The 144,179-nt window shown below is 38.6% G+C and overlaps 4 protein-coding genes, 1 long non-coding RNA gene and 3 pseudogenes across 5 annotated transcripts; all 8 read right to left on the bottom strand.

Annotated features, from left to right (window-relative positions):
• Positions 1 to 6,383: 6,383 nt before the first annotated feature.
• On the bottom strand, positions 6,384 to 26,216 carry LOC131233196 (protein SAWADEE HOMEODOMAIN HOMOLOG 2-like). The gene is made up of 9 exons (XM_058229826.1): positions 25,942 to 26,216; positions 17,861 to 17,946; positions 17,704 to 17,749; positions 17,495 to 17,627; positions 16,317 to 16,380; positions 10,754 to 10,805; positions 8,545 to 8,688; positions 8,308 to 8,427; positions 6,384 to 6,959 (listed from the first exon to the last, which is right to left on the bottom strand). Exons 1-9 carry the CDS (start codon positions 25,993 to 25,995, stop codon positions 6,597 to 6,599), a joined length of 1,062 nt encoding a protein of 353 aa, XP_058085809.1. The 5' UTR covers positions 25,996 to 26,216; the 3' UTR covers positions 6,384 to 6,596.
• On the bottom strand, positions 12,037 to 15,973 carry LOC131233197 (uncharacterized). The gene is made up of 2 exons (XR_009165120.1): positions 14,361 to 15,973; positions 12,037 to 14,270 (listed from the first exon to the last, which is right to left on the bottom strand). It is a non-coding gene; the product is annotated as an uncharacterized LOC131233197 (long non-coding RNA).
• A 12,157-nt stretch (positions 26,217 to 38,373) lies between the features above and the next one.
• On the bottom strand, positions 38,374 to 39,134 carry LOC131233109 (kiwellin-1-like). Its single transcript, XM_058229714.1, has one exon. It carries the CDS (start codon positions 39,090 to 39,092, stop codon positions 38,523 to 38,525), a length of 570 nt encoding a protein of 189 aa, XP_058085697.1. The 5' UTR covers positions 39,093 to 39,134; the 3' UTR covers positions 38,374 to 38,522.
• Positions 39,135 to 61,176: 22,042 nt separating this feature from the next.
• Positions 61,177 to 62,454, bottom strand: LOC131233660 (kiwellin-1-like). Its single transcript, XM_058230452.1, has 3 exons — positions 62,298 to 62,454; positions 61,752 to 61,765; positions 61,177 to 61,575 (listed from the first exon to the last, which is right to left on the bottom strand). Exons 1-3 carry the CDS (start codon positions 62,452 to 62,454, stop codon positions 61,177 to 61,179), a joined length of 570 nt encoding a protein of 189 aa, XP_058086435.1.
• A 9,158-nt stretch (positions 62,455 to 71,612) lies between these two features.
• On the bottom strand, positions 71,613 to 84,225 carry LOC131233662 (putative ripening-related protein 1; annotated as a pseudogene).
• Positions 84,226 to 93,559: 9,334 nt separating this feature from the next.
• Positions 93,560 to 94,219, bottom strand: LOC131232910 (kiwellin-1-like). Its single transcript, XM_058229436.1, has one exon. The coding sequence runs from the start codon at positions 94,195 to 94,197 to the stop codon at positions 93,628 to 93,630; it is 570 nt and encodes a 189-aa protein (XP_058085419.1). The 5' UTR covers positions 94,198 to 94,219; the 3' UTR covers positions 93,560 to 93,627.
• A 13,747-nt stretch (positions 94,220 to 107,966) lies between these two features.
• LOC131233663 (kiwellin-1-like) lies at positions 107,967 to 108,535 on the bottom strand (annotated as a pseudogene).
• A 9,532-nt stretch (positions 108,536 to 118,067) lies between these two features.
• Positions 118,068 to 130,376, bottom strand: LOC131233665 (putative ripening-related protein 2; annotated as a pseudogene).
• Positions 130,377 to 144,179: the final 13,803 nt, after the last annotated feature.

Consider the following 144,179-nt stretch of genomic DNA (forward strand, 5'->3'; position numbering starts at 1 on the left):
ATTAAAAATATATACTTTCAAATTATGGAAGGAAGCTTTTTTAGAATATCTAAATTTTGGTAGAAAAAAAAATGAAAAACACGAGCTCAAATTACTTTATAATTTTGAAAATATCCAACATCTAACATGTCTGATTATAGGGTTGGGCTTCATGTGCCATGAGTCCAATTATTTGGACGCTTTAGATTTGGATGTATGTATACACTTAAGAATCACATACTTTGCCACCATGGGAAGGAGAGATATTACTGTGTAGGCATGAAAGCTAAAAAATGAGTAGAAATGAGAAAATGGAACATTTATAACTAAGAAATGTACGGGGTCCACGTCATCAGTGTGTGTATTTTGAGGGCGAATGAATTGTACCCCAGGTTCACAGTAATGTGGGCTTCTCCTGTGCACCAATTATTTACACCCAATTCCAATGCCATAATGTATAACAAAGGAAAGATGCCAGATGTTGTTAGTACAAGCTTGGTACTCAAGGAAATCCAACTCCCGTTCAAAGATATCTTCAATTAATCTTCCTTCTACCATACGTATTCCATTATAAATGTGCTGGCGGAACCTTACGCATGCCTTTTAAGGGTGTGAATCAACACATGCCACTTAGCCATGATAAACAAGTCAATTAACAAGGTAACGTGCTCGACATGTTTATAAAAGACCTACCAAGAAAACGTATCATATCACAGATTTGGTTATGATACACTCGGTGAGGTCGTCTCTCATTATCCTTCTAAAATGAGAGATCTTTCCATAAATGTTCGTAGAATTTGCAACGTCAAAAAATGTTCCAAATATTCAAAAATCAAATTCATATCTAAGAAAATCCAGCTATTTTTTTTTTTCCAAATCAGGAGAAAGCGAACATCAAGCGAATTTGTTTCAATTCTGTACAACAATTGGAATTAAGAGAATGAGAGAGCTCAATCAAAGATTTGATCCTACCCATTTGACAAGAGATTAGTATCATGTGGCCCCACTCCATCTTATCCCTTCAATACTCCAAACCATCAGGGAGCAAGTGTTCAAATGTAGGAGGTGGGCTATCAGATGAGTGGCCATGATCAATTTGAGGTCCAAGATCGGTGATCACCTGATTGATCCCAATTTCGATTAGTAGGCCACAAACATCTCCCATGAAGGGATCAATAACGAGAAGAAAATCCGAGAAGCTAATAATCTTAGATCTATCTGGAATCCTTCATTTTGAAATGCATGCCATAAACGATGAGGATCCAAGATCAACAAGAAAACCCAGCCAAGTTTTAGCCGTATCAACAAATTATAAACATTTATCTACTTTTCAACTTATTGTTTTTTATCTTAACATAGTTTAGCTTTGCTCAGCCTAGATCACTATTATTCAACATCCACCACTATAGTACTATAGAATTATATATATTAAATGTCTACAACTCTAAGTTATTAGATTCTGATAAATTGAGTTCTTATTTAGGCAATCATAACTATCGGGTCGAATCTTGTTGACCATTCACCTAGATCATCTATTCCGACAGATGCATTAGGTATTTATCTCTAGTTTGTTTATTTCTCTAGGTTATTTTTAAATACTTTGTCGATTGTAATGGATCATATATTCAATCAATGAATTCAACATTATTCATCCATTTTTATTTATCTGTCCATCTTCTTTCTTTTAAGAAGTGTATTGTGATTGAACTGGTAAAGAGCAAGTCATTATATACAAAGCAAAAAGAATGCATTCAGAATAGCTAACTTTTACCATTTCACAAGTCATCTGATTGTTGATCACAACTGGTGGTTGAGAGGATAGCTAAATCTTGTGTCTAGTCTCTAAACAATATGACTCAACGTAGAGAACACTAGCGGTTTAATCAAACATTGAGTTAAGTAAACTTTAGCACGCCTGCACATCATAATCAGACATACAATTTGAATACTGACCCTCTATCACACATATGGCCTCATGTTTGATTGAATTGACATAACACCTACAATGTACCTCAACCTAATGTGAATGGTGTAGCATGACCCATTGAAATGCGCCTGTCACATACAAGCCCATGGTGAAGAGGACTTTGAATCATTATTCAAAGTTTGGCAAGCACAAGCACTAGTACTCTTTTTTTTTTTTCTTTCTTTTTTTTTTTTATTATTATTATTGGACCGTGTCTTGGAAACCCCTCTAACCTGGGGCTGGAAGGATTTCATGTCCATTGTAAGCCCCTTACATGAAGATTAATTAGAGGCATCCCAAAAACAGATGATCAAACAATCATGACCTCTTAGACCCCTTATTAGTTGACCTTTGTTTGTTGATTTGGGAGCCTCCCATTATTTTAGAGTGAATGGTGAGTCCTGAAATTTGATACATCGGTTGAGATTTGACATACATGCCATACCCGAGCTCTGTGAAGCCCAGTATAATGTATGTTTAAAATCCACCCTTTAAATTATCATGTGAGAAACCTCGTGTTCACTCTAATAAACAAAAATCAACACGATCCCAAACTCGGGTGGGCCAACCCATGTGAACCATCTAAACTCACGCAGTGTGGCCTACCCGAATTCTTTAGATATTTTTTATCCTGTTCGATCACACCTGATTAACGTGTTGGGTGGAATATAAACAACACCACGGCCCCCTGGAAGGTTTCTATGATTAGCATTTTCGTCCTTACGTTTCCCTGTCGTGTGGTCCACCTCAGTGTTGGACAGATATGACTATTGAACTCCAGCCCTAACATGAGGTGTCTCAACTGATGGACGGAGTGGATTTCACACGGACACTGTGATCAGCCCACATTGCTCGGGTGTTGCAAGCTCTTCGGCCATTGATAGGCCATTTCCGGAATGAATCCAGAGATCCTCTGGATTGCCACAAATAGAAAATTCAACCTTTCTTGGCTCACCGTAATGTTTACTTGTCATCCAAACTGTTAATAAAGACACTCAGACCTGTGCGAAGGGAAATCACAAATATCAGACTGTTCCAAAAATCCATGAAGTTTCTAATGGTCGGCGTTCAATCACCACTGTTTCTTGTGATGTGGTACATTTCAGCTTCGAATCTACTTCATATTTATTTTTTTGTTCCTGCCCTAAAATGAGAGGGTAAAAACAGATGGATGGCATGGATGTAAAACATATACGAGGCCATGGGTGGTGGGTATTGGGTAATCTAATCCCGATCACTTGTATTTCGGTACACTGAGTTGAATCTTCAAGGTATAAAAATATAAGATTAATTGAGTCTTGAGTTACCGAGTCACTCTGAGTCTGTCTTAGCGACCATGTGGCAGGCCTCGATGGGGTTTTACTAGGGGTGGCAGTGGGTCCGATCGATCCGTTGGTCAATTAGCCCGGCTTGTTTTTGTCAAAGGCAACTTATTAAAATTTAAAATTCTCAATTTAGTCTATGTCACGTAAAAAAAAGGTAAATTAATGGCCAATGAGGAAGTAGAGAAAACATCCTACATACTCGGACGTGTGTGAGAGAGTTGTCTACTAGGTGGACCCCGCACATGTGATTGTGTACAAGGAAGGGAAGAAGTAAGGAGAGAGATCTCCATCTCTATTCTCTTCTCTTTTTTTCTTTTTCTTTTTTCCTCCTTTCATCTCTCTCTCTCTCTCTCTCTCTCTCTCTCTAAGGTGGTGAAATCCCCTCAATCACTCTTTCTCTACGATAAGATCAATATATAGGAAGCAGTCAAAGGTTTTAATGTAAGACACCGAGTATGGTGCTCCATCATCTTAAATTTTTTGATATATACCTTATTTAAAGTCTATCATCTGCCTATTCATGTACTCATATTGACCTTAATTAATATTTCCACTATCACAATCACCATCATTGGCCCAATGTACCATATAAGCCTAAGTGATGGTCAATATATAATCTTATCCATTAGATTTCCATCAATTTTGATTTTAAAAAATCAACAGTTAAAATTGAATTTCAACACTTGAAAAACCTTTGTTAATCATTATAAAATATTACATGTGCTGACCAACTTAGAAAATGTTTGATGAATAGTCTAAACTAAAATATCCGTCCAAATAAATGCCTTGGTTAATCAATAAGATCCTATATCGAACCCTGTTGCTCACACAAGCACCACCCACATATCAACCACGAATGTAACATCATAAAAGCGAGTTAAAGCACTAGTTCATACTCAACCCAAGCTAGTCCGGGCACAATGGGTCTCTAGTCTAGAGGCTTGAACTGATCTAGTAATGTAAGTATTCTTTTGGAACACTTAACACTCCTATGTGAGGTAGGGTTGCAGCATACCGACCCATCATTGTTCTTGATATATAGGGAAGACCTTTCATTCTGATTTGTCATTATCCCTTCGTGCAGGATGGCTACATCAAGGGTAAATAATCACAGGTTCATCCTACAACCTGGTCATGGTGTAACAGGTTATTGTAGTCCATGGTCCAAAGCTCTCCCCTAACATGTGTTAATTGGGTTTAATATCAAGTTCCCAAGCACAACTAGAGAAACGCCTTTCATTAACCCATACAAAAATCACATTATGGCAAGTTCCACATACATTATTGAGGAAAATGAATGAAACAACGAATATGGGCAAGCAAAATGGGTAGAAGGTCACGCTCGGGCAAGAAATCTTTCTCGTTTAAGTAAATGAATCAGGCTTGGGTTGAGCCCTACCCGACTAGACCCACCCATATAGGTTATCAATAGGTTAGCTAGACAACCCGACCAAATCTAACCCACAACCTGAAATAAAATAAAGAAGAAAAGTATACATGAATATTATCGTAGAAGTGTTTGCAGATTCCCACATTAATAATAGAGTATTTGCAAATACCCACATAAAAACATATAGTTTGCAAATAACCTAATTGTTAATGCGTTGTTATTGCAATAGCCAAATTTTGTTAGTTTTTCATAACTTTTGTTACCAAACAGACAAAAAAGCCCATATGGAACATGTAACAAAATTCTCCCATGAAAAGACTATGCATTAAGATAAACCTTTTTAATTCACCTTCATATGGAATATACCACAAAATAATTTTAATTGAGCTTTTCCTTAGTTAGAGAGAGAGAGGGGGGGAGGGAGGTTTTAGATAAGAGTAATTTTGTCATAATTTTAAGATACGCCAAAAGTTTAACAGTCGTTAGAAAAACTAACCAAAAATTAGTTATTTGCAATTGTATTATTCTTATGTGATTATTTCTAAATGTCGTATATCTTGATAGTTATTTGCAAAACCCTTTTTTTAAACGTGTGCATGTATCCAATGTCTGAGGGCTAGGTTGTGCACAGCCTCAGTTAAATATTCCATTGTTAAACCAGAGAGTTAGGTCATGGCAGGTTAAGTCAGGTCACTGGAGTCCAACACATTTACATTCAAATGGATCAGGTCAGGTCAGTTTGATGAAGGTCATAGAATAATGGATCATGGGTTAGGTTTGGCAAGAATTCTTGACCCATTTAGCAAATGGGTCAGGCTTGGAGTGGCCCTGACCCTTGCCTCCCCTACGGTTAACCCACGCTAGAAAGTACACCAACCTAGCTGCTAATGTGGCCTGAAATAGAGGGTTAATAAAATATGAAATGCCAAAAGTGTAGATTCAAAATGAAAGTGCCTGTCAATCAGGTAAGAGTGTTTTTCGAGTGGCTTTTAGCATTGGCCATTCACTGCAGGACCCACCAGGGATGGTCTGTATTCACAGGCCTAACCAACCGCTTCTATTTTAGAGCAGCAACATGCCATTGTGTACTGAACTTGGGATCTTGACACCAATCCAACACACAAGAAAGAAGTGCCGATGACTTGGGAACTACTCCCTTAAGGTTAGGAATTCGCTTACCAAGAGACAAAAGAGGACTCACTCTCACCCAAGAATCCAAACATCTCACAAAGAATTTTTTTTATTTTTTATTTTTTTAAAAAAAACCACCAATCCAAGGCTGCTTCAGATCTCCTCACCGAAGTAACTAAATAGGCAGCCTGAACTCTATCCCAGGAGGGTCACTGGACACAGCATTCCTTCCATACCAAATATATGTGGATCTAAGCATGTTGAAAACTATTGGCATTTGAGTGTCCAAATTTTAGTAACAGATTTCTGCAAATAGGCATATTCCCAAAATTCTCCATAAAATAAAACACCATGAACAAGGGAAGAGGTTTGTTAAAATACATCCCTGGCCTTTAGATCCAGGGTCATCTTTTAGAACGGTTTATATGATGGCCCTCACTCTTGGACTGAAATATTTCAACAACTAGATCATTTGATTCTTTTTCTTTTGAATATGGATGGCCTCCTTAACATTTTAAATAATCAAAAGGTTGAAATGTATCAATTTGTTTTTTTTTTTTTTGGTTACCCCCTATTCACAGTGAGACACATGATATAAACGGTTTGGATCATTTAAATGGATCCTGATCAAATGGATGGAACCCCAACGTACTGCAGTACATTGGGATGTATTCTAGCAAACATCAGGAGGGGTATGAAACCAGTGTTGCCAGTGCCAAAACAATTCACTCTGTATCCTTTTCTCACTACCGACTCAGGCTCTGCTAAACTTTACAAAAAGAAGAGAACATACACGGTTGCATGATTAGGTCCCTAGATGCACAATTCCGCCTCTGATGATGGTCACTGCAGCATCACCTACATTGACATCCAGCATAGATGTGTTGTTTTCGACCCTCATGGCTGGAGTAGTTTCCATACTCGTAGAGTCATTCCCGTGAGGAAATGACTTTGCAGGGACTATCTCATCTATGTTTGTCTCCATCAGTTTGCGCTGCTTTCGGGTCGTTTGATGTCCAAAATTGAAATCCCTGGAAGAGCTAACCAAAGAAGGATCTTTCATCACATTCCTTAGACCCCCAGATGCCAAATCCTTTGAAGCATGCAGCTGTTGCAACCGATAATCAGTTTCTGGCCGGCGACAAACTTTTCTTAGAGGCACTATTTCCTGTGGTTAAAGGAAAGAGAAAATCCTAAATTAATCACACAATTTGCTCAAGAATATAAGGCCACCAGTCCTTAAATTGACACAAGCCACCACAACAACTAAACCATAGATATTGTGATGCAGGGACATGTGATAACCTAATCCTAGATGCATGTATAATTAGGTTAAAGAATGTTCAAATAAATACACCAATTAACTAACTGTTTCCAGTCAAAGGGATTATGTAAACTTCAAAACAAAGATAAGGTCATCCTGTCAGGATAATGCCTATAAGCATAAAATCGCATAAACGGTAAAAAGGGAAGACCTGGGGATATGAGAATATTCCAGATTTAGCATAAGTCAGTACATAGTGAAGTTTGGATCTGATTCTACAGACTAACCATCACTCTTTTTCCATTCAAACTAGAAATGAGATATCCAGAGAGGAACGAAATAGGCGGAGAATGAAAGGTTCAAGATTAAAAAAGTACAGGTCATTTTGTCGACAAAAGAAAAGGAGGAGGATGATTCTTACCTTTTCCTACATCTCGAAGATCTAGAAAAAAGGAAACCTGAAATCGGGGTGGAATCCTCAACAACCAAGGGCTAATCCTAAAACCCTAATCTCTTGAATAAAGAGGATGAAAAAAGACGAAAAAAGTAAAAGTGCACTAAAGCCCCTAAAAACAATAATAATAACACAAAAATAAAATAAAATAAAAATAAAAATAAAGAAAGTGTAATAAAGCCCTTAAAATAAGGAAAAGAACAAAAGCGCATAAAACTAAAACACCGGTGTGGTAGGGTGTGAAATCCGACCTATGGATCTATGGTCAGGGTGCTGTCATGCCGCTCCTGCACTTGTAGCGGGTCAGAAAATGGGTCCGATAAACCCAATGTCCATCCATATTAACTCCTCCACTCCGATACTCTGTCGGCGATGCCTCCTCCTCTGGTACACTCTAAATGGTGCACCACTGATGTTTGCATCATATTGGCACCCAACTTCACTTGCATAAGGGCCCATTTTGACACAATTGTACAAAAGGAGGTTCCACAAAAGGGGGATTTTGGTGCCCATTTTGTCATGTGGGATATTGAAACAGGGGTTCACAAAGTGCTCCAAACACACATTAAGTGGGAGGCTGAATCCAAACAGGCCATAGATGACTCAAAATAAAAGAAAGTGGAGTTTCTAAATAACATGAGGAAAAACAATGCAGGATATGTACTCTTTGGGCAACCATTCGAGAATCCAATTTATAAACACAATTAAGATCAGGTAGTATATTTGTATATCCATGCCTCCAGGGGCACGGTTTGCTTCAAAATGGAAGGAAAACAGTAATTAGCAGATGGTTAATACCTCAGATTGATCATGATCATAACGAACTAAAAACCTGCAACGGCATCCCCGTACATCATGCCTCCGTCTTTGTGCATCAAGGACATGGGCATCAAAGTAAAGAGCCTGCTCTTTACCTTCCTATAAATTTTGAGAGGAGGCATATTGTCATACCAAGCAGGGCGTATGGCTAGAGAGCTTATCAAAATGACATATTGGAATGCTATGTTAGAATCGAATGCATATAAAAGGCAGCACCTGAAAACAGAGTACAAGATCCCCAGGAAGAACTGCAACACATTCTGCAGCTTCACATGGAAGTGACCGCTGTCTCACACACTTGCGCACATTAATCCACTCATCCTCCTCTGCGCCAAACCCTGAAAACTGAACCCGAACTTCCTGAAATGAACAGAATGTGTCATGTGAAAGAATGTGGTAAATAAATTGAATTCATCATTTCCTATGTACAAAAGCACACCAATGTATGTTTTCTGTTGTATCCTGTTACTCTGCCCATTACTGAGTTGAGGTGCTAGCACCGTATACAAGATGAACAAAACTGTGTTTTTGCTACAAAAATTCTTAGTTTCAATAATAAAGAAAAACTTCCATCCTAAATGAACCAATCTATGTTGGATTAAATTTGATATCCTCGAATGTCTAATATCAAATGAGTCTTAACTTTGTTCACTCACAAAGTGTCAGGAGCTTCAAGAGCCATTACAAAGGTCGAGAACTTGTTCAAAGAAGGCATCAGATATGATGTCGGAAACGGCTCTAGAATCCATTTTTTAGGACATTCAGTGCTTGTATGATCATATCACACTTAATCAATTTTAAAACTTTTATAGGTGGTCGACTGAGAAGGCCATAAGAGTGGATCATTGTTTCATAAGAGAGGGAGAGCCATATGGAACTTCCATGTCAGAGGAAAGCCTGTGTGATGATGAGATAAAGAGTTTCATGCCTACCTCCTGTTATTGGAAAGAGTTTTCATCCCGAGTGCAGAAATGAATAAAATAATTTGGAAGAATAGAAGCTCTCCAGTGTTATTGGATCTGTTGGGTGGCAGGAATACAAAATCCTAACCTTGGATCATCTTCAAAATAGGTAAAGAATCACTGTGAATGGCTACTTCACGTGTTTACAAGCAAAGGCATCTGTAAGCCATCTATTAATTCATTCCCCATTGTGCTGAGGGATTGGTAGTTTATTCTTAGTATGTTTGAGGTGATATGCATGACGTCCTATCCACGGATAAGCTCCTGGAAGCATGGAATTTCGGGTTCAAACATGGATTTAAGTAGGGGTTTCAGAGTGCGACTCAGCAGGGGACCCAAACCGATAGGACTCACCCCATACAGTTCATTTCACTCCTGTATTAGTCTGGCGACTCATTTCATTTTGGACTAAAACTGATACAACTCAGATGATACTGTGTCATATCAGACGATATTTAATACCATAGGTTCGAATCTGAAAAGGGCAAAATTCTCTAGCATCTGCTTCTTCTTGCGGTATGGTGGTCAGCATGGAAGGAGCAGAACTGAGCATTCAGAAACAAACCAGAAAGCGTCACTTGAGTGGAAGAAAGGGCCATGGTTTTAAATATCATTGACAAGATTCCACATTACCTGATTCATATCATTTTTGGTGGGAACCAATCCGACCACTTTGTGTAACACAGCTCGATCTTCACTCGGTCCAACTCAATTTTGAATCAGGACAGTTGAGTTGCTAGGGGCAAGTCAGGCCAGTATGGACCAAATCAGACCAACATGGACCAGTGGCTTTTTCCCTTTTCTTTTTTTTTTTTTTTTTCTTTTTTTTTTTTTCCAGGAAACTTAGACTGGTATCAAACCAAGACGTATCGCCAGTTGCAATCCAAAACCGAGTTTAAAACCTTGGATAGGGCCCAAGACAGATCTCTCTTGGGCCTTGGCATGTCAGGAATTCAAGGAAATCCTTTGTGATGCTTTCAAAAGCTGTTAGATGGAGGTTATTGAGGACATTTGATGCCCTTCTATAGCTTGCATGGTCTTGCTTCCTCCTACAAGTTGTCTATGTAAGCTCGAAGGAAAACCTAGGTCTGACGGGGATAGGGGAATCATTAGGGATGACCAAGGGAGATTGCGGATGCAAAGTGACTCCGCTGACTCCATTAACTGCACTGTCTCCATGGAAGTTATCCTTATCCGCCACCAATAATGTAAGACTATCAATGGAGATGTCAAGATGCATGGAGAAGATAAGGGAACTAAAGGGGACTATATTCGTATTCTTCATTCACCCTCAAAGGGAAACTAATGATGTGGTGGACAGTCTGGCAAGGAGGGGATCTTGTCTCCAATTTCTTTTGAACGGAGATCCCTTCCCTCTATTGTAATTTTTAAAATAAAATATTTAGCCCATGATTCAAAGAAAAAAGGATTTGTATAGGAAAAAATGAACTCTGGAGTATTACCGGGTCCCCCGTCTCAAACATTCTATGAGAAATGAAGGTTGAAACATCATACCTGTGAAATGAAAGCACAACCAAGTTATACCAAGCATAGTCAAGGAATTTGAAGCCAATTTAAGTTTAACGTACAAGTTCAGTGAATATCAGAGAACCAAGTAAGACAGTGCCCAAAGTCATTAATCAAGACTTTTACTCATGCAAAAAAAAAAAAAATCTGACCACAGGAATCTCTCTGCTGTCAAATATTACATTTGGATTTTCTACTCAACAAAAAAGCCACAACCATGTCAAATATGCTTTGATAATTGTACTGAGAAAAAATCAGTGGGTTCACCAAGTATGAAAAATGATTCTGCTTTTGTTTTTTTGAAGGCATGAAAAGTTAGTCTGCTGGACCCTAGTTTGCCGCAAACCCACAACCATAGATGCTGCAATGGCTCCCATTACAACAATCTTCTGTAATTTGCAAATTGAGAGGATGGACAAACTGTCAAAATCCAACTTGAGGTTTCCGGTAGTGAACCAAACCTTGCTACATGCCATGAGGTTAGGGTGAAAATTGCAATCCAGTGAAATTTTCAAGAGTTTTCCATTTGAGACGAATCTTTTCAGCAAAAATCGACGCCATGTTTACTATTGGTTGCTAAATTGGCAAACAGATAAAATTAAAGTTAATATCTCAGAAAGAAATACTAGCAGACAATGCGAATTCAGATGTGGACACTTTTGCCACTACATACCTGTGTTTTCTAACAATCAATTGCACCGAACACTCATTACCCAACATAGTGACACTTACATTGTCCAATACACCAAAGACCCACCTATACCCAACTGCCTTCAAAGGCACCCAAAGGGCCAATTAGCAAAAACATTAATCATCTTTGCCCAAGAAACCACCATCCATTTGAGACTTGGAAAAACCTCACAGTGTGTTTGAATTATTGTGAAACCTACTGTTTTTATGCCAAGACCATATTGACCATGACCTTGTTAGCATGGCTAGTGTCCAAAGAACCTTTCGCTTTGAACCATTGCAACCCTCATGCCACACCTCAGAGTAAACCTCTATTGATTGGGGCATTAGGTGGCGAACCGACACCACATACAAAGGCACAAGATGCACATATTGGGGATGATCATCAGTCTGCTCCTTAAGTGGTCAATAGTGAGAACCTTGTCCTTCCCGAAAAGCCACCCAACGGCCATAATCCTTGATGGTCCCACATACAACCAAATACAAGCAGTCAGCCCTCACTCCCTTTAAATAAAAAATAAAAAATAAAATCAGTGTCCCAACTCCCTTTTCACAGAATCTCCTGAGATTGGAGGGTAGAAAGATTTGAGAGAAATGTAACTAAAATATGTGCCAATGAATTGAATTGGGAATAACCAAAATGTGTTTATTTATGCTTAATAAAACTAATCATTGCAATTCAATGGAATAGTGCATCAAATGCACCATAAATGTGATTAAAGTGTTAGGTTGATTTTTATTTATCCATCCAATCTAATCTTCCAAATGTGTGTGCGTGCATGTATTGCACATTTTTCTATCCCTCGCCTCATCTGCTCCCTCCCTTTGCTTCACTGTTTTGCATATTGCTCATTTTGCGATCATGCAATGGACAAACAATTCTTCGTTGAAGGATAGATTTCAAATGGGGCTGACTAGAGTGTCAAAACCACCTGATGACCATGATATCCCTTCATCTGGGACAGATGCTTCATGTGACTGGACTAGATGGCATATACACAACATGGTGGGTCCTTCCCACCCAATTAAGCCATCCTCATGGTGGGGCCAACCTAATGGTGAGGTGGATGTCGAACACACATGATAAGTTGGAAGTTATCTACTAGGCAGACAGTAACTTATTGTCCAACCAGTTGTGTGTGTGTGCATGCGGGCATGCGTGTGTTGGTGGAGAGAGAGAGAGAGAGAGAGAGAGAGAGAGAGAGAGAGAGAGAGAGAGAGAGCAAGTAATGGTCTCCTACAAGTAGTGTCAGCGCGCCACAGGAGACCAGTCGTGCGTGCAAAGTGGTGTGGACCACCATGATGTGTATATGAAATCCACTCCAACCATTAGGCCAACAAATTGGGGTCATCCATGATTCAGATGAGCCACAATGCCATGTATGTGATATCCACTCTAGCCAAGGAAAACAGTAAAGAGGGAGCACCCACTCTTGATTTTGTACAAGATCCAATGTGTTATGTGACATCCACTCCAACCATCAGATCCTTCACCCCAGGTTACGCCCAGGGCCCAAAAATCAGGCCATTTTACAATTCAAGTGGGCAACAGTGAAATCAAGAGTGGGGATTCCCTCCCAACTATTACCCTTGGTGCGGCCCACCTGAACCACAGATTGGCCTGACTTTTTACAGTGGCTCTAACGTGATGTGATGGATCTGATTGTCGGAGTGGATTTCAACTACACATCATTGTGACCCAACCCATTTGCCCCAGTTGGATACACACACACATGGTAACATTACCATAGTATAGTTATAATGGTAAAACGTCCAAAATGGGGCCCATGTGGAGTGTGTATGAAATCCAATCTATCAAACAAGTGTGCCCCTCCATGAAAATGGCATGTCCCAGCAATCAAGGCAATCCAACCATCAAGTGGGCCACAACTTAGAAAACAATGAAAAATGCCTAAGATCCTATGAATTCAAGTGGTGAAGGGCCTACCTGACCATTGGATTGGGCTGATTTTTAGGGCATCCCAAAATCTTGGAAGGGCACACCAAATGCATGGATTGGATGGTACACATGCACCATGAATTATTTTTTATTTTTAAATTTTTTTTGGTGAAAGGTAAATGAAATCTTTATTAATAAGAGCCAAGATGGCAAAAATTTTTTTACAACAAAGGCCCAACCATCTCAACCCAAGCGCTTAGGTTAGAGGCAACAATCCAATTGACCCAATCTAAAACATCCAACTTCACTTTCCGGAAAAGCCGATTGTTCCTCTCCCCCCATATTGCCCATAAGATTGCCAATAAGACCAGTCTCCATGCCACCTCATCTTTCCTTCCATATGCTCCCCTATGCCAGATAAGGACAAGATCGTTGATGGATCTCTACATCACCCACAAGACATGGAAAAGAGCAAGAAAACTTCCCCAAAGAACACGAGCAAACGCGCAATGAATGAACAAGTGGTTCATTGACTCTACGTCCCCCATGCATATCATACAAACAATCAGGAATCAACATAGCTCTGTTTTGCAGATTGTCTATTATGAGCACCTTGTTCCTACCTGCAAGCCACGCAAAGGCTACAACCTTAGAAGGAGCCCCATAGTGCCAAAAATGAGAAGTATGATCACACCTTCCACTTGAGGAACACAATGACAATATCTTGTAGAAAGACCGAACTATAAATCGCCTGATTTGACCATGGACCAAAGCATCAACTCTATTGCCAACCGTCAACCTAACCCCATGAAGTCACCAGAAGCCTGGTGAGCTCCACCGCTTCCTCATCCGAGAGATTTCTCCTACAAGGGGGAGACCAAATCACTTTATTCTCTGTTATTGAATAACAGCATGCTATTGTTACATTCTAAACCAGGGAAATGTTAGCTAACCTCAGGAACTACTCAAGAGGTCTATCCCCCATCCAACAGTCAACCCAAAACTTGATTCTTTGCCCATCACCACAGGAGAATTGAAGCCCTTCCTTGAATAAGTTCGCCAACTTGCACACCCTTCTTCACAAACCCGATGTTCTATAGAAGGATGACTCTTTCACCCACCAACCGCATCCAACAACCCATATTTGCAAATTATCACCTCCCTCTAAAGCCTCCCTTCTTCTACTCCAAACCGTCAAAGCCATTTGCCACATCATGATGGGGGCTACACAGAAAATAATGTAAAAATGCTGACCTGATGGTTGGATTGGACTAATTCTTGTGGCATTTAATCATCATGGTAGGATGCACCAAATGCATGGGTTAGATAACATACACACCTCGGGGGACCCCATAATAAATTTCAGGTTATTCTGTTGTGGACATCCATCCTCATTGTTTCCCATTGTGTGATGCATAGATGCTTGGATTGGCCTTCTTGTATGGGGAGGAGGGTTGGATGCACCTAATGCACGGGTCCAATGTCATACACACCTTGTGGAGCTCATTTTCAACCATTACCTACGTAACTTCAGTGGTAACATTACCACTACAGCATTTCCTTATATAACATGCAAACATGTAAATATGTATATTTACATGGATATGTATATATGGATATGCATGCTATGTGTGCGTGCATATATGACACATGCACGCACATACGCACACACACACACAGACACTCACACATGTGTGATACTTTCAAAAGGTACAGCTGCTAGTGTTAGTGGTACACCTCATGGTGTTCTACTTCTTCCCTCTCATGCATCACTATCCAGAATAACAGGGTGAGGCAATTGTGGAATTTAGTAGGATAGATGCATAAGATATATTTAGATTGATTAATTAATGGCATTGTCATATTTGCAGAGGTATTGAGACCTGGAAACTGCTCTATTCTTCTATCTTGGTGCATCACATTAGTACTTTTCCCACTTCAACCATGAGTAAATGGGCTTTACAAGCTCTCCTAGCTTATATGCCAACTTTATAATGAGTTCCACTAAATCTTTAAGTAACGATTTAGAGAAACGGCCACCAATCATGAGAAGACAAACTTATGTTCACTGCATTATAGTCTTTCAATGAAGCATTAGCATCATGTAACCATTTTGGTTTTTAGCTCATGGGAAATGATCTTGATCTTTGGTAGCATACATACCTGAAAATATAATGGCCAAATAAATTGATTAAAACTGCAATATGTAGTAATTTGACTAAGGGGGTGTTTGGATGCACCACATCTCATGACATATCATGAAAATTTTCACCAAATTAAAAACCAATGCACCCTAAAGTAACATGCAATAGCTAATTAATCATCAATGTCATCATCATCATAGCCTCATCCCAGCTATTTTGTGTCATTTTATGACCTGTTTCACCAGTCATTCCTACTCAAGGACCTCTCCTCCGTAGGTTAACAAGATTTGTAAAATGAGGATGTGAAGGCTTGTTTACATAGCAATGGATAAGGCATTAAGATTGATTCGTGAAATGGGATTTGTAAAGCTGACCCCAAATAACAGGGACAAGGCTATGGGGATTATGATGACAATATATAACTCAGAACATGTCTAGAAATGTAACTACATACAACAAATTGGAATTCCTTGCTCTTGCCTGGGTGGTAGACTCTCAGGAGTTTCAACATGCAGTCAAGGGTTCAAGTACCCAACGGTGGTGAAATTCCACCAGCATGAGTGTGTGGGGGTATGTGTGTGTGTGTGAAAAAAAAAAAAAAAAACATACAACAAATTGGAGAAAACGACATGGTTATGCACAGACATAACAAACCCAGAATTTATTTGCGACTGGAAACATTTAACAAGCATTTAATAAGCCAGTGAAATTGAATAATTTAAAGAACTAATAATCAGCATTTAGAGGATGGTAAGAAATACTAACCATGCACCATCCCTAGCTGATTTGGCTTCAAATTCCATCTGAGTTTTATCTAAAGCATGCCTTCCTGCACGTAGCAGTAAAATGTATTAAAATGTGTCACTATTGTTTCAAAACTATGCATAGAATGAGCAGGTACCAGGTACATGCATTCATGTAAGGAAAATCTTTCAGTATATGAAATCAAAATTCACTAGGAGCAACTACAAAAGAGGGGTGGAAGGAGATGTTCCCGAAGAGGAAATGCGCAGTGTATATGTATATCCAAGCTTTGCATGGGCCTCCCATGATCCTCTCAACTTGACTCTAGATCAGGGCACTCTTTGAACGGGGCCTCGAGTCAATCCTCCTTAGTCATACCAACATAAACCAACTGTCCTAAACCTATTGGATAAATAAGAAATAGTCATTATGGCCTCAAACGAATCACATTGTAGCTCATTTCAAAGAAGTATGAGTGATAAATCTGATATATCTTACAGAACACAACTTCAGGTCAAGAAAGTTATGCACACTTCAGCGCAAGCATGCCAAAACAACCAGGCCCCAGAAGCACACATGACCGCAGTTTGAGGTTGAAATTAGAAAACAACTATAATAAATGATCAAGTAAATGCAGCGCACCCCTCTTTAGAGAGGTTCCTAGGTCGAGAATTTAGTTCAGAGACCTGGAGGATGATGTATAGCAAAACACAATAAAAAAAAAAAAAAAGAAAAAAAAAGAAAAAAAGAAAAAGAAAAAGGAACAGAAGAAGAAGAAGAAGAAGAAGAAGAAGATGTAGAAGAAGAAGAGAGAGAGAGAGAGAGAAGAGAAGGAAACAAGCATGGCGAGCTTATGAAACTTGCACAAAAGGAGCCTATCATGCCAAGATATGGATTAAGGACACTAGTATCCAATTCATACCGGCTATTCATATTTAATCTTTTTTCTAAAGATCTCTATTCATATTTAATCTTACAGTTTTTCTTGGGAATATCAACCTATTCTATTAATTTTTCATTGAACCAACAAAGTACTAGTTTTAGGCTTTCCGGCATTCTATATTTAATAAATTATAGGTGTTTTCAAATACTTTTTGCTGAATGAGAAAGCTCCAATAAATAGGCCAAATAAGATAATGCAAGTAAGAGAGAGCCTTGAGGATAAAGCATTGGCTGAACATTAGTTTACAAAAGGCTACCTGAAGGAACAGAAATTGGTGCATTTCTCAGTGGAACTGAATCATCCCGAATCGTAGAAATGCTTAGCTTCCCAGGAGCCTTAATCAACTTTGCCCGTAGAGCATACCTTCTATTTTGGAACCAGTTCCACACCTGTAATAACTTCAAAATGAACAAAAGCTTCTAAAATTCTCTATTTTATAGACGAGTAAACCAGAAAATGTTTAACCTGCTTAGGTTGCACAACAATCTTTCCAGCTCTATCCGCAGACGCACTTCAACCAGAGACAGCTTTGTCAAATTAGTTTTCACAATGCCATTATGGCAGCACTAGGGTCTATTAAGCACCTGAAAGTTCTTTGAAAAAGCTAAATGTCTATGCTTACCTGAACTTTTCTGCAAGAGAGCAGATGGTCTCACGGGCAGGTATTGCATTATTGACTTCTTGCAAACATGCTTCCATCTCCACCACCTTAAGAAAATCCACCATAAGGTCATATCACCTAGGTCATCAAAATGCGATATCTAGATTGCCAAATACATTGAGTGATGTAATAAATAGTAAATGTATTTAGAAAACGGATAAGGGCCCAACAAGATACAACAATGGGAAAATGTGCAGTAAGTCATGGTTTGAAATATCATCCAATACGACTGGGTATCATCCACATCATTTCGGTTCAATCCGAACAGAAGCAAGTTGGTACTGACTCAGACCCAGTTAGATTGACTTGCAGTGAGTCATATCAGTTTCAGTCCCCATCCAAGTTGCACACCAAAACGGATAGTTAAATCCATGATAGAAAGGCAGTAACGAAGCCCATTAAGGAAGCCCATTAAAGAAGACATACTAGGATTCAGGGAAGACTATGCTACATCGTTCTTCTCCTCTTCCACCTTCTTGAAGCAATACGCATCTGGGTCAAACTGTTCCCCACCCTTGATAATAGGACAACCTGAAATCATGGCCCCTCAAAAGAATCCATTTATAGGGGATCATGAGTGGATTGTCGCCCTTGGTCTGGGCAGACCATTCCATTCCCCAACAATGGCCCCATGGATCGCCTCCCGAACATCCTTCCAGGGTTATCATCTAGTGGGCCACAAACATCGCCACAAACATCACCAAATCATATCTAAATATCCCAAACAAGCAGAGGAATTTCCTCCGCCAAAATGACATCTTTGGACGTTTTATCCAGAGGAGTCAAATGGGCTGAGGACCTTCCTCCACCCATTGGTCTTCCGCCGATTGAAATGGTGCTTGCAATGTTTTTGTGAAAGCATCCCCTCCCTTCATCTAGGTACATGTTTTGGGGTCCATATCTTTGGTCTCCTGCATGTGGGACCACATGCCTCATGGTGGGAGAGATGTGGATCATCAAATCACCATCAAAATCCATTTGAATGAATTTCTTGTTAAAACTTATTTCGCCTGTTTTGCATTAGTTGTTGCTTTAAACAATAAACTCTCATTGGTTGAGAGATTTAGGGATAGCTTCTTGGTTGTTATCTTTTGATTTAGAGTCCTTTATATGGGCCAAACACTCCGCAGGATTCAACTTTTGATTAAAACATTATTGCTTCTTGCAAGTAAAAGAGGTTCTCTTACATATTGGGTGTGTGTGTGTCCGTGTGTGTGTGCATGGGGTGGATCCACAGCACCATTCTTGCAGATATATTACATTCCTCGTGTTCCTCTAAGCATACAGAGCTACACCTGCATGTCGGCTTCCATCATTCGGGTTGTCGTCACTTCTCCTTATTGTTCTTCTTCTTCTTCACCACCTCAAGTTTGCAACATGGAGCACCTTCCTATAGACTTTGGGATCAAAGGTTACAGTATGCATCTGACAACCTAATCTACACAAACAGTTCATAGGTACAGCATGCTGAATCTCAAGTTCATGACATGAAGCACCTTCCAATTGACTTGGTGACCAAAGGTTATAGTCTGCATCTGAGAACCTAATCTACAAAAACAATTCACAGGTACAACATGCCTAAATGGCACTCTCCATCATCATCTAAGCCTTATCCCAATTAAATTGGGCTGGCTATATGAATTCCGTTCCACCATTCCACTCTATCAAGGGTCATACCTCAATTAGACCATAGGTCATCAAGTCTTTTCTTACGACTTCCATCCATGTCCTTTTGGGCCTTCCCTTTGCCCTTTTAGAGCCTTTAACTCATACCAACTCACTCACTCCAACCGGCACAGTTCTTGGTCTCTGTTGCACATGACCAAACTACTTAAGTCTACTTTCCTTCATCTAATTACCAATTGGTGCTACTCTTTAAGTTCCTTTGAATGCATTCATTTCTAATTTCTATCCGTCCTTGTCATGCCAGTCACCCATCTTAACATCATCATTGCCGCTACACTCATCCTATGAACACGTTGTTCCTTAACTACCCAACATTTTGTTCCTTAAAGCTTGGCTGGTCTTATAGCTATCCTACAATATTTCCCTTTCAGTTTGAGTGGTACATGATGGTCACAATAAACTCACACATCTCTATTTCTTCCACCCAACTTTGAATTCTATCAGCAACATCCTAAACCGCACTCTTTCCACATAAATTAAGATCTTGAACCTAATTACTTGACCTTGAATTTGTCACTTGGAGTTGGATATGATAATCTGGTGGATTGTGTGAGTTGCAGGCTTTTCAACTTGCTTGAGAATGGATAAGAATTTAAAAAAATCAAAATCAAAATCAAGGAAACGGGAAATTGGAAACTAGATCGCAAGTGTCTTGAGAAAAAAAAAATGTCATCATTTTTTCTACTTGTGTTGTCCTATCTGCCATGCACATCAGATCATCCAAGTCACTGACAAGTCAATAGTTATCTTATAACAAGCAGTTAACTTGGATCAGAATTACACAGCTCTCGGGACAAAAGCTTGTACAATACCGCTTGGGTTTTCGGTTTGTACACATGGGTCCCATGGTTAAGTGATCAAAACTTGATATTGGGTCCCACTTTGGATAGCTCACATGCAAAAAATCTTCAAGATGGAAAAACACTAACCCTTCAACGGGAGGCCAACATAAAAACAGCTAAGAAAGAAAATAAAAGGTTCACGTTCAACCAAAGAAAGTCTAAATATTATATGGCTAAAATCTTCAAATCTGGGAATTTTTGGGTTTCTTGGTTAGGCCCATCATCTCAATAGTTTGGATCACTGAAGATAGCGAGGGTGTACAACCTCTCTGCTCGAGCACTACATAATACTACCCAAAGAATTCACGAGCCAATATCCTAGTATATAGGCATTCATTTACGAAAAATGTCATGCTACAGCCGAGAGTTTGTACAGTACATTCATGTTTTCCATCAATATGAGTTGGGCCAATGGTTCAATGACCAAACTACTGATATGATGGACATCATTGTCAATGAACAACGCACCAAAAATCCCATACTAGACCTTAGCTATAGAATATTTGCCCCCCCCCCCCCCCCCCCCCCCAAAAAAAATAAAAAAAAGAAATCGCATTACCATTTATTTGTTGCCCATCTATTTAAGGGTTAGAACTTTTTTTCATTACAAGACTTTTTTGTGCATGGGTTGTCCAAACCAAGTGTTCATTACAAATGTCTATTAATCGAGAAAAATTGACATTATTTTGATTATTACTCAATTACAAGGATATACACCCCAAATATGCCATGGTGAAGGCTTTTATTGATGTAAGAAACAAAATACATTCAAGGTTGTGGTCTGGCACAAGCCCTTAATTACATTTAAGGAAAAAAAAAAAAAAACTCAAAAGGTAAAATCCAGAGAGAAGCAATTTGTTATATGTTACAGAGTAATTATATCCAAATGATGCATAAAGTTTCTAATCTAAGGTTCTTTGTCTTCGAAGTGTCCAAATCATCGATTAAACGAAATATTTCAATGCTTCGAGGACCCAGATGACCTTAATGTTGATGTCTTGTATAGCTCCAGGAAGTTCAAAAGTTCCAGCAGCATGTCTGCCTAAGGTGTTCAAAAGAGCACTGGCCCATTATGCTGGAGAGACCAGGGGTCAACACAAATTGCCTTAATAGTTGTCGTGGGACCACCGGGGGTTCAGTTCAATAGTCCAAATAGACAGCACAGTACCACTATTTGGGGCTCTGAATGGTCAACACGGAGACACCAAACATTCAACATTAGGACACTGCTCAGGCATCTCAAACAATTAGCACAGAAACAGACTACTAGTACATAGACAATTACTGCAGAGCCACTACTAGGGGTCTAAAGGCTAGGGCAAACTCATGTTTCATAAGATGTGAGTCCTTAGACTCTTATTCTCACCTTGTTCGCGTGTCAATGCAAAGAAAAGGAAGAGAGAACGTTGCAAAGGTTATATTGTGTTATACCTAGATAGTGAGTGCGAATGGATGCTCAACAACACGCTAGCCTGACATTAGCACAGAGTGTGCCTGATGGAGGTCTCAAAGTCTATAGAAGGAGAAATAAGGTTGGGGTGGGGCCCACGAATCTTCTCTGCTCCACAGGTTAGCCGACCACTCTTGCAAGCCCATATAGGTGGTGTGGTTGGGCTCCCTTGAGCCCAACAAGTGCACATGTGCTTTTTGTTAACATATGTTATTGCAGGGGGTATTTTTGTAATATGAATTTTGCAGGAGTATTTTTCCAATATGTATTTTATGTCAGCCTGGGGTCTTTATGTAAGGGTTTCTTGGAGAAAAAGACATTACATTGTAACTTGGTTTGAAGAAAGAAAACCAAAGAGGTGCCGAGTCCTCTTTCCTGTCTTGGTGCCAACTCTAAGACCACCATCAGTGCTGATTTCGGTGAAATCTATCCATTCCCAACTCTAATCTTTTATACTCTTCTTATTCTTCCTAATCCTCACATCTTCTCCTTAAAACCTTTAAATCTCCATTCCTTCTCTTTATTTTCTTTATTCTCATTGCCCGTCCGCTATCAATACCGAAAAGGTTCCATGTTGGCCATTATAAGTTAGCGCAGAGTGGGAAATGGTGGACCTGCACTAGCCTTGGCCCTAAGAGAGGAATGCTATTAATAGTGTCACAATGACCTTGATCAATACATGATTTGGACTCGCACTAGCTTGTAGATGGGTGAAACCGTCCAACACGAACCATGATTGAACTTGGCAAAATCTCGATGTCAACACCAGGGTGTATCAAAGGTTTGGATCAAGGAACCATGGGCTCCATCATCATCGCCATCATTGTTGTCATCATCATATCATAGCCTCGTCTCAATATTTGGATTTTGGGATTAGCTTTATGAACCCTATTTCACTAATCATTTCTATCAATGGCCCTATCCTTGATAAGTGAACAAGCCTTATCTCTTATTAGGACTCTCAGGCTACTTTGGATGACCTTCTTGATTCTATCCTTCCTCACGTTTGCACACATCCATCTCAACATCCTCATCTTTGCAACGCTTTATTAGTCAGTGAATGAATGCCTTTTAAATTTTTTCCTAAAATTCCAAAGACGAGGCAATAACACAACACTATTGGGGCACAACTCCATCCATACCAACACTAATTCTATTGAAAACTTCCTCAATGATTTCTCCATCCTTTTGAACTAGCAAAGGACCACGTGACACATGGGTACACAAAACATGTGATTATCGGAAGTTTGTGTAGGATCCAAGTCGTTCGACATGTGGGCCCTAACCTTAATACGCATTGCCCAAAAATCAAGCAAGACTGGACATCATATGACATTGATCTCAGACGTATACCATGCTGATGTATGCGCCTACATGGTTCAAGTGCCATTATTTGAAAAGTCCATCAGATTACCCAAATACCATGTGGTCATGCACACTGTTACTCGCACCGTCACACGTCCTCTCCAGAGAGAGAGAGAGGGAGGCAGCCATGTCTAAAAGGCTTCCTCACCTTCTTTTATTTAAGATAATAGAGGAAAGATAAATGGAACAAATAGCTTTGAGCTATCTCCTAATAATTGATTTTAAATAAAGCTTATGTGCATAACTATTCCTACTAAAGTTGCATTCCAAATACTCTATCTTGGTTTCGCCCTCTCGTCTTGTTGGCAAATGCTGCTTCATCTACAAACAACATACACCAAGGGACCTCATCTTGGACTCCAGCGTTTAATTCATATACAACACATGCAAAAGGGTAAGGGCTTAACGTCAACCCCTGATGAAGACCGACTGCCATTAGAGACTCATCCATCTCGCCAGCTCACTCTTGTAATAGAATTGTGTAATACCTTCTGGTATAAAACCCTCAGAGTCAATTAAAGCAAAGATTATATTCTTTAAATAGGATTATGTATTGGGGTCGCCTTAGGCCCTGTTTGGTAGCTACTCTTTAAAAGGGAAATAAAAAAATAAAAAAAATTGAAGCAAGTTTCTATGGAAATCAAAATTTGAAAACTAATTTTATGTGTAAATGTTGTTTGAATGACAGCGCATATTTTATCAATTTTTCTTAGTTCAGAAAAATTCTTTCATAAAATAGTGCAACATGATGACAATCAAAGGCATACCCTAATTCATGGACAAGAAAAATTAATGATCAGACCTCTATTATAATCAAGGCAGACCATTTATTTTCCAAGGCATTGATCAGATGGTTACAACTTACAACAATCAAATCAAAGTGATTTTGAAAGATACAGGCAAGTAAATGTATGGCCCACATGATGTGTGATTTAGATTGCTGATCGAAACTCTATTCTAATCAATATCCATTTTCCTTTTTCTAGCCATTGATCAAAAGGTTAGGAGCATCCAATCAAGAGACTTTCAAAATGAGTTGTTAACAAAGGTGGGCCCCACATGATGGATGGCCCAAATAATTAATTAGACCTCTATGGTATGGTGAATAGGAAAACGCTTGGAACCTCACCAAGGTACCTATTGGGGTTAGTTTCACTAGCATGGGGCAAACGACTCAGTGTTCATGATATCCACGTCTTCCACCCATACACAACTTGTTTGGGATCAAAACTTGTTTGGCCTTGATCCCAAAAATCAGGTTGTTTCAACACTCAAGTGAGCCACCCCATCCTAACATTTCTCCTTGGGCTAATTCCTGTATCCTGATGAGCATCACATGAATGGATTCGATGGCACACAAACACTATGTGGGCCCTAGGAAAAAGTTCCCATCCTAACATTTCTCCTTAAGGTGTATCTGACCTGAATTTTGGATAAGGAAGATACTATTTATGGTGGAAATTAAAAAGTAAATCCAAAAACATGCAGAGCATATGTTTTCGAACTATCACAATTAAAGATGAATACAATTTCATAGCCAACATACCAAAAAGTTACACGGGCCCACTGTGATGTCCATGTGACATCCACTCGATTCATCATTTTCACAATATCATGTTAGAATTTGAAACTGGAAATCAATCAAATCTAGAACTCAAGTGGGCCACACCTCAAGAAACAATGGAATGGAAACACCCATTGCCGAAACCTTCCTATGGTCCACCATGACATTTATATGACGTCCAGCCCGTCGCAACTGTTTAATGTGGTGTGGCCCACTTGATTTTTTTTTTGGATCTGACTCAATTTTGGGCTCGCATTATAACATGAGCTGGTGAAATTATAGGACGGAGTAGATGTCACAAGGATATGACAGCAAGCCTCATAGAGCTTTGGGTTACATGGCGGAGTAGATGTCCAGTAAGAAACTCAATGCTTGCAACAATTAGGCGCCATTTTAATCTCAACCAAACTTAAGACTTATTTAAGCTTTTAAAACATGCATTTAATATGAAAAGAGGCTACCAAACATGGTGCTTTCCGAAAATTTGTTTGGATGTAGCATGCATTTCTGCCGAGCTCATTTTTCAGTGTCTACCAAATAGGCCCTTACAATTAAAATGAGAAGGAAAGAACGGGAATCAAATAGTCTATGGGTCATTCATGCATTGTTATCCAACCATGAACAAGCAGCCATATCCATCATGAATCCAGATGGGTATTAGAAAAAGAGGAGCTACATCAAGCAAGAAAAGAGTTTCAGGAATGTCTTTGCCTATGTTATCTAAAACAAGGCCGCATTCCCCAACATCATCATCATCTAAGCTGTATCCCAAGTAATTACTAATTAGGGTCGGCTGCACAAATCCTGTTCCGCCACCCCACTCTATGACCATACCCTCAGTTATGCATCATTCCCAAACCCTTTCAAAAAACAGGTACCATGGGTTGAGGGATTGTGGGTCCTGAATTTCTTTATTTATTTATTTATTATCTTTTTGAGGAAATCAGATTCTTTTTCAAGATCAAATGAAAAGGAAAAAAAGAAAAAGAAGATGAATGAAGGTTCCAGCATTTTGATGGAAATGCATGCAGGAGATTTGGTAAGGATAGTAAGAAGAAGAAAAGGAAGAGATGCATAAGAGAAATCTGTTGTAATACAATTCGAGGGAGGGATGAAATGGGAAAGTAGAATATACCTCAGTGGGGGTGAAACGGAAGGCAGGGCCTCCGCCGTGTGGAGGTCGACCCATTCCCTGATCTGATTTAGAGCGAATCTCTCGCCTCTCGAAGCGCTATTTCTGTCTGAATAACAAGCGCTATTCAAAATCTAAGAACCATTTTTTTTCATCTATCGTAATGGATTTTCCCAAGAAATTCAGTACATTGACAAAGAAATCTCTCTCTCTCTCGCTCTCTCTCTCTCTCTGACCTTTCAACGCCCAAAGGCCCTACCTCGAATATATGTATGTGATAGGGTTGGCCTATTTTTCATAAGTTTCAGGTAAGCAGGTTGGACTTTTGGGTTTGGACACTTATTTGGGCATGAAAGAGACCTCACTTTATCAGTTGGACCAGACTTTCACCTGACGCCCTAATATCTTGATTAGACCCGGGGCAGCTGTCAGAGATGGAGCCCACCAAAAGCTCCCTTAAAGGGAAACGGACCAGGTACTGCACTTCCTCACTAATCTCTTTTATGCCCTTGTATATTAAGATTTAATTAAACAGAAAATTGTTATTATACATTACCCATGTAAAGCATAGTTAAAAGTTAATCGGTGTAATTAAATCCCATCACATTGAGGGTGAAGAGAGCTCTTTGGCAAGCATGAATACTTCTCAATTTGCATCCCACGTGGAGCATATTTGAAAATCATAGTACAGCAAGATTTGATTGGACGTTGAGATGTTGCCAAGGGTAAACACTGTATGTTTGAAAGTTGCTTGGTCAAATATGTTCATCTTTGACAGCAGCTTATTAACAGGGACTAAGTCCACTTTTGTTAGAAATTGTTCAGCTAAACTAAGTTCCTCTTTGACGGCAACTTATATATTGACGTTGAGTTGTGATTTGACCGGTGTTGTTGGTTGTCCCAAATTCCTTTGCATCAATTGTCTTACACCTATATTCATTGGGTCTGCTATTTTGTATATGCCAAATCTACTCCATCCATCAATTATGTTCCTCACTGCTAAGCCCATGTGACGAAACATCAACTAAATCTATGACTCAAGTGAGCCACACCACAGGGAACATTGATGTGGTCCATCTGACCTTTCCATTCGAAAGATATTTTGCATGTTGGTGAACACAAGGGTTATCACATGATGGGTTGGAATGGATTTCATATTCACCAAACCATTGGTGGAGGTGGACTGTATCCATGGTAAACTAATGTGCAGGATTTTACCGGGACATGTGTTGCTGTTAGAGATGAGACCTGATATTTAGCAAATCAATTTTTAACTGCAGCACTTAATTAAATCACCATAAATATGTAAGGTGAATTGATCACCAATCTGTATGTTTTACAGGCTGGTGGACAACAGGTGCCAATACAGAATTCCTGTCCCTCGTGCAAAAAAGTGTGCAAAACAGGTTTCAGTAGAGGATTCATTATCCAGGTGCACAGCTCACGAGTGAGCCCTGTACCTTGAATTTAGGCTGTTAAAAGTTTATTCTAACCGCCCATTTTCTTCAAACACATTTGATCAGTGAATAAACTTACATTTGATTTATGGCATCTTGACAGTATAACGTACCTAGCACAAGACCTATTCACTCAGATCTTCCCCTTTATATGTGGCATTGAATCACAGCCCTTGTTAAATCGACTGATGCTCTGGATTACGGAACGTAGGTCCATACCAAGGGATGGAAAACTCACAAAAATTATCGGAAAAGGGGGCTGGATCCCGTAACATTCGTAGTAGTTCATTGTACAACTCTACTTACGGGACCCTTGTGGATTCCATATGGATTACATACTGTCCAAAAAAGTCGCCCCATCAAGAAATTTTCACGCCCCAAAAGTAAGGCTGATCCGACCATCATGTCATGAGTTTTTTTTTTTTAGTGGATGTCCATTAATTGTTTTTATGTTTTTATTTTATGGTGTTGCACACTTAATGATTATTTAGCTCTGATTTGGACCCACATATTTTTCATCTCTTGTTAATGGGTAGATTTGGACCCACAACACCTTTATTTATTAGAAATTTAGGACAGCATTAATTTACATAAATGGCAAACTGCCTTATTACAGTGCATGCAAACACTCACCAACTCTGACAAAAGAAAAAATAAAAATAAAAAAGAAGAAAAAAATAAAAATAAAATAACACCCCCAATGCCCTATTGTGATATGCATGCATGTCATGTGAGCAAATGTTTGGCTACATCCCTATCCCTATCCCTTGATGCATGTATATATAAAATCATCTGACATCAAGCATGGGACTAGATGACGTCCAACTCGGCCCACTCAATGCGTGGCACGCCTAAGGCTCTCCAAATAGCCCTAGAGGCAACAACTATATTGTTGGGGGCAAGGAGGCTGGAAATGGTGGTCTGTGTCACACCCCATAGTGGAGTCACACTCGTTGACCACCATAGCATAGCTTTCACGCTGCGCCCATTGCCATGACTGATTATGTTATTGATGCACCTCCCTTGGTTTTTTCTTACCCTTCAATTTGCCAACTGGGCTTGCATTTCTGAGCTTGTGCCTCAAGGGAGGCTTGGGAAAAGAGAAGAAAGATGAGGAGAACACAAGCCCTTAAACAAGCACCCATCTTTCTATTACTCTTTTGTGGTGTTGTTATGCCGGAGTGGTGGACTAGTTATTGGAAACTACTCAAATAAACCTTGGGTTCTTAGAAAACTGCCAGCTACTTTTTAGTCCTCAATTTCCAAAATAACTAGAAATTTAAGTTAGAATACAGTGGAAGTGGCCCTGGAAAAACTGTATTCAGATCACATTTGTCACATAGGGTTTTGGATTTTATGTTCGAGGAATTAATGTTTTGTGTTTTATGTATGCATAATATATCATGACAAATCCTGATCTTGGAGATTTATCGGCCTCAGATTTCTTGGGGGATTTTCAGATTTTTTACACTTTTCTTGCCTTTCTATCAAATACTAGTTTGATAAAAACTAGTATTTATTTGATTTTCTGGCAGAGAATTATGGTTGATGTACAAGTACTTAGAAATTGTACTACTCTCATATGATGTGATGATTGATACACAGGCACTGATAAATTGTAAACGTGTGTATTAAAAGAAGTAAAATACTCTCACATGATGTGATGGTTGATACACAGGCACTGATAAATTGTAAACGTGCCACACAAGTGACTTGAGGTTAAATCATTGAAACAGTGGGCACTAGGTCAGATGGATCAGAAACTACAAGTATAACTAGTTTCATTTTCTAATTGAACCATGGGTGGATATTTGATGGACAGTTGAAATGAAAAACTAGTCAATCATGTTAAACAAATAAACAAAATCAGTATATATAAGATCACTCAATATTCTACAATCAGTGCGGTAATTCAAACAGTTTGGTTTGACATAATTTATATGGCATGTATAATTTCTAAGTACTCATGCATCAACCCTCATTCTCTGCTAGAATATCAAATAAATCCCTTTGAATTTAAAGGTCATAGGCTTAATCCATTTAACACTGAGTGCAAAGTAATTAAGCACCATAGTGACCATCTCCCTCTGGACAATTTCTCAGGAGATTTTCATATTTTAACAAATTTCTCCTATATTAATATCATGAAAATCTTGCTGAAATAATACATTTAAAAATATTTATTATAAATTAAAATTTTAATTTATTGACATAAAAGTATAAAGTGAATTATTTTTAATTCTAAATACTTGTGCTAAGATCACAAGAAATTAAAAATGTTGAGATTTTGAAAATCTCAGGATATTATTACAATAATATTTTTTAATAAAAATTCAGAGATAATATAGTGAGATCTTTAAAATCTACATGATATTTGTGATAGTGGTAGAGACAAAGGTGGAGTCAGACAATAAACAGGCTGGTGATTTTTCGGGTCACTATCGGTCAAATGCCATCTTGGCTTCCTTGTCCCTCTTTGGATTGCAGAGACATGGGTTGGGATAAAGTAACCCAGCTTCCATCACGCAATTGGGTCCACCATTTCATTTGGTTCCCCACTTCCAATGGATAAACATGGCCTTTTCAAAATCCGGGTCCACGTTTCAGTAATGGGACATGTTGTCTGATTCCTGATTTTATGAATTAGGCCTGTTTTTGAGGCCCAATAAAAAATAACATAGGCCCAAACTAGAATATGGCCAAATGCCTGTGAATTGTGATGGGATCAGAAGGAACAACTTGAGGGGCTGAGAACTTGTTTAAAGCTCTGAAATGGGCCTGGCCCAAATCCTTACCTAGGACTCCAGAGATTGGGTTAGTGTTCATGGGATGAACCTGGACCAGAATCAGGATGCTGTTTTCAGCACTTGGAATAATTGTTTTAAACTTTATGGGACTGCATGCTCAATCCCAATAAGGACGGTTATCACAGCTCCTTCTTTTCATTCTTTTTAATTCAAACCGTGTATTCAGCTGTTGTTACCAAAAGAAAAGAAAAGTCAATTTTATATTTGTTGTAATTAATTTGAAGATTCAGATGAGCATGGCCAGCTTCAACTTTATTTTTGATTTACTGTCACATTCGGCTTTTAACATGGAAATCCCCCACCTCTAATGGGAGCGGATTAGGTGAGACCCCGGATCCACTGACGTGGGCGGGACCCCTGACTGTGGAGCCCACCGTGATGTATGTAACTACATCCATGCCATCCATCTGTATTGAAAGCTCATTTGAGGGCATGATAAATTTTATTTAAATTTTTTTTATTTTTAAAGCAATTCTAAAACCTAGATGGGCCATAGTACAGGAAACAGTGGTGATTGACCATTAAAAACTTCTTATGGGCCACGGAAGCTTTGTATCATGACGATATTTTTGTGGTCTCTTCATCTAGGTGTTTGTCACCTTATCAACAGGTTGGATAGCAAATAAACATTCCAGTGGAATATATGAATTATTTAATGGTGAGTATTCAATCATGACTGTTTCCTGTGGTGTCGGACGCATAAGATTTGAAACAGCTTCATTTTTCGGATCATGCCCTAAAATAAGCTTTAAAAATGGTTGGACAGTGTGGATTTAAGGTACATACATCACTATGAGCCCCACAGTCAGGGATCCCACCCACTTTGGTAGATCTTGGGTCTCACCTAATCCGCTCCTACCTCTACGGGGCACTAATTCCGACAGGTGGGGGATTTGATTCCATGACAGGGCCACTATCAGAAAGGTTTTACACAAAGCACATTTTTAAGTTGTTTGCCATCGGTGTTGATCCAATCAAATCCCACCGTGTTAGAGTGATACTCTTTGAAATCGGATTCCATACTGAGTAACTCAGTACGCTCTTACCGTACTGAGTAAACTCAGTTGGCCCCACCGTGAATGTATGTAGTCTATCCACGCTGTCCATCCGTTTTTCCATATAATTTAAGGCGTTGAGCCCAAAATTGAAGAATATCCAAAGATCAAGCATATCTACAGGAAACGGTGGGAATAATGATTTCCACCATTGAAACCTTGTTAGGCCCCACGGTGATGTTTATTTGTCATCCAAACTGTTCAAACAATCTTACAGACATGGATGAAGGGAAAACATAAAAATAAGCTTGATCCAAAACTTTTGTGGCCCCCAAGAATTTTTCAACGATAGATCTTCAATTTACATTGTTTTCTGTGGTGTGGCCCATTTAAGTGTTGGATATACTTCATTTTTTATCTAGAATTCTAAAATTATCCCATAAAATGGATGAATCCGAGTGGATAAAATACATAAATCATGATGAACCTCACAAAGTTTACTCAGTTAGCTAGTTGTACTGAGTTACTCAGTACGCAATCCGCTTCCATAATCTTTCACCTTATACAGCTATTTCTATTTAAAAAGCAAGCAGCGTGCAAAATCTAGGAAACATTTTCTTCTTGTTTATAATCCATCTTCTTAAATACTAAGAATTTGTGCACATTTAGAAAGAAAATCTCTCTCCCGCTCTCACTTTCACATTTCAAGAGAAAAATTGCATCCAGCCCTAGTAGGACACCACTCCATCCAGGCAGGGCCTCTGCAGCGTGCATGTGATGTACATGTTTTATCCACACTGTTGATTCAGTTTAATAAATCATTTTAATTAGCGAACATAAAATGGAGGGAGATTTAAGGCTAACGTGGACCACACCACAGGAAGCAGGGGTGATAATGATGCCAATCTTCGAAATATTATGAGAATAACCTGATGTTTATTTGTCATCCTGCATGTGCGTAAAATCACATAGGCCAGGATGAAGGGAAAACGTCAACTTGATCAAAACTTCTCAGCTCCCAGTAAGTTTCTAATGGTGGTCCACTTGAGCCTTGGATTTGTGTATTTCTTGGTTCATACCCTTAGAATGATAGGAAAAAAAATGGATAGATAGCATCGATGAACACATGCATCAAAATAAGCCCCACAAGGCCCCTGCCTTGATCGAGTCCTTTTGGCTTTTAGACCCTAAACTGGGAAGGAAAGAACCTGACCTTTTATTTTAATTACATTGGACCCTACATTCATGACGATTGATAACTAATAATAATAATTCTTTTTTTAAGGGTTGAGATTTTTTTTGGAGGGATTTCACCACCTATGGATACTTAACCCTTACCGGGTGTTGAGAGTCTACCGCCTAAGGATCCTAAGGGTCGTGTTTTTACCGGTGCTGCTCGTTGTCCCGTACTCCTCTACATCAACTGTTTTACGCTCAACTTCTTTGGCAGTCTACCATATTGTTTATGCCAAATCCACTCCATCCATCAAGTAAGCTCTTCAATGCTAAGCCCTGTAGCCAGATATCAATAAGATCTACAACTCAGGTGAGCCACACCACAGGGAACAATGGGAATGGGATGTAACCATATGCTTGTGTGTGGGGGAAAATCAGGGTAGCTAAAACTCAGGTGGGCCAAAATGTGTTAACGTAGATGTTTTACATGAACTTTAATTTACATTGTTACCATCAGTGTGGTCCATCAGAGTACTTTTCTAATGCGTCGATATATTCTGCATGTATGTAGGTGAACACATACCATAAGAAACAGTGGAGATATTACAACGGCATAATGATGTTTATTTGTCATCAACCTATTCATCAGGTCTCACAAGCATGGATGAAGGGAAAACACAAACATCAGCTGGATCCAAAGATTTTGTGCCCTTAAAAAAAAGTTTTGAACAGTAGACCTTCAATTCCCACACTTTCCTATGGTGTGGTCTACTTAATCTTTGGATTTGCTTTATTTTTGTAGTCTTCCTCTAAAATGATTTGTAAAAATAGGTGGACGGCATGGATAAGACACTTGCATCACAGTGGCTCAACATAGTTTACTCAATGCCCACCCAATCAATCCTGGCACCTGAGATCACAGCATATGTCTGTGGTGGGAGGGACACGCAATCCACATCCCCCGGGTCTCTGTGAGCTGATTAAGTGAGACCCGGATCCACGTGGGACCCCTCACTGTGGGGCTCATCCACATGCACCCGAATCCACACTGTCCAACCATTTTCAAAGCTCATTTAGGGCATGATCCCAACAATGAAGCATGACCAAATCTTAGGTGGACCACATTACAGGAAAGAGTTGTGATTGAATCCCCACCATAAAAAACTTCATGGAGTCCACTAGAATGTTTATTTGTCATCCAACCTATATTAATAAGGTCACAAAGACATGTATAAAAATAACTACACAAATATCATCTTGATCCAAGGCTTTTGTAGCCTACGGATACATTTAGACCCACAACACGTTAATTTATTAGAAAGTTAGGCAGAGTGTTTACATAAAATGGCAAGCTGCCTTATTGCAACACACGCAGACAGTCAACACATCTAACCAAAAGAATAATAATAATAATAATAATGAAAGTAAAAACACACCCCAAATGCCAAACCATGACATGCATGCAAGTCATGAACGCACGCATTTGCAGTACAGGTTTAAGCAAATGTTTGGGTACAGACCTATCCGTTGTTGCATGCGTACAATCATCTTGGTTTCAAGCATCGGACCAGGTAATGTCCAACTGGCCCCACTCACTACGTGGCAGGCACGCCCAAGGCTTTCCAAAAAGCTAGCCCTGGAGGCATTAACGTTATTATTGGGACAGGGAGAGGCAGGTAACCGTGGTCTACGTCACACTAGGCCCGTTGGCATGAATGATTATGTTGTTGAGGCACCTCCGTTGGTTATTCGATCGCCTTGAACCACCCAGTTGAGAGTGCCGTCATCATCGTGGTATTTGTTATCTCATTCCCAAGGGTGTGTTTCTCTGGGGATTTTCAGATTTTCATGTATTTCTTAAGTTAGAAATTCTAGCTGACAATAAAATATTTCAAAATATTTATACGAATATTACTAAGGGTGTGTTTTTTAGTACCAAATTAATTAGACTGATTAATCATGAAATTTCATGACACTGTGTACAACCAAAGGCAGTTGGAGTAATTTTCAATAATTGATATACAAGTAGAAACTCAATTATATTAACTTTTAAATAAATTTTGCACTAAAATCGCAATAATCTAGAAACAAAATTGTGAAAAGATTAAAAACTACTGACATTTTGAAAATATCATGATATTACCACACTAACATCCTTTAATTAAAATTTCTCAACAGCATAACAAGATTTTCAAAATCTTGGCAATATTTGTCACAATGGTATGAGCTATGGGCCCTATGTGTGAATCAGTGCACATTCTTACAGATCCAAACCATCCAAAAAGATGGCTAGAGATTGAATTGGCCATGGCATAACAAATTCACCAATCCATGGCTTTTTTTTAATTTTTTTGGTTAGCTTGTTAGTACACCCAACTGTCAGTTCACACTTCACTGTTAGCCACACCCACTAGGGAATCGATGCAATGATCTCAGTGTTGAAACGAGGTATCTTTCACTCAGTCTACCACTTGAGCTATGGATCAGGGTGTCACCAATCCAGGCTTGCTTTTGGATATATCAGCAGAAGTTTTGAAAATAAATCTCAAAAGATCAATGGACAAGAAGATACTTTGGACAATTGAGATTGAACAATTTGACTGTTCAAGTGATGCAACCAAGAGCACTATAACTTAAAACCCACTGAAAGCAGTGAAACATTTCTCATTCTCTCCCTAAATTCGTGGTTCATTGAAACACACAATGTAGGCACTGTCGATCGGATCCATCATGGATGGACTATATCTCTAAAATCACATCGGTCAGAAGATATTTGCCATCTCATCATGCAGACAATTGAATTTGGAAAGCGACCATTCCCTTCACTAGCCACCAATTGGATGGTTAGACCCAGAATGTGTGACTTTGGGGGTTTTGATCCACAGTGGTGACGCAAATTGCTCTGGATAGATGGAAATGAGGTGGATGAGTCACAACTGGTTAAGAAAGTGTGGTTAACTTTCTATGATCTTGAAAAGTCTTTTTAATAAGAAAATTTGATTCTTTGAGTGTTTTTTTTTTCCCTAAGTGGCCCCTTTTTTTTTTCTTGAGGAAAACTTTGATTCTCTAATATACAGGCAATTAGAAATTACATACATAAGAGACAGATAAGTCACAAAAAACTGTCCAAATTATGGCTTCTTGTTTAGCTATATCATGATTCATGAATCAACTATTAAGCTTACAGGGTAATTGTTAATCAAGGTACTTTTAATCTGGTGAAATTTGGGGTCTTTGATTGATCGAGAGCCTAGTTGATTGATCGAGAAAACCCCAAATAAATCAGTTTAGTATCTGGATAGTTTTCGACATGTTCGATTGATCAAACATCAATGCTCGATCGATCGAGATAATTCGTAAAAATCAAGTTAGATCTCTGCACACTTTTGCGTATGTTCAATCGGATCTAACATGTGGCATAAATTGATCGGAAGTCATCGATCGAACTCAATCGATCGAAGATCCAATCAATGATGCACACAACTGCTACATAAGTGCACGATTTTATTTCTAATTTTGGAATTGAGTTATATAAACCTTGTTACATGAAGGATTAGAAAATCCTAATGTTATATTAGGGAGAACTGGGATTTTGTAAAGGGGAATTCGTCTTTGAAGACGAGGGTTTCGAATCTGTAAGTCATTTGTCTTGTAATTCTCTATTTATAGTGAATTATTTATCGCTTGATGTCGTGGTTTAATTTTTTCCGTAAAGGTTTTTTTGCGTAAATCATTGTGTTATCTGTAATTGCTCAATTTTCATTTTTTTATTTGCATGTGTGATTCGTTCCAAGATTAATTCTAAGCCTAACGTGTGGCGGCTATGTTAATCTGACCATTAGATTGGTGAACACTTATTGAACAATTAAAATGAGAAATATCCTATAATCCTTTTTCAAAAAGAAAAAAGAAAAAAGTCCATAAATCAGATGTTAGGATTGTTTAAACAATCTGATTTTGGGAGCATGACTTAAAGACAGTAGGCTTCATAGTTTCATTAGTTTAACTTGAGATAATGTATGCCACAGGTACGATTTCAGAGTGCCTGCCTATTGTCATTCGGTGCCTGCGTATCATGTAATTACTCCCTTTTTTCTTGTCTTCTTCTTTCCTTTTTGTTTTTTTGGTTTTTTTTTTTTTTTTTTTTTTTTGTTTTTTATGCTTAGCTATTTGTTGTCATACATGCGGTCCAACCAAAGGGATCTCTGCAGCCACTGCATTGCAGCGAATGGCATGGCATGGAATGGGTGGCCACAATTTCAAACTCTAAATTTGAATACGTGTGTGTTAGAAAAACTTAAATACTGTCACATGGAATGATGGTTGATCGGCAAGTACTAATAAATTATAAACATGCGATATATACAAGTAACTCAGGATAACACCATTGAAACCGTTGGCATTAATTCAAGTACATCAGAAACTAAAAGTCCAACTAGTTTTCCATTTAATTTCCAATTGGAGGATTGGTGGATACCTGATCAACAGTTGACATGAAAAACTAGTAAATAATATGTATCCAATAAACAAAATCAGTTTATAAGATCACTCAATCCCTAATACATTTAAAATATTTATTATAAAAAATTAAAAATATAATAAAAAGGTATAAATTGAATTATTTTATATTCTAAATAATTATTCTGCAAAAATTGTGAAAAATTAAAAACTGATGAGATTTTAAAAATCTCACGATATTATTATAATAATATTATCTAATCAAAATTCTACAATATTAAAATCAAACGATATTATTATTGTTTAATCAAAATTCCGTGACGATATCTCTCAGGAACTTTAGAATCTACGCAATATTGGTCATAATGGTAGAGACAAAGGTGGAATTGTATGTAGATAAGCGGACAATACAAAGGCTGTTGATTTTTCCTATCGCTATGGGTCAAATGTCCTCTTGGATTCCTTGTACCTCTTTGCACTACAGAGATGAGATGATTCCAGCCATGGATGGACATGGGCTGGATAAAATAACCCAGATTCCATCATAACATTGGGTCCACCATTCCATTTGATTCCCCACTTCCAATGTATAAACCTAGCCTTTTCAATATCCAAGCCCTATTTTATGGATTTGGGCTGCTCCTACAGGCCTAAGGTTGAATTTCCAGGTGCAATAAATTATATAACATAGACCCGGGTTAGAATATGGACTACTCATCGGCTGTGAATGACCATATCTTTTTAAAAGTATTGCTAGGACCTGTTTGGTTATAAGTATTTTCTAACTTTTATGTTTCCTCTGGAGTGTGAGAGTTAGCCTAGTATTCTGTCAATGAAAGATTTCATTTTGTTTGGTCCATATACCAATTTTCCAAGGGAAAATGGGAAACGCCTAAAATCTTATTTAAATTATTTAGGTAACTCATTCCCTAGTTAAAATGCAGGGTGTTTTTTTATTTTTTATTACAAAAAGTTTGAAATAAAAGTTTTGAAAATGCTACCTATAACTTTGTTGAATGGAATAATATGATGTATAATCATTTACATCCGGTCAGCCCACAAAAAAAAAAAAATAATAATAAATAAAAAAAAATAAAAAAATGGGCCTCAGCTATCATATAATCATATAACTAAGAATCACTTCTCACAAAAATTAAAATGTAACTACCCAAAGCCTATCATAAACGACCTCCAATGAGGAAACAAAACGCAACCTGGCAAGGACAAAATGCTGGGTGCAGGGCAGGCTGACTGCCTCGAGAGCTTAACATATCATCTCTGGCACCCTTTGAGGCTGCCAACCCAAAGCCTGCCATAAATGTGAATTTGGGAGTTTTTGGGTGGATGTCCATTTTTTCATATGGTGTGGCCCATATAATAATTACATAGACATTATTTAGACCAACAAATTCTTCATCTTTTTGAGAATGGGCAGATTTAGACCGACAACACTTTTATTTATTAGTAATTTAGGTAGAGAAATTACAAAAAATGGCAAGCTGCCTTATTGCAAGCCAGCAAATTAACATTCACTACCTCTAACAAAAGAAGAAGGATTCAAAAGTAAAATAAAATAAAAACACACTTCAAATGCCAAATTGTGATATGCGTGCAGACCAGGAACACACACATTTGCACAGCTATGAGCAAATGTTTGGGTACATCCCTATCCCTTGATGCATGTATACAATTCAAGCATCAGACCAAGTAATGTCCAACTCGCCCCAGTCACTTTTCGGCACTCCCAAAGCTTTCCAAACAGCTTTGGAGGCATCAACGATATTGTTGGGACAAGGAGGTTGGTAATCATGGTCTGCATCACACCCCACAGTCGAGTCACACTCATCGACAACCATAGCTTCCACGTTGCGCCCATTGGCATGAATGATTATCTTGTTGAGGCATCTCCCTTGGTTGTTTGCCTTGAACCACCCAGTTGAGAGTGCCACCACAGGTGTATCATCTTTATGGTATTTATTATCACATTCTGATGGGGCCCCACCATCTCCACCCTTCTCGAAGCTGTTGATTGTCAAGACAGCCTTTGTGTGTTTCGACACAGGTGGTGAACATTTGTATGTGGTGTAAATCTTGCCCTCTTTACAGCATTCAGAGTCATTCCCAGTGTTGCATTGCCCCTTGGGTGCTTTCTTACCTCTCAATTTGCCACTGGGCTTACATTTCTGAGCTTGTGTTTGGAGAGAAGCTTGGGAAAAGAGAAGGAAGATGAGCAAAACGCATGCCCTTAACCAAGCACCCATCGATCTTTCTATTCTAGCTTCTTTTCTCTCCTCTTTGATTTTGTGGTGATGTAATGTATGAGTGGTGGGGTATATATAGGAAACAACTACTCGAATTGACCTTGGGTTTCTCAGAAGACTAGCAACAACATTCTAATCTTGAAGTTTTAAAATAACTAGAAATTCCAGTTGGAATCCAATGGCATTAATAATGCCCCTGGCAAAACTATATATATATATATATATATATATATATATATATATATATATATATCCAGATAATTACATTTGTCATATACCAATATTGGATTTTATGTGTGAGGAATGTTTTTGTGTTTTATGCACCTCGATCTTGTCATTTCTTGGCCTCAGAAATTTCACTCGGGATTTTCAGATTTGATGTTTTTCTGGCATTATTTTTACTTGTAAATGATTTTTATATTAAAATCACAATAATCTAATAGTAAAATTGTGAGAAACTATAAGATTTTCAGAGATTTTTATTAAAAACCGGTGAAATTCTGAAAATCTCATGATATTACCATGATAAAATCGTTTAATCAAAATTTCTCAACAACGTCACAGTACTCCAAAATCTAGGCAATATTTGTGACAATGGTAAAACTGTGGGCCCTATGTGTGAACTTCACCTATGATCTGAATCCAATCAATGCATATTCTCGCAGATCCGAACCATCCAGAGAGATGGCCAGACATTGAATTGGCCATTCCATTAGAAATTAGCCGTTTATATATATATATATATATATATATATATATATATATATATATATATATATATATATATATATATATATATATATATACACTTTGGAAAATAGCCCACAAAAGATAAGTAGACAAAACCTACATTGAAGAAATCTAGCGTAGAATCTCCAGTAGCTAAGTGCCGCCGTCTAACCCACAAGAGCCGTTAAAAAACACAAAAGTAGTGTGGATTCTTGCATTCACCGGAGTTTTATCATTAGTTAAGGGAAATGCTCCAGTACTCTCCTACCACTGTAAGTTATGGTGTTCCTAGTTGCATTGGGACACTTAATTCATTCCATTGATCTAGACTGTTCATTAGGTGTAGTGCACATTTCTTGGGCTAGCATGCAAATATCATTTCAATACGATAAATTTTAACCATTTGATCAATGATTTTTAATATGGATGGTCAACACCTTTTACACAAAAATAGGTCCAACCGAAAATTTAATCCATCTGTTTGTTAGGCCGATCATCAATGGATTGCTTATGATTTTAAAGAATCACCTGTGTTAGACAATCGTAACCATCACATCTATGAATTGAGAAAGGAACCACCATAGAAAAAAAAAAATGCTAAATCAAAAATGGATCATATCATATGATCGGTGTGATTGTTGCATGGAAGCTCATGAAAAGTGTTGTTTTGGATCATAGTGTGATTTTTGCATATAAGCCCTTGAAAAGTGTTGTAGACTGAGTGGACAGTCCAGATTGATGAAATAGACTGTCCTAGCAATGTGATGCAATAAGGAGCACATTAACTTACAGTCCTCTTAAAGCACTCCAGCATTTCTCATTAATTATTTCTTAAGAGCCAGATCCTTGTGTTTTCTTTCTAAATAGCTGTGGCTCATGCAAACACTCAAGGAAATAAACACGATCCAAACCGTGGGATCCATCACGGATGGACCATATCTCTAAAATCACACCGATCAGAGTTTTTTTTTGATATCTCGTACATACACTTGAAATTGGAAAGCGGCCATTCTCTTCAGTGGCAACCAATTGTACGGTTAGAATCACCCAGAACCTGTGACTTCGGGGTGCCCAAAATTAGCATGCAGTGTGGTCTGGATGGATGAAAATGCATGCCATGTCTAAGGTGGATGTGTTACAATTGGTTGAGAAACTGTGGTGAACTCACAAAAAGTTGTTCGTTTTAATCGCCTCCAAAGTTCCGTATGTCTTTATCATCGTGGAAAATCTTTTTAATAAGAAACTCGGATCCTTTGAGTGCATTTTTAATAAAAGCATCACATGACTCAATCATGTTTTCTCTATCAAATCCACTCCATCCATCAAGATCTCTCCTCGGAGTTAGGCAGGGATAGAAAATCAGCCCAATCCAAAATTTAAGTAGACATGTCCATAAGAAACTACACGATGAACATAGATTTGTATGTAGATGCTAGATATTTAATGCAGGGGTATTTTCACACTGAGCTCAAGTGGGGTCGCTTGTGAGATATTGGGACACACTCGGGGTGGGTGATCCATGCGATTTGGGGCACACGGGGGAGGTTTCATGTTCGAAACTCCTTGCTAGGGGTGATTAATGCGCATTTCATACTAGGCTCGAGTGGGGTAACCCGTGGGATGCGGGGACACACTTAGGGTGGGTGACCCATGTGATTTGGGGCCCACGAAGGGAACCGAGGTCCTAACTCATGAGATGTGGGGCTTGGGCTATGAGATAAAGGGATTAATTCGTCATACTCTTACAATTCGAGCTTTTAGAGCAAGTGGTTAATTGTATTGCTTTAAATTGGTATCAGAGTGGGAGCTTTTAGACCTTAATTTTTTTTAGAGAACATGTTGTTGATAAACAAACATGAGACTTTCCCACACTTTCATGGAAATAAGGTTTCTCTGAAAATACAATTTTATTTCATACTCTTTCCGCAAGTCCAAACAAGCCCTAAATTGCCCACTTTTTTTTTCTTTTTTTTCTCTCGAGGAAAAGTTGTTATATCTGTATTGCATCAATATGAGATTCAATACCATAAACTAAAAGGTGTACCTAATTGGGAAATCATCCTGATACCTTGATTTTGCTGACAGGAATCTTGATCTTCCGCACCTTACACATTTAGGAGAACCTTTCAATGAGACTAGGGTTTTCTCAATTGTGTTGGTGAGGAGACCAAGATATTTATTTATAGGAAAAAGGGCTAGAAGCTTACCTATTACACTTCAGCTCCCTTTATGGTCTTCACACCGTAGGTTTCCATATCTGGCTTAATAACCGAGTATAAGAACCGCAGTTGAATCGTCCCACCCCAAACCTATATACAATGATCACAACTGTAGTGGGGCTCACTAAATCACTCAATTTGAATAATTTAATGGTCATATCTGAACCAATGACCATGTGTGGCCCATTTGATAGGAGTCTTACATTCTCCCACTTGGACTACATTGATCTCTGAAGAAAAACATAACATTTTATTTTAATTTTGAAAATAATTTTGAAAAATGTATTTGCTTTTGAAAGTTCCTAATGGGCGCCCTACTGAATTTCAAAACAATACCGTTGGATAATTATGAGCAACGCTTGTCAGACCCGGTCCATCAAGACTACAGATATTGAATCGTGGTAGTCAACATAACATTTATACATTTCGAAGTGCAACGAATCATGGTCACGAATACCAATAGTGACGCAGGGATGAACGTGATGAGGATAACTACTCCGAATCCACATAGCTTCTCTGGACTCCTCACAGAGACTTCTCGAATCCACGAGGAAAGAAAGCAGAAAATAGAAATAAATTCTAATAAATTCGAAATTGATTAATTGATCCCTAAAGACAAGTTCACAACCCTTTAAATAGGGGTACCAAGCAATGGAAAAGAAATTAGAATCAAACTACAACTCAAACTCCTAGAATCCGCGACTTACTATAAATAGTAAACTTACTATTTATAGACGGTCGTGATGTCTACTAGTGCGCAAGGTTTTCGGCCAAAAATAGTAAGTGTCCTATTTGCTTCACCAAACCGTTCTCCTAATTATTCTAAGCTCTTTTCACGTTGGGCGCAACTCTTAAAGCCCGACGGATGAAGAGTTATAATCAAACTAAAACTTACTATTTATAGTAAAAACGAAATTAAAACAGGGAAACGATCATCGATCCAGGGGTTTTTCGCAATTTCGGGCTGCGTAACCTGGCATAGCTGGGTTGGTTGGCTTCAGTAGCTCGTTCTACCCCAAAATCATATATTTTATGTCAGATAACTCATTCCGGATTGCAAGATACGCCCGATTTAAGGTTCGATGGTCTGGATCACTTCTGTCGTCGACCGGGCCTTTTCTGATCCATCTTGGCCATGTAACTATCCGCGACCCACTCTACATCAAATAGCCTCAACGACATAGATCAAAGATATGAGGCATGGTATGAAGATTGCACATCTAATGTGATCACATGTGCCAATCTTTAAGTGGTCCATTTGAATATGTCACAAAGACACAAACCAAATTCTTGCTTACTCAAAACTGAAAGTACATGCTGAATGAGAAGCAAGATATAAACTGAATAACAGAATCATCAATGCACATAAAAGAGATCTCTGAAATGTCTGTACATAATTGGATCAAAACTGAAAACTCTCACTACTAAAATACATCGTTGGGATCTACAACTCCTATAGACATCACATGTTCCTTAAAGAGCACAATAGAAAGACCTTTAGTGAGAGGATCCGCTATCATCTGCCTCGTGCCAATGAGTTCTACAGACACCTGATGATTATAAACTCTCTCCTTCACAACAAGATACTTAATGTCAATATGCTTTGACCTCGATGAATGCTTGTTGTTGTTAGAGAAGTTAACCGCAGCTGAACTATTACAATAGATTTTCAATGGTTTCAGGATCATCTGCCCAACCCATAAACCAAAGAAAAAACTCTTTAGTCGGATCGCCTGACTTGTGGCTTCATGACAAGCTACATACTCTGCTTCCATGGTAGAAGATGCCGTAATCGACTGTTTTACGCTCTTCCATGATACGGCTCCTCCACCCATCATGAATACATAGCCTGAGGTGGACTTCTTGCTGTCGAGACAACTCGCAAAATCTACATCTGTGTATCCAACCAGTTCCAAATGATCGGATCTTCTGTACGTGAGTGTGAAGTCCTTTGTCCTTTGCAGGTAGCGCAATACTTTCTTGACAGTTATCCAATGATTCATTCCTGGATTGCTAAGGTACCTGCCCAACATTCCAACCACAAAAGCAATATCCGAGCAGGTACAGACCTAAGCATACATGATGCTCCCTACTGCTGACACATGTGGAATATCTTTCATTTTGTCATTCTCTAGGTCATTCTTAGGACACTGAAATTGGCCAAACCTGTCACCTTTTACAATAGGTGTTAGGCTAGGAGCACAACCTTGCATATTAAACCTTTCGAGAACCCTATTAATATAGGCCCTCTGGGACAAGCCAAGCAGTCTGCGTGATTTGTCTTGGCTAATCTGAATGTCAATGACAAATGATGCATCACCAAGATCTTTCATCTCAAAGTTTTGAGACATAAATTTATTAGTCTCACGTAATATTCCAATATCACTACTGGCCAACAAAATGTCGTCAACATATATATATATATATATATATATATATATATATATATATATATATATATATATATATATATATAACTAAAATAATAAACTTACTCCCACTGATTTTCATGTATATACACTCATCCGCAGTGTTTTCAATGAAACCATATGATATGTTTTCAATGAAACCATATGAAGAAACAACTTCATGAAACTTTAGGTACCACTGTCGCGATGCCTGTTTCAACCCATAAATGGACTTCTTAAGCTTGCAGACTATATGTTCTGAGCCTTTGGCTTTGAAACCTTCAGGTTGAAATATATATATGTTCTCACTTAGGTCTTCATTGAGAAACGCTATTTTCATGTCCATTTGATATAGCTTGTAAGACCCGTATCCTAGACCGTACTGTTCTGTATGCTTCCGCGATTCTTCTGGTCGAATTTCAGCAACCCTCGACCCATATCCGACATTTACGCACGATCCTAAGCCAAATCTCGCATATCAGAGTCGACTCGACTTGAAACTTGTACCCTAGCGACCGCGCCATCGCCGCGGTTCCAACACCACGACTCCTGCACCGATCCGATACCCGGGGCAGGAGATGTGGGCCCACGTTCATTCCAAAGAAACGCCGCGCATTGTGAATTTTGAGAGAATCTCTACATCATGTCTCATCAATCAAGTCAAGTAAACCACCCATACTTCAATACCATATCATCCTATCCCAAGTACAAGAAACCATCACTCTTTTTCCCTAAGTCAACTCTCTCTCCCCCTACCCATCCCTCTTTTACACAATTTTCAACTAAGCCCATACCCTAACCATCCTTTCCTTACAACACCCATCCCATATCATCCCATCACTTCTCTCTCTCCCTCATTTCTCAAAAACTCTTCCAAGCAACAAATTCCAACATCCAAAAATTTTCAAGAGCAAACAAGTGTGGCCCACTTTCCCACCCTCTCATCTCTCATCTCAACCATTCATTCTCCATCAACCTCCATTAAAATATAAGACAATGAGCATAGGAGTCCAAGGAGTTAAAGAAGAAGGTCGATAGGTGGGTGATCCACCGTTGATTTCGATTTTTGTGAGACCCACTTGATGTATGCATTGTATTTGGGACGGGCCTAATAGTGACAGGGTCCTTCCTCTTCACGTCTCTCTCTCTCTCTCTCTCTCTCTCTCTCTTTCTCAGATTTTGTGGCCCACCTGATGAATGAGTTGTACCTACACTATCATGGTAGGGCCCACTTTGATGTATGTGATTCACCAGCACCATCCATCTGGATGGTACTGTTTGGAAATAACCATGATTTATGTGAACACCCTGGCCGTCCATTGCACGGACGTGGACTTTACCACAACAGCGTGTGGGGCCAAACCTGATGTATGTGAATACCCTGGCCATCCATTGCACAAACGTGGACCCCACCACATTTGCGTGTGGGGCCAACCATGATGAATGTGAACATCCATCCGTCCGTCCAGTGTTCAGAGACGCTGGACGCTGACACTTCCACCCTCCCACACACACACACACACACGTGTATATACACTTATATGATATATTATTTTATAATATAATATTTATATTACACAATGAAATGGTGGGCCACTCCTACGTGGGACCCACCTTTAATATACATATATTATCTGCACCATCCAGATGAATCTGGATGGTGAGTTTGGGCAGCCTTTTGCCATTGTATAATATATAATATTATATTATATATATATATATATATATATATATTATATTAATAATACTATGTGGATGGCCCACGTATGTGGGATCCACCTGATGTATGTGTTTCATCCAAACCCACCTGCTGTGAAGTTAACATCAGCAAGTTCTGGTGGGACCCACCGTGGTGTATGTATTTCATCTTCACCGTCCATTTGGATGATGCCATATATGGCCCCACCTGATGGATGCATTCCATCCAAACCGTCCATCATTTGGTGATTCACACCATCCGTCTGATGGACGGTGGGCCAACACCCACAGCTGCTGCATCTCAACAGCTAGCTCTGTGGGCCCCTCTAATGTACCTGTTACATATGAACCGTCCATCCATTTGGCTTGCTGATATGGTGGGCCATGTTCGTGGACCCCACCCCTGATGTATGTGATCCAGCCAACCGTCCATTCATATGGCGAGCTTGTCTCAAGGCTTGAGACTGAAAATAAGACAGATTTTGTATCAAGTGGACCACACTACTGAAAAACAATGGAGTTGGATGTCTACCATTGAAACCCTATTTTGGGTTACAGAAGTTTTGAATTAATATGATATTTGTTTCTTTCCCCTGTCCAGGTCTTTATGACCTTAGGAACAGACTGGATGGGAAAAATAAACACTATGGTGGGCCCATTGGAAATTCCACCACGGAAATTATTATCACCACTGCCATTTGTGGTATGGTCCAGTTGATCCTTTGGATATGATTCATATATATATATATATATATATATATATATATATATATATAAGCTCTATAATGACTTTTAACAATGAATGAATAGTTTTGGAACCGGCCCATTCAACTCGGCCCAATTGATTCGGCACATTTAATTGCCCCTATTGACTCGACCCGTTTAATTCAGCCCATTGACTCGGCTTATTTGACTCGGCCCATTCGATCGACCCATTTGATTCAGCCCATTCGATTCGGCCCATTTGAATTTGCTCATTTGATTCGGCCCATATGATTCGACCCATATGATTGGCCCATTTGATGCATGATTGATCCATTGGAGCGGCCCACATGATGTGGCCCATTTAATGTATATGAGGACCAATGAGACGTATGTGAGGCCTTTGTGTGGGTCGACTGTGATGTATACGAGGCCCATTGTGATGTGAAATTCCACCACAATATATGTAATGATGTTTTGGCGGCCATGCCTTGAGAGTAATGATGGTTTGACATCCACATAGTGAGAACAATGATGGTTAAATGTCCGCATTGTAAGTCTCCTTAGGGCCCATTGATAGGCCCATACTAGTAGTGTATAGGCCGTATAGGCCCCTCTTCGTTATAAACAAAATCCATCACCACATAACATGTTTAGTATAGTTCCATGATTTATGTTCATACGCATCATATGCATGCATCGATATGAGGAGTGACTGATCATAGCATATGCCTTCGGGCAGATTGTTTATGGCCCCCCTGATAGGCGGAGTTGCCATTCATGAGCGCGCGGTACATGCAGGATTATTGCATCACTGATAGTGTGATTTGTGCACTTCGCATGATTACTATACACCCTAGCGACATCAGGGCTATGACCTCCACAGGCACATCGTGGATGGCAGGATCAGACACCGAAAATATTGTTACTAAGCATTGGGGCGACATAGATGTACATGGGTGGAAATCTCTAAACTCGATGGTACCAAAGGATGACTCTAACGTCGAGATCGAGTGGACACTGAGTGTACGAGGGCCGAATACCATGAGGCTGTATCTCCCACTGTGTCGTGATCGGTTGGAAAGGGGTACGGCCTTACTCGCCCGATGGTAGGGGGCATTGCTAGGCTGAGTTTGACCAGCTCGTGAATGGGTCCTCTATCGACGTGCCGGATAGATATTGACAGACTATTGGCTAGGTGGATAGTGAGGTTTCTTATGCTTACTGGGACTATGCGCCTGGGAAAGGGGCAGTGTCATTTGGAGGGTACTAAACCCCGGTGATTATTTAGAATGAGAAATGTACTGATATTTTATATGTATATTTGGATGAGGATTGGCATGCTCGAGTTGCATCTCACATCGCATGGTCTTGATATGGTTGATAACATTCATATCTTGTACCACATAGCCTTGGTACGGCTGATTGCATTCATGTACCCATCATCATGATTCCGCATTACTCTGGTATTGCATTCTGAGCACTTTCATACTACGCACACACTTACCCACCCTCCAAGCTTTCTATAAGCTTATGCATGATTGATGTGTACAGGTGATGTCAAGACGCAGCCGTAGCCTCGCTGCAATCGGAGCGTACAGTTGAGCTTTTGGAGTTTCTGTTATTATCATTATCTTGTATTTCCCTTCATACACATTGTACTCAAAGTTTTTTTTATCATAGTGGAATTTGTGATGGTGTTCTTGTAGTTATTGTTCGTGGATTATGCTTATACTGAATCAAAATCATGTTTGAAATCCTCCTTGTAGGATCCCAGGATTGGAACCTGGTGTATGGGTGCCGGGAGCCGAGAATGGGGTACTATGGAGGCTATCGGCACCCGGATTTGACAATCGAAAATTTTGTAAGCCTGATTTCCGAGTTTGGGGCTTGACATAACTCTAAATCCATATGAGTCGTAAGAGCTATAATGATCCTAAAGGAATCTTTCTTGGATACAGGTGAAAAAGTCTCCTTAAAGTCAATGCCCTCACACTGTAACTAGTTTGGCTTTATACCCTTCGATATTTTCCTTAGAGTCCCATTTGGTTTTGAATACCGACTTACAACCAATCAGCCTAATCCCTTTAAGCAATTCAACTAGGTCCTAGACTTTCTTATCCTTCATAAATTTCAATTCATCCTTCATGGCATCGAACCATTGAGAAGAATTCACACTTTGTTCGACTCGTGAAAAAGATACAGGATCCTTTTTAGCCCTAATGTCAAAGTCATGCTCCTATATATAAACGATGTAATTGTCTGGAATCGCAGATCTTCTCTCTATGTGATCATCTTAAAGGCTCATATTCTGAATTGGGTTTTCTGTTTCCTCATCAATGGGTTATATTTGAGGCTCTGCATAGTCATCTATAGGGATCTCAGGGTTCGCTGTTAGACGGATGACTATGCTACTCTAAATGATTGTGGTGGGAATCACAATCCATTCTTCCTCAAATACAATGGTTATTAAGTTCGTTCTTCAACTATCTTTAGTATTCTTAATAAACCTAGCATTCGCAGTCTCAATGACTCATGAAATATGATGGATAATAGAATCTGAATCCTTTGGATCTTTTTGGGTATCCAATAAAGAAGCAATTAACCATTCTAGGGTCAAGCTTTCTTTCATGTGGGTTATACGGTTTGGCTTCTGCAGGAAAACCCCATACATGAAAGTATCGTAAACTAGGCTTTCGTCCTGTCCACAATTCATATGGAGTTTTTATCATAGCCTTACTCGGGACTCTATTAAGGATATGCACAACTGTTTTCAACGCATCACCCTACACAGATTCTGGCAACGTTGATGTAACATCCCGAAATTTCGAGAGTCATGTAGTACTCGACTCTCGAGATCCTGGACATTAATCTCTCCCCTTTGGGCAGAAAGTTCATTCGAGTATTCATCATATAATGATCAAGCGCCTAAGTAATTATACTTAAACATGTAACAAGTTCTAAAATGATCAAGATTAAGGAAAAGAAAGTAGACTGAATATGTCCTATACATCGAGTCGGGATACGGGCCTATAACCAGGCCCAATATTCATTTAAAGCTCTCAAAAATAATATGTCCAAAAAGAATAAGGCATCCCAGTCCAAATGTAACGCCTAAAATCAAGTGATATGTCGTCTAAGTCGGCCCGTCAGAAAGCTGGAAGAATGAGAATTTCGCCTCCTAGTCCATATATATGTGTTCGAGTGCATCAGCCTCAGTAGTACATGTATCTATAGAATTGTTTGGTTGGTGTTTTAAAACACCATCTCAGAGTAGGAGTGAGTGATCAACTCAGTGGTTCTACTAACAATGAGCTACGCATGTTATCAATCCAATCAATGTAGGTAAGGATATTAAGAGAAAACGACATTTTCTAATAACTCTTATTAAATATGAAATATGAAGTTATAACATGATGTATGCTCCTAAATAGTGCAATGCGATGGATTCAAATCATTAGTTAAGTATTTGTTTAGTTGTGTTCACCCAGTAGTTTGGGGGAAACTAAAGTACCCTTATCTTATATTGGTCTCAACCGATTGACGAGGCTCGGAGCGGCAAAAATACTCCTTACCTGCGTCTCGAAATCCGATATCGGGTCCATGACCAATGCGACAGTTTCCCCCACCGATAGGAGGCTAACACTAGCCCGACCAATAGTCTCGACCGATCACCATGGACCCCGATGACACAGTCTGGACGCACAGTCTGGACGCACAGGGTTAGGCAGCTCATCGACAAGTGGAGGGAGTTCACGGTTTACATAAAAGTCGTCACTCATACGTACACATGGGACGGTCGCGATATCATTATGATTTGGAATATCTAATTCATAGCTTCCTTGGTTGCTCATTGGTTACTATGGGGAGGCTTGTCGCCCCATCGTAGGCCGACAGCTTAAACACGGTGTCCCATACCACCATGACCGGCTCATGAGTCTTGCGGATATTTTTGTTTGCGATTTAAAGTAGACTCATTCAGTAGTAATGTGGGTACTCTAGGTTTTATTCAAAGTTATTTCAATCCAAGGATTCTAAGCAATTCGTCGACTTTCAAGTTGGTTCGGCCGACCTGGGGTACTTCAGCCCAACCGACATTGGTACAAATGTCCCATGTAGTCTGACTACTGTCGGTCTTCCAAGTTCAACCTAGGTTGGTCGAACAAGCCAAATGCGGCCTGCTTGGATCAAGTCGCTCCTTAATTCAGGCAGTTAGTCGATGTTCCTGAGGATGGAAGAAATCATATGTCTCCATGACTTGGCAATCGCTACTTTACTCTAACATAATATTATTGTCAGGTTCACACAGGCATTTCATCAAACATATAAACATTAGTAGATTTACACATTTATAAAATCATCAAAATTAACATACGAGTAGCATTTGTTGTCATGACTTAAGCATTTCATCGAACATGTGATCAACAACAAGAGTCTGAATGAAAATCATCAAGCATTTCATTAAACATGTGGACTGCAATAGATTTATTTGAAACAAACAAACGGCAGTTCATTTAAAGGTAAAATGCGTAATTATTTTATAAGGGTAGCTCACGACCTATGATCATTATTTGGACCCTCAGGGGTCGATAAAAGGAAACCTAAAATTAATAGTCCGCACCTTTGCAGCGAGTCTCCCTCACTTAGCGTTTTCAAAGATAGAGTTCGACGGAGGGCGTCGGAACCTATCCAACATACGAAGTCTATAAGGAAATTTGGGAAAAGAAAACCCGATTAATCTAGGGTTTGGGTCAAGGGTCGAATCTCACCTTTTTATGATCCTAGGGAACTCGAAATAGCTCTCGGTTGTGGCATGGAGTCCTCCTGAAGAAGAGGAAATCAATTCTCCTCGGTTAGCCCTCTCTTTCCCTACCTTCCCTTCTCTTTCTCTTTCTTCTTCCTTTAGAAATCCCCTAGGTCAAATAACAAATTCGTGTAAGGGAGAAGGGTGTGAGAAAATGGGGTTCTTATAGTGCCAGTTTGGGTGCAAACAACCCCAATGACACTTGGTCTCTCATAATAACCCTATAAGGGTCCGTTTAGGTCAGTAGGATTATGAGGGGAGGCACACAGGGTAATCCGTGTCTAAGGATAGGCATCTCGGTAGTGGATAAGTTACAGAATGTTGTGAACCAGTGATCAGGCATATAGATGGATCTTGAGGGCCCAGTTTGTGATTTAATGGTGTCCCATCGCCAGTTGAATCTCAACGTGTAAAGATCTGGCCAAGGCAATAACCCGGATGGGTGTTTCAAATTTGGCCAACATCCAATGGTCCAAACTCCTCAATTTCATAATCGAATGAGGTGTTGGTCGTTTTGGTTTATTATGCTGGTTATTCGCGTTCGTTATACACCTAGCCGGTGGGCCCAAGTTGAGTAGTTTCTGTGCACCATCCTGACTCAATACTTGCAATGGACGTCAAGCTCGCCAAGGTATATGCCTTTCCAGGATTTTGGGCCTAATGGGCTGGTGATACCCGTCTTACGACCGAAACGGTGAATCGGGGCACCCTGGGGAGAAATCTGGTCCTCGGCGTTAACCCTAGGTCTTGGTTGATGATTGGATCTAACCATGCATGTGGCCTTGCATGGTCATGGTTTTGGTCGGGGGTGGTGATTTGGTCCCAGGTCTCCTGGGTCCACAAATCCCAAATAAGTCGGTCAATCCACTTAACTAGTACGAAAATTTTCCGAATGTTATAGTTGAATTACTAATCATAAACCGCATCATGTCCTTTAGGGTGTGATTACGCCTTTCCGTTACACCATTCTGATAGGCATGGTATACTGGGAGATGATGCCAAAATCTTGTAGGTATCTAGCGAATTGCCTTAGATTACGCCCAGATTCATCATACCTTTCATAGTACTTACCACTATGGTCGGATCTGACGACTTTTATCATTTTATCAAGTTGATTCTCAACTTCAACTTTATATATCTTAAATGTATCCAGGGCATCTAATTTGTCGTTAATAAGGTATAAGTACTCGTAACGAGAGTAGTTGTCTATGAAAATAATAAAATATTTCTGCCCATTCCAAGATGTTGAAGGAAACGGTCCACAGATGTTTCTATGAATCACTTCCAAGAGTCCTACGCTCTTAGTGGCATCCTTTTTCCTGGTTCTAATTTGTTTATCTTTAATGCAATCTATGCAGACCCCAAAGTCCGAGAAGTCCAGAGAGTGAAGAATTCATTCACACACAAGCCTTTTTAATATCTCACGAGAGATATGGCCTAATTGATTGTGCCACAACATGAAGAAATTTTCACAATCTAACCTTCGCTTAATGTGTTTAGTGTTTCCATGTGATGAGTTAATACTGTAAATATGTGAAACATTCAAATCTAGCTGATAAAGGTTATTGACTAAAGTGTCAAAACCAATCATAACCGAATCATAGGAAATACTTAATTTTTCATTTTTAAATTTAAATTCATAACCAAATTTGTCTAAACGGGAAATGGAAACCAAATTGCGCCTTATAGAAGACACATATACATTATCTACTAGATCAAGAAAGTGTCCTGACAATAACCTAAGCCTACAGACTCCAATAGCTTCCACGTCTGCTCTAATGCTGTTCCTCATATAAATTGACCTTTCTGTATCGGTTGGTATCTGGCTTTGGAACATATCCTGTGTGGAATTACATATGTGAATAGTTGCACCAGATTCTATCCATCAAGAGTTTGTGGACATATTAGGTAAATTAGATTCAAAACAAACTAAAATTTGATTATTACCCTTAGAAACAACTCATTCTTTAAATTGTGTGCAATCCTTTGTATGACCCGAAGAACGATTTTCTAAATAGTGCTTCATTTTCTTAAAGTTGGACCCAATAAGCAAATGTAAGAAATTAAATTAGTTTAGAACATTAGAAACAATCATGGCTGGACATACAAAGCCTAACACTCACATCAATGAATGAACAAGTCTTACATTGTACTACATGAATGTAAACCACAAACATTATGCATGTATTAATATTCGATTGATTTGGGCCTTTAATCAAATGACCAAGAATGATAATGGGCCATAGTTATCAAATTATGATAAGAGCTCGACATATCATTGTGACTCCTCTTTGGGGTAAAATTGCAACATACAAGAGGCTCTACTGAACATGAAGCTGACCGGTGCTAGTAAAATAAATCTAAGACATCCATCACCTTTGGACAAAATGAATATCTTAAAGTTATATCACCATCACCAATCACTTCACTCCGCTCATATCCTACCAAGCGATGATACATCTTTGTTCTGACCACCGCCCGCTATGGAAACGAACGCAACTAAATGTAATCCTAATATGGATAATCATTGAATTCCATAAATTGAAGTCAGAAAGCAAAAATTTTTGCCTATTGAGGTCACTTTGGTGACTAACACAACTAGCTTAAATCCCCACTCCTAGACCTAAGGATTGCTACATGGTCCTGCCCATAATGGACCACTCTGAAATGGTTCTGATTTAGCCCAAAATATGGCTAATGTTGACTGCTCGTAGGCTTAAACATATTCTAAAGTGATGGTTGGATTGAATTCTTAATGGTCAACAATTTAATATCAGCCTCAAACATATGAGTAATGGCTCTATTTGGGTCAGATCAAAACCTATAAATTTAACCATATTTATTAAATTACTAGAGCTAACCAACCATCAATTAGATTTCAATTTGTACTGAAATGACCCAAGTAAAAAAAAAAAAAAGGCTAGAATCATCATCTTGGACAATAGGCCCAAGTACCCAAGTGGGCCCCTAAAGGTCCAAAGAAAAAATAATAAGACATTAGGACCCATGGGTTGGGCCTACAATGATCATGAAAGATACCCAAATTAGGGCCCAAATTACCAAGGTGGGTCCCAAAAATAATAATAATCTGGTATTTGGCTGTGCTAGAATAGCTTTCAAATTGGTCATTAGAGAGGCCTAATAACACATATTGAAAATAGGCCCAAAATCCAGCCCATATTCTAGCCATTCAAGAAATCCATTAAATGGCCCAAAGAAAACCTTAGTGGGCCTTGAAATGGGGCATGGAATCTGCCCGAACGAGCTCAAAATCGGACCCAAAAAACTGCTGGAAATGGGCCCATACTTATCTCCAAAGTGGGCCCTGGAATAATGCCCTGTATATGCTCAAACGGGCCCAAGTCAGGTTCATTTGTTGCTGAAAACAGGCCCTTAAAAGAATCAATGTACTGGAATGGTGAAAATCCTCAGCCCCTTCATCTCGCGACCGAATTAACAACCACCATCAATAACCGTCTGAACGGAATAGGAAGACAGCACTAATGCCCTGGTCGTTCCCGCTGAAAATGAAGAAGAAGGAGAGGAGGGCACGCCATTGCCGTTGCTCAGATCCTGTTTGCATTGATGCCATTGACGAAGGTGATATCCGCCATTAATGGCTGTTGGTGCGGACAGTGTGGGCGGAAAGAGCTATGGTCGCTATAGCTGACAAAATGAAGAAGATGAAGTGGAGGTAGAGATGAGTTTGCCACATGAGTAGCGCCGGAAACCCAGTGTGGGCGGAAAGAGCTATGGTCGCTATAGCGACAAAACGGAGAAGATGAAGTGGAGGTAGAGATGGGTTTGCCACATGAGCAGCGCTGGAAACCCATCTCATGCAGCGTTTTTTTTTGGAACCGTATTGCTGAATCAAGGTCTGTTGCCAATCATGGATTTGGCCTCCACCCTGACTATCTGCACTCATGGATAAGGCTGTTAGAATCCATGGCCGCGATCGGATTCTCCATCATGGCCATGGCTGCCGGCGGATTTCAGATTATTTGAAGCGGGCCATGACAGTTGGCAAGATACGATCTGAACTTAATTGGGTTTTCACCCAGAATGTGTCGCTGCTGGTCAGGGGTAATAACCCTCGATTCCACAACTCCCGACGATGACAGTTATGGCTGCAGATCAAATACCGGCCTTTCAAGCATCTATGTTTGTTGGTGCTCAGAAACAAAGCCGTGGTTGATAACCCATCTGGAGTAGAGGTTTTCTGGATCTGAATCCCATACCCTGCACGACGGTCAGCAACGGTGCTACACTCACAGCCCCTGCGTTCATAGCCCCATTACAATCTGAGTCGGAAAGGCCTCTGACTGGATATGATGCCTAATATCAGCCCTCCTTGGATTAGAAAAGAATCTAGCATACTGGTGCGTATTCTTATCTGATACCAAATGTTATAATATATATACATACGAAAATGCTCACCTGCGAACTAGTTCGTACGTACTACATAGGAGCTTTTTTGAGAACCCATCATACGTGATGTGGATCCAAAATCTGAACAGTTCATTTGAAGCAGCACCTCATGAAACCCCCAAAGACCAAGTTTTACTTTGATCTAAAACTTCGATGGGCCATGAAAAATGAAAACAGTGAGAGAGAGAGAGAGAGATATCCACGCCGTTCCTATGTCTTATTAGAAAATTTTAGCTGTAAGACCAAGAATTAGGCAGATCCAAAGCTCAAGTGTCCCACACCACAAGTAACAATATTCTTGGTAACGCTTTTACTATTGAAATGTTTTTCTTCCCATGTCCTAGAAGACTGTTTATTTGTCATCTAACTTGTTAATAAGGTCAAACTAATTAACATAGATAAGAGGAAAACACAAATCAGTTTGATCCAAAACTTCTTGGACCCTCAAAAAGTTATTAACGATGGGCCTTTAATTCTCACTCTTTTCTTTGATGTGGTCCACTTGAGCTTTAGATCTGCCTCATTTTTGGGCTCATGCCCTAAAATCAGCTAGCAGAATGGATGGATGACATAGATAAGCCATATACATCACAATGGGCCCCACGTAAAATTCACATTCCCAGGTTTGTCATCCTATATCGTTGGTTGACTCTAGCTTATGGTTTTCAGGACACTCTTGATGGATTTCAGGACATTTATCTTTCCATTTTATACCTTCTTTGAGCTCTGATCAATGGGAATTTTTTAACGAACTGTTAATATCTACTCCTAAAGCTACACCTGAATTACGGTGAAACTTGTTGTTGTCCATTTAAATGTAAAAAGAATACCTCTTCAAGTTAAACCATTAGTTATTAATTTCTTTTCGTTTTCCCTCTATCTAGATATGTATATAGCTTAGGATACTTTTTCTTGTGTCGATAGCCATGATTTGAATTCTTGAAATTTCATTTGAGTTATTAGTTTTTACAACTACTTAATCCATCACACAGTGTGCTTTGATATTTATATATAACTTATATTAATTTTTCCACACGTGTGAATCAAATAATTCCCATCAACCATTAAACTCTACCAGAGCATCAAATAATTCCCTTCGATTTTAAACTCACACGGTTGATACGTTTGATGAAGAGTGCAAAGTAGCCACCAGAGTAGCAATCTCGTTCTTGACAACTTCTCACAAGATTTTCATATTTTATTGTTTTTCTAGTCATATTATCAGGAAAATCTTGCCAAAATAATACATTTAAAACATCTTTTATAAAAAAATTTAAAAATAAAAATAAAAATATGATATAAATGTATAAATCGAATTATTTAAAATTCTAAATAATTCTCCTGTTAAAATTTTGAGAAATTATAAACTGCTGAGATTTTGAAAATCTTCCCATATTATCACAATAATATTGTTTAATTAAAATCTAGTGATATTATCACAATAATATTGTTTAATAAAAATTGCATGATAATATATCGGGTGATCTTTATTATCTAGGCAATATAATTGTCATAATGGAAGAGACAAAGGTGGAGTAGGCCATAGATAAGACGTAGGCTGATGATTTTTCCGGTCACTATCGGTCAAATGCCATCTTGGATTCCTTGTCCCACAGCCATGGATGGACATGGGCTGGATAAAGTAACCCAGATTCCATCACAACATTGGGTCCACTGTTCCATTTGATTCTACACTTTCAATGGATAAACCTAGCCTTTTCAATATCCAGGCCCTGCTTTATGGATTTGGGCTGTTTCTGCGGACCTAACTAGGCTGAATTTCTAGGCGCAATAAATAATAACGTCGGCCCAGGTTAGAATATGGCCAAATTCCTTATGGGATCAGTAGATACAACTTGAGGGGCTGAGCACTTGTTTAAAGCTCTGAAATGGGCCTGACCCAGATCCCTAGCTAGAGGGCTGGAGTGGATTAGTAATCGTGGGATGGACCTGGACCTGGACCAGAATTAGGACAGCCCATAATATGCTATTTTCATTGTTTTAAAACCTTGACCGGACTGTCCAATCCCAACAAAGGATGGTGACCACAGCTCAGGACAGCCCATAATATGCTATTTTCATTGTTTTAAAACCTTGACCGGACTGTCCAATCCCAATAAAGGATGGTGACCACAGCTCACCGACCATCAATGATGTAGAGCGGGTCGTGGACACTGTCATGGCTACGATGGACTAGAGAAGGCACGATCAGAGGCGGAAGTGATCAAGACCATCAAAACCTTAGAGATGAGATGACTCCAGCCATGGATGGACATAGGCTGGATAAAATAACCCAGATTCCATCACAACATTGGGTCCACCATTCCATTTGATTCTACACTTTCAATGGATAACCTAGCTAGCCTTTTCAATATCCGGGCCCTGCTTTATGGATTTTGGTTGTTTCTACGGGCCTAAGGCTGAATTTCTAGGCGCAATAGATGATAAGTTAGTCCCGGGTTAGAATATGGCCAAATTCCTGATGGGATGAGTAGACACAACTTGACGGGCTGAGCACTTGTCCAAAGCTCTGAAATGGGCCTGACCCAGATCCTTACCTAGAGGGCTGGAGTGGATTAGTAATCCTGGCATGGACCTGGACCAGAATTAGGACAGCCGATAATATGCTATTTTCAGCACTTGGGATCATTGTTTTAAAAACTTGACCGGACTGTCCAATCCCAAGAAGGATGGTGACCACAGCTCACCGACCATCGATGATGTAGAGCGGGTCATGGACACTTTCATGGCTAGGATGGACTAGAGAAGGCCTTATAGGAGGCGGAAGTGATTAGGACCGTCAGAACCCTAAAACAGGTATATCTCGCAAACTGGAATGAATTATTCGACGTATAATATATGACTTTAAGGTAGGAGAAGCTACTTTAGCCAACCAACCTACTATGTTGGGTTGCCCACGCTAGATTTGCAAGATTCCATTAGATCAATGGTCGAAAGTCCATTTTAATTTCATTTTTTACTTTTTATAGTAAATTTTAGTTTTGGTCATAACTTTTTAATCTTTTGAGTTTTAGGAGTTGTGCCCAACATGAAAAGGTCTTAGAAAAATTAGGAAAATAACATGGTTAGGTCAAATTGGACACTTATTATTTTTGGCCAAAAACCATGAAATCTAATAGAAATCATTACCGTCTATAAATAGTAAGTTATAGTAAGTCATGTTTTTAGAGAGTTTTGAGTTGGCATTTGATTATGAAATTTCCTCCTAGATTTGATATCACTATTTAAAGGATTGTAAATTCGTTTTTATCATCACTAAATTATTTAAAAATTTATTAGAATTTATTTCTGTTTTCCTCGTGGATTCGAGGAATCTCTTTAAGTAGTTCAGAGAAGGTCAGTGGATTTGGACTAGTTATCCCTGAGGAAGACGGTGATTGAACTCATCAATAAAATCTTATTTAAATAATCTAGGTAACCATTCCCTAGCTAAAGGTCAGGCCTAGTATTTAAATTAAAGTTTTGGAGAAAGTAAGAACTAACAAAAAGGGTGAACTAATCATTTTTTTTTTTTAAGGTTTAAGCCAATGAATATATCAACACACTCACTTAATTTAATGGAGTACGCACATGCAATATAGTGCCGGCATCTCTAAACGGTACTGTACATGGGTTTTTAATTCTGATAAGTATTACGATAGCTAGCTAGTAATCCAAATAGTTCCACCACAGACAAAGAACACCACAAAAAACTTCAGTTGAGCTCAAAAGGTTATGGTCACACGTGTGATTTGCTAGGCCCAAATGTATCTTACTGACAAAATTTCAAACTAGGTGAACTTTCTTGTGGAAGACGAGCCCAGAAATATGTAGGAGTGATTTGTGCTCTCGCGGTGCGCAATCCACCACACTTGGCAATCCGCTTCTCATTTGTGTTGCACACAGACGAATAGTAGGAGAGGAAGATTCAAGATATCTCAAGAACAGCAAGCTTCAAGGTTCATCAAATTAATGTTGAGCCCATAGATATATGATAGGTGCATATAGTGATCCTGCCAAACAAACAATCTTTACAGTTGGTATCAGAGTTTTCTAATATTGGGAGGATATTTCGCATGTCAATGAACACAAGGGCTATTAAATGGACTGGAATGGATTTCACATACACCAAATGGTGACCCAAAAGAGGATGTGGATTCCTGGTGACCATGCCACCACAAATGTCCATGGTGACCACGGGTGAGGAGATTTAATTGGGCCATGCACTGCTATCATAGATTCTCAACACATGTAAGACATCCACTGGCACTGTTCACATGTCAGAGATAATATTGGACGTTCATCAGGTACGAAAATAAGGGTGGTAGACAACAAGTGAACCATTTTCTCTATACATGTTTGAACTCCTTGATTAGTGAACAACACTATATTTGACGGCATGTTGACAATATATCTTACCTGATGAATGACCCGAATCCCTAACATGTGTACCATCCATCTGGATCTTTGGCAAGTGATCCGCACCTGTATATGAGTCACTGAATCACGGCCAGCTTCTTAAACCGACTGATGCTCTGGATTACTCAACCATGGGCTTCAGAAAGAGATCAAGACTCAGTAAAATGAATGGAAAAGGAAGCCGGACACCCTCTAACATTTGTAGAAATTGTTTATTCTACAACCCTGCTTAATTATAGAGCCATTGTGAATTGTATATGGTATCAACCCGTTCAACTAAGAAATTTTGACGCCGCAAAAGCAAGGCCGATCCAACCATAAGGGGACCATGTGATTTTGAGAGTTTTGTATGGTATGGCCCACGTAGTGATTATATAGACCTGATTTGGACCCAGAAACTCATCTCCGTATGAATGGTCAGATTTAGACAGACAACACCCTTTATTTATTTGTAATTTAAGTACAGCATTTACATAAAACGGCAAGCTGCCTTATTGCAACGCAAACAAACATTAACTACCTCCAACAAAAAAAATGGATTTAAAAAAAAAAAAAAAAAGCACACCTCAAATGCCAAATTATGATATGCATGCAGGCCATGAACACACGCATCTGCATGGGTTTGAGCGAATGTTTGGGTGCATATCCCTACCCCTTGATGCATGTATATATACAATTCAAGCATCCGTCCAGGTGATGTCCAACCCGCCCCAATTACTTTTTGGCACGCCCAAGGCTTTCCAAACAGCTTTGGAGGCATCGACAATATTGTTGGGACAAGGAGGTTGGTAATCATGATTTGTGTCACACCCCATAGTTGAGTCACACTCGTCGACTACCATAGCTTCCACACTGTGCCCGTTTCCATGAATGATTATCTTGTTGAGGCATCTCCATTGGTTGTTTGCCTTGAACCACCCAGTCGAGAGTGCCACCACAGGCGTGTCTTCGTCATGGTATTTGTTATCACATTCTGATGGGGCCCCACCATCTCCACCCTCCTCAAAGCTGTTGATTGTCAAGACAGCCTTTGTTTGGTTCGACACGGGTGGCGAACATTTGTATGTGGTGTAAATCTGATGTAGAGCGGGTTGCAGACAGTTTCATGGCCAAGATGGATCAGAAAAGGCCTGGTCGACAACAGAAGTGATCCGGACCGTCGGACCTTAGATCAGGCGTATCTCGCAATCCGGAATGAGTTACCTGACGTAAAATATATGATTTTCAGTTAGAACGAGCTACTTTAGCCAACCAACCCCGCTATGCCTGGTTGCGCAGCCCGAAATTGTGGAAAACCCGTGGATAGACGGTCGTTTCCCCGTTTTAATTTCGTTTTTATTATAAATAGTAAGTTTTAGTTTGGTTATAACTCTTCATCCGTCGGGCTTTAGGAGTTGCGCCCAAGGTGAAAAGAGCTTAGAATAATTAGGAGAACGGTTTGGTGAAGCCAAATAGGACACTTACTTATTTTGGCCGAAAACCTTGCGCACTAGTAGACATCACGACCGTCTATAAATAGTAAGTTTACTATTTATAGTAAGTCGCGGATTCTAGGAGTTTGAGTTGTAGTTTGATTCTGATTTCTTTCCCATTGCTTGGTACCCCTATTTAAAGGGTTGTGAACTCGTTTTTATTCATTAATTAATCAATTTCGATTTTCTTAGAATTTATTTCTATTTTCTGCTTTCTTTCCTTGTGGATTTGAGAAGTCTCTGTGAGGAGTCCAAAGAAGCTCCGTGGATTCAGAGTAGTTATCCTCATCACGTTCATCCTTGCGTCAAAATCTTGCCCTCTTCACAGCAATCAAAGTTGTTCTCAGTGTTGCATTCACCGTGGGGCGGTTTTTTACCCTTCAATTTGCCACTGGGTTTGCATTTCTGAGCTTTTGCGTGGAGGGAAGCTTGGGAAAAGAGAAGGAAGATGAGGAGAACAAATGCCCTTAAACAAGCACCCATCTTCCTATTCTGACTTCCTTTTTCTTCTCTTTGATTTGTGGTGACCTAATGTAAGAGTGGTGGGGTATATATAGGAAACAACTACTCAAATTGAGCTTCGGTTTCTCAGAAAACTACTAACTACATTCTAGTCTTGAAGTTTTAAAATAACCAAAAATTCCAGTTGGAATACAATGAAAATGGACTTGGCAAAACTATATTCAGATTACATTTGTCACATGTGTGAGGAATGTTTGTGTTTTATGCATGTATCATTGTAACAAATTTAGATCTTGACAATTTCTCGGCCTCAGAAATTTCACTGGGGATTTTCAGATTTTGACATTTGTCTTGCATTATTTTAACTTCTAAATAAATTTTCTATTAAAATTACAATAATCTAAGAGTAAAACTGTGAGAAACTCTGAGATTTTTATTAAAAATGATATTACCATGATAATATCGTTTAATCAAAATTTCTTAACAATGTCACAGGACTTCAAAATCTAGGCAATATTTGAGCCCTATGTGTGAACTTTCCCTATCCAATCAATGCACATTCTCACAGATCTGAACCATCCAGATAGATGGCTGGCCATAAAGTGTCTTGTCCACAAAAGATCAGTAAACAAGACACTTTATCATCATATATTAAGTGTTAGACTCACATTGAAGAGGTGGCCCACCGGTTCAAGTAAGAGTCATTGTGAAAGGTCTGTAAGATTTTAGTTTATCATTGCACATACACATTGTTCCAATAAGGCGTGTCTACGTGAAATTTTCCTTTGGTGGCCATTTCTGGTACTACCAAAAAAAAAGGAAAGAAATCTATGGAATCTCTGCAGTAGGTAAGTGCCGCCGTCTAACCCACAAGAGCAGTCCAAAAACACAATACTAGCGTGGATTCTTCTGGTACGATCATATTACTATTAAGTTATAGTGTTCTTAATTGCATTGGGACACTTAATCCAATCCAGAACCTATGACTTTTGGGATGTTTGATCCACAATCGTAACCAAAATTTGCATGGTCTGGATGGATGAAAATGTATGCCACGTTTAAGTTAGATGTGTCACAACTGGTTGATAAAGTGTGGTGAACTCAGTAAATCTTTCTGCTCATCATAGTCACCTCGAAAATTCCGTATGTCTCTATCATCTTAGAAGTCTTTTTAGTAAGAAACTCGGATCCTTTGATTGTATTTTTCTCTTAAACATGCTCACTTTTTTTCTCGGGGAAAACTTTGATACTCGGCATAGTCTCATGGATGATACGCAGGCAGGTAGGCAATTAGAAATTACATTGGTGGGAGACATAAGTAAAACTCATGTCCAAATTATGGGTTTTAGTTTAGATATATCATGATTGACCAAATATTAAGCTTATATGATAATCTGACCATTGGATTGGTGAACGTTTATTAGACATTTAAAACTGAGAAACATCCAATGGTCCCTTTTCAACAAACAAAAGTATGACCAGATCAGAGGTTATGATTGTTCGAACTATCTGATTTTACGTATTGTGACTTACGGATAGTGGGTTCCATAGTTTCACTGGTTTTACTTACTATAACGCAGGCTACCTGTACTATTTTAGAGTGCCTGCGTATCAAGCGCAGTCTGCTGCCTGAGTATTATATAACTCCCTTTTCTTTTTATGCTTAGCTGCTTCTTGTTACAGATATGATACGCCCAAAGGGATCTCCGCAGCAGCTGGATTGTAGCCAATGGCATGTCGTGAAATGAGTGGCCAAAAGTTCACAATCCTTTAAATTTGAATAATATATATAGTGTGTGTTTGTTTGTAGAGAGAAATAAAAAGAGAGTAATGCTCACACACAATTAATTGGACGTCCAACTAGTTGCCTAATTATAACTCTTATTAATAAATCTTGTCTAGATGAAAGTTATTCAAAGTGAAGAGTTGCTGGATTGGGTGGGCCCCACTATAGAATTACTGTGAAATCCATCCAACCATTAAGTGAGTTACCTCATGTTAGACCCTGCAGTGTCCAAAATCAGCCTCATCCTTGATATACATAGACCACATGATTGGAAACAGTATATATAGAAAGTTCACCCTCCAAAATCTTTCCCTCTTTTGGCTCATTTAAATCATATATGGTGTAACAACCCTGAATTTTAGTGTACTTAGAATTAAAATAAATAGTTAAATATTTTATTTTTAATTAAAAAATAAGAACAAGTCAATAATTAAGTTGGTAGAGACACTCGTGATTGAGAGAAAAGTTGAGGGATAGACTTTTGCCATCATAACTTTTGATTGTGGGTGAGGTTGGAGGATCGACTCGGGCAGTAATCAGAATAATATTTTCGATTTTTCTAAACTTCGATTATCTATATTGTTTCGCAAAGCTTCCCTGGCCGAGAACTTCCTTTTCGCAAGATAGTCTCGGTCTCTGATTTCTTTGATCTGGTGATGGATTTTTCCTTCCAAATAAAAGGTGCATTTTTGTAATCTTTAATTTTTAATTTTTAATTTTTAAAAAAAGGGCAGCCATCTGTTTGGCCAGAGTTTCTTGATTTGTGAACTAGCTCTCGAGCTCTATGAGATGTGGTTGAGTCGGCCAACCCCTTATGGTCATCATGAACCCATGACTCCATGCATGAACGCCATAAATCGTAATTATGATTATTCAGCTTCTCGAGCCCTCTAATTATATTTGCAAGATCCCTCACCGTGCTTAGTGTGGTCACCTGTCAATCTTTACCTTCAAGAAGTTTGGTCCCCGATCAGCTTCAAAACGTCGCATTACTCACAATGGATGGTCCCTGGACAAAACAGTGGCTCTGATACCACTTGTAAGAAAAGATAAAGTAATAAAGTACAAAAACCTTGTGTATACAAAGGTAAAATACACAACAAATCACAACCACACTTTACACTTACAAATTACACATTCACACTTATAAGACACTCAACTAAACCTTACAACTAAAATACTACAATAATATACCACACTCAACTACAGCACCTCACACCTCAAGACTACTCACAACTTCACTGGTACACCTGCAACTACAACTCAATCTCATATATATATATATATATATAGATTTTGTTGATAGCTTTAGGTCGGTTGTAACAAACGATAACAAATAGCTCTACATGGAAGAGTACCAGAAGTGGTTATTATTTGACCATTCACCAAGGTCTGCTATATGCAAAGTCTGTGTTGATTTTACATTTCCAATGGATAAAAATAGCCTTTTCAATATGTTAGGTGGAGACCTTCCGTGGTTTAATTGCTATTTTATAGATTTGGACTGTTCTTACAGCCCAATAAATAAAAATATAAGCCTCGGATGGAATATGGCCAAATGCCTGATGGGACCAGAAGGTACAACCTGACGTGCTGATCAGTACTTGTATGAAGCTCTGAAATGGGCGTGGCTCAGATCCGGGCTCGAATGGGTTAGTGGCCATGGGATGGGCCTGGACCAAAATCAGGACAGCCTATAATATGCTATTTTCAGCACTGGGAATCTGTGTTTTAAAAACTTCACCGGACTGTTCAATCCCAAGATAGACGGTGACCATAGCTCTTTCTTTTCATTATGTTCAATTCAAATCGTTCAAGGTCTCTAAAAGCTGCCCAAGTGGCTTACACCAATATGAACCAGCGATTTGGACCAGTAAAACCCATAGGTTGAAACAGTTTAGGTGCATGGTTGTTACGAAAAGAGAGGAAAGAAAAAGAAAGAAGAAAAGAAATTTTATATTTATTCTGATATGACAGTTTAGATCAGGCTACCCAGCTTCAACTTTTTCGGTTTACCGTCACATTCGGTTTTTAGAAGGAAAATCACCAACGACCACTTTCACAAGCATTTTGTCATTGTAAAATATCTAATATTTTAAAAGATACAAAATCATGAAAAATAAATTCAAAAGGATCAAAAGATTAGGTTGCAACGCTTATTGATGGTGAGTATTGTTACTGGTTGAATTAGATGGATAGTTGTAGTCACTTGTACAGACACATGTATACTTGCATCAACATGTAAATAATAGCGGGGGTGCCAATTGTGGCCGGGGACAATCCGATGCCTGAGTCAGGTGAGCATACTAAAAGTAGAAGCATGACTTGATCTAGAGTTTTTGTTACTTACCTACCTTCATCCACAATGGGTGCACTTATAAGGTCTTTAGGCGGCTTAAAGACTTACGTATCCTGACGAGATTCACTAGATTTGCTGAATGGTCCTATTTAGATGTGAATCTACTTCTTAAAGTATCATCGAGCCCGCCTTGGTCGAGGTGATCTTCGAGTAGAATCGTACTGAATCTTTCATTTCTTAGTTCGAAGTGGGATCTCTCTGAGTTTTCCATCCCGCCTCTGATCATGGTTGATTTGGTCGGCTCGGGAGATGATTCACCCCACCAAGCTCTGCCCTTAAGCAGCTCAGCTCAGCTCAGGGTCAGCTCAGGCCTATCTTTCTGTCAGGAGAGTCACTTGGTATATCTTCTGATCTCTATGCCCTATCAGCTTAGGAAGCTCATCCTGGTATTCTAATAAATTCATCTTGAAGATATTTCTCTTATGATTAGTTACACATCCTGTACAACAGACTAATTTAATTTTCCCCACAATAAGCGCTAAACAATTTTTTTAATTAAGGAATTACTAAGTTAATAAATATAAAAACTGAAATGACATACCCACTTTACAAATAACCCATGTGATATAAGTATGGGCATCTCTAACTAATGTACATGAGTTTTCAATTTTGATAAGTGTCACCATATATAGCTAGTAATCCAAATAGTTTTAAAACGGATAGCATAAAAATGTCTGAGGTCAGCATATCCTATCAACTAATATTAGGACCGACACATGGATGGACATGATGAGGTTGATCACCGTTTTCCTTAAGGGGATAATTACTCTGAATCCACGAAACTTCTTTATATTCCTCACAAAAATTTCTCAAATCCATGAGGGAAAATAAAAATGATTTCTAAGAAATTTGAAAATTAATTGATTGATAATAAAAATGAGTTTACAATCTTTTAAATAGTGATATCAATAATAGGAAAAAAGTTTTAGAATAAAACTACAACTCCCGAAAATCATGACTTATTATGAATAGTAAACTTACTATTTATAGATGGTCATTATTTCTACTAGACTTCATCGTTTTCGGCCAAAAATAGTAAGTGTCCAATTTAGCCTAACCACGTTATTCCCCTAATTTTTTAAAGCCCTTTTCATGTTGGGCACAACTCCTATGATCAAACTAAAACTTACTAAAACTTACTCTATATATATATATATATATATATATATCATGGACTTTTGACCATCGATTTGATAGAATCTTGCAAATTCAATCACTACAAGAAAGAGGGTTTTTAGCTTCTCCTGCCCCAAAATCATATATATTATGTTGAATAACTTATCCTAGTTTACGAGATATGCATGTTTTAAAGTTCTAACGGTCTAGATCACTTCCGCCTTTAATTGGGCCTTCGCTGGTCCATCTTGGCCATGAAATTGTCTGCGACCCACTTTACATCAAGAACTATGACTTAAATATGGGCCACTATTGTATTCTCTTATTAATATATAGGCAATAAATTATCAAGCATATGCTATTAACCTTTTTTCTTAAGGTGGGCTATATATAACATCGTTGTCAAGGCAAAGGACAAAAGAATACTCACTCGCGCCCATAAGGTTGGGTCACACATGTAATGTAATTTGGTAGCTTCTAATGTACATTAGCCCATAGAATTTACAAACCAGGTGAAGGTGGGTGGAACTCGTTTGTGCTCTCGGTCCCCAACCCATGGCACTTTGAAATCCGCATGCCATTCGTATCGTACTTGTGGTGGAAGAGGAAGATTCGAGATATCTCAAGAATGACAAGATTCAAGGTTCATCAATTGTAGAGTTGTACATGAACTGAGTTAGCTCGCTCAATTCGACTCGGTTCGAAATTGAGTTCGAGCCAAGTGGAGCTGATTTTTTTAGCTTTAAAAAAATAAATTTCGAGCCGAGTTTGAACTTGCTAGAGCTCGACTCGACTCGGATCGAACCCCAACTCGAATGGAACTCGGATCGAACCAGTTAGGTGACTCGGTTATTTTAATATTGATGTTGCTCAGCAAGCGTTTGATGGAATGACTCAACGAAGTGTCGGCTGGTGGCAAGGAAGGTATGGATATGAAATAAATACACTGTATCTTGATTTTTATGTTGCCTACTGAGTGTTTGATGCAATACATTTAAACCGATGTTGCTGCTTTACATTCGGTGAGAAATTGAAGGTGCACTCCATGTGTTTGAGAAAATGCCACAGAAGCTTGATCTTGGCTCGAATTGGCCTAAGCTGCTCGTTGAACTGAGCCGAGCCGAGTTTGAGCTGGGGTCAGCTAGTGGCCAAGTCGAGTCGAGCTGTGCCAAGCTCGACTCGTGTACACCTCTACCTGTTGTAGAGTCCATAGGTGTGAACGGTTTCTTTATTTCCCTATAATTGGTGCACAGTGATCCTGCGGAATAGATGACCTTAATTGTTAGTATCAGAGGATTATTGTGCCTAAGATTATGTTGATTTGTGCTTTATTTTCATTGCTTGCTTATCTTATGCTCCTGAGTCTTGGTAATGCTTTCATTCGCATCTGATGTTAGATCTGATTGATGCCTATAGGTTTTGAAATTTGATAGGAATCTCCCATTCATCTTTTGACCATATTTTGGAGCTTTATTCCTTGTTTACCATGGCTATTAATGGCAAATGCTGCATCCATTGGAGATGAAAGTCTACACTAGTGGATTTCGGTGTTAGACTATGTGCTTCGACAATGGGCTATGGGGACCACGTATGTAGCTTGCATTAGCGATGTATCGAGGTACTTTGGCCTATATATATATATATATATATATATATGTGGGGTAACCTATTAACAATACCCTTAATGCTACTAATGGGTTGTTATTTTTTCCGTAAGAGTTTTTCCACGTAAATCATTGTATTTTCTGTAATTGCTCAATTTTCATTTTTCTATTTGCATGTGTGATTCGTTCCAAGATTAATTCTAAGCCTAACGTGTGGCGGCTATGTTAATCTGACCATTAGATTGGTGAACATTTCTTGAAGAAATAAAATGAGAAATATCCAATAATCCTTTTTCAAAAAAGAAGAAGAAAAAAGTCCATAAATCAGATGTTAGGATTGTTTAAACAATCTGATTTTGGGAGCATGGCTTAAAGACAGTAGGCTTCATAGTTTCATTAGTTTAACTTGAGATAATGTATGCCACAGGTACGATTTCAGAGTGCCTGCCTATTGTCATTCGGTGCCTGCGTATCATGTAACTCCCTTTTTTCTTGTCTTCTTCTTTCCTTTTTGTTTTTTTGGTTTTTTTTTTGTTTTTTATGCTTAGCTATTTCTTGTCATACATGCGGTCCAACCAAAGGGATCTCTGCAGCCACTGCATTGCAGCGAATGGCATGGCATGGAATGGGTGGCCATAATTTCCAACTCTAAATTTGAATACGTGTGTGTTAGAAAAACTTAAATACTCTCACATGGAATGATGGTTGATACGCAAGTACTAATAAATTATAAACATGCGATATATACAAGTAACTCAGGATAACACCATTGAAACCGTGGGCATTAATTCAAGTACATCAGAAACTAAAAGTCCAACTAGTTTTCCTTTTAATTTCCAATTGGAGGATTGGTGGATACCTGATCAACAGTTGACATGAAAAACTAGTAAATAATATGCATCCAATAAACAAAATCAGTTTATAAGATCACTCAATCCCTAATACATTTAAAATATTTATTATAAAAAATTAAAAATATAATAAAAAGGTATAAATTGAATTATTTATATTCTAAATAATTATTCTGCAAAAATTGTGAAAAATTAAAAACTGATGAGATTTTAAAAATCTCACGATATTATTATAATAATATTATCTAATCAAAATTCTACAATATTAAAATCAAACGATATTACTATTGTTTAATCAAAATTCCGTGATGATATCTCTTAGGGACTTTAGAATCTACGCAATATTTGTCATAATGGTAGAGACAAAGGTGGAATTGCATGTAGATAAGCGGACAATACATAGGCTGTTGATTTTTCCTATCACTATGGGTCAAATGTCCTCTTGGATTCCTTGTCCCTCTTTGCGCGCACTACAGAGATGAGATGATTCCAGCCATGGATGGACATGGGCTGGATAAAATAACCCAGATTCCATCATAACATTGGGTCCACCATTCCATTTGATTCCCCACTTCCAATGTATAAACCGAGCCTTTTCAATATCCAAGCCCTATTTTATGGATTTGGGCTGCTCCTACAGGCCTAAGGTTGAATTTCCAGGTGCAATAAATTATATAACACAGACCCGGGTTAGAATATGGACAACTCATCGGCTGTGAATGACCAAATCTTTTTAAAAGTATTGCTAGGACCTGTTTGGTTATAAGTATTTTCTAACTTTTATGTTTCCTCTGGAGTGTAAGAGTTAGCCTAGTTTTCTGCCAATGAAAGATTTCATTTTGTTTTGTCCATATACCAATTTTCCAAGGGAAAATGGGAAAAGCCTAAAATCTTATTAAAATTATTTAAGTAACTCATTCCCTAGTTAAAATGCAGGGTACTTTTTATTTTTTATTAGAAAAAGTTTGAAATAAAAGTTTCGAAAATGCTACCTATAACTTTGTTGAATGGAATAATATGATGTATAATCATTTACTTTCGGTGAGCCCACAAAATAAAAAAAAATAAAAAAAATGGGCCTCACCTATCGTATAACTAAGAATCACTTCTCACAAAAATTAAAATGTAACTACCCAAAGCCTACCATAAACGACCTCCAATGAGGAAACAAAACACAACCCCGGCAATGACAAAATGCTGGGTGCAGGGCAGGCTGACTGCCTCGAGAGCTTAATGTATCATCTCTGGCACCCTTTGAGGCTGTCAACCCAAAGCCTGCCATAAATGTGAATTTGGGAGTTTTTGGGCAGATGTCCATTTTTTCATATGGTGTGGCCCACATAATAATTACATAGACATTATTTAGACCAACAAACTCTTCATCTCTGTGAGAATGGGCAGATTTAGACCGACAACACTTTTATTTATTAGTAATTTAGGTAGAGAAATTACAAAAAATGGCAAGCTGCCTTATTGCAAGCCAGCAAATTAACATTCACTACCTCTAACAAAAGAAGAAGGATTCAAAAGTAAAATAAAATAAAAACACACTTCAAATGCCAAATTGTGATATGCGTGCAGACCAGGAACACACACATTTGCACAGCTATGAGCAAATGTTTGGGTACATCCCTATCCCTTGATGCATGTATACAATTCAAGCATCAGACCAAGTAATGTCCAACTCGCCCCAGTCACTTTTCGGCACTCCCAAAGCTTTCCAAACAGCTTTGGAGGCATCAACGATATTGTTGGGACAAGGAGGTTGGTAATCATGGTCTGCATCACACCCCACAGTCGAGTCACACTCATCGACAACCATAGCTTCCACGCTGCGCCCATTGGCATGAATGATTATCTTGTTGAGGCATCTCCCTTGGTTGTTTGCCTTGAACCACCCAGTTGAGAGTGCCACCACAGGTGTATCATCATCATGGTATTTATTATCACATTCTGATGGGGCCCCACCATCTCCGCCCTTCTCGAAGCTGTTGATTGTCAAGACAGCCTTTGTGTGTTTCGACACAGGTGGCGAACATTTGTATGTGGTGTAAATCTTGCCCTCTTTACAGCATTCAGAGTCATTCCCAGTGTTGCATTGCCCCTTGGGTGCTTTCTTACCTCTCAATTTGCCACTGGGCTTACATTTATGAGCTTGTGTTTGGAGAGAAGCTTGGGAAAAGAGAAGGAAGATGAGCAAAACACATGCCCTTAAACAAGCACACATCGATCTTTCTATTCTAGCTTCTTTTCTCTCCTCTTTGATTTTGTGGTGATGTAATGTATGAGTGGTTGGGTATATATAGGAAACAACTACTTGAATTGACCTTGGGTTTCTCAGAAGACTAGCAACAACATTCTAATCTTGAAGTTTTAAAATAACTGGAAACTCCAGTTGGAATCCAATGGAATTAATGCCTACTAGAAATTCGAGTTGGAATCCAATGGAATTAATAATGCCCCTGGCAAAACTCTCTCTCTCTCTCTCTCTCTCTCTCTCTCTCTCTCTCTCTATATATATATATATATATATATATATATCCAGATAATTACATTTGTCATATACCAATATTGGATTTTATGTGTGAGGAATGTTTTTGTGTTTTATGCATGTCAATCTTGTCAATTTCTTGGCCTCAGATATTTCACTCTGGATTTTCAGATTTAATGTTTTTCTGGCATTATTTTTACTTGTAAATGATTTTTCTATTAAAATCACAATAATCTAATAGTAAAATTGTGAGAAACTATAAGATTTTCAGAGATTTTTATTAAAAACCGGTGAAATTCTGAAAATCTCAGGATATTACCATGATAAAATCGTTTAATCAAAATTTCTCAACAACGTTACAGGACTTCAAAATCTAGGCAATATTTGTGGCAATGGTAAAACTGTGGGCCCCATGTGTGAACTGTACCTATGATCTGAATCCAATCAATGCATATTCTCACAGATCCGAACCATCCAGAGAGATGGCCAGACATTGAATTGGCCATTCCATTAGAAATTAGTCGTGTGTGTGTGTGTGTGTGTGTATATATATATATATATATATCTCAGCATAAGCTTTGGAAAATAGCCCACAAAAGACAAGTAGGCAAAACTAACATTGAAGAAATCTAGCGTAGAATCTCCAATAGCTAAGTGCCGCCGTCTAACCAACAAGAGCCGTTAAAAAACACAAAAGTAGTGTGGATTCTTGCATTCACGGGAGTTTTATCATTAGTTAAGGGAAATGCTCCAGTACTCTCCTACCACTGTAAGTGAGGGTGTTCCTAGTTGCAATGGGGCACTTAATTCAATCTATTGATCTAGACTGTTCATTAGGTGTAGTGCACATTTCTTGGGCTAGAATGCAAATATCATTTCAATACGATAAATTTTAACCATTTGATCAATGATTTTTAATATGGATGGTCAACACCTTTTACACAAAAATAGGTCCAACCGAAAATTTAATCCATCTGTTTGTTAGGGCCATCATGGATTGCTTATGATTTTAAAGAATCACTTTTGTTAGACAATTGTAACCATCACATCCATGGATTGAGAAAGAAATCGCCATAGAAAAAAAAAAATGCTAAATCAAGAATGGATCTGATCATACGATCATGGTGATTGTTGCATGGAAGCTCATGAAAAGTGTTGTTTTGGATCATCTAATCAGTGTGATTTTTGCATATAAGCCCTTGAAAAGTGTTGTAGACTCAGTGGACAGTCCAGATTGATGAAATAGACTGTCCTAGCAATGTGGTGCAACCAGGAGCACATTAACTTAGTCCTCTGAAAGCACTCCGGCATTTCTCATTAATTATTTCTTAAGAGCCAGATCATTTTGTGTTTTCTTTCTAAATAGCTGTGGCTCGTGCAAACACTCCAGTAAATAAACACGATCCAAACCGTGAGATCCATCACAGATGGACCATATCTCTAAAATCACACCAATCAGAAGATTTTTGCCATCTCGAACAGACAATTGAAATCGGAAAGCGCCATTCTCTTCAGTGGCTACCAATTGTACAGTTAGAATCACCCGGAACCTGTGACTTCCGGGTGCCCAAAATTAGCAATATGGTCTAGATGGATGAAAATTTATGCCATGTCTAAGGTGGATGTGTTGCAATTGGTTGAGAAACTGTGGTGAACTCACTAAAATTTGTTGCTCATTTTAATCACCTCGAAAGTTCCGTATGTCTTTAATTATCATCTTGAAAAGTCTTTTTAATAAGAAAATCGGATCCTTTGAGTGCATTTTTAATAAAACTGAGCATCACATAGCTCTACCATGTTTTCTATATCAAATCCACTCCATCCATCAAGATATTTCCTCAATGTTAGGCATTGGGATAAAAAATCAGCCCAATCCAAAACTTAAGTAGATATGTCTACGAGAAACTACGTGGACATGTTGAGCGTAGATTTGTATGTAGATGCCAGATATTCCGTCTAAGCCATGGATCAAATGCCCTTAGAGTGGGGCTGCCATTGTAACACAGATGAACATGATAAGGTCGATCACCGTCTTCCTCAAGAGGATAACTACTCCGAATCCACGGAGCTTCTCTGGACTCCGCACAGAGACTTTTCGAATCCACGAGAAAAGAAAGCAGAAAATAGAAATAAATTCTAATAAATTCGAAATTGATTAATTAATGCCAATAAACTACTTCACAACCCTTTAAATAGGGATACCAAGCAATGGAAGAGAAATCATAAGCAAACTACAACTAAAACTCCTAGAATTCACGACTTACTATAAATAGTAAACTTACTATTTATAGACGGTCGTGATGTCTACTAGTGCGCAATGTTTTCGGCCAAAAATAGTAAGTATCCTATTTGGCTTCACCAAACCATTCTCCTAATTATTCTAAGCTCTTTTCACATTGGATGCAACTCCTAAAGCCCGACAGATGAAGAGTTATAATCAAACTAAAACTTACTATTTATAGTAAAAATGAAATTTAAACAGGGAAACGACCGTTGATCCAGGGGTATTTCGCAAATCCGGATTGTGTAACCTAGCATACTAGGGTTGGTTGGCTAAAGTAGCTCATTCTAGCCCAAAATCATATATTTTACGCCCCATAACTCATTCCGGATTGTAAGATACGCCTGATTTAAGGTCCGACGGTCCGGATCACTTCTGTCGTCGACCGGCCCTTTTCTGATCCGTCTTGGCCATGAAACTGTCCACGACCCGCTCTACATCAGTCCCATCCACTTCAAAAGAACTCGTCTTCGAGTTCTCGTCCTACTCTGGTTCATGATACTCGTCAGGTTTGCGACGTTAAAAGTCCGTGAGATCGCCATGTCATTTGGAAGATCAACAACATAAGCGTTGTTATTGATCTTTCGAATGATTGGGACGGGTCCAATGTTTTTATTTTTTAACTTGTTGTACGTCCTGATCGAAAATCTCTTTTAGCGCAGATGGACCATAACGTGGTCGCCCACCTTGAACACTTTTTATCGCCGGTGCTTGTCTACTTGTTCCTTATACTTCTTGTTTGAGGCATGTAACTTGGTTTGCACTTCCGCATGGATGCCCATGATCTTGTCTGCCATATATTCTGCTGTAATACTCGTGCCTGGGTGCTTGGGCAGAGGGACCAAGTCAAGTGTGTAGCGAGACACTCGTCCGTAGATAATCTGGAACGGTGATTTTCCCGTCGAGCGGTTCATCATGTTGTTGAATGCAAACTCTGCTTGAGATAAGGTCAAATCTCACTGCTTTGGTTTTTCTCCTGAAATACAGCGAAGGAGGTTTCCCAATGTGCAATTCACAACTTCGGTCTGTCCATCAGTCTGTGGGTGATAAGCACTACTGAATTGAAGTCGTGTATCGAATCGAGTCTACAAAGTCTGCCAAAAGTGGCTAATAAACTTCGTGTCATGATCAGAAGTAATGGTCTTGGGGACCCCGTGTAGCTGTACGATCTCCCTGAAGAATAGATTCGCCACGTGTGTTGCATCGAGAGTCTTCTTACATGGGATAAAGTGCGTCATTTTGGAGAAATGATCTACCACTACAAACACTGAATCCATGCCACGTTGTGTTCATTGGAGACTAAGCACGAAGTCCATTGATAAATCCTCCCAATGACCATTAGGCATAGGTAACGGGGTGTAGAGGCCCGTATTCTGAGATTGCCTCTTAGAGGTCTGATAAACATAACAACATTGTACGGCTTTTCCCACATCACGTACTAATTACGGCCAGTAATACCGCTCTTCCATAAGAGCTCGCATCTTGTCTCACCCAAGGTGTCCACCGAGGCCACATCCATGTAGTTCCTGAATAATTTGTTCCCTCAGAGAACTTTAAGGGATGCACAATCGATTCCCTTTGAAGAGAAAATAGTCATGTATATGAAAGTCACTGGAGAGACCTTCTTGGCACTTCATTCAAGAATCTTTGAAGTCCTCATCCTCGGCATACAACTCCTTAAGACAGTCGAAGCTGACCACCTTGTTACTCATCGTAACAAGTAGTGATGTACGACGGCTAAGTGCATCAGCCACCTTGTTCTGCTGCCTTAACTTGTGCTTTAAAACGAACGTAAATTCCTATAAAAACGCAACCTATCTAGCATGCACACGATTCATGTTAGTCTGACTATTAATAAACTTTAATGCTTGATGGTCAGTATACAGAACAAACTCTCTTTGAATCAGATAATGCCGCCAATGTCGTAGCGCCTAAACAACTGCATACAACTCAAGCTCATAAGTCAACCACTTCTTTCGGGCTTCGCTGAGGTTCTCGTTGTAGAAGGCTATCGAACTGCCTTCTTGTGATAATACTCCTTTAATTCCGACGTATGAAGCATCACACTTAACCTCAAACAATTTGTCGAAATTAGGAAACACCAAGACCGGTGTTGTAGACAAACATTGCTTGATCTCATGAAATCTCTTGTCGGCTTTGTTGGTCAACTGGAACGGTCCTTTTTTTATGCAATCTGTTATAGGCACGACTATGGTGTTAAAATCTCGCACAAATCGATGATAGAAAGTCGTCAACCCGTAAAAACTCCCCACCTCATGAATGTTTGTCAGGATCGACCATTCCCTAATGGCTCGCACCTTTTCATCGTCCACACAGATGCCTGTGGACGTTATAACAAATTCTAGAAACAACAAGCTGTCAGTTAAAAAACTACACTTCTTCAAGTTGAAGTACAACTTGTTAATTTATAGAACTTGTAGCACTTGCTTGAGATGTTTCCTATGCTCCATCTCATCCTGATTATATATCAATATGTCATCAAAATATACTACCACAAATCGGCCAGTGAACGGTTTTAGAACTTGATTCATCAAACACATAAAAGTACTTGGTGCGTGCGATAGGCCGAAGGACATGACCAGCTACTCATACAACCCTTCCTTGATCTTGAATGTCGTTTTCCACTCATTACCAGGTTAGATACAAATCTGATGGTACCGGCTCCTTAGATCTAATTTAGAGAACACATTGGCTCCATCTAGCATATCGAGCATGTCATCCAACCGTGGTATTGGGAACCAATATTTGATAGTAATTTTGTTGATTGCCAGGATGTCGACACACATGCACTAGCTTTTATCTTTTTTTGATGTTAATAATGCTGGTACAACACATGGGCTCATGCTCTCTCTCAAGAGACCCTTACAGATCAATTCTTCCACTTGCCCCTGAAGTATCTTACACTCCTTCAGACTCATTCGATAATGAGGGCGGTTGGGCAGGCTAGCTCTAGGGATGAGGTCTATATGATGTTGGATGTCCCTCATGGGAAGCAATCTATCAGCTAAATTTTAGGCCAGACTTCTTTGAATTCGTTTAGCAACAGTCTTAAATTTGGAGAGATGTTTGATGGTTCCTCTTCCTCGCCCTTCATCACTATGGCGTATACCTCGCCGGTTTCCTTGGATTCCTCTATGAACTCCCGAATGGTCAAGAAGGAACTCCCCTCCACTTTAGAGGCTTCAGTGTGGTTCTCTTAAGCCATAAGGGTAAGGATTATTTTTCAACTATCTTTGACAAATATGTAGACATTGTCTCGTCCTTAATGGGTTGCATCACAGTCCAACTGTCAGGGTCGACCGAGTAGCATATGGTAAGCTTCCATGTCGACTACGTCACAAAGTATCTGATCCTTATAATTTTTGTCAATTAAAAATGAGATAGTGTATTATTCAGTTACCTTAGTCTCATTCACCTTTTTTATCCAGCCAATTGAGTACAGGGAAGGATGTTTCGTCATTGGTAGCCGCAATTTGTCCACCATGTTCTTGCTACTGCCACTGTTTATGATTACATCACAGACCTTTCCGTTGATAGTGCACCGAATACGAAATATATTGTGTCGCTGTGAATGTAATTCCTTTCGCGGGGTATACAGTAATCATCTCACAACTAGAAATTCAACACGATCCTCACCCATCACTTCATCGCCACCTGTTATTTCTTCAGTGATTTGTTCATGTTCATCAAAGCCATGGTCTTCTTTTGCCGCCTTATCTTCAATGCCCCCTTCGTTTATAATCAAGTGTGTTGCGGGACGTTACGGACAAGTGTTTGATAAGTGGCCTGTTTGACTTCACCAAACCGTTCTCTTAATTATTCTAAGCTCTTTTCACGTTGGACGCAACTCCTAAACCCCGACGGATGAAGAGTTATAATCAAACTAAAACTTACTTCTTACAGTAAAAACAAAATTAAAACAGGAAAACGACCATCGATCCAGGGGTATTTTGCAAATTCGGCTTGCGTAACCTGGCGTAGCGGGGTTGGTTGGCTAAAGTAGCTCGTTCTACCCCAAAATCATATATTTTAAGCCGGATAACTCATTCCAGATTGTGAGATACGCCCGATCTAAGGTCCAACGGTCCGGATCACTTCTGTTGTCGACCGGCCCTTTTCTGATCCATCTTGGCCATGAAACTGTCCGCTACCCATTCTACATCGCATTGCATCATACATACTTGGATACAGGTTGCAAGTAAAAAAAAAATAAAAAATAAAAAAATAAAATCTCAAGATGATTTGAAAATAGACCTTAATTTTCCAGAGAATATGTTGTTGATAAACAAACATGAGACTTTCCCACACTTTCATGGAAATAAAGTTTCTCAGGCAATTTCATTTCTCATCCTTTCCAAAAATCCAAACAAGCCCTAAATTGCCCACTTTTTTTCTCAAGGAAAAGTTTGATACTCGGTGGAATGTCATCGATGATACGCAAGAAGGCAATAAGAAATTACATTGGTGTGGGAGACACATAAGTAAAGTAAAACTGTCCAAATTATGGTTTTTAGTTTAGACATATCATGATTCATGGACCAAATATTAAGCTTATATGATAATCTGACCATTGGATTGGTGGGTGAGGTTAGGTTTGTTTAAATGATGTATTTTTAAAATTGTGAGTTAGGAACAGTAGGTTTCATAGATTCACTGGTTTAACCTGAGTATTATATAACTTCCTCTTTTTTCTTTTCATTTTTCCTTTTTATGCTTAGTTGTTTCTTGTTATTGATATGCTCCGCCAAAAGGGACGAATAATACGCACACGCACAGGCATTGATGAGTTTTGGAAATCAGCAGGCCACTCATGGTATTAGCTATATAGACAGTTCCATGAATGGTTTGGATCATCGTGACATTCTTCAGGTGGGGCCCGCCACATTGGGTTATATATGGTCTTATAATGACATGAGTGCTACACCAGGGCTCTCTATTTCCCTTAGTTCAAATGAATGGTAATTGGGTCATTATTACACCCTATTTGTGAGTATTTCTGTCTCCAAATCCGTCAGAGAAGGCCTGACTTAAATTTATGGGCCTACTATGACGTATATGTGTGATATCCACACCGTTCATTCATCTTATCGAAAAATTTTAGGTGAGATCCAAAACTCAAGTGGCCCACACCACTAGTAACAGTGGCTATAAAACTTTTACTATTGAAATGCTTTTTCTTCCTATGTCTTAGAAAACTGTTTATTTGTCATCTTACTTATTCATAAGGCCAATCTAACATAGATAAGAGGAAAACACAAATCAGTTTGATCCAAAACTTTTTGGGCCTCAAAAAGTTATTAACAATAGGCCTTTAATCCTCACTCTTTTCTTTGATGTGGTCCACTTGAGCTTAGATCTGCCTCGTTTTTGGGCCCATGCCCTAAAATCTGCTATCAGAATGGATGGATGGCGTAGATAAGCTATATACATCACAATGGGCCCCACGTAAAATTCACATTCCCGGGTTTGTCATCCTATATCGTTGGTTGACTTTAGCTTATGGTTTTCAGGACACTCTTGATGGGTTTCAGGACACTTATCTTTCCATTGTATACATTCTTTTTGCTCTGATCAATGGGAATTTTTTAACGTTAATATCTCCTCCTAAAGCTACACCTGAATCATGGTGAAACTTGTTGTTGTCCTTTTAAATGTAAAAAGAATACCTCTTCAAGTTAAACCCTTAGTTATTAATTTCTTTTCGTTTTTCTTCTATATAGACATGTATATAGCTTAGGATACTTTTCCTTGTGCTGTTAGCCATGATTTGAATTCTTGAAGTTTCATATTAGTTTTTACAACTTAATACATCACACATTGTGCTGTGATATTTATATATAACTTGTGTTAGTTTTTCTACACGTCTGAATCAAATAATTCTCATTAACCATTATACTCTGCCAGAGCATCAAATAATTCTCTTTGATTTTAACACAGCACAAAACAGAAAAGAATTAGACCAACGTCAAAATCTCACAAACCAGAGAAAAGATTCTCAAAAAAGACTAGAAGAATTTTATTAAATGAAAGATACCTATGCTATTCAGCCTAGATCTTTATTTACAGAGGAACTACTAGCACGCAAAATGACTAAAAATAGGAGTAATTGAGAAGGGAATGGAAATGGACAGTAATCAAGCCTACAGTCAAGGCATAAATTGATTCTGACTTTTTTATTTAGAGTTATTAACAAATAATACTTTTCTAAAAATAGATACTCGGCTGTTTTCATCCGAGAATGGAGCCTCCACACAATCAGGGCTCTTGATTCCACACAATCAGGGCTCTTGATTTCTGCTAGTGCTTCCATGCCTTTCGGTTGGACCGTTGGCGTTCCAATAGTTCCATGAAGTGTGCCACTTGTCCTACATCAGATTTTAAAGTCACACGGTTGATGCGTTTGATGAAGAGTGCAAAGTAGCTACCACAGTAGCAATCTCATTCTGGACAACTTCTCACGAGATTTTCATATTTTATTGTTTTTCTAGTCATATTATCAAGAAAATCTTGCCAAAATAATACATTTAAAACATCTTTTATAAAAAAGAAATTAAAAATATGATATAAATCTATAAATCAAATTATTTAAAATTCTCAATAATTCTCCTGTTAAAATTTTGAGAAATTATAAACTTCTGAGATTTCGAAAATATCTCCATATTATCACAATAATATTGTTTAATTAAAATTCTGCAAAATTAAAATCTAGTGATATTATCACAATAATATTGTTTAATTAAAATTGCATGATAATATATAGGGATCTTTAATATCTAGGCAATATAATTGTCATAATTGAAGAGACAAAGGTGGAGTAGGCCATAGATAAGACGAAGGCTGATGATTTTTCCGGTCACTATCGATCAAATGCCATCTTGGATTCCTTGTCCCACAACCATGGATGGACATGGGCTGGATAAAGTAACCCAGATTCCATCACAACATTGGGTCCACCATTCCATTTGATTCCACACTTTCGATGGATAAACCTAGCCTTTTCAATATCCGGGCCCTGCTTTACGGATTTGGGCTGTTTCTACGGGCCTAAGGCTGAATTTCTAGGCACTTACGCCCAGGTTAGAATATGGCCAAATTCCTGATGGGATGAGTAGATACAACTTGACGGGCTGAGCACTTGTCTAAAGCTCTGAAATGGGCCTGACCCAGATCCTCAGCTAGAGGGCTGGAGTGGATTAGTACTCGTGGGATGGACCCAGACCAGAATTAGGACAGCCCATAATATGCTATTTTCAGCACTTGGGATCATTGTTTTAAAAACTTGACCGGACTGTCCAATCCCAAGAAGGACTCGCAGTGACCACAGCTCACCGACCATCAGTGATGCAGATCGGGTCGTGGACACTTTCATGGCCAGGATGGACTAGAGAAGGGTCCGATTGGAGGCGGAAGTGGTTAGGATCGTCAGAACCCTAAAACAAGTGTATCTTGCAAACCGGAATGAGTTATTCGACGTATAATATATAATTTTAGGGTAGGAGAAGCTACTTTATCCAACCAACCTAGTATGCCGGGTTGCCCACAACTGATTTGCGAGATTCCATCAGATCAACGGTCAAAATTCTAAGAGTTGTGCCTAGCATAAAAAGGTCTTGACAAAATAAGGAAAATAACATGGTTAGGCCAAATTGGACACTTACTATTTTTGGCCAAAAACCAAGAAGTCTAGTAGGAATCATGACCGTCTATAAAATAGTAAGTTTACTATTTATAGTAAGTCATGTTTTTAAAGAGTTTTGAGTTGGAGTTTGGTTATGAAATTTATTCCTAGATTTGATATCACTATTTAAAGGATTGTAAATTCAATTTTATCATCAATCAATTTATTGTGAAATTTATTAGAATTTATTTGTATTTTTCATATTTTCCTCATGGATTCGAGGAATCTTTGTAAGGAGTCGAAAGAAGCTCCGTGAATTTGGAATAGTTATCCCTGAGGAAGATGGTGATCGACCTCATAACGTCCATCCTTGCATCAGTCAATGACCAAATTAATCTTTTTAAAGGATTGCTAGAAATATACTTCCACTTAGGATTTGTTTGGTTATCACATATTTCCTAGTTTCTCTGTTTCCTGAGTTTTAAAGGATAGCTTGTAATCCAAATAGTTCCACCACAGACAAAGAACACCACAAAAAACTCAGAGGTCAGGAGATCCCAACAACTGAACCATTATTGTATTCTCGTATTTATATGTAAGCACATGTAACATTGTTGTCAAGGCAAGGGTAATGGACATTTTGGATTATCCAAAAGAGCACTCAGTCGAGCTAAGAAGATTATGGTCACACGTGTGATTTGCTAGGCCCAAATGTAGCTTACTGACAGAATTTACAAACTAGGTGAACTTTCTCGTGGAAGACGAGCCCAGAAATAAACTCCTCATTTGGACCCACGAACTCCTCATCTTCGTGGGAATGGGCAGATTTAAATCGACGACACCTTTATTTATTCGTAATTTAGGTACATCATTTACATAAGACGGCAAGCTGCCTTATTGCAACGCAAACAAACATTAACTATACCTCTAACAAAAGAAAAAGTATTCATAATTATTTTTAAAAAAAAAAAAAACAAACACACATACACACACCTCAAATGCCAAATTGTGATATGCATGCAGGCCATGAACACGCATCTGCATGGGTTTGAGAGAATGTTTAGGTGCATCCCTACCCGTTGATACATGTATACAATTCAACCATCCGTCCAGGTGATGTCCAACCGCCCCAATTACTTTTAGGCACACCCAAGGCTTTCCAAACAGCTTTGGAGGCATCAACAATATTGTTGGGGCAAGGAGGTTGGTAATCATGATCTGCGTCACACCCCATGGTTGAGTCACACTCATCGACCACCATAGCTTCCACTCTGCGCCCGTTTCCATGAATGATTATCTTGTTGAGGCATCTCCCTTGGTTGTTTGCCTTGAACCACCCAGTCAAGAGTGCCACCACAGGCGTGTCTTCGTCGTGGTATTTGTTATCACATTCTGATGGGGCCCCACCACCTCCACCCTCCTCAAAGCTGTTGATTGTCAAGACAGCCTTTGTGTGTTTCGACACAGGTGGCGAACATTTGTATGTGGTGTAAATTTTTCCCTCTTCACAGCAATCAGAGTTGTTCTCGGTGTTGCATTCGCCTGGGGCGGTTTCTTACCCTTCAATTTGCCACTGGGTTTGCATTTTTGAGCTCGTGCGTGGATGGAAGCTTGGGAAAAGAGAAGGAAGATGAAGAGAACACATGCCCTTAAACAAGCACCCATCTTCCTATTCTAACTTCTTTTCTCTTTTCTTTTATTTTGTGGTGATGTAATATAAGAGTGGTGGGGTATATATAGGAAACTACTACTCAAATTGAGCTTGGGTTTCTCAGAAAACTACTAACTATATTCTAGTCTTGAAGTTTTAAAATTACTAAAAACTCCAGTTAGAATACAATTGAAATGGAGTTGGCAAAATTATATTCAGATTACATTTGTCATATGTGTGAGGAATGTTTGTGTTTTATGCATGCATCATTGTAACAAATTTAGATCTAGACAATTTCTCGGCCTCCGAAATTTCACTGGGGATTTTCAGATTTAGACGTTTCTCTTGCATTATTTAAACTTCAAAATAAATTTTCTATTAAAATCACAATAATCTAATAGTAAAACTGTGAAAAACTCTGAGATTTTTATTAAAAATGATATTACCATGATAATATCGTTTAATCAAAATTTCTTAACAATGTCACAGGACTTCAAAATCTAGGCAATATTTGTCACAATTAATGGTATAAATATGGCCCTATGTGTGAACTTTCCTGAAAATCTGAATCCAGTCAATGCACATTCTCACAGATCTGAACCATCCATAAAGTGTCTTGTCCACAAAAGATCAGTGGGCATGCAAGACACTTTATCATCATTGAGTCTTAGACTTACATGGAAGAGGTGGCCCACCCGTTCAAGTAAGAGTCAATGTGAAAGGTGTCCGTGAGATTTTAGTTTGTCATTGCACATATATACATTGTTCCAATAAGGCGTGTGTCTACGTGAAATTTTCATTTGGTGGGCAAAAAAGAAAAGAAAAGAAATCTATGGAATCTCTGCAGTGGCTAAGTGCTGCCGTCTAACCCACAAGAGCAGTCCAAATACACAAAACTAGAATGGATTCTTATGATACTCATATTACTATTAAGTTATTGTGTTCCTAATTGCATTGGGACACTTAATCCAATCAAGAACCTGTGACTTTTGGGATGTTTTTGATCAATCGTAACCAAAATTTGCATGGTCTGGATGGATGAAAATGTATGCCACGTCCAAGTTGGATATGTCGCAACTGGTCGATAAAATGTGGTGAACTCAGTAAATCTTATTGCTCATCATAGTCACCTTGCAACTGGTCGATAAAGTGTGGTGAACTCAGTAAATCGTATTGCTCATCATAGTCACCTCGAAAATTCCGTATGTCTCTATCATCTTAAAAGTCTTTTTAATAAGAAACTAGGATCCTTTGATTGTATTTTTCTCTTAAACATGCCCACTTTTTTTCTTTGGGAAAACTTTGATACTCGGCATATTCTCATGGATGATACGCAGGCAGGCAGGCAGGCAATTAGAAATTATATTGGTGCCAGACACAAGTAAAACTGTCCAAATTATGGTTTTTAGTTTAGATATATCATGATTGACCAAATATTAAGCTTGTATGATAATCTGACCATTGGATTGGTGAACGTTTATTAGACATTTAAAACTGAGAAACATCCAATGGTCCCTTTTCAACAAACAAAAGTATCAAGTATCACCAGATCAGAGGTTAGGATTGTTCAAACAATCTGATTTTACATATTGTGACTTACGGATAGTGGGTTCCATAGTTTCACTGGTTTTACTTACTATAACGCAAGCTACCTGTACTATTTTAGAGTGCCTGCGTATCAAGCGCAGTCTGCTGCCTGAGTATTATATAACTCCCTTTTTTATTGTCATTTTTCTTTTTATGCTTAGCTGCTTCTTGTTACAGATATTATACGCCCAAAGGGATCTCTGCAGCAGCTGGATTGTAGCCAATGGCATGTCGTGAAATGAGTTGCCAAAAGTTCACAATCCTTTAAATTCGAATAATATTAATATATATATATATATATGTGTGTGTGTGTGTGTGTGTGTGTGTGTGTATACACACACACACACATGTGTGTATGTTTGTTTGTTTGTAGAGAGAAATAAAAAGAGAGTAATGCTCACCCACAATTAATTGGACGTCCAACTAGTTGCCTAATTATAACTCTAATTATTATTATTAAATCTTTTCTAGATGAAAGTTATTCAAAGAGAAGAGTTGCTGGATTGGGTGGGCCCCACTATAGAATTACTGTGAAATCTATCCAACCATTAAGTGATTTACCTCATGTTAGACCCTGCAGTGTCCAAAAATCAGCCTCATCCTTGATATACACATGATTGGAAACAGTGCACATATAGAAAGCTCATGAGTTAAATTGGCTCATTTAAATCATATATGGTATAACAACCCTGAATTTTAGTGTACTTAATTAGAATTAAAATAAATAGTTAAATATTTTATTTTTAATTAAAAAATAAAAACAAGTCAATAATTAAGTTGGTAGAGACACTTGTGATTGAGAGAAAAGTTGAGGGATAAACTTTTGCCATCATAACTTTTGATTTTGGGCGAGGTTGGAGGATTAATTCGGGGAGTAATAATAATAATATGTTTGATTTTTCTAAACTTCGATTATCTATATTGTTTCGCAAAGCTCCCATGGCCGAGAAGTTCCTTTTCGCAAGATAGTCTGGGTCTGTGATTTCTTTGATCTGGTGATGGATTTTTCCTTCCAAATAAAAAATGCATTTTTTTTTTCATCTTAAAAAAATAAAAATGGTAGCCATCTGTTTGGCTAGAGTTTCTTGATTTGTCAACTAGCTCTCGAGCTCTATGAGATGTGGTTGAGTCGAACCCCTGATGGTTATCATGAACCCATGACTCCATGCATGAACGCCAAAAATCGTAAATGTGATTATTCAGCTTCTCGAGCCCTCTAATTATATTTGCAAGATCCCTCATCGTGCTTAGTGTGGTCACCTGTCAATCTTTACCACCAAGAAGTTTGGTCCCCGATCAGCTTCACAACATCGCACTACTCACTATGGATGGTCCCTGGACAAAACAGTGGCTCTAATACCACTTGTAAGAAAATATAAAGTAATAAAGTACAAAAACCTTACGTATACAAGAATAAAATACACAACAAATCACAACCACACTTTACACTTACAAATTACACATTCACTTACAAGACACTCAACTAAACCTTACAGCTAAAATACTAAAATAATATACCACACTCAACTACAGCACCTCACAGCTCAAGACTACTCACAACTTCACTAGTACACCTGCAACTAGGTACAACTCAATCTCATATATATATATATATATATATATATATATATATATATATATATATATATATATATATATATATATATATATATATATATATTGTTACGATAACAAATAGCTCTACATGGAAGAGTACCAGAAGTGGTTATTATTTGACCATTCACCAGGGTCTGCTTTATGCAAAGTCTGTGTTGATTTTACATTTCCAATGGATAAAAATAGCCTTTTCAATATGCTAGGCCGAGACCTTCCATGGTTTAATTGCTATTTTATAGATTTGGACTGTTCTTACAGTTACAGTCCAATAAATAAAAATATAAGCCTCGGATGGAATATGGCCAAATGCCTGATGGGACCAGAAGGTACAACCTGACGTGCTGATCAGTACTTGTATGAAGCTCTGAAATGGGCGTGGCTCAGATCCGGGCTCGAATGGGTTAGTGGTCAGGGGATGGGCCTGGACCAAAATCAGGACAGCCTATAATATGCTATTTTCAGCACTGGGAATCTGTGTTTTAAAAACTTCACCGGACTGTTGAATCCCAAGATAGACGGTGACCATAGCTCTTACTTTTCATTATGTTCAATTCAAATCGTTCAAGGTCTCTAAAAGCTGCCCAAGTGGCTTACACCAATATGAACCAGCGGTTTGGACCAGTGAAACCCATAGGTTGAAACAGTTTTGCACGGTTGTTACGAAAAGAGAGGAAGAAAAAGAAAGAAGAAAAGAAATTTTATATTTACTCTGATATGACAGTTTAGATCAGGCTACCCAGCTTCAACTTTTTCGGTTTACCGTCACATTCGGTTTTTAGAAGGAAAATCACCAACGACCACTTTCACAAGCATTTTGTCATTGTAAAATATCTATTATTTTAAAAGATAAAAAATCATGAAAAATAAATTCAAAAGGATCAAAAGATTAGGTTGCAACGCTTATTGATGGTGAGTATTGTAACTGGTTGAATTGGATGGATAGTTGTAGTCACTTGTAGACACATGTATACTTGCACCAACATGTAAATGATAGTAGGGGTGCCGATTGTGGCCGGGGACACTCCGATGCCTGAGTCAGGTGAGCATACTAAAAGTAAAAGCATGACTTGATCTAGAGTTTTTGTTACTTACCTATCTTCATCCGCAATGGGTGCACTTATAAGGTCTTTAGGCGGATTAAAGAATTGCATATCCCGACGAGATTCACTAGATTTGCTTAATGGTCCTTATTTAGATATGAATCTACTTCTTAAAGTATCGTCGAGCCTGCCTTGGTCGAGGTGATCTTCGGGTAGGATCGTACTAAATCTTTCATTTCTTAGTTCTCCCTCTGAGTTTTCCATCCTGCCTCTGACCATGGTTGATCTAGTCGGCTCGGGAGATGATTCACCCCACCAAGCTCGCCCTTAAGCAGCAGCTCAGCTTAGGGTCGGCTCAAGCCTATCTTTCTGTAAGGAGGGTCACTTGGTATATCTTCTGAGCTCTGCGCCCTATCAGCTTGGGAAGCTCATCCTAGTACTCTAATAAACTCATCTTAAAGATATTTCTCTTATCATTAGTTACACTTTCCGTACAACAGACTAATTTGATTTTCCCCACAATAAGTACTAAACAAAATTTTTAATTAAGGAATTACTAAGTTGATAAATATAAAAACTGAAACGACATACCCACTTTACAAATAACCCATGTGATATAAATATAGGCATCTCTAAATAATGTACATGAGTTTTCAATTTTGATAAGTGTCACCACACATAGCTAGTAATCCAAATAGTTTTGCAATGGATAGCATAAAAATGTCTAAGGTCAGCATATCCTATCAACTAATATTAGGACTGACACATGGATGGACATGATGAGGTTGATCACCGTTTTCCTTAAGGGGATAATTACTCTGAATCCACGGAACTTCTCTATATTCCTCACAAAAATTTCTCAAATCCATGAGGGAAAATAAAAATAATTTATAAGAAATTTGAAAATTAATTGATTGATAATAAAAATGAGTTTACAATCTTTTAAATAGTGATATCAATAATAGGAAAAAAGTTTTAGAATAAAACTCCAACTCCCAAAAATCATGACTTATTATGAATAGTAAATTTACTATTTATAGACGGTCATTATTTCTACTAGACTTCATGGTTTTCAGCCAAAAATAGTAAGTGTCCAATTTGGCCTAACCACATTATTCCCCTAATTTTTTAAAGCCCTTTCCATGTTGGGCACAACTCCTATGATCAAACTAAAACTTACAATATATATATATAATGTACTTTTGACCATCGATTTGATAGAATCTTGTAAATTCAGTGTAGGCAACTAGGCACAACGGGTTGGTTGGCTAAAGTAGCTTCTCCTGCCCCAAAATCATATATGTTACGTTGAATAACTTAGCCTGCTTTATGAGATATGCATGTTTTAAGGTTCTAACGGTTTGGATCACTTCCGCCTTTAATTGGGCCTTCGCTAGTCCATCTTGGCCATGAAATTGTTTGCGACCCACTTTACATCAAGAACTATGACTTAAATATGGGCCATTATTGTATTCTCTTATTAATATATAGGCAATAAATTATCAAGCATATGCTGTTAACCTTTTTCTTAAGGTGGGCTATATATAACATCATTGTCAAGGCAAAGGACAGAAGAATACTCACTCGCGCCCATAAGGTTGGGTCACACATGTAATGTAATTTGGTAGCTTCTCATGTACATTAGCCCATAGAATTTACAAACCACGTGAAGGTAGGTGGAACTCATTTGTGCTCTCGGTCCCAACCCATTGCACTTTGCAATCTGCGTGCCATTCGTATCGTACTTGTGGTGGAAGAGGAAGATTCGAGATATCTCAAGAATGACAAGATTCAAGGTTCATCAATTGTAGAGTTGTACATGAACTGAGTTAGCTCGCTTGATTCGAAACTACGTTCGAGCCGAGTCGAGCTTATTTTTTTTAGCTTTTTTTTAAAAAAAATTCGAGCCAAGTTTGAACTTGCCAGAGCTCGACTCAACTCGGATCGAACCTCAACTCGAAATAAATACACTGTATCTTGATTTTTATGTTGCCTACTGAGTGTTTGATGCAATACATTTAAACCGATGTTGCTGCTTTACATTCCGTCAGAAATTGAAGGTGCACTCCATGTGTTTGAGAAAAGGCCACAGAAGCTTGATCTTGGCTCGAACTGGCCTGAGTTGCTCGCTGAACCGAGCCGAGCCGAGTTTGAGCTGAGGTCAGCTAGTGGCCGAGCTGAGTCGAGCTGTGCCAAGCTCGACTCGTGTACACCTCTACCTGTTGTAGAGTCCATAGGTGTGAACGGTTTCTTTATTTCCCTATAATTGGTGCACAGTGATCCTGCGGAATAGATGACCTTAATTGTTAGTATCAGAGGATTATTGTGCCTAAGATTATGTTGATTTGTGCTTTATTTTCATTGCTTGCTTATCTTATGCTCCTGAGTCTTGGTAATGCTTTCATTCGCATCTGATGTTAGATCTGATTGATGCCTATAGGTTTTGAAATTTGATAGGAATCTCCCATTCATCTTTTGACCATATTTCGGAGCTTTATTCCTTGTTTACCATGGCTATTAATGGCAAATGCTGCATCCATTGGAGATGAAAGTCTACACTAGTGGATTTCGGTGTTAGACTATGTGCTTCTACAATGGGCTATGGGGACCACGTATGTAGCTTGCATTAGCGATGTATCGAGGTACTTTGGCCTATATATATATATATATATATATATATATATATATATATATATATATATATATATATATATATATATGTGGGGTAGCCTATTAACAATACCCTTAATGCTACTAATGGGTTGTTATTTTTTCCGTAAGGGTTTTTCCACGTAAATCATTGTATTTTCTGTAATTGCTCAATTTTCATTTTTCTATTTGCATGTGTGATTCGTTCCAAGATTAATTCTAAGCCTAACGTGTGGCGGCTAGGTTAATCTGACCATTAGATTGGTGAACATTTCTTGAAGAAATAAAATGAGAAATATCCAATAATCCATTTTCAAAAAAGAAGAAGAAAAAAGTCCATAAATCAGATGTTAGGATTGTTTAAACAATCTGATTTTGGGAGCATGGCTTAAAGACAGTAGACTTCATAGTTTCATTAGTTTAACTTGAGATAATGTATGCCACAGGTACGATTTCAGAGTGCCTGCCTATTGTCATTCGGTGCCTGCGTATCATGTAACTCCCTTTTTTCTTGTCTTCTTCTTTCCTTTTTGTTTTTTTGGTTTTTTTTTGTTTTTTATGCTTAGCTATTTCTTGTCATACATGCGGTCCAACCAAAGGGATCTCTGCAACCACTGCATTGCAGCGAATGGCATGGCATGGAATGGGTGGCCATAATTTCCAACTCTAAATTTGAATACGTGTGTGTTAGAAAAACTTAAATACTCTCACATGGAATGATGGTTGATACGCAAGTACTAATAAATTATAAACATGCGACATATACAAGTAACTCAGGATAACACCATTGAAACTGTGGGCATTAATTCAAGTACATCAGAAACTAAAAGTCCAACTAGTTTTCCTTTTAATTTCCAATTGGAGGATTGGTGGATACCTGATCAACAGTTGACATGAAAAACTAGTAAATAATATGCATCCAATAAACAAAATCAGTTTATAAGATCACTCAATCCCTAATACATTTAAAATATTTATTATAAAAAATTAAAAATATAATAAAAAGGTATAAATTGAATTATTTTATATTCTAAATAATTATTCTGCAAAAATTGTGAAAAATTAAAAACTGATGAGATTTTAAAAATCTCACGATATTATTATAATAATATTATCTAATCAAAATTCTACAATATTAAAATCAAACGATATTACTATTGTTTAATCAAAATTCCGTGATGATATCTCTCAGGGACTTTAGAATCTACGCAATATTTGTCATAATGGTAGAGACAAAGGTGGAATTGCATGTAGATAAGCGGACAAAACATAGGCTGTTGATTTTTCCTATCACTATGGGTCAAATGTCCTCTTGGATTCCTTGTCCCTCTTTGCACGCACTACAGAGATGAGATGATTCCAGCCATGGATTGACATGGGCTGGATAAAATGACCCAGATTCCATCATAACATTGGGTCCACCATTCCATTTGATTCCCCACTTCCAATGTATAAACCTAGCCTTTTCAATATCCAAGCCCTATTTTATGGATATGGGCTGCTCCTACAGGCCTAAGGTTGAATTTCCAGGTGCAATAAATTATATAACATAGACCCGGGTTAGAATATGGACAACTCATCGGCTGTGAATGACCAAATCTTTTTAAAAGTATTGCTAGGACCTGTTTGGTTATAACTATTTTCTAACTTTTATGTTTCCTCTGGAATGTGAGAGTTAGCCTAGTATTCCGCCAATGAAAGATTTCATTTTGTTTTGTCCATATACCAATTTTCCAAGGGAAAATGGGAAAAGCCTAAAATCTTATTTAAATTATTTAGGTAACTCATTCCCTAGTTAAAATGCAGGGTGCTTTTTATTTTTTATTAGAAAAAGTTTGAAATAAAAGTTTCGAAAATGCTACCTATAACTTTGTTGAATGGAATAATATGATGTATAATCATTTACTTCCAGTGAGCCCACAAAATAAATAAATAATAAATAATTTTTTTTAAAAAATGGGCCTCTCCTATCATATAACTAAGAATCACTTCTCACAAAAATTAAAATGCAACTACCCAAAGCCTACCATAAACGACCTCCAATGAGGAAACAAAATGCAACCCCGGCAATGACAAAATGCTGGGTGCAGGGCAGGCTGACTGTCTCGAGAGCTTAACGTATCATCTCTGGCACCCTTTGAGGCTGCCAACCCAAAGCCTGCCATAAATGTGAATTTGGGAGTTTTTGGGCAGATGTCCATTTTTTCATATGGTGTGGCCCACATAATAATTACATATACATGATTTAGACCAACAAACTCTTCATCTCTGTGAGAATGGGCAGATTTAGACTGACAACACTTTTATTTATTAGTAATTTAGGTAGAGAAATTACATAAAATGGCAAACTGCCTTATTGCAAGCCAGCAAATAACAAAAGAAGAAGGATTCAAAAGTAAAATAAAATAAAAACGCACTTCAAATGCCAAATTGTGATATGCGTGCAGACCAGGAACACACACATTTGCACAGCTATGAGCAAATGTTTGGGTACATCCCTATCCCTTGATGCATGTATACAATTCAAGCATCAGACCAAGTAATGTCCAACTCGCCCCAGTCACTTTTCGGCACTCCCAAAGCTTTCCAAACAGCTTTGGAGGCATCAACGATATTGTTGGGACAAGGAGGTTGGTAATCATGGTCTGCATCACACCCCACAGTCGAGTCACACTCATCGACAACCATAGCTTCCACGCTGCGCCCATTGGCATGAATGATTATCTTGTTGAGGCATCTCCCTTGGTTGTTTGCCTTGAACCACCCAGTTGAGAGTGCCACCACAGGTGTATCATCATCATGGTATTTATTATCACATTCTGATGGGGCCCCACCATCTCCACCCTTCTCGAAGCTGTTGATTGTCAAGACAGCCTTTGTGTGTTTCGACACGGGTGGCGAACATTTGTATGTGGTGTAAATCTTGCCCTCTTTACAGCATTCAGAGTCATTCCCAGTGTTGCATTGCCCCTTGGGTGCTTTCTTACCTCTCAATTTGCCACTGGGCTTACATTTCTGAGCTTGTGTTTGGAGAGAAGCTTGGGAAAAGAGAAGGAAGATGAGCAAAACACATGCCCTTAAACAAGCACCCATCGATCTTTCTATTCTAACTTCTTTTCTCTCCTATTTGATTTTGTTGTGATGTAATGTATGAGTGGTTGGGTATATATAGGAAACAACTACTCGAATTGACCTTGGGTTTCTCAGAAGACTACCAACAACATTCTAATCTTGAAGTTTTAAAATAACTAGACAATCCAGCTGGAATCCAATGGAATTAATACCTACTAGAAATTCCAGTTGGAATCCAATGGAATTAATAATGCCCCTGGCAAAACTATATATATAGATAATTACATTTGTCAAATACCAATTTTGGATTTTATGTGTGAGGAATGTTTTTGTGTTTTATGCGCGTCGATCTTGTCAATTTCTTGGCCTCAGAAATTTCACTCGGGATTTTCAGATTTGATGTTTTTCTGGCGTTATTTTAACTTGCAACTGATTTTTCTATTAAAATCACAATAATCTAATAGTAAAATTGTGAGAAACTATAAGATTTTCAGAGATTTTTATTAAAAACTGGTGAAATTCTGAAAATCTCATGATATTACCATGATAAAATCGTTTAATCAAAATTTCTCAACAACGTCACACGACTTCAAAATCTATGCAATATTTGTGGCAATGGTAAAACTGTGGGCCCTATGTGTGAACTTTACCTATGATCTGAATCCAATCAATGCATATTCTCGCAGATCCGATCCATCCAGAGAGATGGCCAGACATTGAATTGGCCATTCCATTAGAAATTAGCCGTGTGTGTGTGTGTGTGTATAAATATAGAGAGAGTCATGCTCCCCTGCGCACCTATGCACGTGCACACCTTTGCACACGTGTCATGGGTGTCTAATCTGAACGGTCCATGTGATGCGGAATCCCATGAAACCTCATGCAAGAAATTTTCACCCTGATCTAAAATTCTGGTGGGCCATAGTAAAGAGAAATGCAAATCAAGGGAGGAAAATGTTTTAATTTTTCATGGCCCTTAAAAGTTCTAGATCAAAGTAAAACTTGGTCTTGGGGGGTTTCACGAGGTGCTGCTTCACATGAACGGTTCAGATTTTGGATCCACATCACGGATGATGGGTTCTCAAAAATGTTTGTATGTAACAGGTACAAACTGGTTCGTTGGTGAGCGTTTCCATATATATATATATATATATCTCAGCATAAGCTTTGAAAAATAGCCCACAAAAGATAAGTAGACAAAACTAACATTGAAGAAATCTAGCGTAGAATCTCCAGTAGCTAAGTGCCGCTGTCTAACCCACAAGAGCCGTTAAAAAACACAAAAGTAGTGTGGATTCTTGCATTCACGGGAGTTTTATCATTAGTTAAGGGAAATGCTCCGGTACTCTCCTACCACTGTAAGTGAGGGTGTTCCTAGTTGCATTGGGACACTTAATTCAATCCATTAATCTAGACTGTTCATTAGGTGTAGTGCACATTTCTTGGGCTAGCATGCAAATATCATTTCAATACGATAAATTTTAACCATTTGATCAATGATTTTTAATATGGATGGTCAACACCTTTTAAACAAAAATAGGTCCAACCGAAAATTTAATCCATCTGTTTGTTAGGGCCATCATGGATTGCTTATGATTTTAAAGAATCACTTTTGTTAGACAATTGTAACCATCACATCCATGGATTGAGAAAGAAATCGCCATAGAAAAAAAAAATGCTAAATCAAGAATGGATCTGATCATACGATCATGGTGATTGTTGCATGGAAGCTCATGAAAAGTGTTGTTTTGGATCATCTAATCAGTGTGATTTTTGCATATAAGCCCTTGAAAAGTGTTGTAGACTCAGTGGACAGTCCAGATTGATGAAATAGACTGTCTTAGCAATGTTGTGCAACCAGGAGCACATTAACTTAGTCCTCTGAAAGCACTCCAGCATTTCTCATTAATTATTTCTTAAGAGCCAGATCATTATGTGTTTTCTTTCTAAATAGCTGTGGCTCGTGCAAACACTCCAGTAACACGATCCAAACTGTGGGATCCATCACAGATGGACCATATCTCTAAAATCACACCAATCAGAAGATTTTTGCCATCTCGAACAGACAATTGAAATTGGAAAGCGGCCATTCTCTTCAGTGGCTACCAATTGTACAGTTAGAATCACCCGGAACCTGTGACTTCCGGGTGCCCAAAATTAGCAATATGGTCTGGATGGATGAAAATGTATGCCATGTCTAGGGTGGATGTGTTGCAATTGGTTGAGAAACTGTGGTGAACTCACTAAAATTTGTTGATCATTTTAATCACCTCGAAAGTTCCGTATGTCTTTAATTATCATCTTGAGAAGTCTTTTTAATAAGAAACTCAGATCCTTTGAGTGCATTTTTAATAAAACTGAGCATCACATAGCTCTACCATGTTTTCTATATCAAATCCACTCCATCTATCAAGATATTTCCTCAATGTTAGGCATTGGGATAGAAAATCAGCCCAATCCAAAACTTAAGTAGATATGTATATAAGAAACTATGTGGACATGTTGAGCGTAGATTTGTATGTAGATGCCAGATATTCCATCTAAGCCGTGGATCAAATGCCCTTAGAGTGGGGCTCCCATTGTAATACAGAGATGAACATGATGAGGTCGATCACCGTCTTCCTCAAGAAGATAACTACTCCGAATCCACGGAGCTTCTTTGGACTCCTCACAGAGACTTCTCGAATCCATGAGGAAAGAAAGCAAAAAATAGAAATAAATTCTAATAAATTTGAAATTGATTAATTAATTCCAATAAACTACTTCACAACCCTTTAAATAGGGATACCAAGCAATGGAAGAGAAATCAGAATCAAACTACAACTAAAACTCATAGAATTCGTGACTTACTATAAATAGTAAACTTACTATTTATAGACGGTCGTGATGTCTACTAGTGCGCAATGTTTTCGGCCAAAAATAGTAAGTGTCCTATTTGGCTTCACCAAACAATTCTCCTAATTATTCTAAGCTCTTTTCATGTTGGACACAACTCCTAAAGCCCGACGGATGAAGAGTTATAATCAAACTAAAACTTACTATTTACAGTAAAAACGAAATTAAAACAGGGAAACGACCATTGATCCAGGGGTATTTCGCAAATCCGGCTTGCGTAACCCAGCGTACCAGGGTTGGTTGGCTAAAGTAGCTCGTTCTACCCCAAAATCATATATTTTACGCCTGATAACTCATTCCGGATTGTAAGATTTGCCCGATTTAAGGTCCGACGGTCCGGATTACTTCTGTCGTCGACCGGCCCTTTTCTGATCCGTCTTGGCCATGAAACTATCCATGATCCGCTCTACATCAGTCTCATCCACTTCAAAAGAACTCGTCCTTCTCTGGTTCATGATACTCGGTCAGGTTCGCGACGTTGAAAGTCCGTGAGATCGTCATGTCATCTGGAAGATCAACAACATAAGCGTTGTCATTGATCTTTCGAATGATTGGGACGGGTCTAATCTTCTTATTTTTTAACTTGTTGTACGTCTCGGTCGGAAATCTCTCTTAGCACAGATGGACCATAACGCGGTCGTCCACCTTGAACACTTTTTGTCGCCGGTGCTTATCTGTTTGTTCCTTATATTTCTCATTTGAGGCATGTAGCTTGGTCTGTACTTCCACATGGATCCCCATGATCTTGTCTGCCATATGTTCTGCTGCAATGCTCGTGCCTGGGTGCTTAGGCAGAAGGACCAAGTCAAGTGTGTGGCGAGGCACTCGTCCGTAGATAATCTGGAACGGTGATTTCCTTGTCGAGCAGTTCACCATGTTGTTGAATGCAAACTCTACTTAAGACAAGGTCAAATCCCACTGCTTTGGTTTTTCTCCTGAAATACAGCGAAGGAGGTTTCCCAACGTGCGATTCATAACTTCGGTCTGCTTATCAGTCTGTGGGTGATAAGCACTGCCGAATTGAAGTCGTGTATCAAATCAAGTCCACAAAGTCCGCCAAAAGTGGCTAATGAACTTCGTGTCACGATCAGAAGTAATGGTCTTGGGGACCCAGTGTAGCTGTACGACCTCCCTGAAGAATAGATTCGTCATGTGTGTTACATCGAGCGGTCTTCTTACATGGGATAAAGTGCGTCATTTTGGAGAAATGATCTACCACCACGAACACCGAATCCATGTCACGTTGTGTTCATGGGTGACCAAGCATGAAGTCCATTGATAAATCCTCCAAAGGACCATCAAGCACAGGTAACGGGGTGTAGAGGCCCGTATTCTGAGATTGCCCCTTAAAGGTCTGACAAACATAATAACGTTGTACGGCTTTTTCCACATCACGTACTAATTACGGCCAGTAATACCGCTTTTCCACAAGAGCTCGTATCTTGTCTCGCCCAAGGTGTCCACCGAGGCCACTTCCATGTAGCTCCTAAATAATCTGTTCTCTCAGAGAAATTTGGAGGATACACAATCGATTCCCTTTGAAGAGAAAATCGCCATGCATATGAAGGTCACTGGGGAGACCTTCTTAGCACTTCATCTAAGAATCTTTGAAGTCCTCATCCTCGGCATACTGCTCATTGAGACAGTCGAAACCGACCACCTCGTTGTTTATCGTAACAAGTAGTAATGCACGACGGCTAAGTGCATCAGCCACCTTGTTCTACTGCCCTAACTTGTGATTCAGAATGAATGTGAATTTCTATAAAAACGTAACCCATCTAACATGCACACGATTCATATTAGTTTGACTATTAATAAACTTTAATGCTTGATGATCAGTGTACAAAACAAACTCTCTTTGAATCAGATAATGCTGCCAATGTCGTAGCGCCTGAACAACTGTGTACAACTCAAGCTCATAAGTCGACCACTTCATTCAGGCTTCACTGAGCTTCTCGCTGTAGAAGGCTACTGGCCTGCCTTCCTGTGATAATACTCCTCTAATTCTGACATATGAAGCATCACACTCAACCTCAAACAATTTGTCAAAATTAGGAAGCACCAAAACCGGTGTTGTAGACAAACGATGCTTGATCTCATGAAATCTCTTGTCGGTTTTATCGGTCCACTGGAACGGTCCTTTTTTCATGCAATTTATTATAGGCGCGACTATGGTGCTAAAATCTCTCACAAATCGACGATAGAAAGTAGCCAACCCGTGAAAACTCCTCACCTCATGAATGTTTGTCGGGATCGGTCATTCCCTAATGGCTCGCACCTTTTCATCATCCACACAGATACCTGCGGACGTTATAACAAATTCTAGAAACAACAAGCTGTCAGTTCAAAAACTATACTTCTTCAAGTTGAGGTACAACTTGTTAATTTGTAGGACCTGCAGCACCTGCTTGAGATGTTTCCTATGCTCCGTCTCATCCTAGTTGTATATTAATATATCATTAAAATATACTACCACAATCGGCCAGTGAAAGGTTTTAGAACTTGATTAATCAAACGCTTAAAAGTACTTGGTGCGTTCGATAGGCCGAAGGGCATGACCAATCACTCATACAACCCTTCCTTGGTCTTGAATATCGTTTTTCACTCATCACCATACCGGATACAAATATGATGATACCCTCTCCTTAGATCTAGTGTAGAGAACACCTTAGTCCCTTCTAGCATATCGAGCATGTCGTCCAACCGCGGTATTGGGAGCCGATATTTGATGGTAATTTTGTTGATTGCCCGGCTGTCGACACACATTCGCTAGCTTCCATCTTTTTCTGATGTTAATCATGCTGGTACGACACATGGGCTCATGCTCTCTATCAAGAGACCCTTACGGATCAATTCCTCTACTTGCCTCTGAAATATCTCACGCTCCTTCAGACTCATCCGATAATGAGGGTGGTTGGGCAGGCTAAGCTTAGGGACGAGGTCTATATGATGTTGGATGTCCCTCATGGGGAGCAATCTATCTGGTAAATCTTTAGGCCAGACTTCTTTGAATTTGTTTAGCAACAGTCTTAAACTTGGAGAGATGTTTAAGGGTTCCTCTTCCTCGCCCTTCATCACTATGGCGTATACGTCGCAGGTTTCTTTAGATTACTCCATGAACTCCCGAATGGTCAAGAGAGAACTCCCCTCCACTTTAGAGGCTTCAGGGTGGTTCTTTGGACCCATAGGAGTAAGGATTATTTTTTGACTATCCTTGACAAATATGTAGACGTTATCTCGTCCCTGATGGGTTGCATCACGGTTCAACTGTTAGGGTCGACCGAGTAGCATATGGTAAGCTTCCATGTCGACCACGTCATAAAGTATCTGATCCTTATAATTTTTGCCAATTGAAAACGACATAATGTATTGTTCAGTTACCTTAGTCTCATTCACTTTTTTTATTCAGCCAATTAAGTACGAGGAAGGATGTTTCGTCGTTGGTAGCTGCAACTTGTACACCATATTCTCGTTACTACCACTGTCTATGATCACATCACAGACCTTTCCGTTGACAGGGCACCGAGTACGAAATATATTGTGTCGTTCTGGATGTAATTCTTTTCACGAGGTATACAGTAATCGCCTTACAACTAGAAATTCGCTACGATCCTCAACCGTCACTTCATCGTCACCTATTATTTCTTCAGTAGTTTATTCATGTTCATTAAAGTCATGGTCTTCTTCTACGGCCTCATTTTCAGTGCCCCCTTCATTTATAGTCAAGTGTGTTGTGGGATGTTGAGGACGAGTGTTTGATAAGTGGCCTGTTTGGCTTCACCAAACTGTTCTCTTAATTATTCTAAGATCTTTTCACGTTGGACGCAACTCCTAAAGCCCAATGGATGAAGAGTTTTAATCAAACTAAAACTTACTACTTACAGTAAAAACAAAATTAAAACAGGGAAACGACCGTTGATCCAGGGGTATTTCACAAATTCGGCTTGCGCAAACCGGCGTAGCAGGGTTGGTTGGCTAAAGTAGCTCGTTCTACCCCAAAATCATATATTTTACGCCGGATAACTCATTCCAGATTGTAAGATACGCCCGATCTAAGGTCCAATGGTCCAGATCACTTCTGTCGTTGACTAGCCCTTTTCTGATCCATCTTGGCCATGAAACTGTCCACAACCCGTTCTACATCACATTGCATCATACATACTTTGATACAGGTGCAAGTAAAAAAAAAATTCTCAAGATGATTTGAAAATAGACCTTAATTTTCCAGAGAATATGTTGTTGATAAACAAACATGAGACTTTCCCACACTTTCATGGAAATATAGTTTCTCAGGCAATTTCATTTCTCACCCTTTCCACAAATCCAAACAAGCCCTAAATTACCCACTTTTTTTCTCGAGGAAAAGTTTGATACTCGGTGGAATGTCATGGATGATACGCAAGAAGGCAATAAGAAATTACATTGGTGTGGGAGACACGTAAGTAAAGTAAAACTGTCCAAATTATGGTTTTTAGTTTAGATATATCATGATTCATGGACCAAATATTAAGCTTATATGATACTCTGACCATTGGATTGGTGGGCGAGGTTAGGTTTGTTTAAATGATGTATTTTTAAAATTGCGAGTTAGGAACAGTAGGTTTCATAGATTCACTGGTTTAACCTGAGTATTATATAACTTCCTCTTTTTTCTTTTTATTTTTCTTTTTTATGCTTAGCTGTTTCTTGTTATAGATGTGCTCCGCCAAAAGGGATGAATAATACACACACAGGCATTGATGAGTTGTTGAGGGTCAAATATTGCATATCAGACCCAATTATTACTTGAATTTATGGACATGATACTATTTAATGCACCAGTTTAATCGTGTTTGTGATGCAAGGTGTATTTACGAGCATGGACTGAAAAAGGATGCTAAAAGCACGGATTTAACGTTCAGAATGCACCAAGGCAAGGGACGGACTCCAAGGGACCAAGATCGATGGAATTACACGCCAGGGATTCGCGAAAATTGAGAAACTGAAGCTCAAGCGGCCTGAAAGTCAGCCAGAATGCAAGATCACTGGGTTTCCATCATCTGTTTGGCTCGAAACTTTATACATGGCTCGAAGACCAAAAACTAACGTACACGTCAAATTTCAGCCATTGGATCCTCGTGAAAGTGGCTGAACTAACAGATCAGTCCATAAAATTCTGATTTGGGGCCCACCCGTTGTCCAGATACGCTTTAACTTCAGCCCCCACGGCTTAAATGAAATGAGGAACAAGATGGTTGGTGTGGATTTCTCATAATAATCATACAGTGTACATAGTACACTTTTTGTACTAAGAGTGCATGGCAACACAGGGACGTGGGACGTATTTTGAAGAACTCTTTCAGAGACTTCAGATGATCTCAGTGGGCCATCATCATGGTCCAAATGCTCAATCCGAGCCGTCCATCATGCAGAGGAGCTTGATTTAGCCAAACCCATGTTGACTTTATGCACTCATGCACGCACACGTGTTGGTTTCAATGGTCATAAATGGACTGCCCTACAACTATTGCAGCTGATTTCTTCCATGGACCACACCGATTTGGATCCAAAAATAGTGATTTCCGCCTGATTTTTCGAGCAGAATACAGTGGACGGAGTGGATTTCCCAAAACAAAATCTATATGGGCCCCACCAACTTCGACAGCGAGCCAGCGTCCGCAGGCCCTGTTTCCGCGTCCGGTTGGGTCCGAGATTTGGGGGGGATAGTGGGCCACGGTCATCAATAATTTAAGTGATCCATACCGTCCAATGTGTCCACAAGAAGGCCAATATTCTAGCCAAGATCTCAGAAATGATGGATAATTTGATATCGCGCCATAAATACAACCCAAACGCAAGATATTTTGCGTTTTCACTGCGAACGCGAACGCGGCTGCGTAAATAACTATCCTTCTCTCCCGACGCTACAACTCAGACTTGGGCATGAAGTCTTTGATTCGCAGGGGACCAGGATATAAAGGAAACACAGAGAAAGGAGGAGGAAAAGAGGAGTTTGGGACAGGAGCGGTGGCTGAAACGTGAAAGGGAGAGCTTGGCAGGGACTTGGGGATTCAGAGCTGCCGTGGAGGCTTTTTGGCTGGACGTCAGGAGTGCAGCCGTGAGGAGAGGAACGTGGAAGGTGGGTTGCTGCTGCACGTCAGGGAGTTTTATGGAGCTTAAAGGGAAAACGAGCAGGGTGGGGGCTTAGCATTGAAGGAAGAAAGGAAGAAGCGTGTAGCGGGTTTTTTTTTCTCTCTTTCCTTCTTGTTCTTTTCTTTTCCTATTTTATTTTTATTTTGCTGTTTTAATCAACCCATTCATGTGTAGCTAATCCTCTTAGCTACGGCTAAGAGGTGAAGCCTGTAGCGAGATGGGAGATACTGTTTCATGCGTTTAAGTTAAAATTTCTGAACTGAACTTGGTTTTAAGTTGATTATTAAAAAAATATTCGTTTCAGTCTTTAATGGTCTGTTGTGACTGAAATTACAATGGGTTTGCAATGGGTTTGCAATGGCTTTGAATATTTCTTTTTCTCTTTGATGTTTATGACGTCAGGAGGCCCTGTTGTCCACCATCGTCTCCTGGGCATAGTTGGATGATGGTACCCTTCTTGACCTTCATGGCATGTTGATTGGTTGGTAATTAGTTTAATTCTTTTGTTAACTTTATCTCCTGGGCATGGTGTGGTGATGGAATCCATTCTAATTCATATACCTTTCATCTCTTAAAAACCAGATCAAGTAAGTTCAGTTTGGATTCCATAATTCTTGATGCAGGCATAAGATCTCCCTAATCTCTACAAGTGGATCCTCTGAATCCCTAGTTTCCTTCCTCTGAATTCCTTAAAGTTTTAGATAATTATTCCTCAATTATTCCTTAAAATTCTATTTTGTTTAGATCACATCTTATTCTAGTTCTACTCCTACTTGGTTTCAGATAACGCACAGGTATCAGTCCCTGTGGATTCGACCTCGGTCTTACCGAGTTTATTACTACATCACAACCCTATACTTGGGGAGTGAACATGAGTTTTGGAAATCAGTAGGCCACTCATGGTATTAGCCATATAGACAGTTCCATGAATGGTGTGGATCATCGTGACATTCTTCAGGTGCGGCCCGCCACATTGGGTTATGTATGGTCTTATAATGACATGAGGATTGCTACAACCAGGGCTCTCTATTTCCCTTAGTTCAAATGAATGGTAATTGGGTCATTATTACACCCTATTTGTGAGTATTTCTGTCCCTAAATCTGTCAGAGAAGGCCTGACTTAAATTTATGGGCCTACTATGACGTATATGTGTGATATCCACACCGTTCATTTGTCTTATCGAAAAATTTTAGGTGAGATCCAAAACTCAAGTGGCCCACACCACTAGTAACAGTGGCTATAAAACTTTTACTATTGAAATGCTTTTTCTTCCTATGTCCTAGAAAACTGTTTATTTGTCATCTAACTAATTCATAAGGCCAATCGAAAATAGATAAGAGGAAAACACAAATCAGTTTGATCTAAAACTTCTTGGGCCTCAAAAAGTTATTAACAATAGGCCTTTAATCCTCAATCTTTTCTTTGATGTGGTCCACTTGAGCTTTAGATCTGCATCATTTTTGGGCCCATGCCTAAAATCTGCTATCAGAATTGATGGACGGCGTAGATAAGCTATATACATCCCAATGGGCCCCACGTAAAATTCACATTCCCGGGTTTGTCATCCTATATCGTTGGTTGACTCTAGCTTATGGTTTTCAGGACACTCTTGATGGGTTTCAGGACACTTATCTTTCCATTGTATACCTTCTTTTTGCTCAGATCAATGGGAATTTTTTAACGATAATATCTCCTCCTAAAGCTACACCTGAATCATGGTGAAACTTGTTGTTGTCCTTTTAAATGTAAAAAGAATACCTCTTCAAGTTAAACCGTTAGTTATTAATTTCTTTTCGTTTTTCTTCTATATAGACCTGTATATAGCTTAGGATACTTTTCCTTGTGCTGATAGCCATGATTTGAATTCTTGAAATTTCATATTAGTTTTTACAACTTAATCCATCACACATTGTGCTGTGATATTTATATATAACTTGTGTTAGTTTTTCTACACGTCTGAATCAAATAATTCCCATTAACCATTATACTCTGCCAGAGCATCAAATAATTCTCTTTGATTTTAACACAGCACAAAACAGAAAAGAATTAGACCAACGTCAAAATCTCACAAACCAGAGAAAAGATTCTCAAAAAAGACTAGAAGAATTTTATTAAATGAAAGATACCTATGCTATTCAGCCTAGATCTTTATTTACAGAGGAACTACTAGCACGCAAAATGACTAAAAATAGGATTAATTGAGAAGGGAATGGAAATGGACAGTAATCAAGCCTACAGTCAAGTCATAAATTGAATCTGACTTATTCATTTAGAGTTATTAACAAATAATACTTTTCTAAAAATAGATACCCAGCTGTTTTCATCCGAGAATGGAGCCTCCACACAATCAGGGCTCTTGATTCCACACAATCAGGGCTCTTGATTTCTACTGGTGCTTCCATGCCTTTCGATTGGACCGTAGTTCCATGAAGTGTGCCACTTGTCCTACATCAGATTTTAAAGTCACACGATTGATGCGTTTGATGAAGAGTGCAAAGTAGCTACCACAGTAGCAATCTCATTCTGGACAACTTCTCACGAGATTTCCATATTTTATTGTTTTTCTAGTCATATTATCAGGAAAATTTTGCCAAAATAATACATTTAAAACATCTTTTATAAAAAAGAAATTAAAAATATGATATAAATCTATAAATCAAATTATTTAAAATTCTAAATAATTCTCCTGTTAAAATTTTGAGAAATTATAAACTTCTGAGATTTCGAAAATATCCCCATATTATCACAATAATATTGTTTAATTAAAATTCTGCAAAATTAAAATCTAGTGATATTATCACAATAATATTGTTTAATTAAAATTGCATGATAATATATCGGGATCTTTAATATCTAGGCAATATAATTGTCATAATGGTAGAGACAAAGGTGGAGTAGGCCATAGATAAGACGAAGGGTGATGATTTTTCCGGTCACTATCGGTCAAATGCCATCTTGGATTCCTTGTCCCACAGCCATGGATGGACATGGGCTGGATAAAGTAACCCAGATTCCATCACAACATTGGGTCCACCATTCCATTTGATTCCACACTTTCAATGGATAAACCTAGCCTTTTCAATATCCGGGCCCTGGTTTATGGATTTGGGCTGTTTCTACGGGCCTAAGGCTGAATTTCTAGGCACTTACGCCCAGGGTAGAATATGGCCAAATTCCTGATGGAATGAGTAGATACAACTTGACGGGCTGAGCACTTGTCTAAAGCTCTGAAATGGGCCTGACCCAGAGCCTTAGCTAGACGGCTGGAGTGGATTAGTAATCGTGGGATGGACCTGGACCAGAATTAGGACAGCCCATAATATGCTATTTTCAGCACTTGGGATCATTGTTTTAAAAACTTGACCGGACTGTCCAATCCCAAGAAGGACTCGTGATGACCACAGCTCACCGACCATCAGTGATGCAGATGGACACTTTCATGGCCGGGATGGACTAGAGAAGGCTCCGATTGGAGGCGGAAGTGATTAGGATCATTAGAACCCTAAAACAGGTGTATCTCGCAAACCGGAATGAGTTATTCGACATATAATATATGATTTTAGGGTAGGAGAAGCTACTTTATCCAACCAACCTGGTATGCCAGGTTGCCCACAACTGATTTGCAAGATTCCATCAGATCAACGGTCAAAATTCTAGGAGTTGTGCCTAGCATAAAAAGGTCTTGACAAAATTAGGAAAATAACATGGTTAGGCCAAATTGGACACTTACTATTTTTGGCCAAAAACCAAGAAGTCTAGTAGGAATCATGACCGTCTATAAAATAGTAAGTTTACTGTTTATAGTAAGTCATGTTTTTAAAGAGTTTTGAGTTGGAGTTGATTATGAAATTTATTCCTAGATTTGATATCACTATTTAAAGGATTGTAAATTCATTTTTATCATCAATCAATTTATTAGAATTTATTTGTATTTTTCATATTTTCCTCATGGATTCGAGGAATCTTTGTAAGGAGTCGAAAGAAGCTCCGTGAATTTGGAATAGTTATCCCCGAGGAAGATGGTGATCGACCTCCTAACGTCCATCCTTGCATCAGTCAATGACCAAATCTTTTTAAAGGACTGCTAGAAATATACTTCCACTTAGGATTTGTTTGGTTATCACATATTTCCTAGTTTCTATGTTTCCTGAGTTTTAAAGGATAGCTTGTAATCCAAATAGTTCCACCACAGACAAAGAACACCACAAAAAACTCAGAGGTCAGGAGATCCCAACAACTGAACCATTATTGTATTCTCGTATTTATATGTAAGCACATGTAACATTGTTGTCAAGGCAAGGGTAATGGACATTTTGGATTATCCAAAAGAGCACTCAGTCGAGCTAAGAAGATTATGGTCACACGTGTAATTTGCTAGGCCCAAATGTTGCTTACTGACAGAATTTACAAACTAGGTGAACTTTCTCGTGGAAGACGAGCCCAGAAATAAACTCCTCATTTGGACCCACAAACTCCTCATCTTCGTGCGAATGGGCAGATTTAAACCGACGACACCTTTATTTATTTGTAATTTAGGTACATCATTTACATAAAACGGCAAGCTGCCTTATTGCAACGCAAACAAACATTAACTATACCTCCAACAAAAGAAAAAGGATTCATAATTTAAAAAAAAAAAAAAACACACACACACACACCTCAAATGCCAAATTGTGATATGCATGCAGGCCATGAACACACATCTGCATGGGTTTGAGAGAATGTTTAGGTGCATCCCTACCCGTTGATACATGTATACAATTCAACCATCCGTCCAGGTGATGTCCAACCGTCCCCAATTACTTTTAGGCACACCCAAGGCTTTCCAAACAGCTTTGGAGGCATCAACAATATTGTTGGGGCAAGGAGGTTGGTAATCATGATCTGCGTCACACCCCATGGTTGAGTCACACTCATCGACCACCATAGCTTCCACTCTGCGCCCGTTTCCATGAATGATTATCTTGTTGAGGCATCTCCCTTGGTTGTTTGCCTTGAACCACCCAGTCGAGAGTGCCACCACAGGCGTGTCTTCGTCGTGGTATTAGTTATCACATTCTGATGGGGCCCCACCACCTCCACCCTCCTCAAAGCTGTTGATTGTCAAGACAGACTTTGTGTGTTTCGACACAGGTGGCGAACATTTGTATGTGGTGTAAATTTTTCCCTCTTCACAGCAATCAGAGTTGTTCTCGGTGTTGCATTCGCCTGGGGCGGTTTCTTACCCTTCAATTTGCCACTGGGTTTGCATTTTTGAGCTCGTGCATGGATGGAAGCTTGGGAAAAGAGAAGGAAGATGAAGAGAACACATGCCCTTAAACAAGCACCCATCTTCCTATTCTAACTTCTTTTCTCTTTTCTTTTATTTTGTGGTGATGTAATGTAAGAGTGGTGGGGCATATATAGGAAACAACTACTCAAATTGAGCTTGGGTTTCTCAGAAAACTACTAACTATATTCTAGTCTTGAAGTTTTAAAATTACTAAAAACTCCAAGTTAGAATACAATTGAAATGGAGTTGGCAAAATTATATTCAGATTACATTTGTCATATGTGTGAGGAATGTTTGTGTTTTATGCATGCATCATTGTAACAAATTTAGATCTAGACAATTTCTCGGCCTCCGAAATTTCACTGGGGATTTTCAGATTTAGACGTTTCTCTTGCATTATTTAAACTTCGAAATAAATTTTCTATTAAAATCACAATAATCTAATAGTAAAACTGTGAAAAACTCTGAGATTTTTATTAAAAATGATATTACCATGATAATATCGTTTAATCAAAATTTCTTAACAATGTCACGGGACTTCAAAATCTAGGCAATATTTGTCACAATTAATGGTATAAATATGGCCCTATGTGTGAACTTTCCTGAAAATCTGAATCCAGTCAATGCACACTCTCACAGATCTGAACCATCCATAAAGTGTCTTGTCCACAAAAGATCAGTGGGCATGCAAGACACTTTATCATCATTGAGTCTTAGACTTACATGGAAGAGGTGGCCCACCCGTTCAAGTAAGAGTCAATGTGAAAGGTGTCCGTGAGATTTTAGTTTGTCATTGCACATATATACATTGTTCCAATAAGGCGTGTGTCTACGTGAAATTTTCATTTGGTGGGCAAAAAAGAAAAGAAAAGAAATCTATGGAATCTCTGCAGTAGCTAAGTGCTGCCGTCTAACCCACAAGAGCAGTCCAAATACACAAAACTAGAATGGATTCTTATGATACTCATATTACTATTAAGTTATTGTGTTCCTAATTGCGTTGGGACACTTAATCCAATCAAGAACCTGTGACTTTTGGGATGTTTTTGATCAATCGTAACCAAAATTTGCATGGTCTGGATGGATGAAAATGTATGCCACGTCCAAGTTGGATATGTCGCAACTGGTCGATAAAATGTGGTGAACTCAGTAAATCTTATTGCTCATCATAGTCACCTTGCAACTGGTCGATAAAGTGTGGTGAACTCAGTAAATCGTATTGCTCATCATAGTCACCTCGAAAATTCCGTATGTCTCTATCATCTTAAAAGTCTATTTAATAAGAAACTAGGATCCTTTGATTGTATTTTTCTCTTAAACATGCCCACTTTTTTTCTTTGGGAAAACTTTGATACTCGGCATAGTCTCATGGATGATACGCAAGGCAGGCAGGCAATTAGAAATTATATTGGTGGGAGACACAAGTAAAACTGCCCAAATTATGGTTTTTAGTTTAGATATATCATGATTGACCAAATATTAAGCTTGTATGATAATCTGACCATTGGATTGGTGAACATTTATTAGACATTTAAAACTGAGAAACATCCAATGGTCCCTTTTCAACAAACAAAAGTATCAAGTATCACCAAGATCAGAGGTTAGGATTGTTCAAACAATCTGATTTTACGTATTGTGACTTCCGGATAATGGGTTCCATAGTTTCACTGGTTTTACTTACCATAACGCAGGCTACCTGTACTATTTTAGAGTGCCTGCGTATCAAGCGCAGTCTGCTGCCTGAGTATTATATGACTCCCTTTTTTATTGTTATTTCTCTTTTTATGCTTAGCTGCTTCTTGTTACAGATATGATACGCCCAAAGGGATCTCCGCAGCAGCTGGATTGTAGCCAATGGCATGTCGTGAAATGGGTGGCCAAAAGTTCACAATCCTTTAAATTCGAATAATATATATATATATATATATATATAGACACACACATACATATGTGTGTATGTTAATCTGTTTGTTCTTAGAGAGTAATAAAAAGAGAGAAATGCTCACACACAATTAATTGGACGTCCAACTAGTTGCCTAATTATAACTCTAATTATTATTATTAAATCTTGTCTAGATGAAAGTTATTCAAAGAGAAGAGTTGCTGGATTGGGTGGGCCCCACTATAGAAATACTGTGAAATCCATCCAACCATTTAGTGATTTACCTCATGTTAGACCCTGCAGTGTCCAAAAATCAGCCTCATCCTTGATATACATGGACCACATGACTGGAAACAGTGTACATATAGAAAGCTCATGAGTTAAATTGGCTCATTTAAATCATATATGGTGTAACAACCCTGAATTTTAGTGTACTTAATTAGAATTAAAATAAATAGTTAAATATTTTATTTTTAATTAAAAAATAAAAACAAGTCAATAATTAAGTTGGTAGAGACACTCGTGATTGAAAGAAAAGTTGAGGGATAAACTTTTGCCATCATAACTTTTGATTGTGGATGAGATTGGAGGATCGATTCGGGGAGTAATAATAAAAAAAAAAAATTTCAATTTTTCTCAACTTCGATTATCTATATTGTTTCACAAAGCTCCCCTGGCCGAGAACTTCCTTTTCGCATGATAGTCTCAGTCTCTGATTTCTTTGATCTGGTGATGGATCTTTTCCTTCCAAATAAAAAATGCATTTTTTTCATCTTAAAAAAATAAAAATGGCAGCCATCTATTTGGCTAGAGTTTCTTGATTTGTGAACTAGCTCTCGGGCTCTATGAGATGTGGTTGAGTCGCCCAACCCCTGATGGTTATCATGAACCCATGACTCCATGCATGAACGCCAAAAATTGTAATTGTGATTATTCAGCTTCTCGAGCCCTCTAATTATATTTGCAAGATCCGTCATCGTGCTTAGTGTGGTCACCTGTGGATCTTTACCTCCAAGAAGTTTGGTCCCCGATCAGCTGTCACACTATTCACAATGGATGGTCCCTAGACAAAACAGTGGCTCTAATACCACTTGTAAGAAAAGATAAAGTAATAAAGTACAAAAACCTTGTGTATACAAAAGTAAAATACACAACAAATCACAACCACACTTTATACTTACAAATTACACATTCACACTTACAAGACACTCAACTAAACCTTACAGCTAAAATACTAAAATAATATACCACACTCAAATACAGCACCTCACACCTCAAGACTACTCACAACTTCACTAGTACACCTGCAACTACAACTCAATCTCATATATATATATATATATATATATATATATATATATATATACACACACACACACACACACACACACACACACACACACACACACACACACACACACACACACACACACACACACACACACGATAACAAATAGCTCTACATGGAAGAGTACCAGAAGTGGTTATTATTTGACCATTCACCAAGGTCTGCTATATGCAAAGTCTGTGTTGATTTTACATTTCCAATGGATAAAAATAGCCTTTTCAATATGCTAGGCCGAGACCTTCCGTGGTTTAATTGCTATTTTATAGATTTGGACTGTTCTTACAGCCCAATAAATAAAAATATAAGCCTCGGATGGAATATGGCCAAATGCCTGATGGGACCAGAAGGTACAACCTGACGTGCCGATCAGTACTTGTATAAAGCTCCGAAATGGGCGTGGCTCAGATCCGGGCTCGAATGGGTTAGTGGTCATGGGATGGGACTGGACCAAAATCAGGACAGCCTATAATATGCTATTTTCAGCGCTGGGAATCTGTGTTTTAAAAACTTCACCAGATTGTTCAATCACAAGATAGACGGTGACCATAGCTCTTTCTTTTCATTATGTTCAATTCAAATCGTTCAAGGTCTCTAAAAGCTGCCCAAGTGGCTTACACCAATATGAACCAGCGGTTTGGACCAGTGAAACCCATAGGTTGAAACAGTTTAGGTGCACGGTTGTTACGAAAAGAGAGGAAGAAAAAGAAAGAAGAAAAGAAATTTGATATTTATTCTGATATGACAGTTTAGATCAGGCTGCCCAGCTTCAACTTTTTCGGTTTACCGTCACATTCGGTTTTTAGAAGGAAAATCACCAACGACCACTTTCACAAGCATTTTGTCATTGTAAAATATCTAATATTTTAAAAGATAAAAAATCATGAAAAATAAATTCAAGAGGATCAAAAGATTAGGTTGCAACGCTTATTGATGGTGAGTTTTGTAACTGGTTGAATTGGATGGATAGTTGTAGTCACTTGTAGACACATGTATACTTGCACCAACATGTAAATGACAGCGGGGGTGCCGATTGTGGCCGAGGACTGCCTGAGTCAGGTGAGCATACTAAAAGTAGAAGCATGACTTGATCTAGAGTTTTTGTTACTTACCTATCTTCATCCGCAATGGGTGCACTTATAAGGTCTTTAGGCGGCTTAAAGACTTGCATATCCCGACAAGATTCACTGGATTTGCTTAATGGTCCTTATTTAGATGTGAATCTACTTCTTAAAGTATCGTCGAGCCCGCCTTGGTCGAGGTGCTCTTCGGGTAGAATCATACTGAATCTTTCATTTCTTAGTTCTCTCTCTGAGTTTTCCATCCCGCCTTTGACCATGGTTGATCTAGTCAACTCAGGAGATGATTCACCCCACCAAGCTCTACCCTTAAGCAGCTCAGCTCGGCTCAAGGTCAGCTCAAGCCTATCTTTCTGTCAGGAGGGTCACTTGGTATATCTTCTGAGCTCTGTGCCCTATCAGATCGGGAAGCTCATCCTGGTACTCTAATAAACTCATCTTGAAAATATTTCTCTTATCATTAATTACACATCCCGTACAACAGACTAATTTGATTTTCCCTACAATAAGTACTAAACAATTTTTTTAATTAAGGAATTATTAAGTTGATAAATATAAAAAATGAAACGACATACCCACTTTACAAATAACCCATGTGATGTAAGTAGAGGCATCTCTCAATAATGTACATGAGTTTTCAATTTTGATAAGTGTCACCATACATAGCTAGTAATCCAAATAGTTTTGCAATGGATAGCATAAAAATGACTGAGGTCAGCATATCCTATCAACTAATATTAGGACTGACACATGGATGGACATGATGAGGTTGATCACCATTTTCCTTAAGGGGATAATTACTCTGAATCCACGGAACTTCTCTATATTCCTCATAAAAATTTCTCAAATCCACGAGGGAAAATAAAAATAATTTCTAAGAAATTTGAAAATTAATTGATTGATTATAAAAATGAGTTTACAATCTTTTAAATAGTGATATCAATAATAGGAAAAAAGTTTTAGAATAAAACTCCAACTCCCAAAAATCATGACTTATTATGAATAGTAAACTTACTATTTATAGACGGTCATTATTTCTACTAGACTTCATGGTTTTCAGCCAAAATAGTAAGTGTCCAATTTGGCCTAACCACGTTATTCCCCTAATTTTTTTAAGCCCTTTTCATGTTGGGCACAACTCCTATGATCAAACTAAAACTTACTATATATATATATATATATATATATATATATATATATATATATAATATGGACTTTTGACCATCGATTTGATAGAATCTTGTAAATTCAGTGTAGGCAACCAGGCACAACGGGTTGGTTGGCTAAAGTAGCTTCTCCTACCCCAAAATCATATATATGACGTTGAATAACTATCCTAGTTTATGAGATATGCATGTTTTAAGGTTCTAACGGTCTGGATCACTTCCGCCTTTAATTGGGCCTTTGCTGGTCCATCTTGGCCATGAAATTGTCTGCGACCCACTTTACATCAAGAACTATGACTTAAATATGGGCCATTATTGTATTCTCTTATTAATATATAGGCAATAAATTATCAAGCATATGTTGTTAACCTTTTTCTTAAGGTGGGCTATATATAACATCGTTGTCAAGGCAAAGGACAGAAGAATACTCACTCGGGCCCATGAGGTTGGGTCACACATGTAATGTAATTTGGTAGCTTCTAATGTACATTAACCCATAGAATTTACAAACCATGTGAAGGTAGGTGGAACTCGTTTGTGCCTCTTGGTCCCCAACCCATGGCACTTTGAAATCCACGTGCCATTTGTACCATACTTGTGGTAGAAGAGGAAGATTCGAGATATCTCAAGAATGACAAGATTCAAGGTTCATCAATTGTAGAGTTGTACATGAATTGAGTTAGCCCGCGTGATTCGACTCGGTTCGAAACTGAGTTCGAGCCGAGTCAAGCTGATTTTTTTAGCTTTTATATATATATTTCGAGCCGAGTTTGAACTTGCCAGAGCTTGACTCGACTCGGATCGAACCCCAACTCGAATGGAACTCGGATCGAACCAGTTAGGTGACTCAGTTATTTTAATATTGATGTTGCTCAGCAAGCGTTTGATGAAATGACTCAACGAAGTGTCGGCTGGTGGCAAGGAAGGTATGGATATGAAATAAATACACTGTATTTTGATTTTTATGTTGCCTACTGAGTGTTTGATGCAATACAATTAAACCGATGTTACTACTTTACATTCCGTGAGAAATTGAAAGTGCACTCCATGTGTTTGAGAAAATGCCACGGAAGCTTGATCTTGGCTTGAACTGGCCTGAGCTGCTCGCTGAACCGAGCCGAGCCGAGTTTGAGCTGGGGTCAGCTAGTGGTCGAGCCGAGTCGAGCTATGCCAAGCTCGACTCGTGTACACCTCTACCTGTTGTAGAGTCCATAGGTGTGAACGGTTTCTTTATTTCCCTATAATTGGTGCACAGTGATGCTGCCGAATAGATGACCTTAATTGTTAGTATCAGAGAATTACTGTGCCTAAGATTATGTTGATTTGTGCTTTATTTTCATTGCTTGCTTATCTTATGCTCCTGAGTCTTGGTAATGCTTTCATTCGCATCTGATGTTAGATCTGATTGATGCCTATAGGTTTTGAAATTTGATAGGAATCTCCCATTCATCTTTTGACCATATTTCGGAGCTTTATTCCTTGTTTACCATGGCTATTAATGGCAAATGCTGCATCCATTGGAGATGAAAGTCTACACTAGTGGATTTCGGTGTTAGACTATGTGCTTCGACAATGGGCTATCGGGACCACGTATGTAGCTTGCATTAGCGATGTATCGAGGTACTTTGGCCTATATATATATATATATATATATGGTAGCCTATTAACAATACCCTTAATGCTAATAATGGGTTGTAATTTTTTCCGTAAGGGTTTTTCCACACGTAAATCATTGTGTTCTCTGTAATTGCTCAATTTTCATTTTTCTATTTGCATGTGTGATTTGTTCCAAGATTAGTTCTAAGCCTATAGTGTGACGGCTATGTTAATCTGACCATTAGATTGGTGAACATTTCTTGAAGAAATAAAATGAGAAATATCCTATAATCCTTTTTCAAAAAAGAAGAAGAAAAAAGTCCATAAATCAGATGTTAGGATTGTTTAAACAATCTGATTTTGGGAGCATGGCTTAAAGACAGTAGGCTTCATAGTTTCATTAGTTTAACTTGAGATAATGTATGCCACAGGTACGATTTCAGAGTGCCTGCCTTTTGTCATTCGGTGCCTGCGTATCATGTAACTCCCTTTTTTCTTGTCTTCTTCTTTCCTTTTTGTTTTTTTGGTTTTTTTTTTGTTTTTTATGCTTAGCTATTTCTTGTCATGCATGCGGTCCAACCAAAGGGATCTCTGCAGCCACTGCATTGCAGCGAATGGCATGGCATGGAATGGGTGGCCATAATTTCCAACTCTAAATTTGAATACGTGTGTGTTAGAAAAACTTAAATACTCTCACATGGAATGATGGTTGATACGCAAGTACTAATAAATTATAAACATGCGATATATACAAGTAACTCAGGATAACACCATTGAAACTGTGGGCATTAATTCAAGTACATCAGAAACTAAAAGTCCAACTAGTTTTCCTTTTAATTTCCAATTGGAGGATTGGTGGATACCTGATCAACAGTTGACATGAAAAACTAGTAAATAATATGCATCCAATAAACAAAATCAGTTTATAAGATCACTCAATCCCTAATACATTTAAAATATTTATTATAAAAAATTAAAAATATAATAAAAAGGTATAAATTGAATTATTTTATATTCTAAATAATTATTCTGCAAAAATTGTGAAAAATTAAAAACTGATGAGATTTTAAAAATCTCACGATATTATTATAATAATATTATCTAATCAAAATTCTACAATATTAAAATCAAATTAAAATCAAATGATATTACTATTGTTTAATCAAAATTCCGTGATGATATCTCTCAGGGACTTTAGAATCTACGCAATATTTGTCATAATGGTAGAGACAAAGGTGGAATAGCATGTAGATAAGCGGACAAAACATAGGCTGTTGATTTTTCCTATCACTATGGGTCAAATGTCCTCTTGGATTCCTTGTCCCTCTTTGCGCGCACTACAGAGATGAGATGATTCCAGCCATGGATTGACATGGGCTGGATAAAATAACCCAGATTCCATCATAACATTGGGTCCACCATTCCATTTGATTCCCCACTTCCAATGTATAAACCTAGCCTTTTCAATATCCAAGCCCTATTTTATGGATATGGGCTGCTCCTACAGGCCTAAGGTTGAATTTCCAAGTGCAATAAATTATATAACATAGACCCGGGTTAGAATATGGACAACTCATCGGCTGTGAATGACCAAATCTTTTTAAAAGTATTGCTAGGACCTGTTTGGTTATAAGTATTTTCTAACTTTTATGTTTCCTCTGTAGTGTGAGAGTTAGCCTAGTTTTCTGCCAATGAAAGATTTCATTTTGTTTTGTCCATATACCAATTTTCCAAGGGAAAATGGGAAAAGCCTAAAATCTTATTTAAATTATTTAGGTAACTCATTCCCTAGTTAAAATGCAGCGTGCTTTTTTTTTATTATTAGAAAAAGTTTGAAATAAAAGTTTCGAAAATGCTACCTATAACTTTGTTGAATGGAATAATATGATGCATAATCATTTACTTCCAGTGAGCCCACAAAATTTTAAAAAAAAATTTTAAAAAAAATAAATAAATATGGGCCTCACCTATCGTATAACTAAGAATCACTTCTCCCAAAAATTAAAATGCAACTACCCAAAGCCTACCATAAACGACCTCCAATGAGGAAACAAAATGCAACCCCGGCAATGACAAAATGCTGGGTGCAGGGCAGGCTGACTGTCTCGAGAGCTTAACGTATCATCTCTGGCACCCTTTGAGGCTGCCAACCCAAAGCCTGCCATAAATGTGAATTTGGGAGTTTTTGGGCAGGTGTCCATTTTTTCATATGGTGTGGGTCACATAATAATTACATATACATGATTTAGACCAACAAACTCTTCATCTCTGTGAGAATGGGCAGATTTAGACTGACAACACTTTTATTTATTAGTAATTTAGGTAGAGAAATTACATAAAATGGCAAACTGCCTTATTGCAAGCCAGCAAATAACAAAAGAAGAAGGATTCAAAAGTAAAATAAAATAAAAACGCACTTCAAATGCCAAATTGTGATATGCGTGCAGACCAGGAACACACACATTTGCACAGCTATGAGCAAATGTTTGGGTACATCCCTATCCCTTGATGCATGTATACAATTCAAGCATCAGACCAAGTAATGTCCAACTCGCCCCAGTCACTTTTCGGCACTCCCAAAGCTTTCCAAACAGCTTTGGAGGCATCAACGATATTGTTGGGACAAGGAGGTTGGTAATCATGGTCTGCATCACACCCCACAGTCGAGTCACACTCATCGACAACCATAGCTTCCACGTTGCGCCCATTGGCATGAATGATTATCTTGTTGAGGCATCTCCCTTGGTTGTTTGCCTTGAACCACCCAGTTGAGAGTGCCACCACAGGTGTATCATCTTTATGGTATTTATTATCACATTCTGATGGGGCCCCACCATCTCCACCCTTCTCGAAGCTGTTGATTGTCAAGACAGCCTTTGTGTGTTTCGACACAGGTGGTGAACATTTGTATGTGGTGTAAATCTTGCCCTCTTTACAGCATTCAGAGTCATTCCCAGTGTTGCATTGCCCCTTGGGTGCTTTCTTACCTCTCAATTTGCCACTGGGCTTACATTTCTGAGCTTGTGTTTGGAGAGAAGCCTGGGAAAAGAGAAGGAAGATGAGCAAAACGCATGCCCTTAACCAAGCACCCATCGATCTTTCTATTCTAGCTTCTTTTCTCTCCTCTTTGATTTTGTGGTGATGTAATGTATGAGTGGTGGGGTATATATAGGAAACAACTACTCGAATTGACCTTGGGTTTCTCAGAAGACTAGCAACAACATTCTAATCTTGAAGTTTTAAAATAACTAGAAATTCCAGTTGGAATCCAATGGCATTAATAATGCCCCTGGCAAAACTATATATATAGATAATTACATTTGTCAAATACCAATTTTGGATTTTATGTGTGAGGAATGTTTTTGTGTTTTATGCGCATCGATCTTGTCAATTTCTTGGCCTCAGAAATTTCACTCGGGATTTTCAGATTTGATGTTTTTCTGGCGTTATTTTAACTTGCAACTGATTTTTCTATTAAAATCACAATAATCTAATAGTAAAATTGTGAGAAACTATAAGATTTTCAGAGATTTTTATTAAAAACTGGTGAAATTCTGAAAATCTCATGATATTACCATGATAAAATCGTTTAATCAAAATTTCTCAACAACGTCACACGACTTCAAAATCTATGCAATATTTGTGGCAATGGTAAAACTGTGGGCCCTATGTGTGAACTTTACCTATGATCTGAATCCAATCAATGCATATTCTCGCAGATCCGATCCATCCAGAGAGATGGCCAGACATTGAATTGGCCATTCCATTAGAAATTAGCCGTGTGTGTGTGTGTGTGCGGATATATATATATATATATATATATATATATATATATCTCAGCATAAGCTTTGGAAAATGGCCCACAAAAGATAAGTAGACAAAACTAACATTGAAGAAATCTAGCGTAGAATCTCCAATAGCTAAGTGCCGCCGTCTAACCAACAAGAGCCGTTAAAAAACACAAAAGTAGTGTGGATTCTTGCATTCACGGGAGTTTTATCATTAGTTAAGGGAAATGCTCCAGTACTCTCCTACCACTGTAAGTGAGAGTGTTCCTAGTTGCATTGGGACACTTAATTCAATCTATTGATCTAGACTGTTCATTAGGTGTAGTGCACATTTCTTGGGCTAGAATGCAAATATCATTTCAATACGATAAATTTTAACCATTTGATCAATGATTTTTAATATGGATGGTCAACACCTTTTACACAAAAATAGGTCCAACCGAAAATTTAATCCATCTGTTTGTTAGGGCCATCATGGATTGCTTATGATTTTAAAGAATCACTTTTGTTAGACAATTGTAACCATCACATCCATGGATTGAGAAAGAAATCGCCGTAGAAAAAAAAATGCTAAATCAAGAATGGATCTGATCATACGATCATGGTGATTGTTGCATGGAAGCTCATGAAAAGTGTTGTTTTGGATCATCTAATCAGTGTGATTTTTGCATATAAGCCCTTGAAAAGTGTTGTAGACTCAGTGGACAGTCCAGATTGATGAAATAGACTGTCCTAGCAATGTGGTGCAACCAGGAGCACATTAACTTAGTCCTCTGAAAGCACTCCAGCATTTCTCATTAATTATTTCTTAAGAGCCAGATCATTTTGTGTTTTCTTTCTAAATAGCTGTGGCTCGTGCAAACACTCCAGTAACACGATCCAAGCCGTGGGATCCATCACAGATGGACCATATCTCTAAAATCACACCAATCAGAAGATTTTTGCCATCTCGAACAGACAATTGAAATTGGAAAGTGGCCATTCTCTTCAGTGGCTACCAATTGTACAGTTAGAATCACCCGGAACCAGTGACTTCGGGTGCCCAAAATTAGCAATATGGTCTGGATGGATGAAAATGTATGCCATGTCTAAGGTGGATGTGTTGCAATTGGTTGAGAAACTGTGGTGAACTCACAAAAATTTGTTGCTCATTTTAATCACCTCAAAAGTTCCGCATGTCTTTAATTATCATCTTGAAAAGTCTTTTTAATAAGAAACTCGGATCCTTTGAGTGCATTTTTAATAAAACTGAGCATCACATAGCTCTACCATGTTTTCTATATCAAATCCACTCCATCCATCAAGATATTTCCTCAATGTTAGGCATTGGGATAGAAAATCAGCCCAATCCAAAACTTAAGTAGATATGTCTATAAGAAACTACGTGGACATGTTGAGCGTAGATTTGTATGTAGATGCTAGATATTCCGTCTAAGCCGTGGATCAAATGCCCTTAGAGTGGGGCTCCCATTGTAACACAGAGATGAACATGATGAGGTCGATCACCGTCTTCCTCAAGAGGATAACTACTCCGAATTCACGGAGCTTCTCTGGACTCCTCACAGAGACTTCTCGAATCCACAAGGAAAGAAAGCAGAAAGTAGAAATAAATTCTAATAAATTTGAAATTGATTAATTAATCCAATAAACTACTTCACAACCCTTTAAATAGGGATACCAAGCAATGGAAGAGAAATCAGAAGCAAACTACAACTAAAACTCCTAGAATTCACAACTTACAATAAATAGTAAACTTACTATTTATAGACAGTCGTGATGTCTACTAGTGCACAATGTTTTCGGCCAAAAATAGTAAGTGTCCTATTTGGCTTCACCAAACAATTCTCCTAATTATTCTAAGCTCTTTTCATGTTGGACACAACTCCTAAAGCCCGACGGATGAAGAGTTATAATCAAACTAAAACTTGCTATTTATAGTAAAAACGAAATAAAAATAGGGAAACGACCGTTGATCCAGGGGTATGTCACAAATCCGGCTTGTGTAACATAGTGTACCAGGGTTGGTTGGCTAAAGTAGCTCGTTCTACCCCAAAATCATATATTTTACGCCGGATAACTCATTCCGGATTGTAAGATACGTCCGATTTAAGGTCCGACGGTCCGGATCACTTCTGTCGTCGACCAGCCCTTTTCTGATCCGTCTTGGCCATGAAACTGTTCACGACCCGCTCTACATCAGTCCCATCCACTTCAAAAGAACTCGTCCTGCTCTGGTTCATGATACTCAGTCAAGTTCGCGATGTTGAAAGTCTGTGAGATCGTCATGTCATCTGGAAGATCAACAACATAGCGTTGTCATTGATCTTTCGAATGATTGGGATGGGTCTAATCTTCTTATTTTTTAACTTGTTGTACGTTCCGGTCGGAAATCTCTCTTAGCGCAGATGAACCATAACGCGGTCACCCACCTTGAACACTTTTTGTCGCTGGTGCTTGTCTGTTTGTTCCTTATATTTCTCGTTTGAGGCATATAGTTTGGTCTGCACTTTCGCATGGATGCCCATCATCTTGTCTGCCATATGTTCTGCTGCAATGCTCGTGCCTGGGTGCTTGGGCAAAGGGACCAAGTCAAGTGTGTGGCGAGGCACTCGTCCGTAGATAATCTGGAACGGTGATTTTCCTATCGAGCAGTTGACCATGTTGTTAAATACAAACTCTGCTTAAGACAAGGCCAAATCCCACTGCTTTAGTTTTTCTCTTGAAATACAACGAAGGAGGTTTCCCAACGTGCAATTCATAACTTCGGTCTGCCCATCAGTCTGTGGGTGATAAGCACTGCTGAATTGAAGTCATGTATCGAATCGAGTCCACAAAGTCCGCTAAAAGTGGCTAATGAACTTCGTGTCATGGTCAAAAGTAATGGTCTTGGGGACCCCGTGTAGCCGTACGACCTCCCTAAAGAATAGAGTCGCCACGTGTGTTGCATCGAGGGTCTTCTTGCATGGGATAAAGTGCGTCATTTTGTAGAAATGATTTACCAACACGAACACCGAATCCATGCCACGTTGTGTTCAAAGGTGACCAAGTACGAAGTCCATTGATAAATCCTCCCAATGACCATCAGGCACAGGTAACGGGGTGTAGAGGCCCATATTCTGAGATTGCCCCTTAGAGGTCTGACAAACATAATAACGTTGTACAGCTTTTCCCACATCACGTACTAATTACGGCCAGTAATACCACTTTTCCACAAGAGCTCGCGTCTTGTCTCGCCCAAGGTGTCCACCGAGGCCACTTCTATGTAGCTCATGAATAATCTGTTCCCTCAGAGAACTTTGGAGGATGCACAATCGATTCCCCTTGAAGAGAAAATTGTCATGTATATGAAGGTCACTGGGGAGACCTTCTTAGCACTTCATCTAAGAATCTTTGAAGTCCTCATTCTCGGCATACAGCTCCTTGAGACAGTCGAAGGCGACCACCTCGTTGCTCATCGTAACAAGTAGTGATGCGCGATGGCTAAGTGCATCAGCCACCTTATTCTACTGCCTTAACTTGTGCTTCAGAATGAACGTGAAGTCCTATAAAAACGCAACCCATCTAGCATGCATACGATTCATGTTAGTCTGACTATTAATAAACTTTAATGCTTGATGATCAGTGTACAAAACAAACTCTCTTTGAATCAGATAATGCCGCCAATGTCGCAGCACCTGAACAACTGCGTGCAACTCAATCTCATAAGTCGACCACTTCTTTCAGGCTTCGCTGAGCTTCTTGCTGTAAAAGGCTACCGGCCTGCCTTCCTGTGATAATACTCCTCTAATTCTGATGTATGAAGCATCATACTCAATCTCAAACAATTTGTCGAAATTAGGAAGCACCAAGACCGATGTTGTAGATAAACGATGCTTGATCTCATGAAATCTCTTGTTGGCTTTATCGATCCACTGAAATGGTCCTTTTTTCATGCAATCTGTTATAGGCGCGACTATAGTGCTAAAATCTCGCACAAATCGACAATAGAAAGTCGTCAACCCGTGAAAACTCCTCACATCATGAATGTTTGTCGGGATTGGCCATTCCCTAATAGCTCGCACCTTTTCATCATCCACACAGATACTTGTGGACGTTATAACAAATTCTAGAAACAACAAGCTGTCAGTTAAAAAACTACACTTCTTCAAGTTGAGGTACAACTTGTTAGTTTGTAGGACCTGCAGCACCTGCTTGAGATGTGTCCTATGCTCCGTCTCATCCTGGTTATATATCAATATGTCATCAAAATATACTATCACAAATCGGCTAGTGAAATGTTTTAGAACTTGATTCATTAAACGCATAAAAGTACTTGGTGCGTTCAATAGGACGAAGGGCATGACCAGTAACTCATACAACCCTTCCTTGGTCTTGAATATCGTTTTCCACTCATTACCAGGTCGGATACAAATATGATGATACCCGCTCCTTAAATCTAGTTTAGAGAACACCTTGGCCCATTCTAGCATATTGAGCATGTCGTCCAACCGTGGTATTGGGAACCGATATTTGATGGTAATTTTGTTAATTGCCCGCTGTCGACATACATTCGTTAGCTTTCATTTTTTTTATGTTAATAATGCTGGTACGGCACATGGGCTCATGCTATCTCTCAAAAGACTTTTACGGATCAATTCCTCCACTTGCCCCTGAAGTATCTCATACTCCTTTAGACTCATCCGACAATGAGGGCTGTTGGGCAGGCTAGCCTTAGGGATGAGGTCTATATGATATTGGATGTCCCTCATAGGGAACAATCCATCAGGTAAATCTTCAGGCCAGACTTCTTTAAATTTGTTTAACAACAGTCTTAAACTTGGAGAGATGTTTAAGGGTTCCTCTTCCTCGCCCTTCATCACTATGGCGTATACCTCGCCGGTTTCCTTGGATTTCTCCATGAACTCCCGAATGGTCAAGAGGGAACTCCCCTCCACTTTAGAGGCTTCAAGATAGTTCTTTATAGCCATAGGGGTAAGGATTATTTTTTGACTATCCTTGATGAATATGTAGACATTATCCCGTCCTTGATGGGTTGCATCACGGTCCAACTACCAGGGTCGACCGAGTAGCATATGGTAAGCTTCCATACTGACCACATCACAAAGTATCTAATCCTTATAATTTTTGCCAATTGAAAACGAGATAGTGCATTATTCAGTTACCTTAGTCTTATTCACCTTTTTTATCCAGCCAATTAAGTATGGGGAAGGATGTTTTGTCGTTGGTAGCTGCAACTTGTCCACCATGTTCTCGCTACTACCACTGTCTATGATCACATCACAAACCTTTCCGTTGATAGTGCACCAAGTACGAAATATATTGTGTCGCTGTAGATGTAATTCCTTTCGTGAGGTATACAGTAATCGCCTCACAACTACAAATTTGCCACAATCCTCACCCATCACTTCATCGCCACCTGTTAATTCTTCAATGGTTTGTTCATGTTCATCAAAGTCATGGTCTTCTTCTGCGGTCTCATCTTCAGTGCCCCCTTCGTTTATAGTCAAGTATGCTACGGGACATTGAGGACAAGTGTTTAATAAGTAGCTTATTTGGCTTCACCAAACTGTTCTCTTAATTATTCTAAGCTCTTTTCACGTTGGACGCAACTCCTAAAGCCCAACGGATGAAGAGTTATAATCAAACTAAAACTTACTACTTATAGTAAAAACAAAATTAAAATAGGGAAACTACAGTCAATCCAGAGGTATTTCGTAAATTCAGCTTGCATAACCCGCCGTAGTGGGGTTGGTTGGCTAAAGTAGCTCGTTCTACCCCAAAATCATATATTTTACGCCAGACAACTCATTCCAGATTGTGAGATATGCCCGATCTAAGGTCTAACGGTCCGGATCACTTCTGTCGTCGACCGACCCTTTTCTGATCCATCTTGGCCATGAAACCGTCCACGACCTGTTCTACATCACATTGCATCATACATACTTTGATACCGGTTGCAAGTAAAAAAAAAAAAAAAATTCTGAAGATGATTTGAAAATAGACCTTAATTTTCCAGAGAATTTGTTGTTGATAAACAAACATGAGACTTTCCCACACTTTCACGGAAAAAAAGTTTCTCAGGCAATTTCATTTCTCACCCTTTCCACAAATCCAAACAAGCCCTAAATTGCCCACTTTTTTTCTCGAGGAAAAGTTTGATACTCGGTGGAATGTCATGGATGATACGCAAGAAGGCAATAAGAAATTACATTGGTGTGGGAGACACATAAGTAACGTAAAACACTCCAAATTATGGTTTTTAGTTTAGATATATCATGATTCATGGACCAAATATTAAGCTTATATGATAATCTGACCATTGGATTGGTGGGCGAGGTTAGGTTTGTTTAAATGATGTATTTTTAAAATTGTGAGTTAGGAACAGTAGGTTTCATAGATTCACTGGTTTAACCTGAGTATTATACAACATCCTCTCTTTTTTTTTTCATTTTTCTTTTTTATGCTTAGCTGTTTCTTGTTATAGATATGCTCCGCCAAAAGGGATGAATAATACACACACACACAAGCATTGATGAGTTTTGGAAATCAGTAGGCCACTCATGGTATTAGCTATATAGACAGTTCCATGAATGGTTTGGATCATCGTGACATTCTTTCAGGTGGGGCCCGCCACATTGGGTTATGTATGGTCTTATAATGACATGAGGAGTGCTACAACCAGGGCTCTCTATTTCCCTTAGTTCAAATGAATGGTAATTGGGTCATTATTACACCCTATTTGTGAGTATTTCTGTCTCCAAATCCGTCAGAGAAGGCCTGACTTAAATTTATGGGCCTACTATGACGTATATGTGTGATATCCACACCGTTCATTTGTCTTATCGAAAATTTTTAGGTGAGATCCAAAACTCAAGTGGCCCACACCACTAGTAACAGTGGCTATAAAACTTTTACTACTGAAATGCTTTTTCTTCCTATGTCCTAGAAAACTGTTTATTTGTCATCTAACTTATCCATAAGGCCAATCTAAAATAGATAAGTGGAAAACACAAATCAGTTTGATCCAAAACTTCTTGGGCCTCAAAAAGTTATTAACAATAGGCCTTTAATCCTCACTCTTTTCTTTGATGTGGTCCACTTGAGCTTTAGATCTGCATCTTTTTGGGCCCATGCCCTAAAATCTGCTATCAGAATTGATGGACGGCGTAGATAAGCTATATACATCCCAATGGGCCCCACGTAAAATTCACATTCCCGGGTTTGTCATCCTATATCGTTGGTTGACTCTAGCTTATGGTTTTCAGGACACTCTTGATGGGTTTCAGGACACTTATCTTTCCATTGTATACCTTCTTTTTGCTCAGATCAATGGGAATTTTTTAACGATAATATCTCCTCCTAAAGCTACACCTGAATCATGGTGAAACTTGTTGTTGTCCTTTTAAATGTAAAAAGAATACCTCTTCAAGTTAAACCGTTAGTTATTAATTTCTTTTCGTTTTTCTTCTATATAGACCTGTATATAGCTTAGGATACTTTTCCTTGTGCTGATAGCCATGATTTGAATTCTTGAAATTTCATATTAGTTTTTACAACTTAATCCATCACACATTGTGCTGTGATATTTATATATAACTTGTGTTAGTATTTCTACACGTCTGAATCAAATAATTCCCATTAACCATTATACTCTGCCAGAGCATCAAATAATTCTCTTTGATTTTAACACAGCACAAAACAGAAAAGAATTAGACCAACGTCAAAATCTCACAAACCAGAGAAAAGATTCTCAAAAAAGACTAGATGAATTTTATTAAATGAAAGATACCTATGCTATTCAGCCTAGATCTTTATTTACAGAGGAACTACTAGCACGCAAAATGACTAAAAATAGGATTAATTGAGAAGAGAATGGAAATGGACAGTAATCAAGCCTACAGTCAAGGCATAAATTGATTCTGACTTATTTATTTAGAGTTATTAACAAATAATACTTTTCTAAAAATAGATACCCGGCTGTTTTCATCCGAGAATGGAGCCTCCACACAATCAGGGCTCTTGATTCCACACAATCAGGGCTCTTGATTTCTACTAGTGCTTCCATGCCTTTCGATTGGACCGTTGGTGTTCCAATAGTTCCATGAAGTGTGCCACTTGTCCTACATCAAATTTTAAAGTCACACGGTTGATGCGCTTGATGAAGAGTGCAAAGTGGCTACCACAGTAGCAATCTCATTCTGGACAACTTCTCACGAGATTTTCATATTTTATTGTTTTTCTAGTCATATTATCAGGAAAATTTTGCCAAAATAATACATTTAAAACATCTTTTATAAAAAAGAAATTAAAAATATGATATAAATCTATAAATCAAATTATTTAAAATTCTAAATAATTCTCCTGTTAAAATTTTGAGAAATTATAAACTTCTGAGATTTCGAAAATATCCCCATATTATCACAATAATATTATTTAATTAAAATTATGCAAAATTAAAATCTAGTGATATTATCACAATAATATTGTTTAATTAAAATTGCATGATAATATATCGGGATCTTTAATATCTAGGCAATATAATTGTCATAATGGTAGAGACAAAGGTGGAGTAGGCCATAGATAAGACGAAGGGTGATGATTTTTCCGGTCACTATCGGTCAAATGCCATCTTGGATTCCTTGTCCCACAGCCATGGATGGACATGGGCTGGATAAAGTAACCCAGATTCCATCACAACATTGGGTCCACCATTCCATTTGATTCCACACTTTCAATGGATAAACCTAGCCTTTTCAATATCCGGACCCTGCTTTATGGATTTGGGCTGTTTCTACGGGCCTAAGGCTGAATTTCTAGGCACTTACGCCCAGGTTAGAATATTGGCCAAATTCCTGATGGGATGAGTAGATACAACTTGACGGGCTGAGCACTTGTCTAAAGCTCTGAAATGGGCCTGACCCAGATCCTTAGCTAGAGGGCTGGAGTGGATTAGTAATCGTGGGATGGACCTGGACCAGAATTAGGACAGCCCATAATATGCTATTTTCAACACTTGGGATCATTGTTTTAAAAACTTGACCGGACTGTCCAATCCCAATAAGGACTCGCGGTGACCACAGCTCACCGACCATCAGTGATGCAGATCGGGTCGTGGACACTTTCATGGCCGGGATGGACTAGAGAAGGGTCCGATTGGAGGCAGAAGTGATTAGGATCATCATAACCCTAAAACTGGTGTATCTCGCAAACCGGAATGAGTTATTCGACGTATAATATACAATTTTAGGGTAGGAGAAGCTACTTTATTCAACCAACCTAGTATGCCGGGTTGCCCACAACTGATTTGCGAGATTCCATCAGATCAACGGTCAAAATTCTAGGAGTTGTGCCTAGCATAAAAAGGTCTTGACAAAATTAGGAAAATAACATGGTTAGGCCAAATTGGACACTTACTATTTTTGGCCAAAAACCAAGAAGTCTAGTAGGAATCATGACCGTCTATAAAATACTAAGTTTACTATTTATAGTAAGTCATGTTTTTAAAGAGTTTTGAGTTGGAGTTTGATTATGAAATTTTTTTCCTAGATTTGATATCACTATTTAAAGGATTGTAAATTCATTTTTATCATCAATTAATTTATTGTGAAATTTATTAGAATTTATTTGTTTTTTACATATTTTCCTCATGGATTCGAGGAATCTTTGTAAGGAGTCGAAAGAAGCTCCGTGAATTTGGAATAGTTATGCCTGAGGAAGATGGTGATCGACCTCATAACGTCCATCCTTGCATCAGTCAATGACCAAATCTTTTTAAAGGATTGCTAGAAATATACTTCCACTTAGGATTTGTTTGGTTGTCACATATTTCCTAGTTTCTATGTTTCCTGAGTTTTAAAGGATAGCTTGTAATCCAAATAGTTCCACCACAGACAAAGAACACCACAAAAAACTCAAGAGGTCAGGAGATCCCAACAACTGAATCATTATTGTATTCTCGTATTTATATGTAAGCAATAAATCAAGCATATGTTGTTAGCATTTTTCTTAAAATGGGTCACATGTAACATTGTTGTCAAAGCAAGGGTAATGGACATTTTGGATCATCCAAAAGAGCACTCAGTCGAGCTAAGAAGATTATGGTCACACGTGTGATTTGCTAGGCCCAAATGTAGCTTACTGACAAAATTTACAAACTAGGTGAACTTTCTCGTGGAAGACGAGCCCAGAAATAAACTCCTCATTTGGACCCACAAACTCCTCATCTTCGTGCGAATGGGCAGATTTAAACCGACGTCACCTTCATTTATTTGTAATTTAGGTACATCATTTACATAAAACGGCAAGCTGCCTTATTGCAACGCAAACAAACATTAACTATACCTCCAAAAACACACACACACACACACACCCCTCAAATGCCAAATTGTGATATGCATGCAGGCCATAAACACGCATCTGCATGGGTTTGAGAGAATGTTCAGGTGCATCCCTACCCGTTGATACATGTATACAATTCAACCATCCGTCCAGGTGATGTCCAACCCTCCCCAATTACTTTTTGGCACTCCCAAGGCTTTCCAAACAGCTTTGGAGGCATCAACAATATTGTTGGGGCAAGGAGGTTGGTAATCACGATCTGCGTCACACCCCATGGTTGAGTCACACTCATCGACCACCATAGCTTCCACTCTGCGCCCGTTTCCATGAATGATTATCTTGTTGAGGCATCTCCCTTGGTTGTTTGCCTTGAACCACCCAGTCGAGAGTGCCACCACCGGCGTGTCTTCGTCGTGGTATTTGTTATCACATTCTGATGGGGCCCCACCACCTCCACCCTCCTCAAAGCTGTTGATTGTCAAGACAGCCTTTGTCTGTTTCGACACAGGTGGCGAACATTTGTATGTGGTGTAAATTTTTCCCTCTTCACAGCAATCAGAGTTGTTCTCGGTGTTGCATTCGCCTGGGGCGGTTTCTTACCCATCAATTTGCCACTGGGTTTGCATTTTTGAGCTCGTGCGTGGATGGAAGCTTGGGAAAAGAGAAGGAAGATGAGGAGAACACATGCCCTTAAACAAGCACCCATCTTCCTATTCTAACTTTTTTTCTCTTTTCTTTGATTTTGTGGTGATGTAATGTAAGAGTAGTGGGGTATATATAGGAAACAACTACTCAAATTGAGCTTGGGTTTCTCAGAAAACTACTAACTATATTCTAGTCTTGAAGTTTTAAAATTACTAAAAACTCCAGTTAGAATACAATTGAAATGGAGTTGGCAAAATTATATTCAGATTACATTTGTCATATGTGTGAGGAATGTTTGTGTTTTATGCATGCATCATTGTAACAAATTTAGATCTAGACAATTTCTCGGCCTCCGAAATTTCACTGGGGATTTTCAGATTTAGACGTTTCTCTTGCATTATTTAAACTTCTAAATAAATTTTCTATTAAAATCACAATAATCGAATAGTAAAACTGTGAAAAACTCTGTGATTTTTATTAAAAATGATATTACCATGATAATATCGTTTAATCAAAATCTCTTAACAATGTCACAGGACTTCAAAATCTAGGCAATATTTGTCACAATTAATGGTATAAATATGGCCCTATGTGTGAACTTTCCCTATAATATGAATCCAGTCAATGCACATTCTCACAGATCTGAACCATCCATAAAGTATCTTGTCCACAAAAGATCAGTGGGCATGCAAGACACTTTATCATCATTGAGTCTTAGACTTACATGGAAGAGGTGGCCCACCCGTTCAAGTAAGAGTCAATGTGAAAGGTGTCCGTGAGATTTTAGTTTGTCATTGCACATATACATTGTTCCAATAAGGCGTGTCTACGTGAAATTTTCATTTGGTGGGCATTTATGTACTAGCAAAAAAAAAAAAGAAGAAAAGAAATCTATGGAATCTCTGCAGTAGCTAAGTGCCGCCGTCTAACCCACAAGAGCAGTCCAAAAACACAAAACTAGAATGGATTCTTATGATACTCATATTACTATTAAGTTATTGTGTTCCTAATTGCATTGGGCACTTAATCCAATCAAGAACCTGTGACTTTTGGGATTTTTTGATCAATCGTAACCAAAATTGGCATGGTCTGGATGGATGAAAATGTATGCCACGTCCAAGTTGGATATGTCGCAACTGGTCGATAAAGTGTGGTGAACTCAGTAAATCTTATTGCTCATCATAGTCACCTCGCAACTGGTTAATAAAGTGTGGTGAACTCAGTAAATCGTATTGCTCATCATAGTCACCTCGAGAATTCCGTATGTCTCTATCATCTTAAAAGTCTTTTTAATGAGAAACTAGGATCCTTTGGTTGTATTTTTCTCTTAAACATGTCCACCTTTTTTCTTTGGAAAAACTTTGATACTCGGCATATAGTCTCATGGATGATACGCAGGCAGGCAGGCAATTAGAAATTATATTGGTGGGAGACACAAGTAAAACTGTCCAAATTATGGTTTTTAGTTTAGATATATCATGATTGACCAAATATTAAGCTTGTATGATAATCTGACCATTGGATTGGTGAACGTTTATTAGACATTTAAAACTGAGAAACATCCAATAATCCCTTTTCAACAAACAAAAGTATCAAGTATCACCAGATCAGAGGTTAGGATTGTTCAAACAATCTGATTTTACGCACGTATTGTGACTTACGGATAGTGGGTTCCATAGTTTCACTGGTTTTACTTACTATAACGCAAGCTACCTGTACTATTTTAGAGTGCCTGCGTATCAAGCGCAGTCTGCTGCCTGAGTGTCATATAACTCCCTTTTTTATTGTCATTTTTCTTTTTATGCTTAGCTGCTTCTTGTTACAGATATTATACGCCCAAAGGGATCTCCGCAGCAGCTGGATTGTAGCTAATGGCATGTCGTGAAATGAGTGGCCAAAAGTTCACAATCCTTTAAATTCGAATAATACACACACACACACAAGTATGTTTTTTAAAAACATCACCGGACTGTTGAATCCCAAGATAGACGGTGACCATAGCACTTTCTTTTCATTATGTTCAATTCAAATCGTTCAAGGTCTCTAAAAGCTGCCCAAGTGACTTACACCAATATGAACCAGCGGTTTGGACCAGTGAAACCCATAGGTTGAAACAGTTTAGGTGCATGGTTGTTACGAAAAGAGAGGAAAGAAAAAGAAAGAAGAAAAGAAATTTTATATTTATTCTGATATGACAGTTTAGATCAGGCTGCCCAGCTTCAACTTTTTCGGTTTACCGTCACATTCGGTTTTTAGAAGGAAAATCACCAACGACCACTTTCACAAGCATTTTGTCATTGTAAAATATCTAATATTTTAAAAGATAAAAAATCATGAAAAATAAATTCAAAAGGATCAAAAGATTAGGTTGCAACGCTTATTGATGTTGAGTATTGTTACTGGTTGAATTAGATGGATAGTTGTAGTCACTTGTACAGACACATGTATACTTGCACCAACATGTAAATGATAGCGGGGGTGCCGATTGTGGCCGGGTACAATCCGATGCCTGAGTCAAGTGAGCATACTAAAAGTAGAAGCATGACTTGATATAGAGTTTTTGTTACTTACCTATCTTCATCCGCAATGGGTGCACTTATAAGGTCTTTAGGCGGTTTAAAGATTTGCGTATCCTGACGAGATTCACTAGATTTGCTGAATGGTCCTTATTTAGATGTGAATCAACTTCTTAAAGTATCGTCGAGCCTGCCTTGGTCGAGGTGATCTTCGAGTAGAATTGTACTGAATCTTTTATTTCTTAGTTCGAAGTGGGATCTCTCTGAGTTTTCCATCCCGCCTCTGATCATGGTTATGATCTGGTCGGCTCGGGAGATGATTCACCCCACCAAGCTCTATCCTTAAGCAGCTCAGCTTAACTCAGGGTCGGCTCAGGCCTATCTTTCTGTCAGGAGGGTCACTTGGTATATCTTCTGAGCTCTGTGCCCTATCAGCTCGGGAAGCTCATCCTGGTATTCTAATAAACTCATCTTGAAGATATTTCTCTTATGATTAGTTACACATCCCGTACAACAAACTAATTTAATTTTCCCCACAATAAGTACTAAACAATTTTTTTAATTAAGGAATTACTAAGTTGATAAATATAAAAACTAAAACGACATACCCACTTTACAAATAACCCATGTGATATAAGTATAGGCATCTCTAACTAATGTACATGAGTTTTCAATTTTGATAAGTGTCACCATACATAGCTAGTAATCCAAATAGTTTTGTAACGGATAGCATAAAAATGTCTGAGGTCAGCATATCTTATCAACTAATATTAGGACTGACACATGGATGGACATGATGAGGTTGATCACTGTTTTCCTTAAGGGGAGAATTACTCTGAATCCACGGAACTTCTTTATATTCCTCACAAAAATTTCTCAAATCCACGAGGGAAAATAAAAATAATTTCTAAGAAATTTGAAAATTAATTGATTGATAATAAAAATGAGTTTATAATCCTTTAAATAGTGATATCAATAATAGGAAAGAAGTTTTAGAATAAAACTCCAACTCCCGAAAATCATGACTTATTATGAATAGTAAACTTACTATTTATAGACGGTTATTATTTCTACTAGACTTCATGGTTTTTGGCTAAAAATAGTAAGTATCCAATTTGGCCTGACCACATTATTCCTCTAATTTTTTTAAGCCCTTTTCATATTGGGCACAACTCCTAAAATTCAATGGATCAAAAGTTATGATTAAACTAAAACTTACAATATATATATATATATATATATATATATATATATATAATGGACTTTTGACCATCGATTTGATAGAATCTTGCAAATTCAATGTAGGCAACCAGGTACAACGGGTTGGTCGGCTAAAGTAGCTTCTCCTGCCCCAAAATTATATATGTTACATTGAAAAACTTATCCTGGTTTACGAGATATGCATGTTTTAAGGTTCTAACGGTTTGGATCACTTCTGCCTTTAATCGGGTCTTTGCTGGTCCATCTTGCCATGAAATTGTCCGCGACCCACTTTACATCAAGAACTATGACTTAAATATGGGCCATTATTGTATTCCCTTATTAATATATAGGCAATAAATTATCAAGCATATGCTGTTAACCTTTTTCTTAAGGTGGGCTATATATAACATCGTTGTCAAGGCAAAGGACAGAAGAATACTCACTCGCACCCATAAGGTTGGGTCACACATGTAATGTAATTTGGTAGCTTCTAATGTACATTAGCCCATAGAATTTACAAACCACGTGAAGGTAGGTGGAACTCGTTTGTGCTCTTGGTCCTCAACACATGGCACTTTGCAATCCGCGTGCCATTCGTATCATACTTGTGGTGGAAGAGGAAGATTCGAGATATCTCAAGAATGACAAGATTCAAGGTTCATCAATTGTAGAGTTGTACATGAACTAAGTTAGCTCGCTCGATTCGACTCGGTTCGAAACTGAGTTCGAGCCGAGTCGAGCTGATTTTTTTTAGCTATAAACAAAATTTCGAGCCAAGTTTGAACTTGCCAGAGCTTGACTCGACTCGGATCGAACCCCAACTCGAATGGAACTCGGATCGAACCAGTTAGATGACTCGGTTATTTTAATATTGATGTTGCTCAGCAAGCGTTTGATGAAATGACTCAACGAAGTGTCGGCTAGTGGCAAGGAAGGTATGGATATGAAATAAATACATTGTACCTTGATTTTTATGTTGCCTATTGAGTGTTTGATGCAATACATTTAAACCAATGTTGCTGCTTTACATTCCGTGAGAAATTGAAGGTGCACTCCATGTGTTTGAGAAAATGCCATGGAGGCTTGATCTTGGCTCGAACTGGCCTGAGCTGCTGGCTGAACCGAGCCGAGCCGAGTTTGAGCTGGGGTCAGCTAGTGGCCGAGCCGAGTCGAGCTGTGCCAAGCTCGACTCGTGTACACCTCTACCTGTTGTAGAGTCCATAGGTGTGAACGGTTTCTTTATTTCCCTATAATTGGTGCACAGTGAACCTACGGAATAGATGACCTTAATAGTTAGTATCAGAGGATTACCGTGCCTAAGATTATGTTGATTTGTGCTTTATTTTCATTGCTTGCTTATCTTATGCTCCTGAGTCTTGGTAATGCTTTAACTCGTATCTGATGTTAGATCTGATTGATGCCTATAGGTTTTGAAATTTGATAGGAATCTCCCATTCATCTTTTGACCATGTTTCGGAGCTTTATTCCTTGTTTACCATGGCTATTAATGGCAAATGCTACATCCATTGGAGATGAAAGTCTACACTAGTGGATTAAGGTGTTAGACTATGTGCTTCGACAATGGGCTATGGGGGACCACGTATGTAGCTTGCATTAGCGATGTATCGAGGTACTTTGGCCTATATATATATATATATATATATATATATATATATATATATATATATATATATATATATGGTAGCCTATTAACAATACCCTTAATGCTACTAATGGGTTGTACTTTTATTGCACGCATTTTTCTGTCACCGGCCTACCTATCTATCACATGGGTTGTTTGGCTTCTAACTCAAAATCTGCTCACTGATGACGTGTGTGTGGAACGCGTGCATTTGGTGGGACAAAAGCATGTTGCCCCGAGATGTGGATTGCCCAAAACGTAACCTCGCTACTGGATGGTGCTCTGTGAGCCCCACAATGATTTATGTGTTTTACCAACACCATCCATCCATTTTGGATCATTATTTTAGGGGATTAGCCAAAAAAAAAAAAAAATGAGGCAAATTCAAATCTCACATGGACCATACGATAGGAAAACAGTGGTCATTAACACCCACTATTAAAAACCTCCTAGGGCCCACTGTAATGTTTATTTGCCATCCAACATATTAATTAGATCACAAAGACATAGATGAAGGGAAAAAACTAAGGGGCTGTTTGGCATCTCTGCTAATAAGAGCTTATTTGTTTATTTTAATTTTTAATTTATTTTTTTAAAGCTCTTATTTTGAAAATAAGTTGTTTTGTAAAACTCTTAAAAATAAGTGATGGAGAAGATTTATTTAATATGATTGGCTCTACTGTATCATTTGATTAAATGTGAGGATTTATTTAATACCCCGGTAAAGTATGATGTTTGATATGGAGTCACTTAAAAATTGTACACGTGGAATAATCAAGTAAGAGTACATTTTGGGTCATGATACATTTAAACTAGGACCCATAACTTGGACAGTTTAATTTGAATTACTTGTCTGCTAAATATGTAATTTCTAAGAAATTTAATTACATGAATATATATCATCCATAAAAAAAATTGTCACAAAGCCATGTTTTTCTATCTTCATCAAACTAGCCACGAAATTGCATAAATTTTACACAACTTTTTGAGTTCGTCACAATGACACTAATCAACTGATCAAGTTGCGCCTAAACTATATGCATCCTACGCCACTAAAATTAAAATAGCTGACCGAGTCTGCTGGCAAAGAACATCTCAGATGTAGACTGATCACTTATAGGCGTCTGCATGATAACTTATGGTGCCTCCTTTCCCTTCAACATGCCACACGTGTAGGAAAATGGTAGGCCCCATGCATCAAGAATACCCCTCTCGAGTATCAGGGCGATCTATCTGTAGGTGGCCTTCACCTATATATATGTATGTTAAATAAGACTGTTGGTGGTCCATTGATTCTAATGATATATGGCTCTGTTGAATTGGCTAGCTAGATTTGATTGGTGCGCAGCAGATGAGCTGAGTATGTACTCAAGGAAAAAAGCTCAATTTCTGACAGCAAACGGCCCCACCAATCAAATCTCAACACCGCGCACTACTGCTGAGGGTCGTGAGCACTACCTAATCCTTGTCTCTGGAGGTGATCAGTTCTCTCGTCCTTTGATGCCTGGTGGGATGCTATGGCCCATGCCAGGGCTATGTCCTGGGCTTGTTGATCGAGTGGCTTCTAACTCCAGCTTCTTGTAGTGGTGCAGAGCAAATATCTCTCCAGCATGCAGTGCTTTTGGCTTCCCTAAAGAGGACCGAGATATAAGAGGTGCATGCCATTCCAGTTTTCTTGCTTGGGCTAAGTAGAGGTGTTGGGAAACAAGGAGAACAAGCAATAGAGCCTCATTTACTTTGAGATCTTCAAAAGATGTAGCCATTGATGTGAAACAAAACAAAGGAGTTGAGAGAGAGAGAGAGAGAGAGAGAGAGAGAGAGAGAGAGAGAGGAATTTCTGGGTGCTAGATGATGGTAATTTTGGGTGCTATTTAACATGCTCCTACGTACATTGAGAGGGCCCATGACAAGGAATATAAAAGAAGGCCAGGACCGGGAACAGACGAGTGACATCTATTCTATCCGTCATGTGCTTGTCTCTATGTTAGGCGCTGGAATGAAGAAATAAATCAGGCCCACGATGTCGTCCAAAAGCTCACGCAAGCCATGTTGGCTGAACTTAAAGAAGTTGGAGGTGTGATTTTTTACTGTTCCCTTAGGCTACCCTGCATCTCATAGGTCCCACAAACTTAAAGAAATTATGGGCCACCTCACCCTACATCATCCACCCACACTGATAAAAAGACTTGAACACTAGCCTTCTGATCTAATAACACTTGACATCTAACGCACCAAAAGCTCAAGAGTTGTTGAGGAAGCACTGAAATATAGCCCTCACAAGCAAACCACCGAGACCTCCCCGTGGGCTACCCCTGCATCTCACAAGTCCCATAGTGAGCCCGACCTGATAGCCATTCTGATCTCACAGATTCCATCTCGTGGGTTACCCCACCCCAAATTATAGACACCGTACATATATAATAGGTGTTGCAAAGGATTCCCGGTGGATGAGTCCATCCATCTTGAGCTAAAAGCCAAGGAAAAACAACTAGTTTCTATACATGGTAGGGTTTGGCTGGCTATAATGCAAACAAGACCCTATACGAAGTAGGGTGAATTACCTGTCTTCTAAAAGTACTTACTGTTCAAACTCTACCAACGTTAGTTCGTTCTGGCCAGCTTGTCTCAAAGCACGATTGAAATGCTTAGCTATTCTTAGGAAATGAGCATGCCCTTGATCAGAGGTGTTGATCAATTTTAAAATATTAGGGGAGCGGATTCAGTCAGGCCCAGGTAACACCCACTTCGGTGAGGTCATAACTGTGGGGCCTGACTTGATGTATGTGTTGTATATCCACTCCGTGCATTGGACGACACCACAGGAAACAGTGGTGATAGAACACCCACCATTAAAAGCTTCCCGTGGGCAATGAAAGTTTTGGATCAAGTTGATATTTGTGTTTTCCCTTCATTTATGTCTGTGTGACCTTATCAACAGGTTAGATGGCTAATAAGCATTATGGTGGGCCCTAGGAAATTTTAATGGTGGGCATTCAATCACCGTCATTTCTTGTGGTATGGTCCACTTGAGATTTTAGATATGCTTCATTTTTTAGATTATGACTTAAAATAATCTAGCAAAATGGATAGACAATATATATATATATATATATATATATATATATATATATATATATATATATATATAACTCCATAAAATTCATAATTTACTATAAATAGTAAATTTTCTATTTATAGTAAGTGTCTTATGTGGCTTAACCACGTTATTCTCTTAATTTTTCTAAACACTTTTCATGTTGGGTGCAACTCCTAAAGCCCAACAGATGAAGAATTATAGTAAAAAAAAACTTACTATTTATAGTAAAAACGAAATTAAACCTGGAATTCGGCAGTTGATATGATGGAATCTCGCAAATTCGGCGGGGGTAACCTGGCATGGCCAGGTTGGTTGGCTAAAGTAGCTCGTCCTACCCCAAAATCATATACCGTACGTTAAGTAACTCATTCCGGTTTGCGAGATATGCCTATTTTAAAGTTCTGTCGGTCTTGATGACTTCTGCCTTTGATCGGGCCTTCTTTGATCCATCTTGGACATAAAAGTGTCCACGACCCGCCATACACTAGTCCCCTCCACTTCAAAAGAACTTGTCATCGAGTTTTTGTGCTACTTTGATTCATGATACTCGGTCTAGTGCGCTGTAACGATACCCGGATCAAAAGTTATGACCAATTTACGATTCGTCTTCTTTTAGTCCAATCATGCTAGGAATGTATCTGTGACACGTTCTACATCAGACCCCTCCACTTGGAAAAAATTCATCATCGAGTTACTCAAGGGACTTGGTTCATAATTCTGAGATAACTTTTGATGCCGATGTTTATCAGCCATTTTCTTTTACTTGGCATTAAGCTCTTGAATTGACACAATACATGTACTCATGTTGTACTTGACTTGGCTATTATGGATCAGTTCCTTCACTTCTGACTTTAAGATTTCACATTCCTTCTAATAATGTAGGTAATTAGGCAAACTTATCCCTGTAACAAGATCAATGTGATTTTATACATCTCGTATGAGAGACAATTTATTATAGAGTTCATTGAGCACAATCGCCTTGAACTCCTTCAACATTGGTTTCAAATCTCCTGGGATGTTCACAGGCTCCATATATTCTTTCTTTTCAACTAATGTGTGTGTGTGTGTATCTGATTGTTTAACAAAAGCTTGTTCAGTTGTGAAAGACCTCAACTTTAGAAGTCTTGGGTTAGCTCTTTATTCGCATAGATACGAGGCCAATCTTTCTATCATCTTTAGTAAATATAAATGTGTTATCCCGACATTTATGCATAGCAATAGCATCAATATTATTTTGTCATGATCGACTAAGTAACATATGATAAACTTTCATGTCGACTACGTCATAAAGTACTTGATCCTTATAATTTTTACCAATTGAAAATAAGATAGTGCATTGTTCGGTTACCTCTATTTTGTTGACTTCTTTGATCCTTCCAATCGTGTACGGAGATGAATGTTTTTTTAGTTACAGCTTTTTTACCATTATTTTCGACACGAAATTCTCAGTGCTCCTGACATCGATGATTACATTACAAACTTTTTGGCTTATAGTGCACCTCGTTTGAAAGATGTTGTCTCGCTGTAATTCTATTTCTACCTTTGGTATGTATAACGGCTTCCTCATGATCAAAATGATGGTCTACGATTTACCATCATCTAATGGTGGTCTGCAGAAATCAGGGTTGTGTCGTACAGTGACCACGGGCGGTTGAGAATCACTTTGAGCTCGAGGTGGAATTAGCATATCCGCAATACGATTGAGAGTTGTTTACAGCCCTTACATGATCAACTGACTTTCCCGATGGAAAGCTTTCATTCTCTCCGAAAGATAATAAATCTCTAAATCACCGTCCACATGATTTTTGTTTATACCTTTGTTATTTACCATCGGCCCGAGGGGAGTCCTCACTTTAATACCAATTGACGCAGGGATGAACGTGATGAGGGCGATCAATGTCTTCCTCAAGGATATAACTACTTCGAATCCACGGAGCTTCTTTAGACTCCTCACAGAGACTTCTCGAATCCACGAGGAAAAGAAATATAAATAATTTTAAAATATATGAAAGAAACTTATTGATTGATTGATAGATGAAATAAACGAGTCTACAACCCTTTAAATAGGAATACTAAGACTAGGAAAAAGTTTAAGAATTAAACTATAACTAAAACTCCCTAAAATTCGTAACTTACTATAAATAGTAAATTTTCTATATATAGTAAGTGTCCTATATGGCTTAATCACGTTATTCGCCTAATTTTTCTAAACACTTTTCATATTGGGCGCAACTCCTGAAGCCCAACAGATGAAGAGTTATAGTTTTTTTTTAAAAATGAAAAAAAAAAAAAAAAAAACTTACTATTTATAGTAAAAATGGAATTAAAACGAAATTCGGTTATTGAGATGTTGGAATCTCACAAATTCGGCATGAGCAACCAGGCATTAGTAAGCTAAAGTAGCTCATCCTACCCCAAAATCATATATGGTATGTCGAATAACTCATTCCAGTTTGCGAGATATGCCTATTTTAAGGTTCTGACGGTCTTGATGACTTCTGCCTCTGATCGGGCCTTCTCAGATCCATCTTGGACATGAAAGTGTCTATGACCTGCTCTACTTCACAATACATACACTAATGTGCATGAACCTCTGTAACATCCTGGTTCCCAGAACCCGAGTACACTACTCGTTTTTCAAAAACCCGAGCGTTAACCTTTAAATATCTAAAATTCCACGTACATTTTTTTTTATATCAGAGTTAATAAAGTAACGGGATAGAAGTAAATCAAGTATAAGAAGGAGTTCAAGTATACATAACCAATATTTCAAGTAGTTACCCAAAAACTTATACAAATCAATATCTTAACTTTTACAAAACATAACAATACAAATTAAATATAAATGTAATTGAGGATAAAGAGTCGCATGGTAGTCTGGCTCTTCCTATTCCACATGAACACCAACATGCGCATCCTCTGCGTCCCCTGCACACTGATTACGGTTTAAGAGTGTCAATGGCTATCCAGTGAGGTATAACCCCCAAGATTTATCGCATCATCAAGATAATTAAGCATAGTTATCAGAGATAGTATATAACAAATATTACACAATGATTATCATGGGAATCAAATAAGGTTCATCAGATACGCATTTATTAAATAAATCACACAAATAATCTTATTCAAATGCATGAATGCATGCACATGCTCACAGACCTGGGGATGCACATCCAGCTAGTAAAAAGTCTCCCAAGGAGAACTAGCCACCTAGAAAAACTACAATATATAGATCGCCCAAGGAAGACTAGTCACCCGAAAAAGTACATAAAGGTACGCCCAAGGAGAAATAACCACCCGAAAAAAACCATAATAATATATACATCACCCAAGGAGGACTAGTTACCAGAAAAGTATACAAAGGTACGCCCAAGGAGAACTAACCACCCGGAAAAGACCATAATAATATATAGATCGCCCAAGGAGATCTAGCTACATGGAAAAGTACTCAAGGTACGCCCAAAGAGAACTAGTCACGCGGAAAAGATCATATGCCATGAAAATGCATGATTAGCCCAACCATTATTATTCAAATTTCAAACAATCATTTTAAGAAAGCTCAAATGTCACTATGGGGGGTTTGTCACCCAGCATAGGCCGACAGCTCAGGCATAATATCCCATTCCAACATTCCTAGCTCATGAGACTAACAAACAGGATGTTTTAAAGGTAACTTACTCAACTAATGGCCAATCGTAGTCCAACATGTGGAATTCACCACAGCAAAGTTATACATAGCCAATCAATTTAAGCCACATGAGGCGATTGCTTCTTAAAAGCCGCAAAGGCCCAATATTCCATTTAATAGTGCGATAAGAATGGGTCATTCCCCACAAGCTACATAGGCATAAATGATCTATTTCAGGATACAGTGAAAGGGATCAACCCTAAAAGCCACAAAGGTGCAATGGTACGTTAGATGATAAATCCACTACAAATAAATTTTCATTTAATCTATTAGACAGAATGGCCACTAGTTTAAGGATTTACTAAAAACACCATCAAGTAATCATAAATAATAAATTTTGCTGCGTATAATATAGATAACACATGCATAGCTAAAGTATTGACCTTAAAACAGGATAGAGATAATTGAAATTCACCACATATTCAAATATTTGACTTTAAACTTAATTCATCAACTATTTATAACACTCGAATTCAACATGGGAAACTAACTATATTAGGCAATCGATAAGATATATGAATGAAAGCGAATAAACAAGTCAATTATTTAGATATAGAAAAACTTGAAGGGTAATCCTCACCTTAAAGTGTGGACTCTCTTCAAATCAAATGAGGTTTAGAAGCTGCGAATGACTTTTGAAATTAATTTCAATCCCTAGTTCATGAATATCATCTGATTATCTTAGATTATTCCACAATTAGAATTAAAATTAAGTTGGAATTAAGACCTAACTCTATCTAAAACCTAAACTTGTATTAGATATTAATATAACATGAAAGTCTCCACAGAGAAATGATTATGAGCCTACTTCTCAAGTTGAAATGGAATAGATTCAACCCGACTCGGTTCGACCCGATACAGTGTAATGTGACTCGGAAATGAATATTTAAGAATTCTACATATTTCAATATGAGTTCAACACCGACTAGGGTCCCAAGTTGGTGACCCAAATTTAATTTAAATCCCACTACAACTCACCGAGTCAACTTAGCAAGACATTAAATTAACTAGTAATACTATGAAACTTGTATAAATAGAAACGTAAAAGAGGCATTTACATGATGCAATGCTGCTAACCCAACCAAACTCAACCCACAACTAATCTGGCTCAAGCCTGAAATGGGTGGGTCGACTCATTGAGTCAACTCAGCTTGACTCACTCTCCCTCTTTATTTCTTTTTCTTTTCTTTCTTCTCTTCTCTCGTTTTTTTTTTTTTTTTTCATCTTCTTCTCTCTTTCCTTCTTCCTTCCTCTGAATTGTCCAGATCTGGACATGAAGCAAATGGCCCAGACTTGGGTAGAACAACCGAGTCAACTCAGTGGCATTCCCGGTTCGAACCGAGTCACCTGGACCGTGACTCACCCCTCCACCCAACCTTCTTTCTCTTCTTTTCTTCTTCTCTCTCTCACTCTCTCTGGACTATAGAGAGTCTGCTCTTGCCCGAATCAACTGGTTTCAAGTTGAAACTCAGCTAGCTCAGACTCGGTGAGTCGAGCACGTTCGACTCGATTCCGCTGAATCACGCCCAATGGTAATCCGACACCCATCTCTCCTGCTTTCTTCTTCATCTTCATTTTCCTTCCTTCTTCCCTTCTCCAGAACTTTGGAGTGAGTCTGGGTCAGCAACGATCACAGATCGAGTCGCTAGCTCGGCAGCGACCCAGCAACACTTGACCTCACCTCTCCTTTTCCGTCCTCCTTCTTCTTCTTTGCTTCT

Source organism: Magnolia sinica, chromosome 18 (genome assembly GCF_029962835.1).
Source record: "Magnolia sinica isolate HGM2019 chromosome 18, MsV1, whole genome shotgun sequence".
Lineage (NCBI taxonomy): Eukaryota > Viridiplantae > Streptophyta > Magnoliopsida > Magnoliales > Magnoliaceae > Magnolia > Magnolia sinica.

What these genes read in the sequence shown, in the direction of transcription:
- LOC131233196 (XM_058229826.1), bottom strand. Translation starts at nt 25,995, where the DNA reads ATGGGTCGACCTCCACACGGCGGAGGCCCTGCCTTCCGTTTCACCCCC. An exon ending in TCTCTTGCAGAAAAGTTCAG is followed by an intron (nt 17,750 to 17,860) that starts GTAAGCATAGAC and finishes CTCTGGTTGAAG; the next exon opens with TGCGTCTGCGGATAGAGCTG. An exon ending in ACCAATTTCTGTTCCTTCAG is followed by an intron (nt 16,381 to 17,494) that starts GTAGCCTTTTGT and finishes TGCTACGTGCAG; the next exon opens with GAAGGCATGCTTTAGATAAA.
- LOC131233109 (XM_058229714.1), bottom strand. Translation starts at nt 39,092, where the DNA reads ATGGGTGCTTGGTTAAGGGCATGCGTTTTGCTCATCTTCCTTCTCTTT.
- LOC131233660 (XM_058230452.1), bottom strand. Translation starts at nt 62,454, where the DNA reads ATGGGTGCTTGTTTAAGGGCATTTGTTCTCCTCATCTTCCTTCTCTTT.
- LOC131232910 (XM_058229436.1), bottom strand. Translation starts at nt 94,197, where the DNA reads ATGGGTGCTTGTTTAAGGGCATGTGTTTTGCTCATCTTCCTTCTCTTT.